The sequence below is a fragment of the Anabrus simplex genome, chromosome 1 (assembly GCF_040414725.1).
Source record: "Anabrus simplex isolate iqAnaSimp1 chromosome 1, ASM4041472v1, whole genome shotgun sequence".
Taxonomy (NCBI): Eukaryota; Metazoa; Arthropoda; class Insecta; order Orthoptera; family Tettigoniidae; genus Anabrus; species Anabrus simplex.
Window position 1 is genome coordinate 1,794,441,618 of NC_090265.1, and position 144,179 is coordinate 1,794,585,796.

The window sequence follows — 144,179 nt, forward strand, 5'->3', positions numbered from 1 at the left end:
ATAGAGCCCTTAGCCTGAAATCTCCTTCCCCTTAGAACATTAGACCACCTGTCTTCTACAACTACCCCGTTTCCTTCTCCTCCCTCTTGTACACCTACTGTAACCTGTACATTGTTTGAGAGAGTTCTATCTTCCTTCCTGTCTTCTCTGAGAATCCTAAATGAATAATACTGTGTGCAGACATTTCGATTTGATGCCATCTGGCTGTCTGCTTGTCAATTTCGACATTCCGTTTTACTCTAGGCCCACTAGATGGCAGACAGAGTAAACCGGATCTCTCTTGGGCGTCTATGGCTGAGATTTAATTAATTTTGTCGGGTAAACACCAAATGTGTCACCAGAGATCTTTTACATGCTGACATCTTACGACATGGAGTATCGAATGGACTTTTTTCCGCCCTTCAAAAATCCGAATACCTCTGCCGGGTTTGAACCCTCTATCTTGGGATCCGAAGGCTGACACTCTACCACGGATCCACAGAGGCAGCTTCTGAGAATCGTAATTATCTCCCTCAAACTCTCCAACTCCTCCCTCATACCCCTCAATGCCTCGCCACACCCACAGTTCGTACACTCGTGCTCCTTAGCCATTCTTTATGGGGGGAAAATGAAATTAAATATAAAATAACTTATTTGCAAAAAATAAATGAATGGAGGGATATATTGTCTGGGATAGTACTGAAAGATCACACAACAATATGGTAATTAATATATGACTACACTACAATACTACTCTATTTTTTATCCTAAAACCCCTAACAGGATAAAAACTGCTGTTAATTACTGAATATCGAAAGGAATACTCAAGAACTACACAATTCCAAACTGCAATTAAGCCTATCCTAATTACAACAACAGAATTTTAGTAAACATTTCTATGGATACCTCTACTACACCAGTACTACACAAATATTTTACAATAATAAAATAAGCACATTAAATTCTGATAGGATATTAGGCTACTCATATACTACTGTACAGTACGCTACAGCAATTTTTAAACTACCTTCAGACATATCCTAGTTACAATACCGGTACCATATGTCACTACTAAGTACAAACAGAAATGAAATTTGCAGGAACTACTGTACTCAAAGATTACCAACAAAGCTAAATGTTTAGACATATTATTATTAGAACTACGCTCTAATAGATACACACGAAAGATAACACACAAATATAGCAGGCAAGATACGGCACTATCTAAATATACTGTATCTACACTACAATTTTCAGCTGATGTGTGGTTATATGAACTTTTACCACTGGTGGATTAGTATTATTTTCCCTACTATAGGGGACGGAGAATAAAAGTGTCCTTAAATGCTCAAAATAAGAGGTTGTCTACTATAATTTCTGTCAAAACCACGCCGAGGGCTGCAAGTGCAATATTATTGGGATATAGGAATTTGATTATTAACTTTTACTTGATGAATAAACGAAGGTGGAAAGTACAAAGTATGCAGGGAACTAAGACTACAAATTACGGGAATAATGAATCAGCTGACTTTGTATATATTTACATAACTATCATGTGCATGCAGCAACAATCGTCAACAATCCAGAAAACTGTTAAGTACCGTAATTATCCAGTGAAATTACCATGAATTTTCTTTAACTTCCCTTTAACCTTTAATTACTCGCACGGTGTCTTTGAGGTCCCACTCCCTTTCTAAATTGTTATATTTTCCCGAAGTGACTACGTGTACCTTGACACATGCAATAGCTTCATGTAGTGGGAAGGGGAGCTCAGTTCAATAGTTGGCTCATTGTTGCCAAGTAAGGTACTCAGTGGAGAGCAGGGACCAGGCCTGGAAGACCCCACGCGAGTAATTACATATGAAAATAAAATAAGGTAACTCTTTTCATATTCTTGCACATATTGCTTATAACTATCTATTTAGTTTTGATGATGTGAACGTGTAATAAACATACTTTGGTCAGCATCTGAACCTCCTGTGATGTCTGGGAATTGTTATTATACAAGAAGTAAGCCTATAACCTACAGTATAAGGCGCTTCTACTTTGACATGAGATACAGTGCAGCAATTAGAGCGATATGTTATTGATTTTCTCTCATATTTCCGGGATACTTCTATATGTATTTCGCTTTCAGGTGAATATGGGTGGAAGGCACAGTCGTCAAGTACAGGATATTGAACAGTGGCTTTTAGAAGAAGAAGAAGAAGAAGAAGAATAAGATGTCCCAGTTGCTTTTGATTCTGATCCAGACTGTGAAATATTCAGCAATCATAAAGCAGGAATACTGATCTCCAGCATGCATCATGATAGCTATTGAAGAGGCTGAGAAGAAGAAATCGGAAATAGTTGTGTTTGACAGCAGCATGAAAGGTGGTGTAGACACAAATTACAAGTTATGCCAAACTTACAATGTAGCATGACGAACCAACAGATGGACACTCATTTTCTATCATCTCTTCAATGTGGTTGGTATCAACGCTTTCGTTGTATGGAAATTCAATTACAGCCATGAGAAAAACATGCCAAGGAGAGTATTTTTGAAAGAGCTGGCAAAAGAACTCATGAAACCATGGCTTTTGGTGCGTGCTGCTATATCTAGCCTGCCTCGAAATATCAAGAAAAGACTACTGAACGTACAGATAATGATGACAGGGAAGATGTAGAGGATCCATACACTTCAAGGAAGAGATGCATGATTCGTCCTAGGTCAAAGGATAAGAAAATAAAAAATTAGATGTGAAAAATGCAAGGAACCTGTCTGTGGAGAGCACGTGATGAAAATATGTCAGAATTGTGTGTAATGTGAGACAAAGAACACTGTCATGAACTTAATGTTACTTATGTTTATTGATTTCTTCTAAACATGCTTTTTAATGTGGTACAGTGTTTGCAGTAAAATAAGATGCAATTTTATTGTAATTAGAGTATTTTTTTCAATGCATACCATCCCGGAGGCCTTAAAGACCCCACGCGAGTAATAAAGGGGAAAAACTGAGCGCGAGTATCTAAAGGTTAAATCGATGTTTACAGGCTTATCATGTTATTTAATGTAATAAATTATTACCTTCGTGATAGTTTGAATGGATATCTGTATGAAATATCGGAAAAGTAGCGGCGGAAATTTCAATGAGTTACAACTCCTTATGATAATCTGCCTTTGTAAGTATTATACCAAAGAACCTACAGATATTTAAAAATATTGTTTTAAAAGTTAATATTATTACCTAACGTATTTCCTAAACCTAAATTCGAAATAAAGTACACCTAGCTAGCCTACTTACACCAATTGAATTACTTGTTATAAAATTCAAATAAATAATACTACTTCCCATTTCTCCCAAAAAGCACTAAACACCAATATATAAATAGCACTAAATGGAACATGAACACACAAAATTTAAATAATTTTAATAGGTTTTAACTACTTTTTCAGTACAATAATGCAAGATCTCTCTCAACAGCCAACCGTTCACAAGTGCAAATTCTTTACAAATCTTCTTTCTCCAAATATATCAAGTTGCCTATTATCTTTAGAAATGAGCCTTACACCTAGAATTTCATGTGTCTCATTCTTTAACTTTTTCGTAGCTTACAAATTCTTCTTTCACCAGAATGAACACTCCACCTCCCACCATTCCTATCCTATCTCTACGATACACACTCCAGTGCCGTGAGAAAATTTCTGCATCCATTATATCATTTCTCAGCCATGAATCAATTCCTATGACAAGATCTGGTAAATATATTTCTTTTAAATTACTTCATTCGATTCTTTTCTTTACAATACTTCTACAGTTCAACACTAACATTTTTATGTCATCCCTACTTGACTTCCAGATCTCTGAACCCTTAACAGTGCTCCCTAGACAACCCTGTTTCTCTGAATGTACCTCCCTATTACCCTTCCAAACAAATTTCCCAACTTATACGTACCACTGCGTTTTAAGTGAAGGCCATCTGAGTGCAGATCCCTGTCTCCTTCCCACCTATTAGGATCTAGAAATTTCACTTCCAGTTTCCCACATACCCACTCCATAGTCTCATTTAAATGCCCAAACACCCCCAGTCAGTATCCCTCCTACACACAATTCCACAGATAACTATCTTCACTTCCTTAAACGTCACCCGTGCTGCATTTACCAGATCCCACACATCCCCAACTATGTTGGTACTTATGTCAGCTTACCTTACGTTGTTGGTACCAACGTGAAACACTACTACCTTCTCCTTCCCCTCCTCCCTCTCTTCTACTTTCCTTAACCTTATTTATGGATAACACTCCACCCTGGTTTCCTATCTTCCACACACTTTGCCCAGGTGTCTAACGATGGAATCCCCCATGACCAGAGCCTCAACCCTACCCACCTCATTTGATGCTCTCCCCTCCTGGTGAGCCCTATCTTTCCTGATAACTGCAGAAGCTACTTCCTCCTCCCTTTTCTCCTTCCCATGACCCTGTTCCACCTGTCTTTTCCTATCCTCTACTCTACATTTCCCTTTCCTACCTTTCCCTACCTCCTACTTCCACACATCTCAGCAACAGTTTCCTGTTCCTCATCTTTCCTCTGTTGCTCTACCTGGAGTGGCTCATACCGATTTTGCACAGACACCTGTCCTGAATTCTGATTCTGAATAGAGCCCTTAGCCTGCAATCTCTTTCCCCTTAGAACATTAGACCACCTGTCTTCTACAACTCCCTCCTCTCCTTCCTCTCCCTCTTGTTCCAACAGCAAGTTAATAGAAATGCAACTAAAAGTGGGAGCACACTCATCAAAGTTTTCTGTGCCAGTACCATCATTTTTAATTTTGACATTGTATGAGAGGAAGTTATTTGAGTTATAATTTGAATTCTGTGCAAAAATAAGTCTAGTTTTGGTGTTTGAGTGGACAACTCACTTCCCTCCTCTAATCTGCTAATGTGTGATAATTTGCTCCACTTTGGCCCTGCAACTGGTGTACCTAAGTAGTATAACTCACAAAATGAACATCCTTCACGGACTTCTTGGTATTATGGCGAAATAGCGGCATTCTCGATTCACTCAGGTGGTGTTGATTCACTGCCCGCTTGACTAAGTTGCAGCCCGAGGTCGCCTTAATACCCGTGAGCAGAACCAAGCAACCGAGTTCCTTCATTATGGTGGTATTTGCAATATATTTTACCAAAAGCTTTCACATAAAGAAAATGAAAATTCCGTTATTGATGTCGGGAGCTCTCACTTTTGAGCACTACAAAAGGGCGCACATTTCAAAAATTTGTTTTCAAACGATTAGACATTTTTGTTTCTGCAGCCCTGTACTGCATTACTTTTGTTTTGTATTTGTAGTCCATCTCCAAGACTGTGCTCATACCAATCAGTGATATATCCAGATCTTCTGCAGTAACAATACCATCAGCAAATCTGTATAAATATAATTGCATTGCCTCATCCTTCATCTTATCCTAGATTAGGTTTGTATGAGTTGAAAACAAGCCCCGTTCATTATTTGTTTGTTCGTTTGTTTGTGGCAAAATCAACCTAAAACAACCGGATAGAAATTCTTGAAAATCGGTATTTAAGTTTAAGGTTGTGCAATAGGCTGTGTAATATTTAACGAGTAATAAGTGATGTAGTGGTTAGTGTGATTAGCTGACACAGGTGAGGGCCTGGATTCGATTCCTGTTTCTGCCACGAAATTTGAAAAGTTGTGTGAGGACTGGAAAGGAGTCAACTCACCCTCGGGATCCCCATTCCCAACTCAGCCATCCTTGAAGTGCTTTTCCTTGGTTTCCCACTTCTACTCGAGGCAAATGCTGGGATGGTACCAAACTTAAGGCCATGCCCGCTTCCTTCCTTCCTTCCTTCCTTCCTTCCTTCCTTCCTTCCTTCCTTCTTTTTTGCCTATTACTGCCAATCTTTCCATGCCGGCAAGGCCCATGTTCATCATAGCAGGTGAGGTCTCCTGGGTGAGGTACTGGTCATCCTCCCAGTTGTACGAGTATCCCCAACCCAGTCTCGCACTTCAGGTCACTGCCCTTGAGGCGGTAGAGATGGGATCCCTTGCTGCGTCCGAGGTAAAGACCAAACCTGGAGGGTAAACAGATTGAGAAAAAAGAAGAAGGAGGAGAAGAAGAAGAATGTTCATCTTTTTTGAGAGGGAATCACGAAAAAGTAGGGTGCTTTTCACGTCCAGATAACAGAGGTCCTGTAATACAGATTTGTCTCACATAAAACTGTATTTCTGGTGTCTATTTACTACATTTAGTGGCTTTATTACCTGTCTTATAGTTTTTATTTCTTCAAGGTCTCAAAATCCAAGGTCTAATGATAAGTCGGCTATCGCGATGCATGTTGATGGTCGGCTAGCGATATACTGTACCGTGCCACTTTACGTGAACGATTTGCGCTCGACCCAATAGGCCTAATATATACCTGAATGTACAACTTACTAAAATGTATTCATGGCCACTAAAATGAAATGGCATATTGCTGTTAGTGCCGGGATGTGTCCAAGGACTTCGGCTCACCTGGTGGAGGTCTTTTGATTTGACACCCGTAGGCGACCTGCACGTCTTGATGAGGATGAAATGATGATGAAGACGACACATACACCCAACCCCAGTGCCAATGAAATTAACCAATTATGGTTAAAATTCCCGACCCTGCAGGGAATCGAACCCGGGACCCCTGTGACGAAAGGCCAGTATGCTAACCAATTAGCCATGGAGCCGGACGCCACTAAAATGAACCATTAGAAACAAAAAATTACAGCTCTTTTAGAAAGAAAAGGAAAGTGGAAGTCGCTTTTGGGGCGGGTTCAATTTTTCCTCCTAATGAGACCGCATTGATGAGCTGCATTTGCCATAATGATTGATGTCACCGAAGTGACAGATTTGTGTGAGAACAAGTCTCAGGTAGACCCCAAGGCACCGGACTCCCTGAACAACCAAGCTGATTCTTTTTTTTAGAATATGATTCATTCCCCGCCCAAAGAGCATGGCAGGCCCCTAGACAATAACGCTATCTCCCAGGCCAGAGATGTGATGAGAACTGTGAGGAGTGTTGAATGAAGGAGATGGAAAGAACGATGTGCAGAATTTAGGGAGGAGGAATTACGAGGTATCTTGGTTACGTAGATGGGAATTGTAGGGGATGTGCGCTAGCCGTAGGGTTTAAATGGGTTTACCAGGGAGACAGGGAGAGATGCAGTGATGCAGCAAGGGAGGTGCTGAGGTTTTACATGCATGTTTGATTTACAATCTTACGATTTTAATGTACAATACAGTGATACAAGTATATAAAACGGTTAAAATGTGGGGTATGTGTGAGGGGAAATGTGGAGTGTCAGGATGTGAAATAATGAGGAGAAATTTCAGAGTGAGGTGAGTAGGTCAGAGTTAGGCGGTGGGGTTAGAGAGCAGCCAGGTGGGGTTGGATAAAAACAAGGCAGTGGACTGGATGGTTGTGGAGGTGGAGCGAGCCGAGGACGACGTCGGGATGTGGCTTGGCGGGTAATAGAAGGAATAGGAGAGCGGGAGTGTCCCACGCGGTGGTAGTGGCCTTGAAGATGTACTCTGTAGTTGACGAGGTGTTGGACATCTTGGTAGGTTGGCAGATGGAGGCGTACGAGGAAGGTAGGGCCGTCCGCATTGTGGATCCGGAATGCTCATCGTACGGGAATTCCTGTCTTCTGGAGGTCTTCGGTAATGTCTTCAGGTTGAATGCTGGGGTCTACTCCGCGTACAACACAGCTATGGATGGTATGTTCTCAGGCAGTGTTGGGGACGATGGTAGTCTTGCTGGGTCAGTTGGGGTAGCAGTGGTAGTTTCCTCTCCAGTTGGCTGAAGGAGTACTCGCTGTGGACTAGGTTGTTCAGGGATGGGACGTACGGGGTGAGAGGATATCATAAGGGAGGTAGGATGGGACATGACTGTGGTGGTGCTAGGATCGGGATAGGAGATATGTACAGCAGAGGTGATGGTGCTGGTGGGGGTAGTAGTGGTGGTGGTGTAGTAGTAGCAGTGGTGATGGTGGGGGTAGTAGTGCTAGTCACTTGAGCGATGGAATGAGAGGGCGAAGTCTGTTGTTGCGGTGGTTCCCGTGGTGGCGCTGCTGAATGTGGAGCTGGTGTGTTGTCTAGTAGCTGAGCCATGATATTCTGGGGAGTAGGTTCGTCCCTATGGTGGCGGTGATGGATAAACACTCCATTGTCCACGATGTACTTGAGATCATCTGCCTGAGGAATATATAGTAGTATATCCTAGGACGGTGAGGTGCCGGCAAGTGGTTTGGAGGCACTATGGACACCCAGGATGTGGAGTTCCCTTTCAATTTCATAATCGGTGATAGAAGGATGAACATCACAGGCGATGCAGGTGAACATGTTGGGAAGGCCGACTTCCTTGATGGTGTCAGGCCAATATCCTTTTTTGAGGCCTGCGAGGTTGTTGTTGTTTGAGTCATCAGTCCATAGACTGCTTTGATGCAGCCCTCCATGCCACCCTATCCTGCGCTAACCTTTTCATTTCTACATAACTACTGCATCCTACATCTGCTCTAATCTGCTTGTTATATTCATACCTTGGCCTACCCCTACCGTTCTTACCACCTACACTTCCTTCAAAAACCAACTGAAGAAGTCCTGGGTGTCTTAAGAAATGTCCTATCATTCTATGTCTTCTTCTCGTCTAATTTAGCCAAATCGATCTCCTCTCATCATTTCGATTCAGTATCTCTTCAGCATTGTCCATACCATTCAGTAGCTTCTTGAGATCTTCTGCAGTCTCAGATAAAATATCATCAGCAAATCTCAAGGCTTTGATTTCCGTCTCACCTTCAGCATTCTTCTGTAACACCACATTTCAAAAGCTTCTATTCTCTTTCTTTCTGAGTTATTTATCGTCCATGTTTCACTTCCATACAATGCCACGCTCCACACAAAAGTCTTCAAAAACATCTTTCTAATTCCTATATCAATGTTTGAAGTGAGCAAATTTCTTTTCTTAAGAAAGCTCTTCCTTGCTTGTGCTAATCTGCATTTTATGTCCTCCTTATTTCTGCCATCCTTAGTTATTTTACTACCCAAGTAACAATATCCAACTACTTCCTTTAAAGACTTCATTTCCTAATTTAATATTTCCTGCATCACCTGACTTCGTTCGACTGCACTCCATTACTTTTGTTTTGGACTTATTTATTTTCATCTTGTACTCCTTACCCAAGACTTCGTCCATACCATTCAGTAGCTTCTTGAGATCTTCTGCAGTCTCAGATAAAATAACAATATCATCAGCAAATCTCAAGGTTTTGATTTCCTCTCCTTGGATTGTGATTCCCTTTTCAAATTCCTCTTTGATTTCCTTTATTGCCTGTTCTATGTAAACATTGAAAAGGAGGGGTGACAAACTGCAGCCTTGCCTCACTCCTTTCTGAATTGCGGCTTCTTTTTCAAAGCCCTCGATTCTTATCACTGCAGACTGATTTTTATACAGATTGTAGATAATTCGTCGTTCTCAGAATCTGATCCCAGTCACCGTCAGAATCTTAAATAGCTTGGGCCAATCGACATTATCGAATGCCTTTTCTAGATTTACAAACGCCATGTACGTGGGCTTGTCCTTCTTGATTCGATCCTCTAAGATCAGATGTAAAGTCAGGATTGCTTCACGTGTTCCTACATTTCTTCTGAAGCCAAATTGATCTTCCCCCAACTCAGCTTCAACTTGTTTTTCCATCCTTCTGTAAATAATACGTGTTAAAATTTTGCAGGCATGAGATACTAAACTAACGGTGCGGTAATTTTCACACCTGTCAACACCAGATTTTTTGGGAATGGGTATAACAACATTCTGCTGAAAATCGGATGGGACTTCTCCTGTCTCATACATCTTACACACTAAATGGAAAAACCTTGCCATGCTGGTTTCTCCTAAGGCAGTCAGTAATTCAGAGGGAATGTCATCAATTCCATGTGCCTTGTTCCTATTGAGGTCACTCACAGCTCTGTCAAACACTGACCTCAAAATTGGGTCTCCCATTTCATCAGCATCAACAGCCTCTTCTTGTTCCAGAACCAAATTATCACTGAACTATAGGTAATACTGGAATGCTGATGGTCGTGGTAGTGCTCACAGAAAACGGCTTCCTGTTCCTTGGTTAGTAACGCCCCCTTGTGTACGGCAAAGTTGACAAGATACAAGAGTCTGGAAGGCAGCTGATGTATTGTGTTTGATGGACCTTTTTTGTAATATCTGACCATACATCGAATTTGTGATGGAATTGAGATGCCTATTTCTTGTGTAGCATATGGTTGCACTAACAGACAGCAGAAGAAAACAGATGTGAACTCACAAAAGCTTCATTTCCAGAGGTAAGCAGTCTAAGCACTACCTCACTGCAAAGCTATAAATATGGTATTTTTCAATGTTAATTTATTTTCTTCTGGTTTGGCTCTTGCCATTAGGTATTCTATGTTTAAGAAGATATCTTACATGATATTTTGACATATTAAATGTTGTGCGTTACGTTTTATAGGCTATAGTCGGACGGATCTAGTTACTGAATTCATAACTTCAATTGCTGATTTCCATGGAAACGTCCGGAAATATTAAAGAAGTGGGTTATAGCTGTGAGAAGGAAAGACTGGACCCCAACAAAATACAGTTTTATCTGTAGTGACCACTTTTCTGAGACCTGCTACATGTTTGGTACAGATAGAAACAAACCACTTCTTAAAGATGATGCAGTACCTGAAATTTTCAATTTTCCAAGTCATCTGCTTCAGCCACCCAAGAAAAGATGTAGAGTTATTCAACGGCAAGTACCAGTTGAGGTATGTATCATTTGCTATTATATTTTTAGGCTGTAGTAGATCCACATCTCAAATATGCAGTAGGCCTACAGTGAACATTCCACTGCACTGTAAATAGAATTTCAGCATCTAGTTAGAGAGAGAGTGTTACCTTAATCTGAGGGGACATTTCATTTAACGGTATCCTAGACTGTAAGTATCCCCTTAAACCCCAACACATGGTCAAAGGTATGTTCACGTTTAAAGTTCCATTCCGCAAGGTGCTGAAATGCTCATGTTAAATTGTACACATTCTTTGATCATTAAATTTTCAGACAGATGGAGAGTTAGGCCTATACTATTGAAGGAGAATGATTAATAAAAGTAGAAAAAATTGTGTTTGAAGCAAACATATTTTACTTTACAGCGCACCAACTCAGCATCCAACCTCTGTGCTGAAGAAAATCATGTTGCATGTGATTCTCTTCCTAAGTTACCTAAACCTCCAGGTTCACCAAAGAAGGTAGCTCTGAAGAAAAAAATTAAGTTGCTGCAAGAAAAACTTAGACGAAGGAACAAGAAGATCAGCAATATGAAACTGCTCTTCAAAGTACTGAAATCTGCAAAATCATCAAATAGTGTCATTTCTGTGCTTGAATCAAGGTTTGAAGGCTTTCTCCTTGAAGTTCTTATGAATGCTTTCACAAATGAAGGTAATGCTAAACACAGGTGGCATTACACAAGACTCATGAAGCAGTTTGCCTCAACACTGTATTTCTATTCACCAAAGGCTTTTAGGTTTGTTCATTCAAAGTTCCATGATTTGTTTCATTTTCCCCACCCATCAACAATAAGGGCATGGACATCCAAATTGAACTGCGAGCGAGGCTATTTAGAAGAGGTATTTTTGTATCTGAAAGAGAATATTGATGAGAACCCTTGGTTAAAAGATTGTAACCTTGTGATAGATGCAATGTCACTACGCACACAAACTGTATGGGACCGGGCTGAGAGCAAATATTCCGGCTATGTGGACTGTGGTGAAATTTTAGGTTCTGAGGATGAACTGGCATCGGAAGCTCTTGTATTAAGGCTAGTGTCACACACAACTTCAAGTGTCCTGTGGGTTACTTTCTGATTAACAAAACATCAGCAGAAATACAGTATCATAAATAAATGTGTGTCTTACAAAGTTACATGAACTAGGTGTTAAAGTGTGGGGCCTAACCTGTGATGGAATTTCTACGAATGTACAAACAATTAAACAACTTAGTTGCACAATAGATTTGACAGTGAATAGTTGTAGCTTTGAACATGTTAAAATGGGTATTGTTTTTGTTATTTTTGACCCATGCCATATGGTAAAGTTGGCCAGGAATACCCTCTCTGATAAGAAGATTGTATCCTCTTCCAAGGATGATATAAAATGGGAGTACATTGCAAAATTAAATGAAATTCAGAAGAATGAGGGATTAAATTTTGCCAATAATCTTAGTGGTCCACATTAGATGGGGAAGTAAAATAATGAATGTACAACTTGCTTTGCAGACATTAAGTTCTGGTGTTGCTGATACAATTTTATTTTTAAGAAAACACAGCCATCCTTTCTTTGCAGACAGTGAAGCAACTGAAGAATTTATATACATGATCGACAGACTTTTTGATTTGCTTAATTCAAGGAACCCATTTCAGAAGGGTTACAAACAGCTATTGTTCATTCAGGGGGAACAGTATTGGGAAAAATGCTTCACAGAAACCTGTGATTACTTGAGGTCCTTAAAGATTGAGGGTGTAGCACTTCTGTGCCATGCTTGTAAAATGTTCTGTGTGGGGTTTATTTATTATAGCTGCCACTTCTATAAGTTTAGTTGCTAGAATATTGCTCACAAGAGCACAGAATCCATTGAAATATGTGCTGACATATAAGTTTTCACAGGACCATATTGAGTTGTTCTTTTCCTGCATTCGAGCTTGTGGGGGTGTGGAATAATAATCCCAATACTCTGCAGTTCAAGTGGGCATTAAGAAGGTGTAACTGCTGCTGGAATTGTTTGAATATTGACTCAGTTCAATTGGGTTCTGTTTTTGAATTTTGTTTGCAGAAAAGAACAGTTTCAAATGTATGCAATGGGAGTAATGACACAGGAATAGAAGAAGAATATTCAGATTTGCTTTGTATGCAATTGTCTGAATTTCAGGACAAAAAAATTTGTGTTACATTGGAGGGTACATTGTGATGAGGCTTTTGAAGTCCCTCACTTGTTCTCTTTGTAGAGCAATGGTAATAAGACAATCTGAGAGTTTCCCTGATCACTCTTACGCAGTTCCCCATGAAACTAGTTACAGTTTTGTGCAGCATGTTTCGAGAGGTAAGCTAATTGAACTATCTCCAGAAGTTCTAAAAATAATTCAGTACACAGAGAAGGAATTTAGGTTGAGAGTTGTGTTAGGTGAGCACATGAATGCCAGCAATCTAGACAAAATTATTGTCCAATCAGTGGTAATAAAGTTAAGTACTGGAGGTAACTTGCCTTTCCATTTCTCACATCCATTGCAGAAATGTATCTATTCATTAGGCTAGTGAGTTACAGCAAAAAGCAAACCTTGTATAAAGCTCATGGCAACTCTTCTAGTGTTAGAGCAAAACTGAACAAACTTATCACTTTTAGCCATGTGTAGGCTAAACATGGACTAAATGGTGCCACCTTTTTTGTTCACCACCTGTATTATAGTGATAAATTAACAGGATGCATGATGTTGTATAGAGGTTATAAAAAGTTTAATGATTATTTTGTTGCCAGTATATCCATTTAATGTACTACTGTAGCGTGAATTTTTAATGCGTACATCAGGGCCTATCTGTACCCTCGTGAGAATCATCCCCACCCCTACCCCTGCTCACACATACACCTCCACCCCTCGTAAACAGGTCTGCATATTCATTTCTAACATTCTGAGGTCTTTAGTTGGATTAAAATTTCAAACTGCACTGAAGAATGTTGAATGTGAGGTTATTTAAGGGCTGTAGTAACGATGTATAGGAGAGGGCACATAAGTGAGTAGTAAGACCACAATTAGAGTATGGTTCCAGTATATGGGACTCTCAGCAAGATTACTTGATTTGAGAACTGGAAAAAATCCAAATAAAAGCGCGATTTGTTCTGGGAGATTTCAGACAAAGAGTGAGTGTTATGAAAATGTTGCAAAGTTTGGGCTGGGAGGACTTAGGTGTAAGGGGAAGAGCAGCTCGACCAACGGGTATGTTCTGGAGAGATGGTGTGGAATGACGTCAGTAGATGAATAACGTTGAATGGTGTTTTTAAAAGTAGGAAGGATCACAGTATGAAGGTAAAGTTGGAATTCAAGAGGACAAATTGGTGCAAATATGAATTTATAGGAAGAGGAGTTAGGGATTAGAATAATTTACCAAGGGAGATGTTCGATACATTTTCAACTTCTTTGAAATCATTTCAGAAAAGACTAGGGAAACAACTGACAGGGAATCTGCCACCTGGGTAAGTGGCCTAAATGCAGATCAATGGTGACTGATTATTTTGTAAAATGTATATATTTTGTTTATTAAGTGTATATTCCACTGTTAAATTGTGTATGTATGTATATACACATGCATACAAATGCTGACTTTGTCCTGATAATAAATATGGTTCAAAAACTGAATACAATGTACATTCAATGGATCATCATTATTCACAGATATTTCCCGTCTAAAATCACTAGGCTATAATTTTTATGCATATCTTTCGTTTGTATGGCGTCTATGTTATTGCCTTTCTAGTGTATCGGTCTTGAAAGTAAAAGAATAACGGCCGAGAGGATTCGTCGCGCTGACCCCACGCACCTCCTAATATGCAGGCCTTAGGGGTGAGCAGCGGTCGCTCGTTAGGCCCTGGCCCTTCGAGGCTATTGGCCAGGGGGTTGTAATTTTTTTTTTTTTTAAGTGTACGTATTTGATCTCTTAAAGAAAAAATGTTTGAGATTAATCAGCCCTAGAATATATTTTCATTTTATCCAATACGACTAGCTGTTTTCAGTTTCAAATTGCTATTAATCCTCTGAAATATATATTAGTCATGCCTTCCTGCCGTACAGGTAGTCGCACCGGAAGCCGCACTTCGCTCAAATACAGTCGGCGTTCCAGTATTACCCACTGTTCAATGATTTGACTCAGCTCTCCATACCACCCGATCCTGTGCTTATCTTTTCATTTCCACGTAAGTACTCTATCATGTATCTTCTCTAATCTGTTTATCATATTCATCCGCCTACATGTCGCTCTAAAATTAACTGAAGAAGACCTTGATGTCTTAAGAAATGTCCTATCATTCTTCCTCTTCTAAACCTAACCAACAGAAACCCCATGGTGCAACAGCCCAAGTGACCGTGGCCTACTAAGCGACCGCTGCTCAGCCCGGAACTCTGCAGATTATGATGTGACGTGTCGTCAGCACGACGAATCCTCTCGGCTCCGAAGACGGGGCCGCTATCTCACCGTCAAACAGTTCCTCGATTGCAAACACGCAGGCTGTGTGGACCTCAAGCCAGCCCTCAGGTCCAGGTAAGGATCCCTGTCTTTGCCCGGAATTGAACCCGGAGCCTCAGGGTATTAGGCTGGCACGCTACCCCTACACAGCCTCTTCGTTTGGTGATATTTCGTTCTCCCGTCAGCAAGTCCATTCAGCATCTCTTCAGTCGTGATTCGATCTACCACTCTCACTTTCAGCGTTCTTTTGTGACACCACATTTCAGAACTTTTATTCTCTATTGAGCTAGTATTGTCCATGTTTCACGTCCTTAGAATGCCAAGATCATTCTTCAAAATCAAAATCATCTTTGTACTGCCACTACGTCGAGGTTGTGGATAGTGGAAACGTCTACCTTCCATCCGTCCGGAGATGACTTACCTGTTTTCTAAATTCCTAGATCAATGTTCGAAAGTCTCTGTGTATCAAACGGCAGCGCGTCGGCCTCTTGCCGCTGGATTCCATGGTTCAAACCTGGTCACTCCATTTGAGATTTGTGCTTAATAAACCGCAGGCGGGACAGGTTTTTGTCTGGGTACTCCGGTATTTGCTCTCATCTTCTGTCTCAGCAACACTCTCCAATATAATTTTATTTCATTCGTCAGTCATTAATGACTGCCCCAGAAGAGTGCGACAGACTCCGCAGCCTGCACAATTCCTATCCTCGCCGCTAGAAGGGGACTTCATTCATTCCATTCCTGACCTGCTCAAAAGACTGGAAACAATCTGTGGATTTTCATTGTTCGAATTGAGGAAATGTCTTTATATTTTAGAAAAGCCATCATTGCTTGTGCTAGTCTCACCGCTAGTTATTCTGATACTGGTACCCAAATAACAATATTCATCTACTTCCTTCGATTTCCTAATGAATTATTTACTGCATTATCTGACTTCGTTAGATTGTACCCTGGGCCGAATTTAACTACTGAAACGCCTCTAGCTCCAAATAATTCCCCCCTCACGCCAAATTTCCTTAAACTTGATAGGACAAAATTTCTATTGCTATTTTTTTTTAGTCCGCCTCTGTAGTGTAGTGCTTAGAGTGATTAGCTGCCATTCCAGGAGGCTTGGGTTCGATTCCCGGCTTTGCCGCGAAATTTGTAAAGTGGTACGAGGTCTGAAACAGGTCCACACAGTTGGGGAGGTCAACTGAGTAGACGAGTTTCGATTCCCACCTAAATCAACTTCGAAGTGGTTTTCCGTGGTTTCGCATTTCTCCTCTAGGCAAATGCTGGGATGGAAACCAACTTAAGGCCACAACCGCTTCCTCTCTCTTCCTTGTCTACCATTTCTAAACTTCACATCCCCTCAAGGCCCCTATTCAGCATAGCAGGTGAGGCAACGTGGGCGAGGTAATGGTCCTCCTCCACAGTTTTATTCCCTGACCAAAAGTCTCACGCTCCCAGACATTGTCCATGTGGTCATAGAGGTGGGATCCCTCGCTGAGTCCGAGGGAAAAACCAACCCATGAGTGTTTATATAAGGAGTACAATAATACAGTACAGTATCCCTAAAGTAAAATATCGAACATTAACACCATTATTAATAATAATAATGATTTTAACCGAGAGAGCAGACGACAGTCAACTCTGCACAATTCATTACCTTGTCTTATAAACATTAACACGTATTTACGATGAGGGTGGGAATTTTCATGCTCCGTGGTTCGAATCATTGAAGCCTGTTGTTCCACATTGGGATGTCCCTCCAAAAAGTGCACAAGAAATATAAAACAAATCGTTGGTTGCAGAAATATACTTGATACTGACGTTTCATAATGTATTTGTTTACATTCAATCTGCACTTTTTTCAGAATCGCTAATTGTCTGGATACATTCGCATAGAATTACGGAAATACTGCCCTCATTCCTTATCACTCCACTTCTAATATAGTAGTCTCTAGTAACATTATTCAGAAGATAAAAATAAAGATAATATTTTGGTTTAAAGATGCCTTCTCTTGGTATTACTACGATTTTCACTTGAAGTTCAAACACAGATTAATGGAAACGCAACTAAAAGTGGGAGCAAACTCATCAAAGTTTTCTGTGCCGGTACCATCATTTTTATTTTCGTATTGTATGAGAGGAAGTTATTTGATTTATAGTTTGAGTTCTGTGGAAAAATGTGTCTAGTTTTGGCGTTTGAGAGAACAACTCACTTCCCTTCTCTAATCTGCTAATGAGCGATAATTTGCGCCATTTTGGCCCTGCAACTTGTGTAGCTAATTAGTACAACTCACAAAATGAACATCCTTCACGGACTTCTTGGTATTATGGCGAAATAGCGGCATTCTCGATTCACTCAATATCACGCGGTTGCTTCTAGGTGGCGTTGATTCGCCGCCCGCTTGACTAAGTTCCAGCCCGAGGTTGCTTTAATACCCGTAAGCAGAACCGAGAGACCGAGTTCCTTCATTGTGGTGCTATTTGCAATATTATTAAATTACCGTCAGCTTTCACATAAAGGAAATGAATATTCCGTTATTGATGTCGGGAGCTTTCGCTTTTGAGCACTACGAAAGGGCCCGCATTTCAAAAACTCGTTTTCAAACAATTAGACATTTTTATTTTTGCCGCCCTGGTCCCGAGTCCTAAGGCCCATGCATGATTGTACTCCATTACTTGAGTTTTGTATTTGTAATGCCTCTCCAAGACTGTGTTTATACCACTCCAGGCCTCCTGCAGACACAATACCATCGGCAAATCTGTACAAATAGAATTATTTTGCCTCATACTCCATTTTATCCCAGATTAGGTTTATATGAGTTGAAAATAAGTTTCGTTCAATATTTGTTTGTTCGTTTGTTTGTGGCAAAATCTACCTAAAACAACCGGATAGAAACTCTCGAAAATCGGTATTTAAGTTTCAGGACACCCTTGTTGTGTAGTAGGCTGAGTAATGTTTAACTACAGTAGTATTAAGTGATGTAGTGGTTAGTGTGATTAGCTGATAGCCCTCAGGGCCCTAATTCGATTCCCGGCTCTGCCACAAAATTTGAAAAGTTGTATGAGGACTGGAATGGGGTCCACTCACCGTCGAGGGTCCCAATCTCACCTTTTCCGTGGTTTCCCGCTTCTCCTCCAGGCAAATGCCGGGATGGTACCTAACTTAAGGCCACAGCCACTTCGTTCCCTTCTTCCTTGCCTATTACTGCCAATCTTTCCATCCCGGCAAGGCCCGTGTTCAGCATAGCAGGTGAGGCCACCTGGGCGATGTGCTGGTCCTCATCCCCAGGTGTATCCCCGACCCTAACTCTCACGCTCCGGGACACTGCCCTTGAAACGGTGGTGTCTGAGGAAGAAACGAACCGTAGAGGGTGAACTGATTAAATAATCATTAAGTAATATAATGTTTTTTAAGGTGTTGTAAACAGGAGATTGCCAATTTTGTATTATTTTTGCTGATATATATGGAAAATATAATATCCTATTTTATAGTGGATATAGTCATAATTGTTACTATTTACACAAATTTTCAGATATCTCCGGAAATATAAGTTCTATCTAACAAGTGTAAATACTAAACATTGTATGAAGTAACGTTTCCAATCTTTTCTATCTGGTATATTCTTACCACACGATCTGTAACAATGGAGATAATCACTGAAACGGAAACATTACTTAATGATCATGGTATGGAACTAACTGACGACTGCGGTCGTTATTGTCAAGATTGTGTTTAAAAGCAGCGATGGGCCGATGACCTTCGATGTAAGGCCCCTAAAACAACAAGCAACAACAAAAGCAGCGATGCGAAGAGTACAAACTAAAAGTACAGTAATTAGGCTGAATTAATTTTATTATTTGTTTATTTAATTAGTTTACCGTCCAGGGTTGCTTTCTCCCCCGGACCCAGCGAGAGATCCCACTTCTACCGCCTCAAGGGCAGTGTCCTCGAGTGTGAGACTTTGGGTCGGGGATACGACTGGAGAGGAGGAACAGTATCTCGCCCAGGCGGCCTCACCTGCTATGTTGAACAGGAGCCTTGTGAGGGGATGGGAAGATTGGAAGGGGTAGACAAGGAAGGCAAATTGGGGCAAATGTCCATCTATAGTAAGGAGAGTTAGGGATTGGATTAACTTACCAAGGAACTTGTAAATAAATTTCCAGTTTCTTTGAAATAATTTAAGAAAAGGCCATGAAAACAACAGATAGGGAATCTGGCACGTAGGCGACTACCATAAATGCAGATCAGTATTGATTGATTGAAGAGGGAAGGCAGCGACCGTGGCCTTAAGTTCGGTACTATCCCAGCATTTGCGTGGGGGAGAAGTGGGAAAGCACGAAAATCACTTGTAGAATGGGTGAGGGGGAAATCGAACCTCCCTGCACAGTTACTTGAGACATATTTTACTCAATTACAATCTACTTTTCCATCAAGTAGGCCTAATGGTACAATTACAAACGGAATTACTTCACAGAATACGAAGCTCGAAGGATGCAGTCGCGTAAGGGCGGCCGGGTATCCAGTATTCGGGAGATAGTAGGTTCGAACCCAACTGTCGGCAGCCTGGAAAATGGTTTTCCGTGGTTTCCCATTTTCACACGAGGCAAATGCTGGGTCTGTACATTAATTAAGGCCACGGCCGCTTCCTTCCCCCTCCTAGCCCTTCCCTGTCCCATCGTCACCACAAGACCTACCTGTGTCGGTGCGACGTAAAGCAACTAGCAAAACTTCACAGAATGCCAGCCTTCAGTAAATCATTGACATCGTATTTTCAAGGAGCTGGAATGGGTCTAAAATTTGCAAGGGAAAAGATTATTATTGTCTGCTTTTGAGGTGTAGTGGTTACCGTGATTAGCTGCCACCCTCAGAGACCTGGGTTCGATTCTAGGCTATGCCACCAAATTTGAAAAGTGGTACGAGGGCTGGAACGGGGTCTACTCAGCATCGGGAGGTCAACTGAGGTGGGTTCGATTCCCACCTCAGCCATCCTGGAAGTGGTTTACCGTGGGTTCCCACTCATCCTCCAGGCAAATGCCGGGATGGAACCTAACTTAAGGCCACGGCCGCTTCCTTCCTTCTTCCTTGTCTATCCCTTCCAGTCTACCCATCCCCCTACAAGGCCCTTGTTCAGCATAGCACGTGAGGCCTGGGAGATGTACTGCCCTTGAGGCGGTAGAGGTGTGATCCGTCGCTGCGTCCGAGGGAAACACCAACCATGGAGGGTAAACAGATTAAGGAGAGGAAGGAGAAGAAAAAGAAGAAAAATGTTCAACCTTTTCGAGAGGGTAAATCACGAAAAAAGAGGGTGCTTTTCACGTCCGGATAACTAAGGTCCTATAATACAGATCCGTCTCGCACAAAACTGTATTTCTGGTACTTATTCACTGCATTTAGCGGCTTATACCCGTCTTATAGTTTTTATTTCTTCAAGGTCTCAGAATCCAAGTTCTAATGATAAGTCGGCTATCGCGATACATGTTGATGCTCGGCTAACGATATACACTACCATGCCCCGTTACGTGAACGATTTGCGCTCGACCCAATAAAGTATGCCTTTAATGTACAACTTATGGCCACTAAAATGAACCTTTAGAAACAAAAATAACAGCTTTCTTTTAGAAAGAAAAGAGAGTCGAAGTCGCCTTTGGGGTGGGTTCAATTTTTCCTCCTAATGAGACCGCATTGATGCGCTGCATTTGCCACTTAAGTGGGTTTCTTCTTGTGCTTTCGCAATCCATCGTAATGATTGATGTCACCGAAGCGACAGTTTTGTGCGAGAACAAGTCTCAGGTAGACCCCAAGGCACCGGACTCCCCGAGAAATCAAGCTGACAGGGGTTGTATATATACTTACAAGAACGTGTTTTACTTCACATATGAGTGTTAACATAAATACATTATTTCTACTTTTGTTTCGAAATTAAAGTAAACTTCAGTCTGATCAATACTTTACTATCAATTTAATACACCAAACAGATAGATTTTGTTTACAGTATTCTAATTATTTAAAATACGATCCATCTTAGAAACAAAAGACAACCCTATTACCGTCCACGGAATTCAACACAAGCGGGGAGGGGTCACAGGATCTTGTTCTGCGAAGTTTTGCCAGGCAGTATTATTGAAGTATTAGTTTATTTCTGCACGATAAATTACCGTACGGGAGACAGTACAATTTTTTTTTTGCTAGGGGCTTTACGTCGCGCCGACACAGATAGGTCTTATGGCGACGATGGGATAGAAAAGGCCTAGGAGTTGGAAGGAAGCCTTAATTAAGGTACAGCCCCAGCATTTGCCTGGTGTGAAAATGGGAAACCACGGAAAACCATTTTCAGGGCTGCCGATAGTGGGATTCGAACCTACTATCTTCCGGATGCAAGCTCACAGCCGCGCGCCTCTACGCGCACGGCCAACTCGCCCGGTGAGAGACAGTACAAAAGGGACTATGTTCGTTCGTAATCTGCTTACCCTCCAGGGTCGGTTTTTCCCTCGGACTCAGCGAGGGATCCCACCTCTACCGCCTCAAGGGCAGTGTCCTGGAGATTCAGACTTTGGGTCGGGGATACAACTGGGGAGAATGACCAGTACCTCGCCCAGGCGGCCTCACCTGCTATGCTGAACAGGGGCCTCGTGGAGGGATGGGAAGATTGGATGGGACAGGCAAGGAAGAGGGAAGGAAGCGGCCGTGGCCTAAAGTTAGTTACCATCCCGGCATTTGCCTGGAGAAGTGGGAAACCACGGAAAACCACTTCCAGGATGGTTCAGGTGGGAATCGAACCCACCTCTACTCAGTTGAGCTCCCGAGGCTGAGTGGACCCCGTTCCAGCCCTCGTACCTCTTTTCAAATTTCGTGGCAGAGCCGGGAATCGAACCCGGACCTCCGGGGGTGGCAGCTAATCACGCTAGCCACTACACCACAGAGGCGGACACCCTATCCTGTGCTTAATTTTTCATTTCCATGTAAGTACTACATCACCTACCTTATCTAATTGTTTATCATATTCATACCGCCTACACGTCGCTGAAAAATTAACTGAAAAACACCTTGATGTCTTAAGAAATGTCCTTATCATTCTTCCTCTTCTAAACCTAATCAACAGAAAGCCCATGGCGCAACAGCCCGAATGACCGTGGCCTACAAGGCGACCACTGCTCAACCCGGAGCTCTGCAGATTATGATGTGACGTATCGTCAGCACGCCGATTTCTCTCGGCTCCGAAGACCGGGGCCGCTATCTCATCGTCAGATAGTTCCTCGATTGCAATCACGCAAGCTGAGTGGACCTCAAGCCAGCCCTCAGGTTCAGGTAAGGATCCCAGTCCTTGCCCGGAATCGAACCCGGGGCCTCCGTGTATTAGGCTGGCACGCTACCCCTACACAGCCTCTTCGTTTGGTGATATTTCGTTCAATCGTTCTCCTGTCAGCAAGTCGATTCGTTATCTCTTCAGTCGTTATTCGATCTACCCCTAACACTTTCAGCGTTCTTTTGTGACACCACATTTCAGAACTTTTATTCTTTCTGTCTGAGCTACTATTGTTCATGTTGCACGTCCATAAAATGCCAAGATCCACGCGAAATTCTTCAAAATCAAAATCATCTTTGTACTGCCACTATGTCGAGGTTGTGGATGGTGGAAACGTCTACCCTTCATCCGTCCAAGGGCTTTCAATGCCTGTCCGGATATGGCTTACCTGTTTTCTAAATTCCTAGATCAATGCTCGAAAGTCTCTGTGGATCAAACGGCAGCGCGTCGGCCTCTCACCGCTGGATTCCATGGTTCAAAATCTGGTCCCTCCATTTGAGATTTGTGCTGACCAAACCAAAGGCGGGACAGGTTTTTGTCTGGGTACTCCGTTATTTGTTGTCATCTTCTATCCCAGCAACACTCTCCAATATAATTTTATTTCAATCGTCAGTCATTAATGACTGCCCCAGAAGAGTGCGACAGACTCCGCAGCCAGCACAATTCCTATCCTCGCGGCTAGAAGGGGACTACATTCACATCATTCCTGACCTACTCAAAAGACTGGCAACAGTCTGTGGATTTTCATTGTTCAAATTGAGGAAATGTCTTTATATTTTAGAAAAGCCATCATTGCTTGTGCTAGTCTCATCGCTAGTTATTCTGATACTGATACCCAAATAACATTCATCTACTTCCTTCGATTTCCTAATGAATTATTTACTGCATTATCTGACTTCGTTAGATTGTACCCTGGGCCGAATTTAACTACTGAAACGCCTCTAGGCCCAAATAATTCCTCGTTTCCTTAAACTTGAGAGGACAAAATTGCAACTGCCCTTTTATTTAGTCCACCTCTGTGGTGTAGCGGTTAGCGTGATTAGCTGCCATCCCCGGAGGCTCGTGTTCGATTCCCGGTTTTGTCACGAAATTTGAAAAGTGGTATAAGGTCTGAACCGGGGTCCACTCAGTTGGGGAGGTCACCACAACCGACTTCGAAGCGGTTTTCCGTTGATTCCCACTTCTCCTCGTGGCAAATGCCGAGATGGAAACTAAACTTAAGGCCACAACCGCTTCCTCTCTCTTCCTTGTCTACCCTTTTCAAACTTCCAATCCACCCACAAGGGTGAGGCCACCTAGGCGAAGTACTGGTCCTCGTCCATAGTTTTATTCCCTGACCGAAAGTCTCACGCTACAGGACACTGCCCATGTGGTTGTAGAGGTGGGATCCCTCGCTGAGTCCGAAGGAAAACGAAGCCATGAAGGTTTATATAATGAGTATAATAATAGAGTAGAGTTCACTAAGGTAAAATATCAAACATAAACACCATCAATAATAATAATAATAATAATAATAATAATAATAATAATAATAATAATAATAATAATAATAATAATAATAATAATAATAATAATAATAATTGTACCGGGAGGTACACCCCAACGCCGCGCATTTAAATGTTGCGCCTAATAGAACTCCTCTCGGGAGGAACAGTGAACTTGAAACAAGACATTCTTAAACCGTTACTCAGAAGATGTCACTACAGAAATCTAATGAAATGTTGTTATTTTGAAATTTCATGTAGTCTACTGTATGAATTTCTAATTGTTTTGTTAGCCCTTTATCAAGAAGTTCGAACTTTCTTCAACAGATGTCTCTGCTCATAAACTATGATTATGCACCCTGGTGCGAAGTGGAAGAACCTTGATTTGAAGAAGTTTTGTATTCATAAGATTTTTTCTTTACTGAATTTTTTTCATTCATTTTTGGGTTGGCGATATTGAGCTTTCCTTTCCGCCAGTTTTGAATCCAGCCAGTCCCTAATTTTTGTAATTAATTTCCAACCAATCCCGTATTTCTTCTTTGATTCTGAGTGTCACTTTTAAATTTGACCAATAAAACCCTGTGGGTGTGTCTTGATTATTCATGAAAGGCCTTGAACTTTCCCAGAGGGTTTATAAACTGCGGATTTTCACGTCTCTTGGCCAATTGATCGTCATCTTAGTGTGTGTGTCAAGCAGGAGGCGGGAGGCGCCTCTTTCATCAGGCAGCAGTTCTTCAACAAGGTAATGGCCATCTAACATCTTACTTTTTTGCTAGCTCCGCAGTTTAACCTGAGGGAAAGGTTCGAAAACTTAACTATTTAACCAATTTCTCCAAAATGTAAGTTCTGCCGGCTAATATAAAAATTTCATAAAATCTCCAACTGTAATTCGGGGATAGAGAGTGATGTACCCTCTCGAGCTCCCCTTCATACTGGTTTGAGGTGACTACGTTTTGTAACTGGTTTCCTTCCTTTCCGTAATGTCTTAAGTTATTCTTATACGAGTCACCTCCATAGTTTGGGAATGGCCCCTGTTTCATCGGCCTAGTGCCTCTTAGGTTTTCAGACTTCATATCTTGGAGTGCAGATAAACGCCTCCATTCTATTTGTGTTGTGGGCCATTTACTTAACCTGTTCTTTTCTACTACGGCCAATAGGTTGGGTACTAGATACCCCTGTTTCAAATTTTGTAAGTTGTGCCTTGATGGCAAGTAATTGTAATTTTCTGATATTGCCTTGAGTAGGCTTGAGAACTGAGAGTACGTTAGCTCTTTTTCTAGTATTGTAAAAGTGCCTCTGGGAGGTCGGATCTTGTAATTGCTGGAGCAAAGGCTCCAAGTATTAGGGGATTTCTGCCCTTAAGTAAAGTTGTGATCTTTGTAAAGTTGAGCGTGTAGCTCAGGAATTGTGAAGTGAGGGCTTGAAGCCCAAGATCTGTTTATAGGGTACCACCAATCTTGTCTTTCCTAAGACTTGTTTATTGCTACTGGTACCTGTTACATTGTTACTTGTTGTTCTTTTTTAAAGAAAAAATATAACCTTTGTTCATCATCATCATCATCATCTGTTTACCCTCCAGGTTCGGTTTTTCCCTCGGACTTAGCGAGGGATCCCACCTCTACCGCCTCAAGGGCAGTGTCCTGGAGCTTCAGACTCTTGGTCGGGGGATACAACTGGGGAGTATGACCAGTACTTCGCCCAGGCGGCCTCACCTGCCATGCTGAACAGGGGCCTAGTGGAGGGATGGGAAGATTGGAAGGGATAGGCAAGGAAGAGGGAAGGAAGCGGCCGTGGCCTGAAGTTAGGTACCATCCCGGCATTCGCCTGGAGGAGAAGTGGGAAACCACGGAAAACCACTTCCAGGATGGCTGAGGTGGGAATCGAACCCACCTCTACTCAGTTGACCTCCCGAGGCTGAGTGGACCCCGTTCCAGCCCTCGTACCACTTTTCAAATTTCGTGGCAGAGCCGGGAATCGAACCCGGACCTCCGGGGGTGGCAGCTAATCACGCTAACCACTACACCACAGAGGCGGACATAACCTTTGTTACAGTTTAAATTAACTTTGATTTTGTAGTTACACCCGTGCGCGTAGAGGCGCGCGGCTGTGAGCTTGCATCCGGGAGATAGTAGGTTCGAATCCCACTATCGGCAGCCCTGAAAATGGTTTTCCGTGGTTTCCCATTTTCACACCAGGCAAATGCTGGGGCTGTACCTTAATTAAGGCCACGGCCGCTTCCTTCCAATTCCTAGGCCTTTCCTATCCCATCGTCGCCATAAGACCTATCTGTGTCGGTGCGACGTAAAGCCCTTAGCAAAAAAAATAATGTAGTTACACCCATTCACCCCGGCACCTTCTTTCACCTCTGCTGGCCCACGGGTAGCCCCGTAATAATAATAATAATAATAATAATAATAATAATAATAATAATAATAATAATAATAATAATAATCTATATAAATAAAAATGAATCGCTAAATGTGTTGCTAAGCACAAAACTCGGAAACGGTTGGACCAATTCGGCTAATTCTTTTTTTAAAAATATTCGTCGAAGACCGAGTAAGGTTTTTACGAAGAAAAAATTGGAAAAAATGTCAGGAAAAACGTAAAAATCCCATTTCTCTTTTTTCCATTCAAACTGTTCGTCTCTCTTTCCTTCTCCCACGTTTGCGCTTAGCGCTGTCCTCCTCTAATCCAGCGCGTTTGCCAAATGTCTGTAAATCTCAATGTTATCCGTTAAAATGGGTGAATATCGGATTATGTACAAAATTTCAAGCCGCATTTGATGCCGTTAACAAAGAAAGGTGTACAAAATAATTGAGTGTGAAAATGTTAATATAATAGAATGTTACCTCAAATGCAAAATCTTTATTACTTAGAACTTATCATGTCATAACTCCTATTTTAAGTTCACTATATTTGTAATTTTTTCACTGCTGGTAAAGGAACATTAGAGCTCGACGTAGATAAGTTTGTTTCTAAATTTAAATGATAAGAACATGCACTATTTGCGTTTCTGTTCAGTCATGTTCAGAGATTTTTATGTGCAGGCACGAAAAAGACAGTCGCTGGCCAAATTCTTTGCTATTGAATTAGCATGGGGGGTCAAAGCGAGGCAAATGGTCTTCAGATATGGAAGTTATTTTTAAAACAAACCCCAAGTTTTTATCTTGCTTAGTTCTCAGTTTGTGACAGGAAGAATGCCTCCTTGGGTTTTGCTTTCGTGTGTACGCACTCCAGACAGTCGTATGCAGTGTCGTGTTTTGTTATAAAGTTGGAGACCTTTATCTACCCTGATTGTTTTTAAATCTTCGCTTCTCAACAAACAAGTTCATCGATGTCTTTGGTTGATTGGTTTATTTTGTGTGTGCTTCCATATACAGTATACTCATTTCAAGACTCATGCCGGCTATAAGACGCGGGCGGAGCAACTTCGGTCGAAGAACTCGAAATGTTACAAGCCAAGCTAATTTTCAGTCGAATCGGACTGCACAACAAGGTGAAGAGCGAAATGAAACTGAAAGGATTCGGATATCACAAATCCGTGCAGCGCGTCGTTCAGCTAATAATCTTCCAAGTTTGAATCGAGCTGCTTTCAGTTACCATGTTTCAATTGACTACAGTGCCTACCAATGCATTGCTATTGGTTCTATGAACTCAGTTTGCCAAATCTGTAAGGCATTGAAATACAAAAATGAAGCCGCTGGATTGCGTTGCGCAAATGGCAAAGTGAAATTAGTGCCATTGATTCCACCACCAGATCCATTGTACTCATTGGTTTCAGGAACAGGAACAGATTCCATACATTTCCTTACAAATATCCCAAAATATAACAACTGCTTTCAAATGACTTCATTGGGGCAACAGATAATGTACTTCGGGACAATTTCATACCAAAATTCAAGGTAACATATAACAAACAGACTTATCGCCCATTTTGCTTTCTTTTCAATTATTCTAACGGGGAAGCATAAAGGAGAAGACATTTTGATACCACGCGTCCGTATGATTCCGATTGACATACCATTTGAATTTAAACGACTGCAGTTTCGAGTGCGGCTCGCTTTTGCTATGACTATAAATAAATCCCAGGGGCAGTCATTGAGTGTTTGCGGCATTAATCTTCAAAACCCATGTTTCTCGCATGGCCAAGTGTATGTTGCCTGTTCCCGTATTGGAAAACCATCATCTTTCTTTGTTTACGCGCCAGGTAATCAAACAAAAAAAATTACAATGAAAAATATCTTCATAGTGTTGATTGGAATGAGTGTTTTCTATGATAGTTATTTCCTACGAAGAAAGAGGAGTAAGTTTTGCCACATTATCTTCACGCCATCAACTTATCAAATTACTTGATTTGCAACGGGGGATAATTATGGCTCTGTGAGGGAACAGTTCCCATCTACGTTACAGTCAATCAGGGTTATTTCTGGGTAGTGACATGCTGTGGCCTATTTGAGCATTTCCTTATTCACAATCAGGATATTAATATCGCAGGTAATGAAAACACGTTTTTCCAGGCGTTTGTTACTAACTTTGGTAGCAGTAGAAAATTAACTCATATGATGTTGATGATGTAGTCATTTGCATTATTCTGATCTTTGCGTGCTGTACAGACTGAATTTTTGCTATTTTTGGCTATTTGCCTTACGTCACACCGACACAGATAGGTCTTATGGCGACGATGAGATAGGAAAGTCCTTGGATTAGGAAGGAAACGGCCGTGGCCTTAATTATTGTACAGCCCTAGTATTTGCCTGGAGTGAAAATGGGAAACCACTGAAAAACATCTTCGGGGCTGCCGACAGTGGGGTTCGAACCCACTATCTCCCGGATGCAAGGTCACAGCCGCGCATCCCTAACCGCACGGCCAACTCACCCGGTACAAACTGAATTTGAGCTCGATCCATTGTCATTTATTTTTGACAGAACGACGTCTGTCGGGTCAGCTAGTAATAATAATAATATAATAATTATTATTATTATGTCTGCTTCTCTGGTGTAGTGGTTAGTGTAATTAGCTGCCACCCCTGGAGTTCCGGGTTCGATTCCCGGCTCAGCCACGAAATTTGATAATTGGTATGAGGGCTGGAACGGGTTCCACTCAGCCTTGGGATGTCAACAGAGTAGAGGTGGGTTCGATTCCCACCTCAGCCATCCTGGAAGTGGTTTTCCGTGGTTCCCCACACCTCCTCCAGGGAAATGCCGGGATGGTACCTAACTTACGGCCACGGCCGCTCCCATCTCTTTTCCTTGGCTATTCCTTCCAATCTTCCCATCCCCCCCGCAAAGCCCGGTTCAACATAGCAGGTGAGGCCGCCTGGGCGAGGTACTGGTCACCCTTCCCAGTTGTATCGCCCGACCCAGAGTCTGAAGCTCCAGGACACTGCACTTTAGAGTGTAGAGGTGGGATCCCTCGCTGAGTCTGAGGGTCAAACCGATCCTGGAGGGTAAACAGATAAATAATAATAATAATAATAATAATAATAATAATAATAATAATAATAATAATAATAATAATAATAATCAATCCAACTGAGAGAGCAGACGGCTGTCAACAAGATGTTAAGGTGAAAGGTAAATAAATAAATAGTATTGACTAGGCGGACCATCTTCCAACATATTTACAACTCTACACAATTCATTAACCCGTCTTGTAAACAATAACACGTATTTACAATGAGGGTGGGAATTTTCACGCTCCGTGCGTCGAATCATTGACGCCGGTGGTTGCATATTGGGATGTCCTCCAAGAAATGTTCAAGGAGTACAAAACAAAACGTTGGTTACAGAAATATACTTGATACTGACGTTTCATAGTGTATTTGTTTACATTCAAACAGCACTTTTTTCAGAATGGCTAATTTTCTGGATACATTCGCGTAGAATAACGGAAATACTGCCCTCATTCGTTATCACTCCACTGCTAACATAGTAGTCTCTAGTAACATTATTCAGAAGATAAAAATAAAGATAACATTTTGGTTTAAAGATGCCTTCTCTTGGTATTACTACGATTTTCACTTGAAGTTCAAACAGCAGATTAATGGAAACGCAAATAAAAGTGGGAGCAAACTCATCAAAGTTTTCTGTGCCGGTACCATCATTTTTATTTTCGTCATTGTATGAGAGGAAGTTATTTGAGTTATAGTTTGAATTCTGTGGAAAAATGTGTCTAGTTGTGGCGTTTGAGAGAACAACTCACTTCCCTTCTCTAAACTGCTAATGTGTGATAATTTGCGTCACTTATCGCAATAGTCTTTGGCCCTGCAACTTGTGTACCTAATTAGTATAACTCTCACAAAATGAACATCCTTCACGGACTTCTTGGTATTATGGCGAAATAGCGGCATTCTCGATTCACTCAACATCACGCGGTTGCTTCTAGGTGGCGTTGATTCGCCGTCCGCTTGACTAAGTTGCAGCCCGAGGTTGCTTTAATACCCGTAAGCAGAACCGAAGGACCGAGTTCCTTCATTGTGGTGCTATTTGCAATATTATTGTTTTACCGACAGCTTTCACATGAAGGAAATGAATATTCCTTTCTTGATGTTTGTGGGTTACTGTAGTCACGTCCTAGTTCGTGAACCATGGGCAACGGCTGAGTGGCCTAGTAAGTGGTCCTGAGAGTCGGGATACCAGTTGCTATGGAATGGGAGTGGGCATCTCGGACATATTCTGAGTCGTGGCCCTCCTTGTGCTCAGGCGGCTAGGACTATACAATTCACCGGTGGTCCATAACCCGTTAGAGGAGAGATCCTCACTTGGACTATGTGCAAGTAGGGCAGCATCCTGCTTCATGAATTTACCGAGCTCAGAACACTTTAAGCAAGCCTCGGACCTATGGGAATAATGGAGTCCCACTCCCATTTGACAGGCGAGGGACTCCTTGGAAACAACTTGGCGAACAAAATGGAATTCGATGGGGAGCTATCAATATTAATGGGACTTACGGAAGAAAGAAGGTAGAACTGGCTGAGTCAGCAAAGAAGATGCATCTGGATGTGCTAGGAGTAAGCGATATTCGGGTAAGGGGAGATAATGAGGAAGAGATAGGAGATTATAAGGTGTACTTGACGGGTGTTAGAAAGGGAAGGGCAGAGTCTGGGGTAGGGCTCTTTATCAGGAATAACATTGCACGCAACATAGTTTCTGTTAGGCACGTAAATGAGCGAATGATGTGGGTAGATTTGTCAGTGGGAGGAATTAGGACAAGAATTGTGTCCGTGTATTCACCGTGTGAGGGTGCAGATGAGGATGAAGTTGACAAGTTTTATGAAGCATTGAGTGACATCGTGGTCAGGGTCAACAGAAAGGATAGAATAGTGCTAATGGGCGATTTCAATGCGAGAGTTGGGAATAGAACTGAAGGATACGAAAGGGTGATTGGTAAACGTGGGGAAGATATGGAAGCTAATGGGAATGGGAAGCGTTTGCTGGACTTCTGTGCTAGTATGGGTTTAGCTGTTATGAATACATTCTTCAAGCATAAGGCTATTCACCGCTATACATGGGAGGCTAGGGGTACCAGATCCATAATAGACTATATCTTAACAGACTTTGAATTCAGGAAATCTGTTAGGAATGTAAGGGTTTTTCGGGGATTTTTCGATGATACAGACCACTATCTGATCTGTAGTGAACTAAGTATCTCTAGGCCTAGGGTAGAGAAAGTGAAATCTGTCTGCAAACGAATAAGGGTAGAAAATCTCCAGGACGAGGAAATTAGACAGAAGTACATGGATATGATTAGTGAGAAGTTTCGAACAGTAGACAGTAAGCAGGTTCAGGATATAGAAAGTGAATGGGTGGCATACAGGGATGCTGTAGTAGAAGCAGCAAGGGAATGCCTAGGAACAACTGTGTGTAAAGATGGGAAAAGGCGAACATCTTGGTGGAATGATGAAGTGAGAGCAGCCTGTAAACGTAAAAAGAAGGCTTATCAGAAATGGCTCCAAACAAGGGCCGAGGCAGACAGGGATTGGTACGTAGATGAAAGAAACAGAGCGAAACAAATAGTTGTTGAATCCAAAAAGAAGTCATGGGAAGATTTCGGTAATAACCTGGAAAGGCCCCTTCAAGCAGCATGGAAACCTTTCTCTACAGTAATAAAAAACCTTAGGAAGGGTGGGAAAAAGGAAATGAACAGTGTTTTGAGTAATTCAGGTGAACTCCTAATAGACCCCAGGGAATCACTGGAGAGGTGGAGGGAATATTTTGAACATCTTCTCAATGTAAAAGGAAATCATCCTGGTGGTGTTGCAAACAGCCAAGCTCATGGGGAGGAGGAAAATGATGTTGGTGAAATTATGCTTGAGGAAGTGGAAAGGATAGTAAATAAACTCCATTGTCATAAGGCAGCAGGAATAGATGAAATTAGACCTGAAATGGTGAAGTATAGTGGAAAGGCAGGGATGAAATGGCTTCATAGACTAGTAAAATTAGCGTGGAGTGTTGGTAAGGTACCTTCAGATTGGACAAAAGCAGTAATTGCACCTATCTACAAGCTAGGAAACAGGAAGGATTGCAACAACTATCGAGGTATCTCATTGATTAGTATACCAGGCAAAGTATTCACTGGCATCTTGGAAGGGAGGGTGCGATCAGTCGTTGAGAGGAAGTTGGATGAAAACCAGTGTGGTTTCAGACCACAGAGAGGTTGTCAGGATCAGATTTTCAGTATGCGCCAGGTAATTGAAAAATGTTACGAGAGGAATAGGCAGTTGTGTTTATGTTTCGTAGATCTGGAGAAAGCATATGACAGGGTACCGAGGGAAAAGATGTTCGCCATAATGGGGGACTATGGAATTAAAGGTAGGTTATTAAAATCAATCAAAGGCATTTATGTTGACAATTGGGCTTCAGTGAGAATTGATGGTAGAATGAGTTCTTGGTTCAGGGTACTTACAGGAGTTAGACAGGGCTGTAATCTTTCACCGTTGCTGTTCATAGTTTACATGGATCATCTGCTGAAAGGTATAAAATGGCAGGGAGGAATTCAGTTAGGTGGAAATGTAGTAAGCAGTTTGGCCTATGCTGACGACTTGGTCTTAATGGCAGACTGTGCCGAAAGCCTGCAGTCTAATATTTTGGAACTTGAAAATAGGTGCAATGAGTATGGTATGAAAATTAGCCTCTCGAAGACTAAATTGATGTCAGTAGGTAAGAAATTCAACAGAATTGAATGTCAGATTGGTGATACAAAGCTAGAACAGGTCGATAATTTCAAGTATTTAGGTTGTGTGTTCTCCCAGGATGGTAATATAGTAAGTGAGATTGAATCAAGGTGTAGTAAAGCTAATGCAGTGAGGTCGCAGTTGCGATCAGCAGTATTTTGTAAGAAGGAAGTCAGCTCCCAGACGAAACTATCTTTACATCGGTCTGTTTTCAGACCAACTTTGCTTTACGGGAGCGAAAGCTGGGTGGACTCAGGATATCTTATTCATAAGTTAGAAGTAACAGACATGAAAGTAGCAAGAATGATTGCTGGTACAAACAGGTGGGAACAATGGCAGGAGGGTACTCGAAATGAGGAGATAAAGCTTAATTTAGGAATGAACTCGATGGATGAAGCTGTACGCATAAAGCGGCTTCGGTGGTGGGCTCATGTGAGACGAATGGAGGAGGATAGTTTACCTAGGAGAATAATGGACTCTGTTATGGAGGGTAAGAGAAGTAGAGGGAGACCAAGTCGACGATGGTTGGACTCGGTTTCTAACGATTTAAAGATAAGAGGTATAGAACTAAATGAGGCCACAACATTAGTTGCAAATCGAGGATTGTGGCGACGTTTAGTAAATTCTCAGAGGCTTGCAGGCTGAACGCTGAAAGGCATAACAGTCTATAATGATAATGTATGTATGTATGTATGATGTCGGGAGCTTTCGCTTTTGAGCACTACGAAAGGGCGCGCATTTCAAAAACTCGTTTTCAAAAGATTAGACCTTTTATTTTTACCGCCCTGGTCCCGAGTCTTAAGATCCGTGCATGTTTGTACTCCATTACTTGTGTTTTGTATTTGCAATGCCTCTCCAGGACTGTGCGCATACCATTCAGTGATATATCCAGATCTTCTGCAGTAACAATACCATCAGCAAATCTGTATAAATATAATTGCATTGCCCCATATTTCAACTTATCCTAATGAGTTGAAAACAAGCCCCGTTCAATATTTTTTTTTTATTTGCTTGTTCGTTTGTTTGTGGAAAAATCAACCTAAAACAACTGCACAGAAATTCTCGAAAGTCGGTATTTATGTTTATGGACAGTATCTTGTGCAGTAATCAAAAGTCTCCACCAGGAACAATCTTTTACGGAAACTGGCCGGATCACAGTGGGGTAGCCAACCTGAAACCATCCGAACTTCTGCAATGGCACTATGCTATTCTGCAGCAGAGTATGCGTGTCCTGTCTGGTATAATTCAACATATGCCAAACAGGTGGATATAGCTCTCAATGAAACTTGCAGAATTATAACAGGTTGTTTGAAATCCACTCCAGTTGAATGGCTCTACCACCTTGCAGGAATAGCACCTCCTTCTGTTCGAAGAGAAATAGCTGCGAACAAGGAAAGAAAGACAGTGGAACAGGAAAGGACCCACCCTCTATATGGGCATGCACCGCATCTGCAACGTTTAAAGTCAAGGAAGAGTTTTCTCAGAACTTCAAAGGAACTTAGAACCACTACTGAAAAAGCCAGGTTGCAATTATGGAGGGCTACATCCTACCTTCCTCCTGGCTGGATAAGATTTTCTGAAACTCTACCTCCTGGTTACAATGAAGAATGGATGACCTGGAAGTCCCTGAATAGACTGAGATCTGGAGTTGGCAGATCCAAAGTTAATTTGGCAAGATGGGGCTATATAGATCAAGAAAAAATCCAATGTGACTGCGGAGAAGACCAGACAGTCCAACATATGCTCCAGTGTCGTCTATGTCCAGCCTCCTGCACAGAAGATGAACTATATCAAGCATCAAAAAATGCTTTGGAAGTGGCCAAGTTTTGGGCAAATGTAATATAGTAATTATAACTGTGTACAACATGTATGTTTCTGATACGAGAATAATAATAATAATAATAATCTTGTGCAGTAGGTTGTGTAATATTTAACTAGTATTAAGTGATGTAGTGGTTAGTGTGATTAGCTGATAGCCCTCAGGGCCCGGATCCGACTGCCGGCTCCGCCATGAAATTTAAGAAGTTGTATGAGGACTGGAATGGTGTGCATTCACGCTCGGGGGTACCATTCACACCTCAGCATCCTCGAAGTGCTTCACCATGGTGTCCCACTTCTCCAGGCAAATGCCGGGATGGTACCTAACTTAAGGCCACGGCCGCTTCCCTCCTTCTTCCTTGTCTATCCCTTCCAATCTACCCATCACCCTACAAGGTCCTTGTTCAGCATAGCAGGTGAGGCCGCCTGGGATATGTACTGCCCTTGAGGCTGTACAGGTGTGATCCTTCGCTGCGTCCGAGGGAAAGAGCAACCCTGGAGGGTAAACAGATTAAGAAGAATAAGAAGAAGAAGAAGAAGGAAAAGAATATTTTCAACCTTTTCGAGAGGGTAAATCACGAAAAAAGAGGGTGCTTTTCACGTCCGGATAACTAAGGTCCTATAATACAGATCCGTCTCGCACAAAACTGTATTTCTGGTACTTATTCACTGCATTTAGCGGCTTATTACCTGTCTTATATTTTTTATTTCTTCAAGATCTCAAAATCCAAGTTCTAATGATAAGTCGGCTATCGCGATACATGTTGATGCTCGGCTAACGATATACACTACCATGCCCCGTTACATGAACGATTTGCGCTCGACCCAATAAAGTATGACTTGAATGTACATCTTATGGCCACTAAAATGAACCCTTAGTAACAAAAAAAAAAAAAAAACAGCTTTCTTTTAGAAAGAAAAGAGAGTCGAAGTCGCCTTTGGGGTGGGTTCAATTTTTCCTCCTAATGAGACCGCATTGATGCGCTGCATTTGCCACTTAAGTGGGTTTCTTCTTGTGCTTTCGCAATCCATCGTAATGATTGATGTCACCGGAGCGACAGTTTTGTGTGAGAACAAGTCTCAGGTAGACCCCAAGGCACCGGACTCACAGGGGTTGTATATATACTTACAAGAACGTGTTTTACTTCACATATGAGTGTTAACATAAATACATTATTTCTACTTTTGTTTCGAAACTGAAATAAACTTCAGTCTGATCAATACTTTACTATCAATTTAATACACCAAACAGATAGATTTTGTTTACAGTATTCTAATTATTTAAAATACGATCCATCTTAGAAACAAAAGACAGTCCTATTACCGTCCACGGAATTCAACACAAGCGGGGGAGGGGTCACAGGATCTTGTTTTGCGAAGTTTTGCCAGGCAGTATTATTGAAGTATTAGTTTATTTCTGCACGATAAATTACCGTACGGGACACAGTACAAAAGGGACTATACCCATTTTTTTTTTTTTTTTTTTTTTTTTTTTTGAGAGCGAGTACATAGGAGTCCCGGGGCGAAAACTATGCCCCTCTACTCATCTGTTCCCGCGACGTAGCCGATGAGTCGGAAAATCTCCATCACGTGCACTGGCGGGGGAAAAAACAATCTGTCGTGAAGAGGAATTTACTCTACACGTCAGAGATGAAACCCCCTCTTCGCTATTCTAATAAAAATCAAATATTCTGATCGGAGCGGATTAGTGCGACGAAGAATATTTTAAGAGGTAGGGAGCTTCCTTCTTAACAAACGGACCCTTTCAGGGGGGTAAATTTTGAATTTTGCAGGTGAAAGAGAAGTGTCAAATAAGGCGAAAGAGAGGGGGATGTTACCAGTTAAAACAGGTCATAAGTGAGCAAGGGCCGCGATATTTGAATCGAGTATTCGGCTTTTTGGTCCTCATGACCTGTTTTAAGAGTAGGATGCCAGGGTCGGTAGACTGACTAAGGAGGATTCTAGTTTTAGTCGCCTTAGCTATTTTATATATCTGAGTCCTAATAAGAGGGATACGAAGTTCGGTTCGTGTTTTCCTATTAGAGCGTAGAACAGGTGCGTTTGTCATTCTACGGAGGGTTTTATTTTGGAAACGTTGAAGGGTTTGCATATGTGTTTTCGGAATATAGCACCAGGCCTCACAGCCGTATAGGAGTATAGGCCTGACACATGCCAGGTACAGGTTTCTCTTAATAGACTTAGAGATGTACCTGTTCCATAGCAGAGGTCTCAGGGCTGCCACCCTTGCCGCAGCACGCTGTAGGCACTGTTCTATATTCAGTTTCCACGTTAACCCACGGTCCAATGTAAGACCTAAGTATCTATAGTAAGGCGGCCAAATCTAGGAAGGCGCTTGGTGAAAACAATTGCCTGCGTCTTGGCAGGGTTTATTTTCACCTTGTTCCTTACGCACCACTTCCTGAACAGTGATATCCATTGTTGCAGCGCTCTGAGGGCATAGTCATTCCTCCGCTGGGTGGTATAAATGGCTATGTCATCAGCGTACTGCTGGACCTCGACACCCTGGTGGGTGGGAAGATCGTTCACATACAGGCCGTAGAGAGTTGGGGAGAGGACTCCCCCTTGGGGGACTCCGGCTCGGAGGGCCCTTGGGGTTGATTTCTCCCCCTCACAGGAGACATAAAAACTCCTGTTAGTTACGTAAGATTGAATAATTTTAACCAAATATGCCGGGATATTGTATTTTTCCAGCAGTTTTACAATTAAATTTTCGTGCCAGACAGTGTCGAAAGCCTTTTCCACATCAAAAAATACTGCTGGCACGCTACGGCGTATATTGAACGATCTTGTGATATATTGGACCAGGCGCAGCGCCGCAAGAGGGGCACTGCGCTTTGCGCTTGGACCGGAATCCGAACTGCTCCGGTCTCATAATCCTGCGCGGATCCAGGTGGGCATTTAGCCGCGTGAGAAGAAGCCTCTCGAATATCTTAGATATATGCGATAGCAGGGTGATCGGACGATAATTTTGCGGGAAAAGTCTGTCCTTCCCTGGTTTTAAATGACGACCATTTTTTCCATCTTCCAAGTCCCAGGGAAGTATCCCGTTTTCAAACATGCCGAAAAAAATAGATGCCAGAAATAAAACTGCTTTATAAGGCAGTGACTTTAATTCCTTGTTCGACACCCTGTCGTCGCCGGGAGACTTCTTCTCGTTTAAGCCCTTAATTACCCTGCGGACCTCTTGAGGCTTTACGTCAGGTATGTCATTGTCAGGTCTCCATTGTCGTTTGAAAGTAGAGGCTTTTCTGTGCATCTCACGGGTAAGTCGTTCGTTTTCGTCATCGTCATCGTCTGAAATATCGTGAGTTACACATTGACTCTCAATTGAGTCAGCAAAGGCCTCAGCTTTATCGTAAGGGGAGAATACTAAGCCTTGGCGGCCGTGTATTGCACGCCTGGGGGGGGGGGGGTCTGGTCAGATTGCGAGTAATCCGCCAAAATTCGCGATCTGACTCGTTTTCAGAGAGATTACGGCATAGTTCCTCCCATCTTTCAATCTTTCTCTCGAGTAGCTAGTTCGAGGTATTCAGCTCGATCGGTGGGGTCTCTATCGTGGTGTTTCCTAGGCCTGAACCCGTTTCCAGCGCTGTCTGCGCATTTTGACGACGGTCCAGAGCGTTATTATTATTATTATTAGATACTGTCGTGTTAGGCAAATTTAGATTGTTATTATTATTATTATTATTATTATTATTATTATTATTATTATTATTATTATTATTATTATTAGTGACGTTCTGGACCCCAAAGCGGGACGCAAGACCGCTACTTGGCGGGAGATTGCGCCCGTTGACATTGTCAGAGATAACAATGTGCTCATCGCCATTGTCGCGCGTGGTCAAGTGCGCGGGATTTCTCGCGATACGAAGGACATACTTCCGCGCATTGTTGATCTTATTATGAGATGAACAATGGCACGGTCGATGTCATTCCTATCTTTGATTTCAAGAGTATTTATGTTGTATGTCCGGCGCTCCCTTTCTCGCTCCGCCAGCCAGCTGCACGCGCGCCTGTGTATCATTCTGCTAGCTTCGACGCGCAGCCCTCAGTGCGCGTGCCTGACCATCGAGTGTACTATAAATAGGAGCTCCCTGCCTGCTCACTTGCCCACTTGCCCGGTGTCCAGCTCCAGAATACACCCTACGTCGAGCACGGAGGCTACTCCTCTTGAAAATGTGCTTCGACCAGGTGGACTGAATTTCTGGCAGTACGAGGTTTCACCTCTGGTCACCGCTCCCTTACCTGTTTCCGCTGCCTATGTTCCGTAATTCTTTTACAAGCCATTTTCATTCCCTAAGTTATGCAAGCTCCCTTAGTTTCGCTAGGTGGAATTTCTTCAATCAATTGAACTTGCTTTTTAGGAATTCAGGCACTTCAACAAACAAGGACTCTCAAAGACATTTATGTTAGTGTGCCAGATAGTTTTCGACTATCAACGTGTCAATTCACAAAGACTATCTTTTCAAGATAGAGGTGTATATAAAGACTGTAAACCTGTACATATTGTATAAAGACAGACTTTTCTCAAGATTCAATATTCCTTTTTGCTTCAAAATAAATTTCAGTTATTTGTGTAAATATCATAAAGTGAAGCAATAAAAGTTGTGTTTTGTAAACTTCAACCTTGGTTACAACAATTTAAATTTTTATTAATGTGCCAGGAGAATCTGTTGTAGTTCAAATTCAGAGTCTCCCTAGGAATGGATGGCGCCTCGAATCGAACCCAGGAAAGATTGAAAATGATTGGTTTATGATCTGAGTCTAGTGCATTGTGCACAACAAAATCAATAGGTCTATTATAGAATTTGGATACCGTAATATCAATGACGTCGGGTCGACCATTTGCAGGGTAAATGGTGGGCTCAGTCGGAGCATAGACACCGAGGTCATTATCTCTCGTATGTTCACGGAGTATTCTTCCCTTGGGATTTATAGTCCTAGAGTTCCAGTCAGTGTGCTTCGAATTGAGATCGCCTGCCACAATGGTTGGGACGGACGACGGATTATTTAATAAAATATCTAATTCCGCCGTGTTTAGCGGAGCGTTGGGGGGTAAATAGGCCGCAAGAAGACGATAGTGATATTGCTGGTGTCTAATCTCGATACCGAGAGACTCAACAACGCCGAGAGGGAGGGAGTCAATGGTGTGGTGAGTAAGCTTCGACCTAATCAAGACAGCCACACCCCCGCCCTCTCTGTCGGCTCTGTCTTTACGATAAATCGCAAAGTTCTTAATTTTGAAGGGTTTATGTTGCTTAAGCCACGTCTCTCCCAGTAGCAGGACATCGATTTTATAGTCGGAAATAAACGACTCGAGTTCGTATTTCTGACTAGAAACTCCCTGACAATTCCAAGCACAGACGGAAAGGTCCATTGTCAGGCCGAAAGAAAACAGATTAAGGTTCCGTAAAGTACTGCATAGCAGCATTTAACAGAACTCCAATCTTATCAATCGTTGTCTGACATTGTCTTAGCTGTACTGCGGTCTCTTTTAAAATAGGCAGGAGCCTAGAAAAGTTTATCTGCCTCAAGAGGTCTATGATATCTCCCATACCCGAGAGAGCGGATGTGGGAGATGCCGTGCCGACCGGCTCAGGGTTCGATACTGGGGGGGGGGCACCTCCGATTGCTTGGGCAAATGAGAAGTTGGGGTCTACATCTCGGGAGGGGGGCAGAGTCCTGGTCTTTTTCTGATTTCTCAGGTACTCATTTACCACCTTGGCCTCCTTTACACAACAGTGTTTTGTGATCTCGAGCGATTTGACTCACTGCTCCATACTACCGTATCCTGTGCTTAATTTTTCATTTCCACATAAGTACTACAGCACCTATCTTATCTGATTGTTTATCATATTAATACCGCCTACACGTCGCTGAAAAATTAACTGAAAAACACCTTGATGTCTTAAGAAATGTCCTTACCATTCTTCCTCTTCTAAACCTAACCAACAGAAAGCGCATGGCGCAACAACCCGAATGACCGTGGCCTACTAAGCGACCGCTGCTCAACCCGGAGCTCTGCAGATTATGATGTGACGTGTCGTCAGCACGACGAATCCTCTCGGCTCCGAAGACCAGGGCCGCTATCTCATCGTCAGACAGTTCCTCGATTGCAATCACGCAAGCTGATTGGACCTCAAGCCAGCCCTCAGGTTCAGGTAAGGATCCCAGTCCTTGCCCGGAATCGAACCCGGGGCCTCCGGGTATTAGGCTGGCACGCTACCCCTACACAGCCTCTTCGCTTGGTGATATTTCGTTCTCCCGTCAGCAAGTCAATTCAGCATCTCTTCAGTCGTTATTCGATCTGCCACTCTCACTTTCAACGTTCTTTTGTGACACCACATTTCAGAACCTTTTATTCTCTTTCTGCCTGAGCTAGTTTTGTTCATTTTCACGTCCATAGAATGCCAAGATCCACGCGAAATTCTTCAAAATTAAAATCATCTTTGTACTATCTCGAGGTTGTGGATGGTGGTTAGTCATAACTTACCTGTTTTCTAAATTCCTTGATCAATGTTCGAAAGTCTCTGTGGATCAAACGGCAGCGCGTCGGCCTCTCACCGCTGGATTCCATGGTTCAAAACCTGGTCACTCCATTTGAAATTTGTGCTGAACAAACCGCAGGCGGGACGGTTTTTTTATCAGGTTTTTCCGGTATTTGCTGTCAAACTTGAGAGGACAAAATTGCAATTGCTATTTTATTTAGTCCACCTCTGTGGTGTAGCGGTTAGCGTGATTAGCTGCCATCCCCGGAGGCTCGTGTTCGATTCTCGGTTTTGTCACGAAATTTGAAAAGTGGTACGAGGTCTGAAATGGGGTCCACTCAGTTGGGGAGGTTACCACAACCGACTTCGAAGCGTTTTTCCGTTGATTCCCACTTCTCCTCGTGGCAAATGCCGAGATGGAAACTAAACTTAAGGCCACAACCGCTTCCTCTCCCTTCCTTGTCTATCCTTTTCAAACTTCCAATCCACCCACAAGGGTGAGGCCACCTAGGCGAGGTACTGGTCCTCGTCCATAGTTTTATTCCCTGACCGAAAGTCTCACGCTACAGGACACTGCCCGTGTGGTTGGTAGAGGTGGGATCCCTCGCTGAGTCCGAAGGAAAAACCAAGCCATGAAGGTTTATATAATGAGTATAATAATAGAGTTCACTAAGGTAAAATATCAAACATAAACGCCATTAATGATAATAATAATAGTGATAGTATTATTATTATTATTATTATTATTATTATTATTATTATTATTATTATTATTATTATTATCATCATCATCATCATCTGTTTACCCTCCAGGGTCGGCTTTTCCCTCGGACACAGCGAGGGATCCCACCTCTACCGCCTCAAGGGCAGTGTCCTGGAGCTTCAGACTCGTGGTCGGGGGATACAACTGGGGAGAATGACCAGTACCTCGCCCAGGCGGCCTCACCTGCTATGCTGAACAGGGGCCTTGTGGAGGGATGGGAAGATTGGAAGGGATAGACAAGGAAGAGGGAAGGAAGCGGCCGTGGCCTTAAGTTAGGTACCATCCCGGCATTCGCCTGGAGGAGAAGTGGGAAACCACGGAAAACCACTTCGAGGATGGCTGAGGTGGGAATCGAACCCACCTCTACTCAGTTGACCTCCCGAGGCTGAGTGGACCCCGTTCCAGCCCTCGTACCACTTTTCAAATTTTCGTGGCAGAGCCGGGAATCGAACCCGGACCTCCGGGGGTGGCAGCTAATCACGCTAACCACTACACCACAGAGGCGGCCATTATTATTATTATTATTATAAATAATAATATCATTATATTAAATATTATTATATTAAATAATAATAATAATAATAATAATAATAATAATAATAATAATACCGGGCGGTACACATCCACGCCGCCAATTCAAATATTGCGCCAGTTGAAACTCCTCTGTGCGCCTCTGTGGTGTAGTGGTTAGCGTGATTAGCTGCCACCTCCGGAGGCCGGGTTCGATTCCCGCCTCTGCCACGAAATTTGAAAAGTGGTACGAGGGCTGGAACGGGGTCCACTCAGGCTCGGGAGGTCAAGTGAGTAGAGGTGGGTTCGATTCCCACCTCAGCCAACCTGGAAGTGGTTTTCCGTGGTTTCCCACTTCTCCTCCAGGCTCCTCCAGGCGAATGCTTGGATGGTACCTAACTTAAGGCCACGGCCGCTTCCTTCCCTCTTCCTTGCCTATCCCTTCCAATCTTCCCATCCCTCCACAAGGCCCCTGTTCAGCATAGCAGGTGAGGCCGCCTGGGCGAGGTACTGGTCATACTCCCCAGTTGTATCCCCCGACCAAGTGTCTGAAGCTCCAGGACACTGCCCTTGAGGCGGTAGAGGTGGGATCCCTCGCTAAGTCCGAGGGAAAAACCGAACCTGGAGGGTAAACAGATGATGATGATGAAACTCCTCTACAGGAGAAAGCCTGAACTTTAACAAACTGAATTAACTCAACGGTTTCTCGGAAGATGTCACCCCTGTTCTGAACTGTGTCTATTTCGAATTGTGTTTGTTTTGCCCTGTATCAGAAGTGTGGACATTCTCTTCTAGATGTCTCTACAGAGAAAAGACTACGATTGTGCACTCTGGTGCGAAGTGGTGGAACTGTTTTTTGAAGAAACTTTGTATCCATAAGTTTGTTCTTTGTTAAATTTCTTTCTTTCAGTTTTTGGGTTGGCAATATTGATCTCTGTTTCCGCCAGTTTTGAATTCAGCCAATCCCGAATTTTCTAATTTAATTTTCCTCCAATCCTAGGTTTCTTGTTCATGTTGTGTGTAACTTTTGATGTTAGCCATAAAGGGGAAGGGTGTGTCTACTCATTCCTGAAAGGTCTCGAATGTTCCACGAGTGTATATAAACTGCTGATTTTCTTGTCTCGGTGCCACTTCAGTAACATCTTTCTTAGTGTGTGAATATGTAGCAGGGGGCGGGAAGCGCCTCTTTCTTCAAGCAGCAGTTCATCTACAAGGTAATGGCCTGTTAACATCTTCATTTCTTGCTAGCTCAGCAGTTTAACTCTCGGGGAGGGTTCGAAACCTTTAGTATGTAACCTACCTTTTTAAAATGTAAATTCTTTTCTGTCTATCTATAAACTACAAGTCTGTAAAGCGGGGATAGAGAGTGCTTCACCCTCCCGAACTCCCCTTCATTTTTGAAAAAGGAGGTGACTACGTTTTCATAACTGTTCTTCTCTTCTTTAATGTAGTAAAGTTTTCTCATACGTGTCACCTCCCTAGCTTGGGATTAGCCCCTGTATGATCGGCCTAGCGCCACATAGGTTTTAGACAAAACTTGGTGTAGGAGTGCAAGTTATCGCCTCCATTCAATTTTGTATTTTGGGCCATTTACTTAACCCGTTTGTTTTCCTTCCTGCTAAGGCCCAGTAGATTGGGTACGATATACCCCTGTTTCTTTATTATGCCTTGATGGCAGGTTGTGTAAGAGTCCGTTATTGCCTTTATAGGCTTGAAAGATCGAGAGCGGGACAGCTCTTTATAGTGTTGTGGTAAAAGTGCCTTAGAGAGGCTTGAGATGTAAAGTTGGGAGCTAATGCTCCATATAATTAAGGGTGTTCTGCCCTTTGGTATCTTGTTATTGTGAGCTGAGAGCTCAGAAATTATATTTGGGGCTCGAAGCCCAGATCTTGTAATAACCCCCTAAATCTTGTGATTTCTTTGTACCTGATTTTGGCTTGTTGATGACTTGCTAAGTTTACAAATTCTATGTCATCATTGTTAAGTTTTGAAAATATAACCTTTGTTAAAGTTTTAAATGAACTTCAATTTTGTAGTTGAAACCTATTCCTGCCCGCACCTTCTTTCACCTCTAACTACCACAGATATCTCCGTACAAGAGCGTGGTTGAATGGGTCTCAAATTGCCCCTTTTGACTAGCTTTGTTTTGAACTCTAACAATTTTCTCAGTTGCTGGAATTTTTTTTATTTCTAAAATTTTTCTGTCATCATGTCCGGCCCTCGCGACGCCCCCCATCCCTTCTATTTGCGCATGGAGGAATTGCTCTATGAATTAACAATTAGAAATGTACAATCTGGAGGCACGGTTGCAGCAGATACCAATAAACTTAAGGATTCCCTTGATTTACCTATTACTACCCCAACTTTGGGAGAGACAGAGATCGATGACGCTCTCTCCACGATCACTGAAAATATAACTGAGCTAGCGTCTGTAGTTTGTTTTTTGAGGAGAGGAATCCATCCCCTAACCAACTTAAACGTGTGCAAGCTCGACTATTCCATTTTTATAATAGACTTAATGATTTATTGTCTCTTAAGTTGAGTGACGTTCAGGGATAGGAGGCTAGTGCTCTTATTGAAAACATTTCTAAATTGTCCAGTAAAGTTAGCCAGTTGCTAACTGGGGTAACGACTCCCAAATCCAATCCGCCCCTAGGGGTAAACATGGTTAGCGAGAAAACTTCTTCCAAAGGGGAAGAAAATGGAACATCAGCGGTTACTCGAAAAACCACTGCCCCACTAGACACCGAGCCTGATCATCGGCCCTCAATTCCTCCCTTCCTTTTGAATAACGCTCCGTCCGAGCCTCCGTCACCCCCTAGGCAGTTACTTACTATGTCACCTGGGTTCAGTAGTTTGCCTCATCCATTAGCAATGTTACTTAAGGGTATTTCTAAGTTTTCGGTCAACTCTACCAGTGATTGAATTTCATTTTTGAGATTTTTGGTCGAGTTCCAGGATCATGCTCTAGTGTTTTCCCTCTCTGCTTCGCAAACTCTTCAAATTATATATCCGTATGCCATAGGTGTCCTCTCGGACAAGATCACGATATGAAGATAAATTTGGAATTCAAGAGGACAAACTGGGGCAAATATTCATTTATAGGAAGGGGAGTTAGGGATTGGAATAACTTACCAAGGGAGATGTTCAATAAATTTCCAATTTCTTTGAAATCATTTCGGAAAAGGCTAGGAAAGCAACAGATAGGGAATCTGCCACCTGGGCGACTGCCCTAAATGCAGATCAGTATTGATTGATTGATTGAAATTGTTAGGGCAATAGCTAAACAGTCATCGATTGAAGACTTTCATGCACACCTTCTCGCAAATTTCATTCCTGCTCGTGCGAGATCATCTCTGATTCAGAAGTAATATTATCGAGTACAGAGACTGGATGAAAATCTTGCTGATTTCATACAAGACATCAAATTCTATACCAGGGTGTTTGCTCTTCATTTTCCAGAAGATCAAATTGTTCATGCTATTGTGGAAGGAATATCACCATCCTACCGGTCATATTTGTGTTTTGCGGCGCGCCCGCAAACCTTTTCCGAGCTAGAAGCATTGGCTGTGTTAGCCGAAGGGGTTAGGTATGCGGACACACTACGTGTCGCGAGGGAGCCCCCTCCGTTATCGAGTAACTTTCGGCCTCCACCTCGCCAAACCGTCACTAGCCGAAAATGTTATGCCTGTGGGTCGGCAGATCATCTCCGAAACAAGTGTCCTTTGATTAAATCTAGTAGGACAAACAATGGAGCAGGGTCATCCCAAGGCTGTTTTAAATGTGGCGCATTTTCTCATATCGCCAAGAATTGCCCTAACGCTAATAGCACCCCCCACCCCCACCCCCACCTGCTCAACTTCTGGTGCAACTCCCACCAAGAATCAAAAGTGACTAGTGGCTTCAGCTGAGTCGGTAGATTCATCCTTTCATGGCTCAGCACAAGTTAAATCTGACGAAAATGCAGGAAAAGGTCAGAACTATTCTACATTCCCATTTGAATGTCCCAGAGAATGTCTTAGGATTGCGGCGGATTCACCCGCACCTGTTCCCTTCCTCAAAATTGAATTAAATAATGAACCTGTAACAGCTCTATTAGATTCAGGCAGTGTTTGTTCCATTATTTCGGCTGAATGGTATTCCAAATTAAAATCTATTTGTAAACTTCCTGATTTTTGTTCGACTTCGGTTCAATATGTTTCGGCAAATTCCTCTCCATTAGAAATTTTAGGGTTTTTGTATGCCAAACTTCGTATATCTAAATTTACTTGGAAATTTAAACTGTTTGTGGCCAAGCACTTGTCTTGCCCCATTATATTGGGAGCTGATTTCATGTCTCACACCGGTCTAGCGCTCGACCTTCAGAGCAAGTCATGCACTTTCAAATTTGATAGTAATTCCAAAATCCCTTTGTTAAAATGTAGTTCTGTAACATGTTCATCTATTTGGCCTACCCAGGATGAGATGTTGTTAGATCTTAGACATCTACCTGAGGAGCAGGCTGATAGTATTCGTAAGTTGTGTCAGTCGTTTCCAGAGGTTTTTCTGATACTCTTGGTTTCACTGACACTGACCTTATCGAATACAAGATCGAGGTTACGGATTCGATTCCTGTCCGTTTTCCACCTTATAGGCTATCTCGACCTAAAATGAAGGCATTGAAAGAAATCATAGATCAGATGCTAAAAGATGGTATTATTCGCCCCTCTAAGTCGGCGTATTCTTCGCCTATTTTTCTAGTCCCGAAACCCCAAGGTGGCTTCAGGCCTTTGATTGATTATAGGGCTCTCAATCGGAAGGTGGTGTTACAATCTGTGCCCCTTCCAGACCTTCACTCTTGTTTTTCATGGTTTCGTAAGGCTAAGTTCTTTACCATCTTAGATCTTAACCAGGCTTATAATCAGGTACCGTTAGCAGAGGAATCTAAACACCTGACTGCTTTCGCCACTGATTGGAATTTGTATGAATACAACCGCGTGCCTTTCGGGCTCCCCACGGGAGCAGCTGTGCTTACGAGACTGCTAGACAGGGTCTTCTACGACATCAAATTTGAGTACTTGTATCATTACCTGGATGATGTCGTCGTATTTTCTGAGACCTTTGAAGAACACCTTGATCATCTGAAAGAGGTCCTAAGTCGCCTTCGTAAGGCAGGGTTAACGGTGAAGTTGTCCAAGGTCGCATTCGCTAAGCCCTCCATGTCATTTCTAGGGCATATTGTGTCGCCCGATGGTGTCGCGGTAGATCATTCTAGGACACAGGCCATCCGTGATTACAAACCTCCCAAGGACATCAAGGGGATTGCTAGATTCATTGGTATGGTGAATTTCTTCAGGAATTTTATTCCGAATTTCGCCAATAGAGCGGCGCCCTTGAACTTACTTCGTAGGAAAGGCGTCAAATTTGAGTGGGGGGCCTTCTCAACAAGCCGCTTTTGAAGATCTCAAATTAGCTCTGTGTAACGCCCCTGTTCTCGCCATGCCTGATTTCTCGAAGAAATTCATCGTCCAAACCGACGCGTCGTCGTTGGCAGTGGCTGCGGTCCTTCTTCAAGAGACCGAACTAGGGAGGCGACCCATCGCCTATGCACCTAGGATTCTTTCGCTCAAGAAGCCAAGTATTCCATCTATGAACTTGAGGGTTTGGCTGTCTTGTTTGTGCTAGAAAAGTTCCGCCTTTATCTGGAACATGTCAAGTTCGATTTGGAGACTGATAACCAAGCCTTAAGTTGGGTCTTAGGTAGGCCGCGTCGTACTGGTCGTATAGCCCGGTGGGCCATCCGAATTTCGGCCTTCCAATTTGACGTTAGGCATATAAGAGGTACTGAAAATGTTGTGGCAGACCGACTAAGCCGTATGTTTTCTAATGAGGTAGAGACCCCTGAACAGGTTCATCGTTCTTCACCTCCCGAGTCCATACTACCTGAGGTTAATGCCATTCTAACAGATGCTCCCATGCTTTTCAGGGATATTGAAAAATATCAACGTGAAGATCTGACGCTGGCTCCTATAATGGAAACCCTTTCTTCTGGGGAACACGTCGTCCCTTATGTATTGAGGAATGGTGTTTTATGTTGCCCGTCGAGGCATGATCAAAAGATGAAAGTCGTAGTTCCAGCTGTTCTTGTACCAATGATCTTCAAGTACTACCATGAGACCCCATTGGTTGGGCATTTAGGCATCTTCAAAACTCGAGAAAAGATCCGTGAAATGTTCATCTGGAAGGGTATGGACGGAAAAATCCGTGAATTGGTAAAATCTTGTAAATCTTGTTGGCTTAGTAAACCTACCATGTCCACTAAGCAAGGGCTTTTGTCTTCTCATCAAGCGTCGCGCCCCATGGAACGTCTTTACATCGACTACGTAGGCCCCCTCCCCCAGTCAAAGGGGAATGCCAATAAGTTCATCCTTGTGTGTGTAGATGGCTTCACAAGATTTTCTTGGTTATTTCCGACTAAGCTGGCTACCGCTCAGTTCACTATTTCTTGTTTAAATTCTATTTTTGCTTCTTTTGGTCCGTGTCAATATACATGTATTGTGTCCGATAATGCTAAAGCTTTCACATCCAATCTCTTTCGTAAATTTTGTTTTGATTTGTCCATCTCTCATGTGACTACCTCTGCTTATTATCCTCAACCATCTTTAGCTGAACGGGTCAATCGTAACCTGAGGTCGGCTCTTATTGCCTATCATCACGACGATAATTCTAGGTGGGACACGTCACTGCATTGGTTAGCTTTTGCTTTGAATTCGGCGGTTCATGAATCTCATAAGTGTACTCCAGCTTCTTTGATGTTTAAGTTTGTTCCCAACACGCCGCTCTCTAACCTTTGCTCTCTTAACGATATTCTACCTGAGACAATAGATCCAGATAATATTAGAGATCTTTGGAAGAAGGCCAAGGCCAATCTGAAAATTTCTATGAAAAGGTTAGGGAAAGATATGATCGTGGACGGAGACCCACCAATCTGAAGGTTGGCGACCAGGTTATGGTCAAGAATTTTGTTCCCGCGGGCAAGCTTGCCCCCAGATTTCATGGGCCGTGCATCATTTTAGATTTCCTTACCACGGTGACGTTGTTACTAAGCAATCCAGCCACCGAGAGGATATTTAGGGTTCACCTGTCGCAGGTGAAACCTGTACAATTTCCGTGCTAACCTTGTCTTTATAATTTTGTAAGAATCCTGAAGGTTATATTTGTAGTTTCATTTTAAGGCCTTCTGCCTCTTATTGTTTTACATTTGGTTGAATCTGCTTTGTATAAATTTTGTGAAACCTTCCCTGAAGTTACTCTGCCGTCCCCTCCGTATGGCCATTACCAAGCTCCCGTCTCCTGCTAAACCACACCAGTGGCATTAAATAAAAGTAATGAAATAAAACTTTCCACGCCGCTGGCCCCTCAGCCTCACCACAACGACTGTACCCTAAAAACATTTCTGTCCAACACAAATTCTGCCGCCGAGATCTTACTGTTTCAGTGCCCCTGCAGCCGTGCGGCGCCGTACCGCCACTGAGGTGCGGTACGGGCCCACTCCACTCCAGCGAGGTCAATCTGGGTACGGCGCGTCGGAGCCCTCCTTCCGGCCAAGGCTGATGTGTGGCGCACCACCCGCAAGCTACTTGTGGACTGTGAACAAACGTCGCATCTGCGGCGTGCAGCACGACTACCCCTCTCATAGTGCGGGAGAGCGGTATCTCAGGGTACTTAAGGGGTCCGAGCGGCCTCCTCTGGTCACAGGCAGCGGCGGCATGTCTTGCCGTCAAAGTAGTCGGCAACTAATGTACTTATTCAGCTACATGGACATTCCATATCCACAATTACTACGTTTTTGGATTCAACATCAACATCTGGTGGACTTAGATTTTTTTTCTTCTTCCAAGAATTAAAGTTTTCCCTTTGAAATTCAACTACTACAACCATATAGACTTTTCATCAAAAGCTACTACAAAGAAATTCCAAAACTGGATTTTATTTAATCCCACTTATATCAAACAACTTCTGAGACCTCCGACTACTGAAAAATTATATTTTTCTCTTCTAAATTCTTCAACACCTCAGCAAAACTTGGACCTTTTTTAAAACAATTTTTTTGTTTTCTTCTGTGTCACCCTTTGGAAGGACTTTTGGAGGGGGGGAGAGTTCTGTACCGGGCGGTACACCTCCACGCCGCCAATTCAAATATTGCGCCAGTTGAAACTCCTCTACAGGAGAAAGCCTGAACTTTAACAAAATGAATTAACTCAACGGTTTCTCGGAAGATGTCACCCCTGTAAATATTGTAATTTTGAAGTGTTCTGAACTGTGTCTACTTCGAATTGTGTTTGTTTTGCCCTGTATCAGAAGTGTGGACATTCTCTTCTATATGTCTTTACAGAGAAAAGACTACGATTGTGCACTCTGGTGCGAAGTGATGGAACTGTTTTTAGAAGAAACTTTGTATCCATAAGTTTGTTCTTTGTTAAATTTCTTTCTTTCAGTTTTTGGGTTGGCAATATTGATCTCTGTTTCCGCCAGTTTTGAATTCAGCCAATCCCGAATTTTCTAATTTAATTTTCCTCCAATCCTAGGTTTCTTGTTCATGTTGTGTGTAACTTTTGATGTTAGCCATAAAGGGAAAGGGTGTGTCTACTCATTCCTGAAAGGTCTCGAATGTTCCACGAGGGTATATAAACTGCTGATTTTCTTGTCTTGGTGCCACTTCAGGAACATCTTTCTTAGTGTGTGAATATGTAGCAGGGGCGGGAAGCGCCTCTTTCTTCAAGCAGTAGTTCATCTACAAGGTAATGGCCTGTTAACATCCTCATTTCTTGCTAGCTCAGCAGTTTAACTCTCGGGGAGGGTTTGAAAACCTTTAGTATGTAACCTACCTTTTTAAAATGTAAATTCTTTTCTGTCTATCTATAAATTACAAATCTGTAAAGCGGGGATAGAGAGTGCTTCACCCTCTCGAACTCCCCTTCATTTTTGAAAAAGGAGGTGACTACGTTTTCATAACTGTTCTTCTCTTCTTTAATGTAGAAAAGTTTTCTCATACGTGTCACCTCCCTAGCTTGGGATTAGCCCCTGTATGATCGGCCTAGCGCCACATAGGTTTTAGACAAAACTTGGTGTAGGAGTGCAAGTTATCGCCTCCATTCAATTTTGTATTTTGGGCCATTTACTTAACCCTTTTGTTTTCCTTCCTGCTAAGACCCAGTAGATTGGGTACGATATACCCCTGTTTCTTTATTATGCCTAGATGGCAGGTTGTGTAAGAGTCCGTTATTGCCTTTATAGGCTTGAAAGATCGAGAGCGGGACAGCTCTTTATAGTGTTGTGGAAAAAGTGCCTTAGAGAGGCTTGAGATGTAAAGTTGGGAGCTAATGCTCCATGTAATTAAGGGTGTTCTGCCCTTTGGTATCTTGTTATTGTGAGCTGAGAGCTCAGAAATTATATTTGGGGCTCGAAGCCCAGATCTTGTAATAACCCCCTAAATCTTGTGATTTCTTTGTGCCTGATTTTGGCTTGTTGTTGACTTGCTATGTTTACAAATTCTATGTTATCATTGTTAAGTTTTGAAAATATAACCTTTGTTAAAGTTTTAAATTAACTTTAATTTTGTAGTTGAGACCTATTCCTGCCCGCACCTTCTTTCACTTCTAACTACCACGGATATCTCCGTAACAATAATAATAATGTCCGCTTCTCTGGTGTAGTGTTTATTGTAATTAGCTGCCGCCCTTGGAGTTCTGGGTTCGATTCCATGCTCAGCCACGAAATTTGATAATTGGTATGAGGGCTGGAACGGCGTCCACTCAGCCTTGGGATGTCGACTGAGTAGAGGTGGGTTCGATTCCCACCTCAGCCATCCTGGAAGTGGTTTTCCGTGGTTTCCCACACCTCCTCCAGGGAAATACCGGAATGGTACCTAACTTAAGGCCACGGCCGCTTCCTTCCCCCTTCCTTGGCTATCCCTTCCAATCTTCTCATCCCTCGCAAAGCCCTGTTCAACATAGCAGGTGAGGCCGCCTGGGCGAGGTGCTGGTCATATTCTCCAATTGTATCCCCCGACCCAGAGTCTGAAGCTCCAGGGCACTGCCCTTTAGGGTGTAGAGGTGGGATCCCTCGCTGAGTCTGAGGGTTAAACAGACCCTGGAGGGTAAACAGATAAATTATTTATTTATTTATTTATTTGGTTCTGAAAAAAACCTTTCGCAACTTATGAATGTAGTTATATAATAGTTGATGTTACTTCTGGATTGGAAAGATCACCCGGTGTTAACACCTCACCGTTACCAAGGGAACGCCCGAATGTAAATCATACACTGTCCGGGGAGGCTCTTTCCGTGTCGCCGATAATAATAATAATAATAATAATAATAATAATAATAATAATAATAATAATAATATAAATAATAATAATAATAATAATAATAATAATAATAATAATAATAATAATAATAATTCCAACTGAGAGAGCAGACGGCTGTCAACTCTACACAATTCATTACCCAGTCTTGAAACCAATAACACGTATTTACAATGAGGGTGGGAATTTTCACGCTCGGTGCTTCGAATCATTGACGCCGGTGGTTGCATATTGGGATGTCCTCCAAGAAATGTACAAGGAGTACAATACAAAACGTTGGTTACAGAAATATACTTGATACTGACGTTTCATAGTGTATTTGTTTACATTCAATCAGCACTTTTTTCAGAATGGCTAATTTTCTGGATACATTCGCATAGAATAACGGAAATACTGCCCTCATTCCTTATCACTCCACTACTAACATAGTAGTCTCTAGTAACATTATTCAGAAGATAAAAATAAAGATAACATTTTGGTTTAAAGATGCCTTCTCTTGGTATTACTACGATTTTCACTTGAAGTTCAAACAGCAGATTAATGGAAACGCAAATAAAAGTGGGAGCATACTCATCAAAGTTTTCTGTGCCGGTACCATCATTTTTATTTTCGTCATTGTATGAGAGGAAGTTATTTGAGTTATAGTTTGAATTCTGTGCAAAAATGTGTTTAGTTGTGGCGTTTGAGAGAACAACTCACTTCCCTTCTCTAAACTGCTAATGTGTGATAATTTGCGTCACTTACCGCAATAGTCTTTGGCCCTGCAACTTGTGTACCTAATTAGTATAACTCTCACAAAATGAACATCCTTCACGGACTTCTTGGTATTATGGCGAAATAGCGACATTCTCGATTCACTCAACATCACGCGGTTGTTTCAAGGTGGCGTTGATTCGCCGTCCGCTTGACTAAGTTGCAGCCCGAGGTTGCTTTAATACCCGTAAGCAGAACCGAGGGACCGAGTTCCTTCATTGTGGTGCTATTTGCAATATTATTATTTTACCGACAGCTTTCCCATAAAGGAAATGAATATTCCGTTCTTGATGTCGGGAGCTTTCGCTTTTGAGCACTACGAAAGGGCGCGCATTTCAAAAACTCGTTTTCAAAAGATTAGACCTTTTATTTTTACCGCCCTGGTCCCGAGTCTTAAGATCCGTGCATGTTTGTACTCCATTACTTGTGTTTTGTATTTTCAATGCCTCTCCAGGACTGTGCGCATACCATTCAGTGATATATCCAGATCTTCTGCAGTAACAATACCATCAGCAAATCTGTATAAATATAATTGCATTGCCCCATATTTCATCTTATCCTAATGAGTTGAAAACAAGCCCCGTTCAATATTTTTTTTATTTGCTTGTTCGTTTGTTTGTGGAAAAATCAACCTAAAACAACTGGACAGAAATTCTCGAAAGTCGGTATTTATGTTTATGGACAGTATCTTGTGCAGTAGGTTGTGTAATATTTAAGTAGTATTAAGTGATGTAGTGGTTAGTGTGATTAGCTGATAGCCCTCAGGGCCCGGATCCGACTGCCGGCTCCGCCATGAAATTTAAGAAGTTGTATGAGGACTGGAATGGTGTGCATTCACGCTCGGGGGTACCATTCACACCTCAGCATCCTCGAAGTGCTTCACCATGGTGTCCCACTTCTCCAGGCAAATGCCGGGATGGTGCCTAACTTAAGGCCACGGCCGCTTCCTTCCTTCTTCCTTGTCTGGAAAAACCTACAACCTGTTTTCCAGTCACTGACCGGGTCAGGGATGTAATGAATGAAACATATATAGGCTGTTATTAAAATGGGGTCACCACTCCCAAGGTGATTTGTATTAATGAGTGATAAATGCGATGAAATTATAATGGAGAGTGTTGCTGGAATAAAATATGACAGGGAAAACCGGTGTTCCCGGAGAGAAACCTGTCCCATCTGCGCTTTGTCCAGCACAAACCTCACATGGTGTCACCGGGATTTGAACCACGGTACCCAGCGGTGAGAGGCCGACGCGCTGCCGTCTGAGCCACGGAGGCTTCTTCCTTGTCTCTCCCTTCCAATCTACCCATCCCCCTCCAAGGCATTTGTTCGGCATAGCAGGTGAGGCCGCCTGGGAGATGTACTGCCTTTGAAGCGGTAGAGGTGTGATCCGCCGCTGCGTCCGAGGGAAAGAGCAACCCTGGAGGGTAAACTAATATCCTATAATACAGATCCGTCTCGCACAAAACTGTATTTCTGGTACTTATTCACTGCATTTAGCGGCTTATTACCTGTCTTATATTTTTTATTTCTTCAAGATCTCAAAATCCAAGTTCTAATGATAAGTCGGCTATCGCGATACATGTTGATGCTCGGCTAACGATATACACTACCATGCCCCGTTACATGAACGATTTGCGCTCGACCCAATAAAGTATGACTTGAATGTACATCTTATGGCCACTAAAATGAACCCTTAGAAACAAAAAAAAAAAAACAGCTTTCTTTTAGAAAGAAAAGAGAGTCGAAGTCGCCTTTGGGGTGGGTTCAATTTTTCCTCCTAATGAGACCGCATTGATGCGCTGCATTTGCCACTTAAGTGGGTTTCTTCTTGTGCTTTCGCAATCCATCGTAATGATTGATGTCACCGAAGCGACAGTTTTGTGTGAGAACAAGTCTCAGGTAGACCCCAAGGCACCGGACTCCTCGAGAAACCTAGCTCACAGGGGTTGTATATATACTTACAAGAACGTGTTTTACTTCACATATGAGTGTTAACATAAATACATTATTTCTACTTTTGTTTCGAAATTAAAGTAAACTTCAGTCTGATCAATACTTTACTATCAATTTAATACACCAAACAGATAGATTTTGTTTACAGTATTCTAATTATTTAAAATACGATCCATCTTAGAAACAAAAGACAACCCTATTACCGTCCGCGGAACTGAACACAAGCGGGGAGGGGTCACAGGATCTTGTTCTGCGAAGTTTTGCCAGGCAGTATTATTTAAGGTCCGCCTCTGTGGTGTAGTGGTTAGCGTGATTAGCTGCCACCCCCGGAGGTCCGGGTTCGATTCCCGGCTCTGCCACGAAAATTTGAAAAGTGGTCCGAGGGCTGGAACGGGGTCCACTCAGCCTCGGGAGGTCAACTGAGTAGAGGTGGGTTCGATTCCCACCTCAGCCATCCTGGAAGTGGTTTTCCGTGGTTTCCCACTTCTCCTCCAGGCGAATGCCGGGATGGTACCTTACTTAAGGCCACGGCCGCTTCCTTCCCTCTTCCTTGTCTATCCCTTCCCATCCCTCCACAAGGCCCCTGTTCAGCATAGCAGGTGAGGCCGCCTGGGCGAGGTACTGGTCATTCTCCCCAGTTGTATCCCCCGACCAAGAGTCTGAAGCTCCAGGACACTGCCCTTGAGGCGGTAGAGGTGGGATCCCTCGCTGAGTCCGAGGGAAAAGCCGAACCTGGAGGGTAAACAGATGATGATGATGATGAGTATTATTTAAGTATTAGTTTATTTCTGCACGATAAATTATCGTACGGGAGACAGTACAAAAGGGACTATACCCGTACATACACAACAGTGTGTTGTGATCTCGACCATCACCCTTTAGACCGATTTGACTCAGTGCTCCATACTACCCTATCCTGTGCTTAATTTTTCATTTCCATGTAAGTACTACATCACCTATCTTATCTAATTGTTTATCATATTCATACAGCCTACATGTCGCTCTAGAATTAACTGAAGAAGACCTTGATGTCTTAAGAAATGTCCTTACCATTCTTCCTCTTCTAAACCTAATCAAGAGAAAGCCCATGGCGCAACAACCCGAATGACCGTGGCCTACTAAGCGACCGCTGCTCATCCCGGAGCTCTGCAGATTATGATCTGACATGTCGTCAGCACGCCGAATCCTCTCGGCTCCGAAGGCCAGGGCCGCTATCTCATCGTCAAACAGTTCCTCGATTGCAATCACGCAAGCTGATTGGACCTCAAGCCAGCCCTCAGGTTCAGGTAAGGATCCCAGTCCTTGCCCGGAATCGAGCGCGGAGCCGCCGGGTATTAGGCGAGCACGCTACCCCTACACAGCCTCTTCGTTTGGTGATATTTCGTTCTCCCGTCAGCAAGTCCATTCAGCATCTCTTCAGTCGTTATTCGATCTATACCTCGCACTTTCAGCGTTCTTTTGTGACACCACATTTCAGAACCTTTTATTCTCTTTCTACCTGAGCTAGTATTGTCCATGTTGCACGTCCATAAAATGCCAAGATCCACTCGAAATTCTTCTAAATCAAAATCATCACTATCTCGAGGTTGTGGATGGTTTCCTTCCGTCCGGATATGACTTTATCTGTTTTCTAAATTCCTTGATCAATGTCCGAAGGTCTCTGTGGATCAAACGGCAGCGCGTCGGCCTCTTACCGCTGGATTCCACGGTTCAAAACCTGGTCACTCCATTTGAGATTTGTGCTGAACAAACCAAAGGCGGGACAGGTTTTTGTCTGGGTACTCCGGTATTTGTTGTCATCTTCTAACCCAGCAACACTCTCCAATATAATTTTATTTCATCCGTCAGTCATTAATGACTGCCCCAGAGGAGTGCGACAGACTCCGCAGCCTGCACAATTCCTATCCTCGCCGCTAGAAGGGGACTACATTCACATCATTCCTGACCTACTCAATAGACTGGCAACAGTCTGTGGATTTTCATTGTTCGAATTGAGGAAATGTCTTTATATTTTAGAAAAGCCATCATTGCTTGTGCTAGTCTCATCGCTAGTTATTCTGATACTGGTGCCCAAATAACATTCATCTACTTCCTTCAATTTCCTAATGAATTATTTACTGCATTATCTAACTTCATTAGATTGTACCCTGGGCCGAATTTAACTACTGAAACGCCTCTAGGCCCAAATAATTCCTCATTTCCTTAAACTTGAGAGGACAAAATTGCAATGGCTATTTTATTTAGTCCGCCTCTGTGGTTTAGCGGTTAGCGTGATTAGCTGCCATCCCCGGAGGCTCGTGTTCGATTCCCGGTTCTGTCACGAAATTTGAAAAGTGGTACGAGGTCTGAAACGGGGTCCACTCAGTTGGGGAGGTCAACTGAGTAGAGGGGGTTCGATTCCCACCACAACCGCCTTCGAATCGGTTTTCCGTTGATTCCTACATCTCCTCGAGGCATAAGCCGAGATGGAAACTAGCTAAAGGCCAGAACCGCTTCCTCTCTCTTCCTTGTCTATCCTTTCCAACCTTCCCATCCACCCACAAGGGTGAGGCCACCTGGTCGAGGTACTGGTCGTCTTCCACAGTTTTATTCCCTGACCGAAAGTCTCACACTACAGGACACTGCCCATGTGGTTGTAGAGGTGGGATCCCTCGCTGAGTCCGAAGGAAAACCAAGCCATGAAGGTTTATATAATTAATACAATAATAGAGTTCACTAAGGTAAAATATCAAACATAGACACCATTAATAATAATAATAATAATAATAATAATAATAATAATAATAATAATAATGTCCGCTTCTCTTGTGTAGTAGTTAGTGTAATTACCTGCCACCCCCGGAGTTCCGGGTTCGATTCCCGGCTCAGCCACGAAATTTGAAAGTTGGTTTGAGGGCTGGAACGTTGTCCACTCAGCTTTGGGATGTCAACTGAGTAGAGGTGCGTTCATTTCCCACCTCAGCTATCCTGGAAGTGGTTTTCAGTGGTTCCCAACACCTCCTTCAGGGAAATGCCGGGATGATACTTACCTTAAGGCCACGGCCCCTTCCTTCCCTCTTCCTTGGCTATCCCTTCCAATCTTCCCATCCCCCCGCAAAGCCCTGTTCAACATAGCAGGTGAGGCCGCCTGGGCGAGGTGCTGGTCATGCTCCCCAGTTGTATCCCCCGACCAAGAGTCTGAAGCTCCAGGACACTGCCCTTGAGGCGGTAGAGGTGGGATCCCTCGCTGAGTCCGAGGGAAAAACCGAACCTGGAGGGTAAACAGATGATGATGATGATAATAATAATAATAATAATAATAATAATAATAATAATAATAATAATAATAATAATAATAATAATAATTGTTACGGAGTTATCCACGGAATGCAGAGGTGAAAGAAGGTGCGGGCTGGAATGGGTCTAACTACAAGTCCGAAAGATGAAATAAAATTTCAATAAAGGTTATATTTCAATAGACAACAAGATTGAACTAATTTTCACTAGGTGAAATAACAATAAAAGAAAAACACAGGTACAATGATAACTTTACAAATGAAAGTTTTAGGGGATCGTAACAATATCTGGGCTACGAGCCGTAAGTTTTATAATTCCTGAGCTCTCAGCTCACAACCACAATTTACCAAAGGGCAGAAAACCCCTAATTACATGGAGCACTTGCTCCCACCTAGTAATGTCAAGCCTCCTAGAGGCACCTTTCCAAAATACCAGAAAGAGCTGACCCGCTCTCAATCTTTCAAGTCTATTAAAGGCAATACCAGAGTTTTACACATGATTGTCATCAAGGCACAACTTATAATGAAACAGGGGTATCTATTACCCAGCCTACTGGGCCTAAATAGAAAATTAACAGCTTAACTTAAATGGCCCTAAACGCAAAAAGAATGGAGGCGTGTACCTGCGCTCCTACATGAATACTTGTTAAAACCTAAGGGGCACTAGGCCAATTAAACAGGGGCTATTCCCACACTAGCGAGGTGACTATATAAGAAAATTTAATACATTAAGAGTAGAAAATCGGTTATGAAAACGTAGTCACTTCAACTCAAAATGAAGGGGAGCTCGAGAGGGTAAAGCACTCTCTATCCCCGATTTACAGCTAAAGTAATATTTTTTTTTACATAAGCCGGCACTAAGTTACATTTTTAGAGAGGTAGGTTACATTGAAAAGGTTTCGGACCTTCCCCGAGGGCTAAACTGCTGAGCTAGCAAGAAATAAAGATATTAAAAGGCCATTACCTTTGTTGAAGAGCTGCTGCCCGCAGGAAGAGGCGCTACCCGTCCCCTGCTATATTTCCATACACTAAGCTAGATGTTGTTTAAGTGGCCGAGAGCCAGGAAAATCAGCAGTTTTTATAATCTCGGGGAAGATTCGAGACCTTTCATGAATAATTAAGACACACCCACAGGCGTTTATTGGCTAACTAAAATTTAAACATCAAAAATTGGGGAAGAAAGACACAATTGGCTGAAAATTAATGACAGAAATTATTGATTGGCTAACTTCAAAACTGCCGGAAAGAAAGGATTTATATTGCCAATCCACAAATTAAAGAACGAAATTTAGTTATAGGAAAACTTACGAGTATAAAATATCTTCAAGAAAAGTTCCATCACTTCGCACCAGGGTGCATGATCATAGTTTTTGGTAGAGACATATGTGAGAGAATGTCCGCACTTCTTGATAATTAGTAAACAAAAACAATTCGAAATTAACACAGTGACATCTTCTGATAAACGGTTGAAAGTTCAGAGTTTCAGCTGTATAGGTGTACTTTAAGGCGGAAAATTTAAATGTGCGGCGTATAGGTGTACCAACCGGTACAATAATAATAATAATAATAATAATAATAATAATAATAATAATAATAATAATAATAATAATAATAATAATAATAATAATAATAATAATAATTCCAACTGAGAGAGCAGACGGCTGTCAACTCTACACAATTCATTACCCAGTCTTGTAAACAATAACACGTATTTACAATGAGGTTGGGAATTTTCACGCTCCGTGCTTCGAATCATTGACGCCGTTTGTTGCATATTGGAATGTCCTCCAAGAAATGTACAAGGAGTACAAAACAAAACTTTGGTTACAGAAATATACTTGATACTGACGTTTCATAGTGTATTTGTTTACATTCAATCAGCACTTTTTTCAGAATGGCTAATTTTCTGGATACATTCGCATAGAATTACGGAGATACTGCCGTCATTCCTTATCGCTCCACTACTAACATTGTAGTCTCTAGTAACATTATTCAGAAGCCAAAAATAAAGATAATATTTTGGTTTAAAGATTCCTTATCTTGGTACCACTACGATTTTCACTTGCAGTTCCAACAGCAGCTTAATGGAAACGCAACTAAAAGTGGGAGCACACTCATCAAAGTTTTCTGTGCCGGTCTGTCTGTCTGTCTGAGAAAGGTTTTCATTCCTCACCCTGAAGGGGTGGGGCGGACCACCTAGAGGGTTACGCCCTCTCTCTGGCCAAGAGATGCGGACGGGTTGGGGAGATGTGAGGGAAGAAGGAGGTGGGTAAAAGGATGTGAAGAAGGAGGAGATGGGAGAGGAATTTTTCCTATGCCTAAGTTTTGTTTTTTGTTTTTTGTTTTTGTAGTTTTTTATTTATTTTTTGTTTTGTTTTTTGCATGTACATTGATATATAAATGCGGTCTACAGTTTGACAGTACTTGGGATATTAACATAAATTAATGAGTTTTATCTTTGCAGTCATGTATGAAGTTCTAAAGTTTAACACAGCACTGATTAGAAATTTTCCGTTGATTCCTTCGCCATGATGATCTCTTCTGAAGGTAGAGGGACCAAAATGTGAAGAGTAACATTAAATTCGTGATGCACTCACAAGACGACATTTTAACAGGATGTAAGTGTAGTCAGTGATTAAAAATAGTGGGGAGGATGTGATGCTATGATGTGGGTGCTTCAGCTGAGGGGGTTGGGAATGTGTTCAGATAAGGGTTTCTAAGGGAGTGAAGTTGAAGTGCGAATTTAGGCCGGAATGGGTGGTGAGAAAATGAAGATTGATTGTTTGGTTTGCTGCGGCTTGTAAGTGAGTGAGGACAAAGGGACGGTTTTAGGGATGGATATTTAGTAATGAAATGGTGAGAAAACGAATTAGATCTTCTACTGCAGGTATTTGAAAAAGGGAACGGCTAGGTGACGTAGGTGGATCAATGGTTCTGATAGGAGCTATGAGTTCTGGTTGATTTCTAGGTGGTGCAGGGCGGCGACGGCAGCGGCGAGAATACACTGCGTGATTACCTCCACAGGTATGGCATTGCGGGGGTTGATGCGTGTTGGGGCACCTGGGTGTAGAGTGATCTTGACTGCAATGTCAACATTTAGGAGTCTTGGCGATACACTGAATGGTGGTATGATAAGACAGCGCTCACACCGGATGGCTTGTGGTGGTGGGGCACGAGATGGTTCCACTTTATGGTGGTGTCTATGTATAGAGACCCCGCTGGCCAAAACACGGTCGACATCTTCGGGCGACGGCAGAAAAATTCTCACCATATAGGTGGGACCCGTGGAGTTCTTGATTCTGAATGCCTTCTTGACTGGGATGCCTTCCGCGTGAAGTTCAGAGAGTATTGTTTCTTCTGTAATTGAGGGGTCAACACCTCGTATTACACAGCTGAGAAGGCGGTAGCGTGGTGGGGACGGGAGAGTTTTGATGGGTTGAGGAGAAAGGAGTTGAAAAAGGGTAGTTGATCCAAGTTGATGAGCTCCTATTGCAGTGGTGAGTTGAGTGGCCGCGATGTCCCCATTAACTTGAATGATGACTCCAGTTGTTGTTCGTCGGATGTCCGCTATATCTTCACGGCGCATATTAAATTTGAGCAGGGCGGAGAAAATGGCCTTGGGAGACTGGAACTCGGGGGTAGGATTGGAGAGTAGAAATGAATGCGTTCTTGAGGGGGTAGGTTGAAGCAAACGGGAATAAATGATGGGACGTCTTGCGCCGGATACGGAGGAAAGTCCGAATGGAGAGGGGGTAGTGGTGGTGGGTGGATAATTGGCAGAAATTGGCTGATTGGTGGCGTGCAGAGACTGCGGAGGCTCACTTGTATTGTCTGTCAATGGTGCAGGGTTCGGGTCCAGAGCAAGGCGTCGTGGGGCTTGTTCTCCTCCGGAGCAGACTGTGGAGAAAACCTCTTAAACTGGAAGTGAACTGTAGTGTTGTACCCCAGCGAAGCTGTTGTCATGGGAAGAAATCTGGCCTGGTAGTCAGGAGCAGCAAAACTAGACATTACGGCTGAGTGGTAAGCTGCTGCAGCTGTTTGACTGAAGGCAGTTGCGGTGGTGGTAGTGGCTGTCGTCGTAGCTGTAGAGGTAGCTGGACGATAAGGTGTATAGCGATGTATAACGAAGAGTGTTTTTACGGTCGTCTGAGGAAGTGCAGTACGACTGACGATGAACTCGCCCTGAGGTGATACCTCTCGGAATTTCTTCTGTCCACCCAGTCAGAACACCTTTTTAACAGGGAATGCCCTGCGTGCCTGAGTTACGGTGTAGAAAAACCGTTGGACGGCGAAGGACCCCTGTGCCGGTACCATTTTCGTCATTGTATGCGAGGAAGTTATTTGATTTATAGTTTGAGTTCTGTGGAAAAATGTGTCTAGTTTTGGCGTTTGAGAGAACAACTCACTTCCCTTCTCTAATCTGCTAATGAGTGATAATTTGCGCCACTTTGGCCCTGCAACTTGTGTACCTAATTAGTATAACTCACAAAATGAACATCCTTCACGGACTTCTTGGTGTTATGGCGAAATAGCGACATTCTCGATTCTCTCAACATCACGCGGTTGCTTCAAGGTGGCGTTGATTCGCCGCCCGCTTGACTAAGTTGCAGCCCGAGGTTGCTTTAATACCCGTAAGCAGAACCGAGGGACCGAGTTCCTTCATTGTGGTGGTATTTGCAATATTATTATTTTACCGATAGCTTTCACATAAAGGAAATGAATATTCCTTTCTTGATGTCGGGAGCTTTCGCTTTTGAGCACTACGAAAGGGCGCGCATTTCAAAAACTCGTTTTCAGACAATTAGACATTTTTATTTTTGCCACCCTGGTCCCGAGTCCTAAGGCCCATGCATGATTGTACTCCATTACTTGTGTTTTGTATTTGCAATGCCTCTCCAAGACTTCGTTTAAACCACTCCAGGCCTCCTGCAGACTCAATACCATCGGCAAATCTGTACAAATAGAATTATTTTGCCTCATACTCCATTTTATTCCAGATTAGGTTTATATGAGTTGGAAACAAGCCCCGTTCTATAATTGTTTGTTTGTTCGTTTGTTTGTGGCAAAATCAACCTAAAACAACTGGACAGAAATTCTCGAAAGTTGATATTTATGTTTATGGACAGTATCTTGTGCAGTAGGTAGTGTAATATTTTTTTTTTGCTAGGGGCTTTACGTCGCACCGACACAGATAGGTCTTATGGCGACGTTGGGATGGGAAAGGCCTAGGAGTTGGAAGGAAGCGGCCGTGGCCTTAATTAAGGTACAGCCCCAGCATTTGCCTGGTGTGAAAATGGGAAACCACGGAAAACCATCTTCAGGGCTGCCGATAGAGGGATACGAAGTGTAATATTTAACTGATATTAAGTGATGTAGTGGTTAGCGTGATCAGCTGATAGCCCTGAGGGCCCGGATCCGATTTCCGGCTCCGGCGTGAAATTTAAGTTGTATTAGGACTGGAATGGGGTCCACTCACCCTCGGGGGTACCATTCCCACCTCAGCCATCCCGGAAGTGCTTCTCCGTGGTGTCCCACTTCTCCAGGCAAATGCCGGGATGGTACCTAACTTAAGGCCACGGCCGCTTCCTTCCTTCTTCCTAGTCTATCCATTCCAATCTACCCATCCCCCTACAAGGCCCTTGTTCAGCATAGCACGTGAGGCCTGGGAGATGTACTGCCCTCGAGGCGGTAGAGGTGTGATCTGTCGCTGCGTCCGAGGGAAAGACCAACCTTGGAGGGTAAACAGATTAAGAAGAAGAAGAAGAAGAAGAAGGAGAAAAATGGAGGAATATTTTCAATCTGTTCGAGAGAGTAAATCGCGAAGAAAGAGGGTGCTTTCCACGTCCGGATAACTAAGGTCCTATAATACAGATCCGTCTCGCACAAAACTGTATTTCTGGTACTTACTCACTGCATTTAGCGGCCTTATTACCTGTCTTATAGTTTTTATTTCTACAAGGTCTCAAAATCCAAGTTCTAATGATAAGTCGGCTATCGCGATACATGTTGATGCTCGGCTAACGATATACCATGCCCCGTTACGTGAACGATTAGCGCTCGACCCAATAAAGTATGCCTTAAATGTACAACTTAGTAAAATTCATGGCCACTAAAATGAACCATTAGAAAAAAAAACAGCTCTTTTTAAAAAGAGAGTCGATGTCACCTTTGGGGTGTGTTCAGTTTTTCCTCCTAATGAGACCGCAGTGATACGCTGCATTTGCCACTTAAGTGGGTTTCAATCAATCAATCAATCAATCAATCAATCAATCAATCAATCAATCAATCAATCAATCAATCAATCAATCAATCAATCAATCAATCAATCAATCAATCAATCAATCAATCAATCAATCAATCAATCAATCAATCAATCAATCAATCAATCAATCAATCAATACCGATCTGCACTTATGGCAGTCGCCCAGGTGGCAGATTCCCTATCTGTTGTTTTTCTAGCCTTTTCCTAAATTATTTCAAAGAAATTGGAAATTTATTGAACGTCTTCCTTGGTAAGTTATTCCAATCCCTAACTCCCCTTCCTGTAAATGAATATTTGCCCCAATTTGTCTTCTTGAGTTCCAACTTTATCTTCATATTGTGATCTTTCCTACTTTTATAAACGCCATTCAAACTTATTCGTCTACTAATGTCATTCCACGCCATCTCTCCGCTGACAGCTCGGAACATACCACTTAGTCGAGCAGCTCTTCTTCTTTCTCTCAATTCTTCCCAACCCAAACTTTGCAACATTTTTGTAACGCTACTCTTTTGTCGGAAATCGCCCAGAACAAATCGAGCTGCTTTTCTTAGGATTTTTTCCAGTTCTTGAATCAGGTAATATTGGCGAGGGTCCCATACACTGGAACCATACTCTAGTTGGGGTCTTACCACAGACTTATATGCCCTCTCCTTTACATCCTTACTGCAACCCCTAAACACTCTCATAGCCATGTGAAGAGATCTGTACCCTTTATTTACAATCCCATTTATGTGATTACCCCAATGAAGATCTTTCCTTATATTAACACCTAGATACTTACAATGATCCCCAAAGGGAACTTTCACCCCATCAACGCAGTAATTAAAACTGAGAGGACTTTTCCTATTTGTGAAACTCACAACCTGACTTTTAACCCCGTTTATCATCATACCATTTTCTGCTGTCCATCTCACAATATTATCAAGGTCATGTTGCAGTTGCTCACAATCTTGTAACTTATTTATCACTCTATAGAGAATAACATCATCCGCAAAAAGCCTTACCTCCGATTCCACTCCTTTACTCATATCATTTATATATATGTGTTGTGTTTGAGTCATCAGTCCATAGACTGGTTTGATACAGCTCTCCATGCCACCTTACCCTGTGCTAACCTTTTCATTTCTACGTAACTATTGCATCCTACATCTGCTCTAATCTGCTTGTCATTGTCATACCTTGGTCTACCCCTACCGTTCTTACCACCTACACTTCCTTCAAAAATCAACTGAACAAGTCCTGGGTGTCTCAAGATGTGTCCTATCATTCTATCTCTTCTGCTCGTCAAATTTAGCCAAATCGATCTCCTCTCACCAATTCGATTCAGTATCTCTTCATTCGTGATGCGATCTATCCATCTCACCTTCAGCATTCTTCTGTAACACCACATTTCAAAAGCTTCTATTCTCTTTCTTTCTGAGCTAGTTATCGTCCATGTTTCACTTCCATACAATGCCACGCTCCACACGAAAGTCTTCAAAAACATCTTTCTAATTCCGATATCAATGTTTGAAGTGAGCAAATTCCTTTTCTTGAGAAAGCTCTTCCTTGCTTGTGCTAGGCCTAGTCTGCATTTTATGTCCTCCTTACTTCTGCCATCGTTAGATATTTTGCTACCCAAGTAACAACATTCATCTACTTCCTTTAAGACTTCATTTCCTAATCTAATATTTCCTGCATCACCTGCCTTCGTTCGTCTGCACTCCATTACTTTTGTTTTGGACTTATTTATTTTCATCTTGTACTCCTTACCCAAGACCATTCAGCAACTTCTCGAGATCTTCTGCAGTCTCAGATAAAATAACAATATCATCGGCAAATCTCAAGGTTTTGATTTAATCTCCTTGGACTGTGATTCCCTTTCCAAATTTCTCTTTGATTTCCTTTACTGCCTGTTCTATGTAAACATTGAAAAGAAGAGGGGACAAACTGCTGCCTTGGCTCACTCCTTTCTGGATTGCTGCTTCTTTTTCAAAGCCCTCGATTCTTATCATTGCAGACTGATTTTTATACAGATTGTAGATATTTCTTCATTCTCGGTATCTGATCCCTATCATCTTCAGTATCATAAATAGCTTGGTCCAATCAACATTATCGAATGCCTTTTCTAGATCTACGAATGCCATGTACGTGGGCTTGTCCTTCTTGATTCGATCCTCTAAGATGAGACGTAAAGTCTGGATTGCTTCACGTGTTCCTACATTTCTTCTGAAACCAAATTGATCTTCTCCCAACTCAGCTTCAACTTGTTTTTCCATCCTTCTGTAAATAATACGTGTTAAAATTTTGCATGGATGAGATAGTAAACTAATGGTGCGGTAGTTTTCACACCTGTCAGCACTGGCTTTCTTGGGAATAGGTATAACAACATTCTGCCGAAAATCGGATGGGTTTTCTCCTGTCTCATACATCTTGCACACTAAATGAAATTACCTTGCCATGCTGGTTTCTTCTAAGGCAGTCAGTAATTCAGAGGGAATGTCATCAATTCCAGGTGCCTTGTTCCTCTCTAGGTCACTCACAGCTCTGTCAAACTCTGACCTCAAAATTGGGTCTCCCATTTCATCAGCATCAACAGCCTCTTCATGTTCCAGAACCAAATTATCTACATCTTTACCTTGATACAACTGTTGGATATGCTCCTGCCATCTTTCTGCTCTGTCTTCTTTCCCTAGAAGTGGCTTTCCATTTGAGCTCTTAATATTCATACACCTACATTTCCTTTCTCCAAAGGTTTCTTGATTTTCCTGTATGCAGCATCTACCTTTCCCAGGACCATACAGCCTTCGACATCCTTGCACTTCTCCTTCAGCCATTCTCCCTTAGCTACCTTGCACTTTCTATCCACTTCATTCTTTAATCGCCTGTATTCTTTTCTGCTCTCTTCATTTCTAGCATTCTTGTATTTTCGTCGTTCATCAATCAGGTCTAGTATCTCCTGAGTTATCCACTGTTTCTTAGTTGATCTTCTCTTCCTTGAGGTTGAGGTAGATGGTTAGGAAGGTAGAGGAGAAGGAAGAGGGAAAGGAGAAGGTGTTAGTGTTTCACGTCGGTACCAACAACGTAACACAAGCAGGTATAAGTACCAACATAGTTGGGGATGTGTGGGACCTGGTAAATGCAGCACGGATGAAGTTTAAGGAAGCGGAGATTGTTACCAGTGGAATACAGTGTCGGAGGGATACTGACTGGAAGGTGATTGGGGATTTAAATGAGACTATGGAATGGGTATGTCGGAAACTGGGAGTGCCATTTCTAGATCCTAATGGGTGGTGTTACGGAACCACATTTATTCCATGGACTGCCGTGTCATATCTTACTGGCATATCTATGAACATTACAAGTGACACAACACTGTTTATCTTGTTTGTGTAATCTTTGGTTGTAGTGTAGATCATGGCGTACAATGTATCTCTTGGTCAGTGCAGTGAATTGTAAACTTGTTTTATGTAAATAAATTGGAGCATTTGTGTTAAATTGTGTTAACGTTACATTATAAGCACTTTTCTCAACATCTGGCGACCGTGACAGGACTAGTTTCCGCGTAAATATGGCAGAAATTACGAAATTGAAAAGTGAACGAACACAATTGCGCCGATTGTTTACACGTGCTGGCAATGACTTTGAACAGAAGTTAAATGCAGAACAACCCACAAGAGAAGAGGTCTCCGCAGGATTCAAGATCTTCGAGGACAAAGCTGAACGATTATTCGTACTCGATGAAAAAATTCGTGATGTTTGGTACGCCGGAGAGCACGAAGAAGGAGAAGAGATCGCTGCCGAATACGAAATCATGGAGGGATACCGCGAAAGGTGGTTAACCTTAAAGACCAGGTATGAGAATTTTTTGCATGATGACACGCTCAGTGACAATGGGGCAAATAGTATTGCTGGTACTAGTTCTAGTAAATCCAGGAGTAAAAGAAATTTAAGATTGCCTAAATTAGAACTTAAACAGTTCGATGGAGATGTGCGTAACTGGATAGCCTTCTGGGGGCAGTTCAGAAAGAAACATGAGGATGACGAAATCGAGGAAGAGGATAAATTCCAATACCTTTGCCAGGCTACTGTACCCGGGACGTCAGCTAGAGAACTCGTGGAAAGTTTCCCACCCTCAGCTTCAAATTATCAGAAAGCTATAGAGCAATTAAAATCGAGGTTTGCAAGAGATGAACTTCTGATTGAGATTTACGTTCGTGAACTCTTGCAATTAGTACTTCAAAAGAGTAGCATGCTAAATGATATAAGTCTACGGAGTCTTTTTGATAAACTGGAGACCGAGTTAAGGGCACTAGAGTCACTAGGGGTTACTAGCGATAAATATGCGGCAATGCTCTACCCGCTTGTAGAATCAACACTACCAGATGACATTCTGAAAGCATGGGAGCGGTCTCGTATGTCGCAGGCATGTAAGAAGGGTGACCAATCTAATTATCTCGAGACACTTTTGAGATTTTTGAGACAAGAGGTAGAAAGTGAAGAACGTCTCCTTCTGGCTCGTTCTAATTTCCTAGGTGGCTGTGGGAGTGCATCACAAAACAACAAAGAAAAGCTACCGACAGCAGCAGTAATTTTTTCGAGTGAAGAGAAAAGGGGTGATAGGGCACGTATTTGGTGCGATAAAGGGAACCACATGTCTCAGGACTGTTTTAAAGCTAGAGGTCTCACTACAGAGAAAAAACAAGAAGTTTTGAAAAAGAAAGGAGCATGTTTTCATTGCCTCAAGGTGGGACATAGTGCAAAAAAGTGCAAAGTTGTACTCAAGTGCTTGATTTGTTGCAAGGGGCATCACACTATTATGTGCAAGGGTTTAAAGAATATAATTCCAGTCGATAGCAGCAAGAAAGGTTCAGTTGAGAAGGGACACGAACCAGGTAGAACAGAGAACTTACTGTCTCATCAAAAGGGTCAGACATTGCTGCAAACTTTGGTAATTAAAGTGTCGGTGAACAAGGTTGTTATGTTGGCAAGAGTGTTACTAGACTCGGGATCTCAAAGATCATACATCACGAAGGACAGTGTTCACAAGCTTGGGCTGAAGAAGATAGGGGAAGAGACGTTAATACATAATCTGTTTGGTGGAGTAGAGACAGGGCGAGAAGTGCATGGTATTTATGAAGTTACTCTTAGAAGTTTAGATGAAAAATTTGAGTGCACCATTCCTATGTTGGACCAACAGAAAATTTGTGATTTTGTACCCCGACTTGAGACACAGCGGTATTACCCAGTGCTTCGAAACCACAACATAATCTTATCAGATGTAGGCTATAATGTTCCTGAGGTAAGGATATTACTTGGAGCAGACGTAATGGGGCAACTGCTAACAGGCTGCAGATTAGTTTTAGATGACACGATGGTTGCTCTCGAAACTAAGCTGGGCTGGACGGTGATGGGGCAGCGTAGAATATTCAGCAACAAATACAGTAACTGACCTCTTTTGTATGGCAGGTTTTAATGTAGCTGATTTGTGGCGTCTGGAAGCCATAGGCATTAGCGACCCGGCAGATGTCAAAACCAAAGAAGTTCTAGAAGCAGAGACACTTGAATTCTTCGAGAAGACAGTGAAAGTTGACCAAGAAGGAAGATACGAGGTTTACATTCCCTGGAAAGAGGGGCGCCCGCAGCTGAGGGACAACTACGATCTAGCGGAGAAGAGATTGTTGAGTGTAAGCAAAAGACTAGAAACCATTGGCAAGTTGGAAGAGTATGATGAAATCTTTCGTGAATGGCTGCAGGAGGGCATAGTGGAAATGATACCCTCTGCCAACAAGAATGATGGTCACTACCTCCCTCACCAGCCAGTAATAAAGGAATCTAGTATGACCACCAAAATTAGGCCTGTGTTCGATGCCGCAGCCCAAGATAAAAGAGGCAACTCACTTAACAGCTGTCTGGAAAAAGGGCCCAATTTGGTAGAATTAATACCCAAGCTGTTGATACAATTCAGAAAACATGCTATTGGAGTGACAGCTGATATCAGAAAGGCATTTTTACAAATCAAGCTAGCCCAAGGTGACATGGATTTTTTAAGATTTCTTTGGTGGAAGGACTGTCGTAACAAAGAGGTGGCAATCCTCAGGCACTGCAGAGTTGTCTTTGGAGTGTCGTCTATTCCATTTCTACTGGGTGCGACTATATCACATCACTTGAGACATGCGCCTGAGGAACTGAATAGTACTGCAGAGAGACTCAGAGACTCTTTCTACGTGGACAACTGTGTTACCAGTGTAGCCAATGAAGAACAGTTGCAGAAATTTGTGAGGGAAGCTACTGCACTGATGTCTACAGCACAATTTGATCTTCGCGGATGGATCAGCAGCCCCGTTCATCAAGAAGACAGAGCTGCGATGCAAGATGGAGTTGTTCCAGTCCTGGGTCTCTTATGGGATGTCATTACAGATGAGCTTCTCTGTGATGTCAAAACCATTGCGATGACCACTTGTCGAGTTACCAAGAGGAATCTGTTGTCTGTGGCTCAGCGTGTTTTCGACCCAATTGGCTTCACATGTCCGTCTACCTTACTACCAAAGCTGATGCTGCAAGAAACATGGAAACACAAATTTCGATGGGATGAAGAGCTTCCGGATAGCATTACAAGTAAATTCAAGAACTGGGTGGAGCAGATGCAATGGTTAGCTAGATGTCGCCTTCCAAGGAGAATGGTACAAGTGGACTGGGGAGCGGAAGACATCAGTCTTCATGTATTTTGTGATGCGAGCAAACTTGCTTATGCAGCTTGTGTATTCTTAAGGGCAAGGAGAGGCGCAGAGATATCGGTCCAGTTGGTCCAGGCTAAGGCGAGGATTGCTCCTGTCAAACATGTCACTATACCACGTTTGGAACTGTTGGCAGCAGTCATTGGTACCAGAATTTCTACCCAAGTGAAAGAGGCGTTGGGACTACAACGGTGCAAAACATTCTTTTGGAGCGACTCGTCAGTAGCCTTGACTTGGATAAAGCGGGCGGACAACTGGAGTACATTCGTGGGTAACCGTTGTCATGAAATACGACAGTATACCAATACTGAGGATTGGCGCCACCTACCGGGGACTCTGAACGCAGCAGATCTTCCATCAAGGGGATGCAGTCCAAAGGCACTCTTTGAGAGCAAATGGTGGGAAGGACCACGGTGGCTAAAGGATAATCCAGAGCAGTGGCCTTTTTATGAAATTGCCGCACCTGAAGACGAAGTCAATATTGAGAAACGGAAGACAGTTATATCGAGTGTGGCGTGTAGTTCACCTGACTTTTGCTCGCGTCTCTTGTATTTCTCAAGTTATGTCAAGATAGTCAGAATGATTGGTTGGATCATCAGATTTTTCCGCAACCTTACTAAGGCAAAACAAGCAAGAAGAGGTGAACTCACTGGTGAAGAAATGCAACAAGCCGAGAACACCTTGTTGAGAGTTGTGCAGCAGGAATGCTTTCGACATCACGAGCAGGAACTTGAGAAGAAAGTCAGGGTATTCAAGGACGAAATGGGAGTTCTGAGGGTTGAAACAAAACTTACCTTTGGGGAAGAAAGTGAAGCATTCACGAAACCCATCTTGTTGCCGTCAAACCATGCCATCGTGACCAGATTGGTTTGGGACGAACATCATCGGTCACAGCATGCAGGGCTACTGACGCTGTTAGCTAGACTCAGGGAAAGATTCTGGATTCTTGGAGCTAGGAAAGTGGCAAAAAGAGTTATTGCAAGATGTGTCAAATGTAAAAGGTACAAGGCTAGTCCTACAGCACCAGCTTTTGCTCCTTTGCCCAAGGATATAGTAGGCTCAACAGCAGCTTTCGAGGTCTCGGGAGTGGATTATGCTGGACCGCTGTACCTAAAGTCTGGAGAAAAGGCGTGGGTTGTATTATTTACTTGTGCGGTATATCGTGCGATACATCTGGAGCTGGTGCAGTCTTTGACAACTGATACTTTCATTCTGGCGTTAGGAAGATTCATTGCCCGGCGTGGAAGAATTTCTGTGCTGTACTCAGACAATGGGACCAATTTCATAGGACTTAATAATGCCCTGAAAGCGTTGGATTGGGATGAGATTGTCACCCACTCGGCTGTGAGAAAGATTACTTGTAAATTTATCCCACCTACAGCAGTCTGGTGGGGAGGATGGTGGGAGAGACTATTCAGAACAGTGAAAGAACTACTGCGTCGAATCTTGGGACGAGCCTCTGTGTACTATGAAGAGTTATATACTGTGTTGTGTGATTGCGAGGCGACGATCAACTCTAGACCACTAACATACATTGCGGACCATTCGTCTGAACTAAAGCCTTTGACACCAGCTACATTTCTGCAGGGTATTGCTACAAATGAGACTCCAGATTTGGATGCAGTTGACAAGGTTTACTATGTTAAACGATGTAGGTACCTCCAGAAACTACGTGAGGACCTACGACAAAGGTTCAGGAATGAATATTTGGGGCTCCTAGTTCACCACGGCCAGAGGAAGACCAACAGCATCAAGGTGGGAGATGTGGTATTGATAGGAGCAGATTCCACAAAACGCATCAACTGGCCCCTCGCGGTCGTCGTGGAAGTGTATCCAGGGAAGGATGAAGTAGCAAGAGTAGCCAAACTGAAGACATCTGAGGGAGAGCTGATCAGACCACTCCAGCGTCTCTATCCATTGGAGGTGCACACAACTCCAGAGGATTGGAACCAGCCTGAAACTGTGACTATCACTTCGCCTGAGACAAAGCCTCCACATGAAGAATTCAAATTATCAAAAGGGGGGCGGAGAATTAAAGTGCCATCAAGACTTGATTTGTGAATACTCTTGATGTGACCTTGCTTTTGTGTTCATTTATTTATTGTGTTATGTGTTTGTGTTTCAGTTGTGGTACGGAGTATTTTGCAATTGAAAATAACAATTGCAAGGTGGGAGGATGTTACGGAACCACATTTATTCCATGGACTGCCGTGTCATATCTTACTGGCATATCTATGAACATTACAAGTGACACAACACTGTTTATCTTGTTTGTGTAATCTTTGGTTGTGGTGTAGATCATGGCGTACAATGTATCTCTTGGTCAGTGCAGTGAATTGTAAACTTGTTTTATGTAAATAAATTGGAGCATTTGTGTTAAATTGTGTTAACGTTACATTATAAGCACTTTTCTCAACAGGTGGGTTGGAGACAGGGATCTGCTCTCAGATGGCCTCCACTTAAACCGCAGTGGTACGTATAAGTTAGGAAATTTGTTTGGAAGGGTTATAGGCAGGTACATTCAGCGTAACGGGGTGGCCTAGGGAGCGGTGTTAAGCGAACAGGGAACTGGAATTCAAGTAGGGATGACATAAAAATGTTAGTGCTCAACTGTAGAAGTATTGTAAACATAGGGATCGAATTAAGTAATTTAATACATACTTACCAGATATTGTAACAGGAGTTGAATCATTGCTGAGAAATGACATAATGGATGAAGAAATATTCTCATGGAACTAGAGTATGTATCATAGAGATAGGATAGGATTGGTAGGAGGAGGAGTATTCATTCTGGTGAAAGAAGAATTTGTAAGCTATGAATAAGTTAAGGATGAAAAACACGAAATTCTGGGTGTAAGGCTCATCTGTAAAGATAATAAGCAACTCGATGTCTTTGGAGTGTACAGACCGGGAAAGGGTAGTGCTGACGCTGATTCAGAATTATGTGATATGATAATCAGCTATGTTGAAAATGATGTGGAAAGGAATGTGATAGAAGCAGGTGATCTCAAATTACCAAATGTCAATTGGGAAGGTAATGTGAATGACAGGAAGCATGAACAACAAATGGCAAATAAGTTAATATGGGAAGGGCAGCTGATTCAGAAAGCGATGGAAACACCTAGAGGGAAGAATATTCTAGATGTGGTGCTGGTAAAACCAGATGAGCTCTATAGGGAAGCCAAAGTAATAGATGGTATTAGTGATCACGAAGCTGTATTTGTTGTTAAAAATAAATGTGAAAGAAAGGAAGGTATTAAAATTAGGACTATTAGGCAGTACCATATGGTTGATAAAACAGGCATGAGCGAGTTTTTAAAAAGTAACTAAAATTTCTGAAAAATGGTAAATAAGAATGTAATCAGACTCTGGGATGGGTTTAAAGCAATTGTTGAAGAATGTGAAAATAGGTCTGTACCTTTAAAGGTGGTAAAGAATAGTAAATATCCACTATAGTATAACAGAGAAGTAAAGAGACTAAGAAGGAGGTGCAGGTTGGAAAGAAATAGAGTTAGAAATGGTTATGGAAGTAAGGAGAAATTGAAGGAATTTACTAGGAAATTGAATCTAGCCAAGAAGTCAGCTAAGGATAACATGATGGCAAGCATAATTGGTGGTCATACAAATTTTAGTGAAAAATGGAAGGGCATGTATAGGTACTTTAAGGCAGAAACAGGTTCAAAGAAGGGCATTCCAGGAATCATTAATGAACAAGGGGAGTGTGTATTGTGAGGATCTTCAAAAGGCAGAAGTATTCAGTCAGCAGTATGCAAAGATTGTTGGTTACAAGGATGTTGTCCAGATAGAGGAGGTGACTAATACTAAAGAAGTATTAAAATTTACCTATGATAACAATGACATTTACAGTAAGATACAAAAGTTGAAAACTAGAAAAACAGGTGGAATTGATAAGATTTCTGGGGATATACTGTAACCGTCCAGGCTTCTCCAGCCCTAATAATTTAATATAATATCGTTTTACGCGATATTATTTGATATCAAGTTTATCCGCCATCGGCAATTATTTGTAATAATATATTTATTCAACGTCAATCATTTGTAATCAAGGCTTTTTGGAATCATATTATATATATGATAACATCGTTTTATTATTTAAATTATTATATTATGTAGGATAGGAATTCATTATGTTGTAAATACGGTCAATATGTTGAGACATAGTTGTTTTCATTTCATCTCATGTTTGTGTAACGGAGGGTTATTCTTGAAGCTTGGGATTTTGCGTGCGTCATGGGTTTATTTTATGACCAAGGCTAGTAAACAGCGACCCGTGCGCGAGGCTTGCAAGCTCGTCAGCTATATCATCGCCACGCCTTCTGGACTTGTCGAGGAAGAAGAGGAGGGGAGTTGATGCTTCGATCTATCGAATCAGATACTTCGTTGTATATGAGTTTTGAGATTGAACTGTTACCAAGAGTGGGGGTGAGCCCGGATATATACTGTTTCTCAACACGAGAACGGGACCTTAGAACCTTACGAACTTACGACCTTACAACCTAACTACGTGTACTCCATCACTAGTAATCCTACTATGAACATCTTCTTTATACGACGTGATTTGATTTTTGAAACCGTGTGTGGTCGCTCCGCGACATAATTACTTTTGTACAATGTGTTGTCGCTTCAGTTATGTTATCGGATCTACGAGAAACGAAACAAGCTTATGGCTTGTGTGATATTAAGTAAATATTATGGACGAAGAACTATGTTTAGTTCAAGTCTACGGAATTTTGGTACAAGTCTGTACCGTAGAAATAGTATAGCTCAGTTGGATTGAGATTTCTAGTAATATGGAAAAATTCATATCTCTGAATTTTCTCCTCTTACGATCAACGCTGATCAGTTTTTACAACTATAGGGCCAATGTCTAATTTAAAGACTAGGCAAGTAGGGAGTGTTAGTCCGGATAGCTCGTACCATATCAGAGAAGGAAGGAAGGATGTCCATGAAGCAAATTCAACATCGAGAAGAAGAGAACGAGTAACCACGGAAACCAGATGACTTCAACGGAAGCTGCAATTGGTGAGCTTCAATTAGATAAAGCAAGCAATAAGTAAATTCAGTAAATTAAATTCTAAAGTCCTCCACGCTTTAAGGAAACTTTTTCGATTCATCTCATTGTTTTGTATAATAAATTCATTTGTATTTTATATTGCGTTAATTTTTTTTCTTAAGCGATACTTAATGGTTAATTATTTAAAATCCTACCCCTGTGATTTAAGTATAAGTCTCTATGCTAGTAAATACAAAAATTTTGGTTTACAGTTTTTTTAACTGTAACCATGGCGCCCAAACATTACATAGAGAAATGGGGAACCATGGAATGTTAATTGTTTCTATTTGCGTGGCAATTTGCGGGCAAGCCGCAAATACTTTATTTAATACTAGCAAGATACCCGTGCTTCGCTACGGTATTATACTGAAATTTATAATTGAATGCTTATTGTTTTAGATATATAATCCGCCGAAATTCGCGGTCTGACTCGTTTTCTGCGAGAACCCACCAAAATTCCCGATCTGATTAGTTTTCTATTAGATTACGGCATGTTTCCTCCCATTTTTCAATCTTCTTTTCCAGCAATCGATTTCGTACTTCCCGGGCTAGGCTCAGGTATTCCTCCCGGTCAGTTGGGTCCGTAAATCTTTGCCATCTTTTCCTATAATCATTTTTAATATGGATAAAATCCTTCAGGAGATCCGGCGTGGTGTCATATTGGGTGCCTAGAAGGCACTGAACCCGCGGCCGGACCGCATTCTTAGTCATTACCCGTCCAGGAGCCGTTTCCAGCGCGGTCCGCACATTTGACGACGGTCCGGAACATTATTATTATTATTATTATTATTATTATTATTATTATTATTATTATTATTATGTGTTGCTGGAATGGATGATGACAGGAAAACCGGAGTATCCGGAGAAAAACCTGTCCCGCCTCCGTTTTGTCCAGCACGAATGTCACATGGAGTGAATGGGATTTGAACCACGGAACCCAGCTGTGAGAGGCCGGCGCGCTGCCGCGGATCCTTATAAGTACATTAAGAACAGTAAAATCAATTGGTCTCACCTCCTTCTACACCCCACCGCCGTTAAGTTTATTTACCGGCACCCCCCCCGCCCCCAAAAAATTAAAAGAAGGCTTGTTTCTTATGTTTAAAGAAGATTTCAAACACCAATGTTCACGTCTATTACCTTCAGTTTTGAGATATAAGCATCCCCATAAAAATTATTTACTTTTTTAACTTCATTTCACACTACTCCCCCCCCCCCCCTAAGTGAATTTTCCCGCAAAAAATACTTGTTTCTTTAATAGTAAAGAATCTTCTAAATACCAATTTTCACGACTCTAACTTCTTCAGTTTTTGATTTATGTGTCCTCATGAAAGGAATTCAACTCCTTTACACTCCCGCCCTCCAAGATGGTTTCCCCCCAAAACGCGTTTTTCTTTGTTTTTAAAGGAGATCCAAATACGAATTTTCACGTCTGTAACAACTTTAGTTTTTATTAGATGTATGTATTCTCATTCAATTAATTCAATTAATTTTTTGAATTCTTTCACCCCCCCCCCCTTCATTGGATTTTCCGAGAATACGTGTTTCTTTATTTTTAAAGCAGATTGCAAATATCAAATTTCACGTCTGTAACATCTTCATTTTTGAGATATCAGTAGCCTAATTAAAAGAATTCAACACCATTTTCAGTCACTTTTACCCCCCCCCTCCACCCAAGTGGTATTTCCGAAAGCTAAAAATGCACGTTTCTTTGTGTTTTATAGAGATAAAAAACCATTTTTCACTTCTGTAACATGTTAAGTTTTTGAGATAAACTGTAAAAATTCTCATTTTAAAATTTCACCCCTTTTGAGTTCCCCTTAAGTGGAGTTTCCAAACACAAATCACAAATCACCTATGTTTCTTTAGATTTACAGGAGATTACAAACACCTACTTTTTACGTCTGTAACATTTAACGTTTCCAAGATATTCTGTAGATATAGTCTTTCAAAAATTCACCCAATTTGTCACTCCTGTTTAACCGCCATTAATTGGATTTTCCAAAACTAAAAAATACATGTTTCTTTATTTTTAAAGGAGATCCCATATACAAATTTTCAGTTCTGTAATATCTTTCGTTTCTGAGATATATGTATCCTCATTAAAGGCATTCAACCCATTTTTCACCCTTTTACACCCCTCCTATTGGGATTTACAGGAAACAAAAAATACATTTTCCCTTATTTTTAGAGGACATTCTAACTACCAATTTTTACATCTCTAAATTTTAAAGTTTTAAGATGTATACACACTCATTTTAAAAAATTTACCCTCCCCCTTTTTACCCCCCAATATTTGGATTTTCCAAAAACGAAAAAATACGTGTGTTTATTTATTTTTAAAGGAGATTCTAAATACCAATTTTCACATATATAACCTTTAAACATTTTGAGATAGATACACTAATTTTAAAATATTACTCCCTTTTCACCCCCCCCCCTAAGTTGGATTTTCCAGAAACAAAAAAATACGTGTTTCTTTATTTTTAACGGAGATCCCAAACACCAATTTTCAGGTCTGTAATATCTTCAGTTTCTGATATATAAGTAGCCTCATTAAAGGCATTCAACCACTTTTTAGCCCCTTTTCACTCCTCCTATTGCGATTTTCCGAAAACAAAAAAATACGTGTTCCTTTATTTTTAATGAAGGTTCTAAATACCAATTTTTACATCTGCAAACTTTAAAGGTTTGGAGATATAGATTCACTCATTTTAAAAATTCACCCCCTTTTCACCCCCCCATTAATTGGATTTTCCAAAAACAAAAAAATACGTGTTTCTTTATTTTTAAAAGAGGTCAAAAGTACCAATTTTCAGGTCTGTAATATCTTCAGTTTCTGAGATATAGGTACCGGTATCCTGATTAAAGGCATTCAACCCATTTTTCCCCATTTTCACCCTTTTTCACCCCTCCTATTGGGATTTTCTGAAAACAAAAAAATACGTGTTTCCTTATTTTTAAAGAAGATTCTAAATACCAATTTTTACATCTGTAAACTTTTAAAGTTTTGAGATATAGAGCAACTCATTTTAAAATTTCACCCCCGTTTTCACCCCCTTAGCGAAGGAATATCCAAAAATCCTCTCTTAGCGAGCACCTACGTCATAATATGAATATATCCCCCAAATTTCATCTCTTTATGTCCAGTAGTTTAAGCTCGGCGATGATGAATCAGTCAGTCAGGACAAGCTACTTTATATATATATAGATTCATGTGTCCCAAGATAATAACTTTCATCTCCCCAAGTGTTTTTGCTGACGAGGTGGAACAGTTACAATACTAAAGACAATGGGTTGGGATATAGTACCATATCTGAAGTGCTTATTTGATTATTGTTTGGTTGAAGGAGCTATATCAGATGAATGGAGAGTTGCTATAATAGCCCCAGTGTATAAAGGAAAGGGTGATATGCTTAAAGCTGAAAGTTACAGGCCAGTCACTTTGACATGCATTGCATGTAAGCTTTAGGAAAGCATTCTTTCCGATTATATTGTACATGTTTGTGAAATGAATAACTGGTTTGACAGAAGGCAAGCTCAGCTTGTAGGATTTCAGCAAGATATTGCAGGCATCCTGGATACAGGAGACCAAGAGGACTGTATTGCAATTGACCTATCTAAGGCATTTGATCAGGTAGATCAAGGAAGACCACTGGCAAAAATGAGTGCTATTGGACTAGAAAAAAGAGTGACTGAATGGGTGGCTTATATAAGAAAAGACCTTCATTGGGGTAATCACATAAATATGATTGTTAATAAAGGGTACAGATCTCTGCACATGGTTATGGGGTTATTTAGGGGTTGTAGTAAGAATGTAAAGGAGAGTGCCTATAAGTCTCTGGTAAGACCCCAACTAGAGTATGGTTCCAGTGTATGGGACCCTCACCAGGATTACTTGATTCAAGAACTGGAAAAAATCCTAAGAAAAGCAGCTCGATTTGTTCTGGGTGATTTCTGACAAAAGAGCAGCGTTACAAAAATGTTGCAAATTTGGGCTGGGAAGACTCAGGAGAAAGGAGACGAGCTGCTCGATTAAGTGGTATGTTCCGAGCTATCAGTGGAGAGATGGCGTGGGAGGACATCAGCAGACGAATAAGTTTGAGTGGTGTCTTTGAAAGTAGGAAAGATCACAATATGAAGATAAAGTTGGAATTCAAGGGGACAAATTGGGGCAAATATTTGTTTATAGGAAGGGGAGTTAGGGATTGGAATAACTTACCAAGGGAAATGTTCAATAATTTTCCAATTTCTTTGTGATCATTTAAGAAAAGGCTAGGAAAACAACAGATAGGGAATCAGTAGTGATTGATTGATTGATTGATTGATCGACTGATTGATTGATTGATTAATTGATTGATTGATTGATTGATTGATTGATTGATTGATTGATTGATTGATTGATTGATTGATTGATTGATTGATTGATTGATTGATTGATAGGTGGGGACATATTGAACGTCTACTGTAATCAATCCATTGGCCATATTGTTTACTGCATTCAGTATTTCATTCCATTTGCAATGTTGTGAGTGAAGAAATAAACAATTGTGGGGTGGCAGCATTGCATCTTCCATCAATCAGGTTTACAAACATAATCTTAATCTAATAGAATAGATTCATGATCTTATGTAACCTTAAGTAAATAATAATTGGCTGATGATGCTCACAAAAAAGAGCGAAACATGTACCATATCAACAACTTAATAAATATGTAAATATTTGCCCCAATTTGTCCTCTTGAATTTCAACTTTATCTTCATATTGTGATCTTTCCTACTTCTAAAGATACCACTCAAACTTATTCTTCTACTAATGTCATGCCACGCCATCTCTCAGCTGACAGCTTGGAACATACCACTTAATACCAATGTAATTGGTCCGCTATTTGACATTATAAATTTTCCAGCTATTTCATTCCTGGTTGCCATATGGGAATCAACATCTTTATCATCTGATGGCCAAGCAGGCATCAATTTTTATAAATGAGACAAAGAGTCTCACAGTGCATTGACACTGCCGGTCACTCCATGTAGCCTACACACTGGCCTCCACGGTATGCACAAGCCATGCGTCTTGGTAGATGTGCTATTTACCAAATGATGAGGCCAATTTAGCACACTGGGGCAAAATGCTGGCAACCAGGAATGAGTCAGCTGGAAAATTTATAATGTCCAATGGCAGACCAAATATATTGGTATTATAAATTTACTTATTCAGAACAAGTATTTCAGGTTCCATATGAGAATCAACAGCTGTAAGAGACCACTTAGTTGAGCAGCTCATCTTCTTTCTCTGAATACTTCCCAGCCCAAACTTTGCAACATTTTTGTAAAGTTACCCTTTTGTTGAAAGCCACCCAGAACAAATTGAGTTGCTTAAGTGCGGCCAGTATCCAGTAATCAGGAGATAGTGCGTTCGAACCCCAATGTCGGCAGCCGTGACGACGATTTTCCGCGGTTTCCCATTTTCACACCAGGCAAATTCTGGGGCTGTACCTTAATTAAGGCCACGGCCGCTTCCTTTTCATTCCTAGGCCTTTCCTATCCCATCATCGCCATAAGACCTATCTGTGTCGGTGCAACGTAAAGCAAATAGTAGAACAAATCAAGCTGCTTTTCTTTGGATTTTTTCCAGTTCTTGAATCAAGTAATTCTGGTGAGGGTGCCATACACTAGAACCATACTCTACACTTGGGGTCTTACCAGAGACTTACATGCCTTCTCCTTTACATCCTTACTACAATTACTACAAACCCGAAACACCATCATAACCATGCGCAGAGATCTGTACCCTTTATTTACAATCCCATTTATGTGATTATCCCAATGAAGATTTTTCCTTATATTAACACCTTACAATAATCTCAAAAAGGAACTTTCACCCCATCAATGCAGTAATGAAAAGTGAGAGGACTTTTCCTATTTGTGAAACTCACAACCTGACTTTTAACACCGTTTATCAACATACCATTGCCTGCTGTCCATCTCACAACATTATCGAGGTCACGTTGCAGTTGCTCACAATCTTGTAACTTATTAATTTCTCTATACAGAATAATGTCATCTGCAAAAAGCCTTACCTCTGATTCCACTTCTTTACTCATATCATTTATATATAAGAAAACATAAAGGTCCAATAATACTGCCTTGAGGAATTCACCTTTAATTGTTACAGGGTCAGATAAAGCTTCGCCTGCTCTAACTCTCTGAGATCTATTTTCTAGAAATATAGCCACCCATTCAGTCACTCTTTTGTCTAGTCCAATTGCACTCATTTTTGCCAGTATTCTCTCATGATCCACCCTATCAAATGCTTTAGACAGGTCAATCGCGATACAGTCCATTTGACCTCCTGAATCCAAGATATCTGCTATACCTTGCTGGAATCCTACAAGTGCCTTCTTTCGAACCACTTATTAATTTTGCAAACATGTCTAGTATAACCCAAAAGAATGCCTTCCCAAAGCTTACATGCAATGCATGTCTAATTTTCAGCTTTATGTCTACCACCCTTTCCTTTATACACAGGGGCTACTGTAGCAACTCTCCATTCATTTGGTATAGCTCCTTCAACCAAACAATAATCAAATATGTACTTCAGATATGGTACTATATCCCAACCCATTGTCTTTAGTATACCCCAGAAATCTTATCAATTCCAGCTGCTTTTATAGTTTTCAACTTTTTTATCTTATTGTAAATGTCATTGTTATCATACATAAATTTTAATACTTCTTTAGCAATGGTCACATTCTCTATCTGGACATTATCCTTGTAACCAACGATCTTCCCATACTACTGACTAAATACTTCTGCCCTTTGAAGATCCTCACATACACATCCCCTTGTTCATTAATTATTCCTGGAATGTCCTTCTTGGAACCTGTTTCTGCCTTAAAATACCTATACATGCCCTTCCATTTTTCACTAAAATTGGTATGACTGCCAATTATGCTTGCCATCATGTTATCCTTAGCTGCCTTCTTTACTGGATTCAGTTTCCTAGTAAGTTCCTTCAATTTCTCCTTACTTACACAGTCATTTCTAACTCTATTTCTTTCCAATCTGCACCACTTTTCTAGTCTTGTTACATATTTCTCTATCATAATAAGGTGGGTCTTTACCATTCCTTACCACCTTTAAGGGTACAAACCTGTTTTCACATTCCTCAACAATTGAGGAGCTAGAGGCAATAACAGCGTACAATAACAGCGTAAGTCTACTTACCATGCGCTACGCTGTTATTGCATGATGCATGCTTCACGAGTGGCACGTTCAGTTGCCGCCAGTTCTCTGGCAGGAGAAAATGTCACCGAGTGGAAGAGAAGGTTTTGTGGCATCACATTTAATAAAAGACTGGGTATCAGCACTTTGACCTATGTTTCTAAGAATGCACTCTGCTAAAAAAGCAACAGATTCATGATACAGAAGTTTGTGTGACTTTATTACCATAATGGTGTTGTATCAGAGTCATAGTCCTACATTCTTAACTATGTGCCATTTACCTTCTTAAAGAGGAATAATAGCTTTCTCAGTTTTAATGATCTGAGGCTACATGATGTAAGAAAGTGTGGCATAAAGCAGGGTTGATGTTATTTCACTAATGAAATACTTAAAAAATGATAATGTTGAGTGGTATGTGAAAGTCTTGTCTGTGTGTAATGATTCCCTAGAGTCTGCTAATGCAGCATGTGAAGATGAATCATCCTGATTTTGATCAGTGATGCATTTGAGTATTTCAAACAAGTAAGACACACAAATCCCAATTATATACTTTGTGATCTGTTTTTTGTCCTTTTCTTTTAGGTTTAATCATTTTGTAAATGAAAATAGGAATAAAAGTTGTTCAGAAAGGAATGTTACTTATTTTATAACATTTCGACTAATTGTGGGGGGAAGGGGGGGGGGGGGCAATTTCTGTAACCTAATACCATAGTTGGAGAGAGCACTAACAAAATTCTCTCAACCCAAAAAGAATGAAAAAGGTGAATGGTTTTACTTTTCTTTAATGACAATTTTTTTTTAGGAATTTGTTCTTAATTTTAGTAAGTTTATACATTTTGGAGAACTGAGGTGGGATAAACTGCCACTTTTGTTCCTCTATAGTGGGCGATCATGCTTTCCTAACTCCCTGATCAATACTGGTGTATGGCAAAATATAATATTCCTACTCTTTATGCAATAACAGCATATAAAAGGAAATTTTAAATAACTCTGCCTTTCTTATTAGCTAACAGATCAATAAAATTCTTTGGGAAATACATTTCCTGGCTTTTTTAAATGTCCTTAAATGAAATTCATGTTGATTCCTAATATTACTTTTAACTCAGAACATTTATAAAACTTTAAGCTTTTGTTTCTCAAAATAACGTAAGTCTATTTATGCTGTTATTGGATCCAACTCCTCAATTGCTTTAAACCTATCCCAGAGTCTGTTTACATTTTTTTTTACCGTTTTTCACCGATCATTAGTTACTTTTTAAAAACTGCCTCATACCTGCTTTATCAGCCCTATGGTACTGCCTGATACTCACCTTACTTTCTATCACATTTATTTCTCACTACGACAAAAACAGTTTCATGATCACTAATACCATCTCTTACTTTGGTTTCTCTATAGAGATCATTTGGTTTTTCCAGCACCATGTCCAGGATACTTTTCCCACTAGTTTGTTGCATCACTTTCTGAATTAGCTGTTCTTCTCATATTATCTTATTTGCCATTTGTTGGTCATGCTTCCTGTCGTTCGCATTTCCTTCTCGATTGACGTTTGGAAAATTCAGATCTCCTGTTATAATCACATTCCTTTCCATGTTGTTTCCCACATAGCTGATTATCTTATCAAATAATTCTGAATCAGCGTCACTGCTACCCTTTCCCTGTCTGTACACTCCAAAGACAAAAAGTTGCCTATTATGTTTAGAAATGAGCCTTACACCTAGAATTTCATGTTTGTCATCTTTAACTTTTTCGTAGCTTACGAATTCTTCTTTCACCAGAATGAACACTCCCCCTCCTACCATTCCGATCCTATCTCTACAATACACACTCCAGTTCATGAGAAAATATCTCAATCCACTATATCATTTCTCAGCCATGATTCAACTCCTATTACAATATCTGGTAAATATATATCTATTAAATTACATAATTGCATTCCATTCTTTACAATGCTTCTAGAGTTGAGCACTAACATTCTTATGTAATCCCTACTTGACTTCCAGATCTCTACCCTTATCACTGCTCCCTAAACCACACCGTATCCCTGAATGTGCCTCCCTATTACCCTTCCAAACAAATTTCCTAACTTATACGTACCATTGCAGTTTATGTGAAGGCCATCTGAGCGCAGATCCGTATCTCCTACCCACCCATTAGGATCCAGAAATCTCACTCCCAGTGTCCCTCATACCCACTCCATAGTTTCATTTAAATCCCCAATCACCCTCCTGTCAGTCGCCCTCCTACACAGTAGTCCACTGATAACAATCTTCGCTTCCTCAAACTTTATCCGTGCTGCATTTACCAGATCCCACACATCCCCAAGTTTGTTGGTACTTATACCAGGTTGCTTTATGTTGTTGGTACCAACGTGAAACACTGCCACCTTCTCCTTCCCCTGCTCCTTCTGCTGTATATATATTAATATGAGTTTATTTAATGTAAGACAGCCCCATGGTGTAGGGGTTAGCATGCCTGCCTCTTACCTGGAGGCTCCAGGTTCAGTTCCCAGCTAGGTCAGGGATTTTTACCTGGATCTGAGGGCCAGTTCGAGGTCCACTCAGCCTGTGTGATTAGAATTGAGGAGCTATCTGACGGTGACATAGCAGCCCCAGTCTAGAAAGCCAAGAATAACGGCCGAATGGATCCATCACATGACACCTCATAATCTGCAGGCCTTCCGGCTGAACAGCAGTCGCTTGTTAGGCCATGGTTCTTTGGAGCTGTTGCAGCATGGGGTTTCGTTTTTTTTTTAATTTAATGTAAGAACATGTAATTAATAGTTACATAATTTATTATTACCTGTATATATGATGTATAATCCAATGTAACATTGTGCAACACACTGTAATAAGTCCAGAACAATGCTATGTATGACTAGACTTATGTAAAAACTTCCTTACATTGTAACTAGGCTATTAGAGACTCTCAGATTTATGAGAAAATATGTTGTGTCATATTCTTCCAGAAGCCTGGCCAGACAACGCATATAAAGAGGCAGTCTTGTGAGTGAGAGTGAGTTGTTTTGATGAGACTTGTGTGGTAGTCATGTTAGCCACATGTTTGAAGTCAAGTATGTGAATTGGTTTTGTTGGGTTTTAGTGGACATGCAACTGTTGCAGTCTCTCCTTTTCTTCGTAGTAGTGTTTTGTTTATCAAGATGGTAGTTCATTAGTGTGTGTGTGTGTGTGTGTGCGCGTGCATGCGTGCGTGGAAGATGTAAATACAATTTGTAAATAAATAGTCTACACAACTGACAGCATTTAGTGTGCGTCTTTGTGGCTACATCAGTTGGGAAAGGAAAGCTAAAAGAGAGTTGAAAAGAATAAACTAAGGTGGTTTGGACATGTAAAGAGGATGGAGGAGATTAGAATTCCAAGACAGATGCTGGCGGCAAAATGCGAGGGCAAGACAGCAAGAGGAAGACCTAGAACATGGTGGATTTAATCAGTGAAGAGCAGCATAAGAAGACAAAATTTAGACTGGGACAATATCATGGAAGAGGAATGGTGGAAGGAAAGAGGAACATCAAGAAATGCCATAATTATCCCGACATGGCAGAAGCTGAATAAGGGGAAATGGTGATGGTGATGATGAGTTATAATACACCCTATATACAGCAGACTGGCATGGTTTCCATTTTCCTATCCAAACGATGTGTTTCAAGTTATGAGCTCGTTTCTCCTATAACAATCATTGAGTAGTTCTCTTCTTTATTTAAATTTTTCATACCCATAATGTCCTACAATTTCTTCTTTTCAATGTCTCTCCCTTCCCATGTGTGCATTCAAATCTCCCAACCCAATATTAATATCTCTTTATCTTCTTTTGGCTTTCCACTTCCTCCAATAAGTCCTCAATATCTTCATCCTTATTTCCTATTTGTGGAGCATACTCTTTTTTTCTTCTTCCTATTTCAAATTACGTCCTCGTTACTTTATTTTCAGCTCTTGTATAAGTTAGGAAGATTATTGAGGGAAATGGGGTGGATTAGGGAGTGGTTGAAGGAGTGTAACCATGGCTTTAATGGCAAATATTCTGCTACTGCAGGCGAAAACTGACTGCCTGCTTGTTTGCCGTCTTGGACAAAACTGTTGCCTGATTGCTAACACACATTATGTGCTTACATGGGAGCAATTCCACTATGCAGCAAAGCTATCCTTCCTCAGCTCCCATTCCACGGTTGTCGCAATACATATACATAAATATAACCCAGTAAATCCACTGAGCCTTTTTCATTTGATCCACTCTGTGTTTTTATCAAAGCAACTGATGTAGCCCTACCCCTCAGACAGCTGAAATCAACTACGAAGATGGTCACTGTGCTTCACCTTGTATTGTATCTCCACTCCCAGTCTCTTGCGAGCTAAGGACACCTTTGTAACATCAGAAACACATCTCTCGCCATGTACTCACATGGAAAAATTCTGTTATTGTTATGTGCATAATGGAAATCCAAGAATGTAACCTTCCTTTGAATTTATTATTTTAAGGTGCTTCTTCAATTCTATAATCACTCATATTTTTCTTTTAAAATTCCAAGGTACGGCTGATAAAATTTTATTTATATCTGATGTATTGGCTGGGAATGTTAAAGGTCCAGGAACAGTACAAGCAGTGTATGTTCATTACTGCAGGGCTGAACATTCTGCTTTACGCTCTCAAACAATTTCTTCTACAGTAAGACTATAAAATACATTGGTAGAAAATTAATTCCCAACACCAGCATGCTGGTCATTCACGAGTGGCGCTAGTAGAGCCGCTATCAAAGCAAATGCACTTTAATATGCACTATTCAATTCATGAGAATTAGTCATCGTCCGATGTTAATATTGTGAGGTAGATGTTAGTCAAACATGACTTTAAGGAGACAAAAAAGGCAGTATCATGAGCTTACTGAGTTTGAACGAGGCCATGTAATAGGGATATGAGAAGGTTGATTCTCTTTCTGTGATGTTGTAGAAAGACTAGGCAACGATGTATCCACAGTGCATGTATCTGGAGTGGAGATCTGTTGTGTTGTCTGATGAGAGTAATTTTTTTCTTGGTGCCTTGGTGCCAGTGACAGTTGTAGGCTGGTAAGGAGGAGGTCAGGTGAGCGCTTGGAACCGATCTGTCTGCGACATCATCAGGAGTTATGATCTGGGGAGTGACACTCCTGTGACAGTAGGATCACTCTTGTTGTTATCCCAAGAACCTTGTACGCCAGACTGGTGATTGAACCTTTCGCAGTATTCAAGGGGGTGTTTCCCAACAGGATAACACTCGCTGCTGTTACCGAACGTTCTCTACAGAGTGTCGACCAGTTACCTGTGAGATCACTAGACCTGCTTTAGTCATCATTTTTTTCTCTTAATCTGTGTGTGAACAATCACAAGATTCTATACTTGATCAATGATGAGATGTTTATAACCCATTAATGGAACACATTTTATGAACAGCAGTTTAGAACCAAGACTGAACTACTAGTCATGATTTCTCTCTCTTAACCTGTGTGTCACCAAATGTGAGATTCTTTTATACAACGAGGAGATGTTTTAAATGGATTTTACATCACCACTTTGTTGTCAAATGGCACACTAAGGCCATGTAAATTTGCATTTCTGCAGACAAGTAACACCTTTTTTCTGTTATGCTAATTTTAGTATTTAATTTTCATTCTTTGCCAGGCTGAGGATGTCCCAAAGAGGGATGAAACATGCACCTATAACTTCGCTTTAAGAATGAAAAATTTTATAAGTGTTGTAAAGATGGAACTTTTAATGCTAATATCTTAAAATGGTTCAAACTTCACAATACAGGCTAAACATGTTGTATACTACTTGTAGTATTCACCAGACCTTTTGCACATTGAGCACATATGATACATGGAGTCATTCAATACCAGCATTAACTCTTAGTGATTGGAGTGACCAAGTGCAACAGGTGTGGAACTCCATCTCACCTGTATGACACAATGCATGCTTAGCTTCAAAATAATGGCAACTACAGTGGTTATTAACGTACCACCATGCCACATGTCTTCTCATGCATACTTGAACCTCTGACCTGGAAACTTTAACAAATAAATATGCTGCCTGGATGATTGTTTAGCCTAAATTGCATTCCTGTAAATTAATATCTCCTTGGAGTTGGGATTTCAATTTCTGCCAATGTATTTCAAAGCATATGACAGGGTACCGAGGCAAAAGATGTTCGCCATACTGGGGGACTATGGAACTAAAGGTAGATTATTAAAATCAATCAAAGGCATTTATGTTGACAATTGGGCTTCAGTGAGAATTGATGGTAGAATGAGTTCTTGGTTCAGGGTACTTACAGGGGATAGACAAGGCTGTAACCTTTCACCTTTGCTGTTAGTAGTTTACATGGATCGTCTGCTGAAAGGTATAAAATGGCAGGGAGGGATTCAGTTAGGTGGAAATGTAGTAAGCAGTTTGGCCTATGCTGACGACTTGGTCTTAATGTCAGACTGTGCCGAAAGCCTGCAGTCTAATATCTTGGAACTTGAAAATAGGTGCAATGAGTATGGTATGAAAATTAGCGTCTCGAAGACTAAATTGATTACATGTAAGAAATTCAACAGAATTGAACGTTAGATTGGTGATACAAAGCTAGAACAGGTCGATAATTTCAAGTATTTAGGTTGTGTGTTCTCCCAGGATGGTAATATAGTAAGTGAGATTGAATCAAGGTGTAGTAAAGCTAATACAGTGAGCTCGCAGTTGCGATCAGCAGTATTCTGTAAGAAGGAAGTCAGCTCCCAGACGAAACTATCTTTACATCGGTCTGTTTTCAGACCAACTTTGATTTACGGGAGCGAAAGCTGGGTGGACTCAGGGTATCTTATTCATAAGTTAGAAGTAACAGACATGAAAGTAGCAAGAATGATTGCTGGTACAAACAGGTGGGAACAATGGCAAGAGGGTACTCGGAATGAAGAGATAAAGGCTAAGTTAGGAATTAACTCGATGGCTTCGGTGGTGGGGTCATGTGAGGCGAATGGAGGAGGATAGGTTACCAAGGAGAATAATAGACTCTGCTACGGAGGGCAAGAGAAGTAGAGGGAGACCAAGACGATGATGGTTAGACTCGGTTTCTAACGATTTAAAGATAAGAAGGTATAGAACTAAATGAGGCCACAACACCAGTTGCAAATCGAGGATTGTGGCGACGTTTAGTAAATTCGCAGAGGCTTGCAGACTGAACGCTGAAAGGCATAACAGTCTATAATGTATGTATGTATGTATGTATGTATGTATGTATGTATGTATGTATGTATTTCAAATTACTGTGTGTTGCATTCCCAGCAACCTCTTGCTGACTCGCTGCATAGCCATGAAACAATAGGTTTTGGAGCACTGAACACCCGCAATCAATTCACGAAGTTCCATTACATGACCAGAAAACTGGTGTATTGTGCACTGTAACTGCAGAACAGATATCAGGCCCTATATTTTTCAATGATACCATAAATTCCAAGAGGTATCGCAGAAATACTCTTGCACAATTTTTTCAAATGTTGACAGACATGTTCCAACAGGAGTATGTTCACCCCATCAACGCAGTAATTAAAAATGAGAGACTTTTCCTATTTGTGAAACTCACAACCTGACTTTTATCCCCGTTTATCATCATACCATTGCCTACTGTCCATCTCACAACATTATCAAGGTCATTTTGCAGTTGCTCACAATCTTGCAACTTATTTATTACCATTATAGGGACAGATAAAGCTTCACCTACTCTAATTCTCTGAGTTCTATTTTTTAGAAATATAACAGCCCATTCAGTCACTCTTTTGTCAAGTCCAATTGCTCTCATTTTTGCCAGTAGTCTCCCGTGATCTACCCTATCAAATGCCTTATATAGGTCAATCGCAATACGGTCCAATTGACCTCCTGAATCCAGGATATCTGCTATATCTTGCTGGAATCCTACAAGTTGAGCTTCAGTGGAATAACCTTTTGAAAACCCAAACTGCCTTCTATCAAATCAGTTATTAATTTTGCAAACATGTCTTATATAATCAGAAAGAATGCTTTCCCAAAGTTTACATACAATGCATGTCAAAGAGACTGGCCTGTAATTTTCAGCTTTATGTCTATCACCCTTTCCTTTATACACAGGAGCTACTATAGCAACTCTCCATTCATTTGGTAAAGTTCCTTCATGCTAACAAAAATCAAACAAGTACTTCAGATATGGTACTATATCCCAACCCATTGTCTTTAGTATATGCACCGAAACCTTATCAATTCCAGCTGCTTTTCTAGTTTTCAACTTTTGTATCTTACTGTAAATGTCATTGTTATCATAGGTAAATTTTAATACTTCTTTAGTATTAGTCTCCTCCTCTATCTGGACATCATCCTTGTAACCAACAATCTTTACATACTGCTGACTGAATACTGAATATCATAGTCATGATTTTTAAGAACATATTATTTTAATGGAATGTATGACTTTTGTCTGTTACAATGTACATTGTTTAATGACAATAAATTCTATTCCATTCTATTCTATTCTATTCTATTCTATTCTATTCTATTCTATTCTATTCTTAGGAGATGGTGGATTCAAATCCTACCACCAGCAGCCCATTTTCCCATTTTCATGCCAGACCTGACAGCCAGTAGTCAGATAAATCACTCCTCATGACAGGAGTGCAGGCAGTTTATCACACACCATGCCAACCTCAATCTTCATAGGCTATGTGCTGCCAACAAATTTTAGTTGAAAGTGACTTGACAGTATGAATAATGTTTTCTAATCCTAGTTACTCTTAAGGTTGATCTGGCTCATCTTCAATGTCCTTTTAATGTTGAAAACAATTCTTAGCAAACAAAGTAGGGGTCCCCACACTGTGAAAAATATAAAATTATACAATTTCCTCAGTTATGCTTAAGGGCCCAGAAAGGTTTTGGATAGCTCTATCAAACTAAGAACAGCAAATTTCGAAAATCGCTTCCGGCCTAAATGCAGTTCCGGAAAAACTGTCTAAAACTGATTCATATCCTAGCAAAATTAACTTACTGATGTAATTCTATCTGTAACATGTTCCTTGGTTCAATACCCTTAGCTGGTTTCTAATTTTTTGAAAATATGTCCACAATGAATGTACGGTAGGTAGTTATAAGGGCTTAAGTGAAACACTGCATTGACTCACATTAGCACTCATATTGGCAATCTTTGAAGAATAAAACTTTCACAGGTGTAGATGAAATTCCCAAAAAACTTGCTAAAAAATGTGCTCCTTATCTGGTGCAGCCTTTAACTTATCTCATCAATGAATCATTTTCTAAAGGACAGTTTCCTATCCTCTTAAAAATAGTTAAAGTTATCCCAGTCTTTCAAAATGGAAACTTAAACGATTTACATAATTACAGACCAATATCGATACTTACTGATATTTCAAAAATATTTAAATGAGCTCTGAAAGAATGGCTTACTAAATTTTTAATCAAATATAACTTGTTAAATAATCCACAAGACGGGTTCAGAGCTGGCAGAAGTACTTTGTCTGCTTTGTCACATTTTACACAGTTGGTCGTAAATGCTCTTGATAATGATGAAACTGTGATAGGACTATGTCTTGATCTTTCAAAGGCATTTTATACTGTTGATCATGAAATATTGTTGCACAAATTATATCAGACTGGAGTTAGAGGAATTGCTAATGACTGATTTAGATCATACCTGGATAAACGATCCCAGTTTGTTGAAATTACACATTGTAACAGTAAAGGGCATAATGAGACATATCACTCTCAGGTGAAAAATACACTTAGGTATTCACAGGGTAGTATTTTGGGGTATGTTCTTTTCTTGATCTTCCTCACAATAATCAAGTAGAAACTGCAGTTCTGTATGCTGATGATAAAAACATAATTATTAATAATCCTGAACTTATGTCTATAGAAACTGCAGCAAATGCAGTCCTGTCTAGGTTAGAATCCTGGTTCAAGTAAACAAAATTAACATTGAACCTAAAAAGGACCCAGTACATGGAATTCAAGGCATCTAACTACCATGAAAAACTGCAAAAAAAATACAACCTTATATTAAATGCAAATGCAATTGAAAATACATTACCACAAAATTTTTAGTAGCCCACTTAGATGAAAAATTGAGATGGGATTGTCATATTAAAAAAATAGGGAAATTCCTGAGTTCTGTTTACTTTTTCCTTAAGGATTTTGTCTAATAGTTGTATGTTGAGTATTCAGCCCGAAGGCTGGTTTGATACTCTACAGTTCCACCAATAGCTGTCACAGATAGCCTAGGTGTCACTGAAGAGGCGTACTAGGGAAGTGAGGAGTGAGGTAGTTTCCCGTTGAAGAATATGTTAGAATAGCATATTTTGGTTATTTTCATTCAGGCATCTCTTATACTATTGGTCTCTGGGGCTGCTACAAATCAAATCTTGATGTTATTTTTTGAATACAGAAATGAGCTATCAGAATTATATCGAGAACAGGTTAGATCATTGCAGACAATTATTTAAGAGTCTAAGAGCTGCCTCTGTGAATCCGTGGTAGAGTGTCGGCGTCCGAATCCCAAGATAGCGGGTTCAAACCCGGCAGAGGCAGTCGGATTTTTGAAGGGCGGAAAAAAGTCCATTCGACACTCCATGTCGTACGATGTCGGCATGTAAAAGATCTCTGGTGATACATTTGGTATTTACCCGACAAAATTAATTAAATCTCAGCCATAGACGCCCAAGAGAGATCCGGTTTACTCTTTCTGCCATCTAGCGGACCTAGAGTAAAACGGAACGTCGAAATTGATGAGCAGACAGCCAGATGGCGTCAAATCGAAATGTCTGCATACGGTAGCTGAGGCCATACGATTATTATTTATTTATTAAGAGTCTAAGGATACTTCCAGTACCAAGCATATACATCACGCAATGCATACTACACAAAAAAAAAAAAAAATCATCACTTCAGAAAGAATTTTGACAATTACAATTACCAGACGCAAACAAGTAGGCTTCCAAATAAGATTAAATATATTAGTCTCTTCTGTTCATTTACTTCGGCTTTAAAGAATCTGCTGAGTAGCTGCTTCTATAGTACAGAAGAGTACCTGATGAAGTGCTGGTAATGATGCTATTACTTATTAACTTGTAAATATCCTCAATATCTGGCATATAACCTTAAATAATATTAATCACAACACAGTCAATTCAAGCAAAAACAATTACTCAGCTCAGGCATATACAGGCTCACCTGCACGCAGTGCAACGTCTCTTATATTGATAAAACAGGCCGGAGTTTTCAAACTAGGTGCTTAGAACACTGTATTACCAATAAGCACAATAAATTTTCAGCTATGAGCTCCCATATGAAAGAAACAGGATATCACTTCACAACGATAGAACAAGACCTCACAGTTATTAAAAGAGTAGACAAGGAAAAGTTGATGAATGAACTTGAAACCATTTATATATTTTTGGACTAATACTACAACAAAAATCTAAACCTCAATGATTTGATTGAAGTCAAGTATCCATTATACGAAAGTTTACCCAAAATATTGCAAATTTCAAATTCAAATCATTACTACATTCTTAAAAATCTTAAATTAAATTAACATCTTCTAGAACCTCCACTACTTTAACTAATATGACTCCCTTCATGTCCACCCCCGCAAATCTCCTGCAACCCAACACGACTACCTCCCTATCCGACAACGCAAATCTCTCCCAACCAACAACACATAAACTTAACGCCCCGCCTACCCCCTCCCCTCCACCACACCCTCCGCCTATCTCACATCGATACAATACTAGAAGCACAAGTGTCAGTCATTCAACGCTACCATAGCAACTGCATAACAGTCAAAGAAATAAACATAACGTTGTTTTCCTTCAACTAACCTTTCCATAACTGATTTACATCTTTACAGACATAAGGACTTCACATCAAAAAGCTCTATCAACGTCAATATACCTTCGACTTTTGCTCCTTCCTGCAAGATAAATACGACTATAGACAGCCGAATACCTTTCCTTGCTCCCACAACTACTTAAAGAAGACTCTTATCTTATCTTATTGGTAAGTTATTCCAATCCCTAACTCCCCTTCCTATATATGAATATTTGCCCCAGTTTGTCCTCTTTTATTCCAACTTTATCTTCATATTGTCATCTTTCCTACTTTTAAAGACGCCACTCAAACTTATTCATCTACTAATGTCATACCACGCCATTTCTCCGCTGACAGCTCGGAACATACTACTTACACGTTATAATTCTCATGTTACAGTAGGTCCATATTGAAATGCACGTAAGTATAAAGTATGTTCCAAATGTTATTTTTAATATCCACCTATTCAATACAAAGAGATTCTTTTCTAAAATTAAGAATTAAATCCTATTATAAAATGTTACAAGGGAATGTTTCGCCCATATTAAGGGCATAAATTTACTCATTCAGGACAAATATTTCAGATTCCCTATGGGAATCAACATCTATATCATCTGATGGCCAAGCAGGCATCAATTTTTGGCAATGAGAAAAAGTCTCTCATAGTGCACTGGCACTGCTGGTGGCTTCAAGTAGGCTATGCAGTGGCCTCCACGGTATGCACTAGTCATGCATCTTGGTAGGTGTGCTAGGTACTGCCCCCGTTTTGCCGGGCAGCTAAGCCGGTAAGCAAAAGTCCCAGAGGCGGAACGTTCGCTTACAGGCAACGCTAAATTATTGAGGACAGGGACAACCTAAGAACTGACGACAAATGAAAACACTAAAAATATATGGGTTTTAACATTTATTAAAAAGAAATTATTAGCACTTTCCAAATTCCATTAATATTTTCAAAATCTTGAATAAAAAATATCTATCTCTTCCCTGCTGGAATTCACCCACAGTTCTTCATTAAATTGCATTCTGCAAAGATACGAAACTGAGTCTTAATAAATCGTATTAGGAAATTAATTAAATTATTATCTGAGAAAATCCTATCTCAAAATATCAAAAATCTGATCTTTTCAAATTATCATTTAAATTAACAATATTCTGCGATTTATTTTGCAATGAGTCAAGTTTTTTTACCTCACACGAAAAATCAAATAAATCATTTCTATTAATTAAATATTATCCTAATTAATTACTTATGCTTCAAATTATTTAATTAAATTATTTTGAAATCCAATATTCAACTCATTAGATTTTTACTCTTGTGTCAATTGACCTAGTGTTGTGCACAACTCACAATAAAGACTAAAAATTCTCGCATTGTAAAGTTAAACATTTTACATTTTGTGAGCTTAGTTCATTGACGCGATCCTTGCTTAAGTATTTTCCCTAGAAGCAAAGATCCTAATCTATCTTATTCCGTCATAAAATTGCTTAAAGATTTATAATTGAGCCAAATATGCTCGCCACAAGACAACAAAAAAATCGAAAACTTTACGCGCACAGCGTACACATATCATAACGAAACATCACCATGAAATTCATATTTACAAACAAAATCAGTCATTCATCCATCTCACATTCAAGCTTTGGCCCACGGTAATATTATCTAATAGATTTATCGAACCCTATCTCTTGATTTTTAATTTTAAATTTTATTTGAAATATGAGAGTTTCTCCCGATGACGATATCAGACAAGGGCTACCATTACCGTTACAGTCGAAAGAGAAGAACAGTGCACCAAAGAAGGTCAGATTTTTTGGTAATTGCTTTACGTCGCACCGACACAGATAAGGTCTTATGGCGATGATGGGACACGGAAGGGCTAGGAGTGGGAAGGAACCGGCCGTGGCCTTAATTAAGGTACAGCCCCGGCATTTGCCTGGTGTGAAAATGGGAAACGATGGAAAACCATCTTCAAGGCTGTCGACAGTGGGATTAGAACCCACTGTCTCCCGGATGCAAGCTCACAGCTGCGAGCTCCTAACCGCACGTCCAGCTCGCCCGGTAGGTGTCTCATGTGTACTCATGTGACACAGACACTAAGGTATAAGCGATGTCAAAGTCATCTATGCAAACTGGAGAGCACTGAACCATCTCAGGATCGAACGGGAACTTAGAGATGTGTAGAACTAATCAATAGACAGTCTATGCATGAAGTAGTATTATTACATGTGTTATTTTTCAGCTGACGATGTGTGCAGAGGGCTATCACCATCGTTGAATTTAGTGAGGGTCATTTATAAAAAGTGGCAGGAAAACCCTATCTGTGCTCCAGAATTGAACCGGGGACTATTGAATATTAGGCCGTGATGAGCCCTGATTATTGTGTTGAGGCCTAGAATTGGAAACTGTGTTGTGGCTGACGTAATGAATTGTACCTCGTTTGTGAGAGTGTATACCCCAGACCAGATGTTGTAATGAATTATATATTTAAGGGGCTATACGCCGAGATGGCCTTTCCACTGGGCAAGATTGTTTCCCAGCTAAAGAGCGAATAATGTGTATATCCCACTCGAGGCCTTGAGTGAAGACGTATTGTCCTGAAAAGGGTCGTATTTGGGGGATTGCTTGAGCCACATAGACCAAGGTTGTGATTGTTTGTTCCCTTGCCAAACAGCTGAAAACCTGTTTGAGTACATGTAGTACATGTAGTACATGTGACTCTGTCACGAAAACTCCGCAGATCCTCAGCGGGATTCCCGCTCGATCCGATTTTGGATGTGTACCATTTATGTCTTTCTTTTTCAGTTTATTCGTGTCTATTGTTTATCTGTGTCTTATGTGTGGGATAATGTTGTCAATTATTTGTGTTGATTAGTGTTCCACAGTCCGTTGGCTGTAGTTGGATTGCGAGATTTCCAAACCTCTGCCTTATGCCCACGATCCGGATATCGTGCATTAGAATCAGTGTTCTTTTGGTGGTTTAAATTTAGGGCCAGTCCCAAACAAAGTGTTTTTAATGATGTTTATATACGACAAGTTCTGAATTAGTGTAGTTAAGCCAATATTTGAATCGATCATTATGTATTCATGAAGGAGATGATTCTTAATCTCAACCTGCGGGCTAATCACAGGGGTCGACTTATATTCGTCACTAATAGCTAGATTTCACATTTCCGAAGTTTTTGAACTTTACATGCCCGGGTTCTTGACACATATAACTTGAACGACTTTTAGTGCCGAATTTTAGATTGTAAATTGTCTTTGTTGTATATAATTTGGAGTTTTTATTGGGGTTTCTTTTCTGTTTAATTTGAACGTTACACCGAGCCCGATAGCTGCAGTCGCTTAATTGCGGCCAGTATCGAGTATTCGGGAAATAGTGGGTTCGAGCCTCACTGTCGGCAGCTCTGAAGATGGTTTTCCGTGGTTTCCAATTTTTACACCAGGCAAATGCTGCGGCTGTACCTTAAATAAGGCCGCGGCCGCTTCCTTCCCACTTCTAGCCCTTTCCTGTCCCATCGTCGCCATAAGACCTAACTGTGTCGGTGCGACGTAAAGCAACTTGCAAACATGCAAAATAAATTTGAACTTTATATTTTAGCCGGAAAAATTATGCTTTTATGTCTTTTATATTGCCGAGTTCTGATTCACGAATATGTATTCTAGATCCTGTCCCGAAATTGTATTATAAGTTTGTTAGACATATGAGTTTTTCGGACGCACCACGCAGCGTCTCCGCTGAACTAGGCCATCTGGGACAGCGGACAGGTGCCTGATTTATCTTTGTCAAGATGGAAGGGAAACTCTGTCATTCATTTTAACGCAGACGTATTTACTTATATTACGCACATTCAGAGTTCTGTAGGAACCAATCGAAAATACAGAGCAGCTTCATAACAGTTATGCACATGGTGATAATTTAAAACGCTATCGAATATTTATTTTATCAATGTCTCAGGAAAAAAGTTCTGCTGCTTCAGTGTCACACGATGGCGCTTCCCTTTCAATACTCATCAGGATTAGACCCTATGCAACAATACTATGACGAAATTTTAATCGCGAAAATCATCCATCAATTGCATTAAAATCTTTGTTGGCATGTAAATCATCACGAAATTTCACAGCTTGAGCTCTAATAACGTGTTCTGGCTCCAAGGTAGTCATCCAGTGCTCCAAAGGTGAAATACCTTGGGGCCCATTTTAGTCGCCTCTTACGACAAACAGGGGATACCATGGGGGCTCCCTCTTGGGGACTGGATGGTTGCCATTCCACCTAGTGAATGCATTACCTTCACATAGGGATGGTGTCAGGGAGTGCATCCAGGCGTGAAACAGGGCTAAGTTCACATGTACGATACAGTTCGCACCTACGAACACCAGGGAGTGGAAGAAACGGTTAAAGAAGGAGGAGAAGAAGAAGAAGACAAATAATAGGTTACATCTCGCAACAGAATCAGCGAGTGGTGACTGTTGATATCGTGATCACCTCCAGTACCACACGGACGTGACACTTTATTTTTTAAAAATCCCATATCCGTTGGCCGAGATTTAAATCATGGCTGCCTTAAGGAGAACCCGTGACTATGGCACTCGACTTCGAATCTTGAGAGTGGTCAGCCCATTTTCATCATATATGACCGTTTAACTCTCCTCTAGAATCATATCTAAGATGATGATGATGAATATTAATGGATGAAGAAGAGAGTTGTGATGTCAATTAAGATTGTGATGGCGATAGACGGACTTAGTACCTCTCTTTCCCCTATTACTATATAGTATTTCTTGTAATATATACTTTCCATGGAATTGCTGGTTGTACTCTTGTTCTTGTTCTTGTTGTTGGGTAGTTATGTTTTAACTTTACCTTATCATCACTTGTAGTGTTAAGCACTGGAAATACTTAAGTTTTGTATGAATGTGTATATGATGCTGCATTTCGAATGTTGAACTAGTAAGTTAGTAGCCTATTTCTTGAATTACCGGCTATTTTCTTACCATGGAAGTGCTTGTTGTACTGTTGTTCTTGTTTTTGTTGGATAATTATGTTTTAACTTTACTTGTCACCGGGATATTTCCCATTTGCGTTGTATTTATTAATAATAAATTAATAGACGTATGTATTAATCTCTTTGCGACTACATCAACTCCAGTTTTCTTTCTTTTTCCTATTTAATTTCAGATTTGATCTCCCTCAACCCTTGTTACCTTCTCACACCTGCACGTAAATGGAAATATGAGAATGTGCTGATTATTCTTTTAATTTCTATTGTAATCCACCCATTCCCATAATTCTTTGTAATTACCCTTTTGACTGGTATTGCCACTTGATGATAGTAGTTGAACAAACCCCAAAACTCACGGAAGGCCTCATTAGATGAGTTATTTCTATATACACTTTCCCAAGTTTCCTTGGCCAATAACTGGTTAAAATATGAAATATTTTCCTTGTTACTCATTCTAATTTCCCTGTAAAAGACATTGTTAGTTTTTAAATTACAGTTTCCTATTACCCTACAATTTAGATGCACAATTTGAGCAAAATGATCTAAAAAACGTGTATCATAAACTTCTATTTAGTAATTCCAAACTTCCTCATTCAATACAACTTGATCTACTGGTATCCCCAGATATTCTAGTTTGTTGATTTACAACTGCCTTTAGACCATACAAGGAAAGCAACATTTCTAGCCTTTGCTTATCTCGCTCGGTGCTTTCTGGAATTACTGTCTCTGATGATTGAGGTAGAATCACATTAATCCTTTCGGCTGATTTTCTTCTCCTGGGCATCCTTCTTTAGTGGTAGCACTCACCTCAGCTACGTCCTCAACTCCTCTTACTTTCATTACCTGTAAGTATTCTACATTTTCCTCATCTATACTGAACAGCAATGGTATGGCATTATTCATGATAGTTGTTCCTGGGGGTCTCTCTTATTTTTTGTTATCATATTACACAGCTGCTTTTTCCCTCTTCTGCTAAGATGCATGCCATGATTTGTGAAATATCCTCGGTCCATATTGCCCATATCAATTATTTCTGTATTTTGAAAGAATTTGATGATCTTCTGTAGCCGCCTGTTTGTATCATTAACTAACTTATTACACAAGACCATTCAATTAAATCATGTCCATGTGGAATATTACATAACATTACATTGGTGGTCTTTGATTTACAAAGTGTTTTCTTCACCCCACATTTGATGGTTCATTTCTTGCAATAACATTCGTCCCTGCCACAATAATCACGCAATCATCTTGACTAAGTGCTCCCCCCAAAACTCCACGGCTCAACAGCCAGGAAGATCCACGGCATACCAAGCGACCGCTGCTCAACCCGAAGATCTGCAGATTACGAAGAATCCTCTCGGCCGTTATTCTTGGCTTTCTAGACCGGGGCCGCCATCCCACCATTAGACAGCCCCTCAACTGTAACCACTTAGGCTGAGTGGACCTCGAACCAGCCCTTAGGTGCAGGTAAAAATCCCTGACCTGGCCGGGAATCGAACCCGGGGTCTCCGGGTAAGAGGCAGGCAGGCTACCGGGAGCGGCTATTAAGTGTTCCCATCTCTTCCATATCTGAGTTAAGAACCTCTTTGAACACAGCACCTGGATTGACAAAACCTACAACAGTCCCCGGTAGAATATCAGCAAGTTCAACAGCAATACCCCGACCATAGCTCTCCCCGTACACAACTACCTTACATTCTTTCTTCCTCAAACCCAATGCAGGCTTCCATGTTATGGATGGAACGTGTTGGTCTTTACACATTCTTCTTTAGTAGAGATAATTGATTCAAGGACATGGAACTTATTCCTTAGTTCAGTGCCTAGGCCTATGCCCTGATCATGATTAGTTGTGTATCAATTTGTGTTGTAATGTTAAGCTAGAAGTAAGCCCAACCTATAGTATTGTAAGCCGTAGTGTTAAGCACTGGAAATACTTTAGTTGTATATGAATTTCTATATGTTGATATTGGATTTAGAATGTTAAACTTGTAATACCGGTATATTCTTTCCATGGAATTGCTTGCTATGTTGTTGTTGTTGTTGTTGTTGTTGTTGGGTAATCACACTACTGTAAGTGACCACTGCCACCTGGATATTTCCCAATTGCGATGTACCGGTATTCGTTAATGATAATACACCGATGGAAAAATATCCAAACATCAAGGGATGTGTAAGATTAACGAAGCAACCTTCGTTAGTTCAAATTTCCCTCAAATCGCATTAGCGTGGCGCTAGTAGCGGCCCCATGACGTTTGCACATCCGGTTAGCTTTAAATACGGGCTGTACTGTCCGAGAGCGTTAGTTACCTGTGAGATTGAACGGGGTGACTGTGAGTAGGTCAAGAATGCCTTTACGACGACAAAGAGGCCAGTATCGACAGCTCACGTGGCCATGTAATAGGGCTATGTGAAGGTGAATTTTCCTTCCGCGCTGTTGCGGAAGGACTTGGCGGGAATGTCTCCACTGTGGATGCGTGATGGAAGCAGTGATCACGGGAATGTACGCTCGCAAGAAGACTGGGCTCCGGACGTCGCCGTGACACCACCGAGAGGGAGGACCGCCGTATTCGGCGTATGGTTGTGGCGCAGCGGACTGCGTCTGCAGCAATTCGAGTGGCAGCTGACACCTAAGTGACGCAACGAACTTATCGAAATCGGTTTCTTGAAGGACAGCTGCGAGCCAGACGCCCTGCGGCGTGCATTCCACTTACACCAAACCACCGCCGTCTGTAACTTCAGTGGTGTCAAGCGACAGCTCATTGGAGCATGGTGTGGAGGTCCGTTGTGTTTTTCGATGAAAGCCGGTTCTGCCTTGGTGCCAGTGATGGCCGTGTGTTGGTTAGAAGGAGGCCAGGTGAGCGCCTGCATTCCACCTGTGTGCGGCGTGGACACACTGGACCTACACCGGGCGGGAGTTCTGGTCTAGGGAGCAATTTTCGATGACAGGAGCACTCTCGTGGTTATCCCACTCACCCTGTGTACGTCCGTCTGGTGATTCGGCCTGTTGTGCTGCCATTTATGAGCAACATTCGATGAGGTGTTTTCCAACATGATAGTGCGCGCCCCCTTGCCGCTGTTGTAACCCACCGTGCTATACAGAGTGTCGACAAGTTGCCTTGGCCTGCTCGATCTCCCGATCTGTCCCCAATCGAGCACGTACGGGACATCATTGGATGACAACTCCAGCGTCATCCACAACCAGCATTAACCGTCCCTATATTGACCAACCAAGTGCAACAGGCATTGAACTCCATCCTACAAGCTGACATCCAGCACCTGTACGACACAATGCATGCACGTTTGCATGTCAGCATTCAACAGTCAAGCGATTACACAAGTTATTAATGGACCAGCATGGCACATTTGCAATGGCTTTTCTTGCGCGTGTAGTATTGCACCTTTAATCAATTAAATATGTTACCTCCACAACTATATTGCCAACATTTTCGTATTCTGATTCCTTATTTCATGTTGTTTGGGTATTGTTTCCGCCCGTGTAATAATAATAATAATAATAATAATAATAATAATAATAATAATAATTGTTGCCGAAGGTAACTAAATAATAGGGCGTGGGAGTGACAACAACCCAGAGTGGTTCATGTCCGATACGATTGTTTTCAGGAGTATTTTCTGATCTTGAGTATCACCATTGAGTTGTAATAAAGTGCTGCAATATTTCAGTTTTATAGCACTTGAAATACTTAAAATTATGGCCGAATAACGAAGGGAGTAACTGTTTGTTCGAACAATAAGACAGTTATGTCTTTAGAGCTATAAATGTTACCAATTATTCAAGATATAATCCATCCAAGTGACTTCTTGTTTTACCATAGCTTGTTTCTGAAAACAACAGAATGTGGGATTGAGCAGTGAGCCTTGCTGCATAAGGACTTAAGTACTCCGCAGGTAAGTAGCCTTGCTTCATAGTGCCTCGTCATATAACACTAAAATGTTATTAAAATGATGCGAATGCTCATTTGCTTTTAAAATAGCAAAATTGACGTTTCCTAATTTGTAATTTTTGGATATAAATAATTTAAATAGAAGGAAGGATCCTCCTTTCAATACTATGTTATTAAGTTGAATTAAATAGAATTTACAACCTGTTCATTTGGGACCGGTTTCAACGCATTTGAAGTGTCATCATCAGCCAAATAGCAAAACAGTGCAAAAATTAAGAAGATCTAAAAACACACATAACACAATGATCACAGACAAAAAGAGTAAAAAGAACAACACTATTTCGTGCCGAAACAAATCCAGTTGAAGTTCATGAGCAGGTCTAGTACAATCTTGTTGTGCCGCATTCACATATGAAGACGTACGAAGATGTTGTATTTGAGGTCAATAACGAGTTGAAGGACTTGTTGGAAGATGAAAACGTGAAGAATTATTCGTTATGAAACTGAACTTGTGATGTGCAGTTATGTATAGTTGTTGCTAGGCATTTGTTTCTCCGGCCGAAGAGTAAAAGGTGACGTAACTGAAGTCTTAGGAAAACAGTGTAGGACTTAATTTCAACAATTCAAAGCGGATATATAAATTTTAAAAATAATTTTAAAAATAGGAAAAAATTTGAAAGAATTACTATGTGAGGCTCAACTCGAACAGCTTGCCATGGTGACTGATAAATGAATGGGAGACGATAAATAGAGAAAAGTGTGGGAAACAATGAGCGCTTATTAGAGGATGGGAGGGAAAGGGAAAAAAGGGGCGGTGATTTCTAAGGAGGATCATAGGGGTGTTGCGGAAGGGGTAAATTGTTTAAATATTTTGATTTCGTTTTGTTCTTTTTAACGATTTAAATTATTTTTAAAATTTAATTATCCCCTTTGAATTGTTGAAATTAAGTCCTACACTGTTTTCCTGAGACTTCAGTTACGTCACCTTTTACTCTTCGGCCGGAGAAACAAATGCCTAGCAACAACTATACATAACTGCACATCACAAGTTCAGTTTCATAACGAATAATTCTTCACGTTTTCATCTTCCAACAAGTCCTTCAACTCGTTATTGACCTCAAATACAACATCTTCGTACGTCTTCATATGTGAATGCGGCACAACAAGATTGTACTAGGCCTGCTCATGAACTTCAACTGGATTTGTTTCGGCACGAAATAGTGTTGTTCTTTTTACTCTTTTTGTCTGTGATCATTGTGTTATGTGTGTTTTTAGATCGTCTTAATTTTTGCACTGGTTTGCTATTTGGCTGATGATGACACTTCAAATGTGTTGAAACCGGTCCCAAATGAACAGGTTGTAACTTCTATTTAGTTCAACTTAATAACAGAGTATTGAAAGGTGGATCCTTCCTTCTATTTAATATTGTTTATTTCTCTATTCAATACGGAACAATCATTACATTTTTAACTTTAAATTTTTGGATATGTCTATGAATGTCGTTATTTGACCATTAGTCTATGGGTAAACAAGTAAGAAAGCCCGTATTTTATGACAGTTAATACTGTGTTTATATACACGGAATATTTCGAATTTATTCTTCTTCTTATTCTAATAATAATTATTATTTCTTTCTTAATCTGTTTACCCTCCAGGGTTGGTTTTTCCCTAGGACTCAGCGAGAGATCCCACCTCTACCGCTTCAAGCGCGGTGTTCTGGAGCGTGAGACTTTGGGTTGGGGATAAAACTGTGAAGGAGGACCAGTACCTCGCCCAGGCGGTCTCGCCTGCTATGCTGAACAGGTGCCTTGTGGGGGATGGGAATATTGGAAGGGATAGACAAGGAAGGAAGGATGGAAGGAAGGAAGGAAGGAAGGAAGGAAGGAAGCGGCCGTGACCTTAAGTTAGGTACCATCTCGGCATTTGCCTTGATGAGAAGTGAGAAACCACAGAAAACCACTTTGAGGATGGCTGAGATGGGAATCGAAATCCCCTCTGCTCACTCCCGAGGCTTAGTGGACCCACTTCCAGCCCTTGTACCACTTTCCGAATTTCGAGGCATAGCCGGGAATCGAATGCGAGCCTCCGCGAATGGCAGGTAGTCACGCTAATCGGGCCGTAACTTAAGAAATGTAACCGCGAATTATAGATCACAAAAAATGCCACAAGTCAGCCACAAATCAGTGTGACTCTAAGGTACTGCTACAATATGTACCTACCAATTACACCTTTAAAAGAAGCTACCAAGATATCAACATCAAACAAGACTCGAATGAATGGAACGCTTAGAAGGTGTGAATGTTTCTGCGTTGTATCACTGAGTTAGATAGTATTGCCCTACGAAATGTATACCAGATCTTAGGGGTTAACTTTACTTAAAGTAAAATAGAATAAGGACAGATCACTCATTCGGAATACGATGTATTCGTTCTTCAAAGGGAAATAAACATTTAAATTACAATTAATACTAGTGGACCCCTGCCGCTCTGCTGCATCGTAGGTCAGATAACTCGTCTTGATATGCCTGTCGTAGTCACATTGTCTTGCCTGCCCTTTCCAATAGTTTGTAGAACATTTAATACTTATACAGAACTGATTCATTCGTAATGTGGTCCATAACACTTCTTCCTATATTACTGTGCTTCGACCATTCGGGTGTATCTGGACCTTAATTTTCAAACGATCTCGTCCGAGATAGTGCAACATACAGTCGGCCGTGACTGAATAGTGGTTCGGCTGAGTAGACACCCACTTTATGAAGAGTTTGTATCTGCACTTTATTACCAGTCCACTTGATACCTTCCCGTTTGTACGTACGTCGATTGTCTTCTCTTAGCAGCATGTGAGTTATTAGGAAATTTCTGCCATCTGCTGAGTATATTTAGAAGCTGGGGAAGGTCAGAGAATCAAAGAGTATTCATCTCAGAATATTATTCTTCCATGATCAGAGAAAGTGTTTACTCTCTGGGTTGACAGGTAGTAATTAAACATGGCTGCATGCAATAACATTAGTCAGGATGAAAATCACACATATCAGAGTATTAATGAAAGTGTTTTAGCCCCTTAGCAACCCGCGAAGTACAGAATGTATTGCAATTATTGGACTGATCATTTAATTATTTGATTTTAAGTTGGCCGAACTGTCAATGTCTCGTGACTCACCGGCAGGTAGGCTAATTCCGGGGAGAATAACACAAAAATGAAGTAAATCAGTTCACTAGAACGGACGGACGGATTTGCCAAAGCTGACTCTTTTAATACATAGACGCATGTGTCAAGATAGCAAGTTAAATAAACCTTTCAATATGGTCGAATTTGCAGAAGAAATTTACAGAAAGAAATTGAAGAGTAAAGAGATTAAAAACGATGTTAAGCTCAAATGAAGTGAAATGGCATATGGAGTGTCCGAGGACATGTTCCGCTTGCCAGGTGCAGGTCATTCGATTTGACTGCCGTAGGCGACCTGCGCGTCGTGATTAGGATGAAGACAACACATACACCCAGTCCCCATGCCAGCGAATTAACCAATGATGCTTAAAATACCTGACCCTGTCGGGAATCGAACCCGACACCCTGTGACCAAAAGTCAGCACGCTAACCATTTAGCCATGGAGCCGGACTAAGCTCAAATTATAATATCCGACATCCACAACCAGCAAAATGATCAGGATAACCCAGAGCGCAATAACACGTCCTATACCACTGAGGTCCATCGAAATCATTATTTTTCACGCTAAGGAAAAACAAAACCATCTCAGCAAATAACAATCCATTTCTAAAACAAACGATTAACTAAGGGAACGAAATGCGCGGCCGCCTACGCAAAGTATCTATTGACCTCCATACGCAATACCTTCGGGGTCGAAAAAGAACAAGAGTTGACCAACGGAGGTTGGATAGGATAGATGAAAGTGAGGAGCCTGACACAGGTAAGCAGAAGGAATACCAGGACTCAACTAAGGGCCCCCTGGTTACCCACCTACGTTCCCAAGTTAAGAGCCACTGGGGCCCTTTCAGTCACCTTTCACGACAGGCAGGATATATGGTGGGTGTAATTCTACCGCCCCCACCCCCAGGGGGTAGGGAGGACAGGGATTTATTCTTTTCAGCACGTCACAGGTGCTGTGCTACGATCACCTCGTTCTGCCAGAATCTTTGGAGGACCACAGGAGTGAATGTATGAGATCTCACAGTGCAAAATCGGCTCCACGACGGAGGACTGATACAAGGAGGCCTGTGCAAAAACTTCTCTTACACCACACCGTAGCGCATGACATCTGGGACAGTGGAAGCGTCACCATACAACAGGAGTATTAGAGCCTGGAGAAGTGTGAGATGCAACACGCAGCAAGGGGGTGCTCTCATGTTCACGTCTCTGGGCCGGTGGCCTTAGATGTTAGGCCACCCTTTAAACAACAAGCAACGTACGTCTGTCTCCTGGAAGAAATGGCCATAGTGGTTCAGCTGTTTCTTGAGACGCATGCCATATAGTGAATGGTGTGGCCGACACATTTTACGGACATGAACTGTGTTCTTGCATGGCGTAGAATGAAGAGAGTACAACTGACTTGTTCAAGAGTGGGATGTTCTTCGGTGCTGACGATACCTCGTCGTGTTCGAGCCGAAGTGGTTCTAAATGGTACTGATCTGTCACCCACACAATGACTGGTACCATATTACAAACTATGGGGTTTTGTTGTGTTTCTGTTGCTTTTGCATAACTGACTGGGTGTTTTTACTTGGATATAAAAAAGCCCCAAAGGGCTTTGGCCTACCAAGCGATCGCTGCTCATCCCGAAGGCGTGTAGATTATGATGTGACGTGTTGTCAGCATGATGAATTCTCTCAACCGTTATTATTGGCTTTCTAGGCCGGTTGAGTGGACCTGGAATCAGCCCTCAGATACAGGTAGAATCGTTGACCTGGCCGGCAATCGAACCCGGAGCTTGCGGGTAAGAGGCAGGTACGCTACCCCTAAACTGCGGGGCCGGCTTTCTCTATATATACACTTCGTAATGTATAAGGTGTGATCAAAAAGTTTCCGTTTATGGGCGTTGTATCAGCGGGCGTGCAACGTAGCGCGACTCCGATGCGGGTATACAAGCACGGACATGTAGGCAAAGGGAGCAGTGTAGCAGTCGAGTCGTGCCAAGCTGCGTGCGTTCAGTACTGCACACGGACTTTGGTGACGTTATTACGAAATGCGTCCAAACAGGACCAACGTGCTGGTATTCTGTTATTGGCTGCCGAAGGAAAAACACCGATGGACATCCATCTGAGAATGAAGACTGTGTATGGGGCAGCATGTTTGTCGAAAACCACGCTTGCGCCAAAACGCCGGTCGATCGGGTGGCCAGCCTCAGCAACAAGCGGGCGGTGGATAAGGCGATTAGGGCGGACCGGCGCATAACCCTATGCAATAATCACGCCTTCCGTCCCATCAGGTGAACGCTTCCTGTCGGGTGAGGATGTGCAGCAGGACGTGGGATGAGTACCTCAATGCTCACGGATCTCCCCTTATATCATGTACGAGCAAACTAAAAGGAGCATTAAAGCAGAATTTGAAAAGCCTCCTTTGAGCACTGTAAAATAGTGCAAAGTAGAAGTGTCTTACTACTGTATGCTCCTTTATCCAGGATCTTTCCTTGTGATACAGTTATCACCAGTCTATAGGAATGCTTCCTCCTTGTTGCAGCTGTAGATTAAATATGGTCGTAATAGTGAAACAAACATCCTGACAGTTCTTAGAGGGAGGTCCGTTTACTGCTTGTCTGGGTGGGCAGAAGGGAGTAGGGGGGTTGGTTGCCATGGAAACGTGCGCGGGTCCACTGCGGTTGCCATGGAGATGAGCCTGTTGCTTGGAGTTGCCAAACCTCTAACTTCTGAGTGCAACAGACCACAGCGTTCTAAACGAACGAACAAGTGACCCGCAACCAAGGGGAAGGGGAAAGGAATGCAGGAAATGTGGCAGCACCGTGCAATGAAATGAGCAATGCTCCTCCCTTCACCCCTAACTGTCAGAAAGTTTCTTTCAATATTACGGGTATAGTGAATTATTGCTGTCATTACTTGCTAAAACCGGGCGAGTTGGCCGCGCGGTTGGGGCGCGCAGCTGTGAGCTCGCATCCGGGAGATAGTGGGTTCGAATCCCACTGTCGGCAGCCCTGAAGATGGTTTTCCGTGGTTTCACATTTTCACACCAGGCAAATGCTGGGTCTGTACCTTAATAAGGCCACGGCCGCTTCCTTCCCATTCCTAGACCTTTCCTGTCCCACCGTCGCCATAAGACCTGTCTGTGTCGGTGCGACATAAAGCAAATAGAAAAAAAAATTGCTAAAGGTATGAATTTTCAGTCCTTAACCGGAAGAATGTTTTATTAGCTCAATATTCATGATTTTCTCACCATTCTTACATATTCGTACAATTTTCGTCACCTTTTCAGAAACTTATCCGCACTTGATAATGTGGTCTATTGAATACAAAAGCTAGCATACGAAAAATGAGCTTTATATTCTTTATTTGATCCTTACAGGACGTCCCAGGCGCACGGGATGAAGAACTGGACGATCTTGGTGCTCCTTCTCATATCAGAAACTTATCTTGTAGATGGGCTTTTGTTCGGCATAACGGACTGGGCTAAGGGATTGATATGGGGAAGTAAGTACTTTCGAAGTGCAGTAAGAGTCAAGGTCTTATTATAGGAGGTGTGGCTATTAATACACGGGACTGCTTTTCTGGCTTTTACGGGTGTAGCGGGAGAGAGGGAGTTGTTGACGTTGTAAAGGACGCTATCTCGTTCGGTTGCCAGAATCATGCCTAGTTTAAGGAGTGAGCAGCGTGTGAATTCGACATTCCTTATGAAGGAGAAAACCGTCCACAAAGTGATTTAACTGAATGAAGGAGTGTGGAGGTCACGTGCACGAGGGAAGACGTTCAGTATCCAGCTTGCACAGTGACATCCAAGCTGATGAGGAAATTAGAGATTAACAACTGAGTATCAGGATGACAGCAGATATGATGAACATTGATAAAGCGACTAAAACTGAAATTTCGGGTGACAAATTGAACACGAGAAAAATATGTTGGAAGTGGTTCTCTGCATCAGAACCACATACCAGCTAACAGTGCCTTTACTATCAAGACATTCCAGTTATTCAATATCCACACACTCACCAGATCTGGACTCTTGTTGAGTACTATTGGACTTGACAAAAGAGTGACTGAATGGGTGGCTCTGTTTCTAGAAAATCGAACTCAGAGAAATAGAGTAGGTGAAATCCTTATAATAATTGAGAGGGGAATTCCTCAAAGCAGTATTATTCGACCTTTATGTTTTCTTATATATATCAATGATATGTGTAAATAATTGGAATCAGACGTAAGGCTTTCCGCAGATGATGTTATTCTGTACAGAGTAATAAATAAGTTACAAGATTGTGAGCAACTGCACAATGACCTCGATTATGTTGTGAGATAGACAGTAGGCAATGGTATGATGATAAACGGGGTTAAAAGTCGTTGTGAGTTTCACAAATAGGAAAAGTCCTCTGAGTTTTAATTACTACGTTGATGGGGTGAAAGTTCCTCTTAGAGATCATTGTAAGTATTTGGGTGTTAATATAAGGAATGATCTTCATTGGGGTAATCACATAAATATGATTGTTAATAAAGGGTACAGATCTGTGCACATGGTTATGAGGGTATTTCGGGGTTGTAGTAAGGATGTAAAGGAGAGGGCATATACGTCTCTGGTAAGACCCCAACTAGAGTATGGTTCCAGTGTAAGGGACCCTCACAAGGATTACTTGATTCAAGAACTAGAAAAGTCGAAAGAATAGCAGCTCGATTTGTTCTGGGTGATTTCCGACAAAAGAGTAGCGTTACAAAAATGTTGCAAAGATTGGGCTGGGAAGAACTGGGAGAAAGGAGACGAGCTGCTCGACTAAGTGGTATGTTCCGAGCTGTCAGTGGAGAGATGGCGTGGAATGACATTAGTAGACGAATAAGTTTGAGTGGCGTCTTTAAAAGTAGGAAAGATCACAATATGAAGATAAAGTTGGAATACAAGAGGACAAATTGGGGCAAATATTAATGTATAGGAAGGAGAGTTAGGGATTGGTATAACTTACCAAGGGAAATGTTCAATAAATTTCCAATGTCATTGAAATCATTTAAGAAAAGGCTATGAAAACAACAGATAGGGAATATGCCACCTGGGCGACTGCCCTAAATGCAGATCAGGATTGATTGATTGATTGATTGATTGATTGATTGATTGATTGATTGATTGATTGATTGATTGATTGATTGATTTCTCTTCCCCAAGGTGAAAAGTGTGTTTAAGGGAACTCATTTCCAGTCAGTGGAAGAGTTAAAGGCAGAAACGACGAAAGTATCGTACGGGTTAACAGTTAATGCTTTCCAGAATTGTTGTGGACATTGGAAGATTTTTATAGACATGAAGGGGTAGTACTTTCAGGTTGATTGAGCGAAGTTGTAAGATCTTTGCAATAAATAATATTCATGGTATCAGTCCCGTTTATTAATAGGCATACGTGGAATGGTGAGTACGTACAAATAGATTAAGTTGTTTCGTTTAAAATGGGATTATGTATTTTTGTGTAGCAAACATGTTTGGTGATAGACATTCACATGCAGCAGCAATAAAGTCCTTAAAAATTAATGAAGTAAGGTGGATGTATCGCCGCTCGAACATAACGATGGACGCATGATAAGCCTGCCGTATGTTCCTCGCATAAAATAATTATCAGAATTATGTTTAATTAAAAAAGTGAAAATAAAAATCCGCAGGCCCATCTCATTTCATCTGTCAGTCATTAATCATTGCCCCGGAGGAGTGCGACAGGCTTCGGCAGCCAGCACAATTCCTATCCTCGCCGCTAGATGGGGGCTTTATTCATTCCATTTCTGATGCAGTCAAATGACTGGAAACAGGCTGAGAAATTTCACCAAGCCCTTTGAGATTCTGGAGGTGATCGGGATCAGATACAATCTGTATAAAAATCATTCCGTAGTGATAAGAATCGAGGGCTTCGAAAACGAAGCAGCAATTCAGAAAGGGGTGAGGCAAGGTTTGCAGTTTGTATAGAACATGCAGTAAAAGAAAGGGTATCACAATCAAAGGAGAGGAAATCAAAAGTCTGAGATTTGCTTATGATTTTGTTATTTTACCTCAGAATGCAGAAGATCTGGAGAAGTTTCTGAATGGTATGGATAGAGTCTTGGGTAAGGAGTGCAACAAGAACATAAATTAGTCCAAAAACAAGAATAATTTAGGGCAGTTGATAAAGTCAGGTGATGCAGAAAATATTAGATTAGGAAATGAAGTCTTAAATGAAGTTGATGAATATTGGTACTTCGGTAGTAAAATAACTAACGATGGCAGAAGTAAGTACATAAAATGCAGACTAGCACAAGAAAGGAAGACTTTTCTTAATAAAAGAAACTTGCTCACTTTGAACATTGATATCGGAATTAGAAAGACGTTTTCGAAGACTTTTGTCTGGAGCGTGGCATTGTATGGAAGTGAAACATGGACGATAACTAGCTCAGAAAGAAAGAGAATAGAAGCTTTTGAAATGTGGTGTTACAGAAGAATGCTGAAGGTAAGATGGGTAGATCGAAGCACGAATGATGAGGTTCTGTATCAAATTGATGAGAGGAGATCGTTGTGGCTAAATTTGACGAGAAGAAGAGATAGAGTGTTAGGACATATCTTACGACACTCAAGACTTGTGCAGTTGGTTTTTCATGGGAGTGTAGGTGGTAAGTACGGTAAGGTTATGAAGATGACAAGCAGATTAGAGCAGATGTGGGATGTAGCAGTTACGTAGAAATGAAAATAGCACAGATATTGTGGCGTGGAGCCCTGCACCAAACTAGTCTGCGGACTGATGACTCACATAACAATTGAAGTGGGAGCAATAGCGGGAGGGTACTCGGAATGAGGAGATACAGTGTAGGTTAAGAATGAACAGGATGGTTTAAGTTGTACGTACGAACCGGCTTCGATGGTGGGATCATGCGAGGCGAATGGAGGAGAAGTTACCCGAGAGAATGAAGCAGTCGCCCATAGAGGATAAGAGAAGTAGATTAAGTCCAAGGCGAAGGTGGTTAGACTCAGTTTTAAATTTTTTTAGAGATCATAGGTGTGGAACAAAACGAGCCCAAGTAAAGAGTTAGTAAATACACTAGAAGTAGCTGCGGCGCCACCGTCTGCGATAGAATCATTGTAGCGAGCGGAGCATGTTGCAAAAAGCTCACTCCGCTGTACTCCTCGTAGTAAATGGAGAACTGTGTGAATATTGATATGGTTTTAAGTTCTTACATGTGAACATTCTCAGGTACTACAGTATTATAGTCATTCTTCTTTTCGGTTGAAAGAAAGCCCAAATAGCACAAACAGGAGAAATGCTTAATAAAAGAGGACGATGTTCAGTTGCGATTAAGTAACGCAAAATCAATTTAGTGTTCATGTTAAATCTTCAAACATTCAGATTATCCGTACGTATACTTCTCTATCTTTTGTGTAAATAACCAGGACTTACGGCATAATTCTGTCCGACGATCGAAAATGAATTGTCAAGATGCAAAGGGCCTGAAGTCCACAAAAAATGAAAATTGAGATAGGACCAACATTTCCTACTTCACGTCATTTAGCATTGATTAATACTAGCGGAGAGCTTCAAAATTCCTTCTATGCTGTTTATTATGTAGGTTAAAAATCATGGACTGCTGCAGAGATCCGTATGTCCAATCACTAAAGAGAGATGCTAGCGCCATTATGTTCACATCCTCTATATACTAGTGGAAATTCAGCAAACACCATTATGTACACGAAACTTATTTTTGCTCCGGTTCTTGAAATTAATGACCAAATCAATAAAAAACAAATAAAAACGAAAAATAAATAACAGCGGATACTACATACACAAATGAAGAACAATAATGCAACCAAATACTGTCAGCTTCGCTACATTGATTGTCAGCTGTAATGTGGCATTTTCAACTAAAGCCTAGCAAACGGATTATAATTGTACGATCACGTACGGCAAACATTATTGTGCGAGGAGAAGTTCTTTACAATACAGATTATTCTGTAGCTAAGTCGATTTTGAAAAGAGGAAAGAACTGGGACGTAGTTCAACCTCAGATTGTTCTTGAGGGATTTAAGTTAAAAAATAAAAGTGAAAGATATGAAATGCCTGCTTGGAACACACTTCACAGAAAACTGGAAAAATTTAGAAGACCTGAAATTTGAAAGGATACACTGACTACACAGGATGGACGGTTTGCTGATAATGATGGCACAGTTCCACATCTAGAAGAAGATGTAGATGATGACTTATTAGACATTCCTCAAGTAAATGAAGTAATGGCCATTTAAAGCAAGTGGATTATTACAGTAGAACTTTTAATATATAATTTTTATTTGGCTATTGAAGTTACTTAATTTATATATTTCTAATCTTCTGTTGTTCTTTATTTAAGACAATGTTTGAGCCATAATTTTATACAGCCTGAAGAATGACAACTAGATCAGCTGAAACTTGACAGTTTGAATGAATGTAAAAGACCTTCTGCCCTTTCTGAAATAGTTTCAAGTTAATATTTTGTGAAATATTGTTTTTTTTTTTTTCGTGTCACAAAATACAGGAAATGTAAGCAGAGTAAAACAAATGGAAATAATTTATAGTAATTAAACGATTTTTGGGTTTTTCCTCCTTACTCCAGTCCACCTAAGTTTATGTTCCCAGTCTGTAACACATGCCATTAATTACATTACGCTGTTTACTGTTGGAAATACCAGCAAAATGCCTTATGCCCAAACTAAACATTTAAATATCTAGAGAATCATAGAAAATTCATTTCTGTCACAAGTGAATTTCAAATTCAGTATTTTTTTCCTAATTTTATGCTGAAAGAATTGTGATCCTATGACACGTTTTTCTTTTTCTGTGGAAAAAAAATTATAATGGACTTGAGGCTCTTTGCATCTTGGCAACTCAAATATTCTCTGTCGTACGGAACGAATGAGTGAGTTTTTAGGCGTAAAAACCTTGGCGAGGTTATGGGGCTAAGTAGCTTTTGTTATGGAGTTTATTTAGCTGTTCCTGAAACGCTGGATTTGCTTCAAGATTGTAAAATGACTTCCTTTAATGAAAGGCCATTCTGTGAAAAAAAAATGCCGTCCCTTATAGGCTATTTCCTAAAACATTGATTTCAGTTCTCAAGGTAGGGTGCAAAAATCTCGCACACGCCGACAGGAAAAAAAAAAGAAACAGGAATTCTGCAACAAGTATCAAGCAAAATTGTTTTATATCCTGTCTATGTAGCTATAGAGGCTGCCATTTTCTTTTAGAGAAGTACAAACTTCAATTTATCAGTAAGCTGCAGTAGTAACAGCGCCAAACAAGCCAGCTTTTGGTAAACAGCGCGCTCGCTCAAATTCGCTTGCGACTGCAGAGCTAGTGTACATTTTGCTAACTCTCCGAACCCATACAGCTAGTTGAAAACAGAGGAGAGAAGAAAGGCTTAGTTAATTTTCAGAGTCTTGCAGATTGAACACCGAAAAGGAAATATACGTAGAGGTACTCACATAAATATCCGGTCACAGAAGACTTTACGTTATAATGCAGAGCTATTTAAAATTACAAATTGATTTTAAACATTTTTTATTTTAATTGTAAAGTATAAACAAAATATTAAATAATCCCGTGATTTTAGATTTTTGCAGCAAACATATCGATTGTATTTACCGTTTGATTTCAAAGCATGATATTCTTGTGCCACTTAAATAATCGGTCAATTGTAGCTAGGCTTGTATTCATCCACTGAAATGAGTACAAAAATAGGAGGATCGTATCCTATTACTGGTCGGTAGATGCAGAGTGGGTCTCGGCCCGCTAGTGGCCACGGCTGGTCCCTGGTCCAAACGTTCTGCACTCCGACCGACCAACCGAACGGGGGAGGGATGGCCACGGCTCTAGCGTGGCTCTACGCCTCTGCATTCGGGAGACGGGACAGGGCTGGACCTCGTGGCTAGCCCCTTCTCCCAGCACCTCCTTCACAGTCACAAATCTCCTGGCGGAAGAGACGGCGTCACCGTCTAAGAGGCCCGTCTCCCCCTTCAGGGGACGAATGAAAACATTTTAGTAGTAGTAGTAGTAGTAGTAGTAGTAGTAGTAGTAGTAGCAGTAGTATTCTACTACTATCAGTGAAAAACCTGTACTGGTATGCTCTCGTGGTGTACGGAAAAGTCAAATGGGACGCAGAGGAACCGACACAACATTTGAACAGCGACAACTTGTGATCTTTCACCATGATAAAGGTCTTACACCTAGAGACATTGCTGCTAGGGTGAGTATACCACGGAGCACGGTTGGAGGCATCATTAGAAGATACAGAGTAGTGGACATAACTGAATCTTTGCCATACACAAGACGTCCTCAGAAGCTGAGTGAACTGAAGAAGAAAATGCTCATGAGGAAGGTCCTAAAATCACTGCATGAAAACTGGCGAACTGAGTCTGTCAACTGGTAAAAATGTGCACACAGAAACAGTCACAAGGGTTATTAGAAGCGAAGGTTACAATGGAAGGGCAGCCAGAAATGACCACAGTTCTAGCCCTTCAGGAAACCAACTCAATCTTCAAAACATCCTAGGAATATGAGCTACGATTTTCAGGTAAATTAAATATAGTAAGGTATGAGAATATGTTCTTTATTTATTTCTAATATTTACAATCCTTTTCTTAATCATCGTTATCCGGTCTATTAGATTAGCAATTTGCCTTTTTCTACCACTACGAGCGCTAATGTGAGTCAATGCATTGTGTCACTTAACGAACACTACGAGCCAGTGCAGAGTTTCACTGAAACCCGTATAACTACATTCTTCTTCTCGCTTCCGAATTTGACCAACTGTGGACCGCGTGAAACTTAATGCTTTCTGGCCAGTCTTCTTCTTTTCTCTTCCCAGAACTTCTTCATTCGTTCACTCCTTATTTTTCTCTGTTCCTCAGATACTACAAATTTGGGCTTGTTCTTCCGCCGCTCTTCATGGAATTTGTGGTCATTTACTCGAGTTCTGAACTTATTTCTGTTGAGGATCAGTTCTCGTTTTGAATTTCTTCTGCGTCCTTCTTAACCTCCTCCACCCAATCCAATTATATATTTAAATATTCTTTTAGTCAGGCGGTTGTCATCCATTCTGACGCGATGTCCGTAAAATTTCAGTCGTTTTCGCATTGTGTCCGTGATCTTTTCGGAATACTTGTAGAGATCCCCATTTCTCCTTTTCCTCCATGTCCCATCCATCGTTTCCTGAGGCCCAAGAATTTTCCTCAGAATTTTCGTTTCCTTCTTCTCCATTTCTTTCAGTTCCTCTTTTTTATTTAAGGTAAGGCATTCTGAAGCGCACAGCCCGTCTGGTTTTACAACAACGTTCTAGTGTTTAATTTTGACTTTGCAGGATATTTCTCGTTTACTGTACCTGTTCTGTGTCAGTCTGTAGGCCAGTTCCAGTTCTCTAGCTCTTTCCTAGTTTGCCTCCTTATCTAGTCCATTGGGTTGGATCAGTTCTCCCAAATACTTAAACTTTTCTGTTCTTATAATCTTTCCGCACTTGAATTCCATGTCCTGATGTCGGCACTCCATGTACTTCGTCTTTTCGTAGGAGACTTTGAGACCACTTTTCTTCTTGAACCAAGGAACAGAATGAATGATGTAAATAAGCTAATTTGGCTAGGATTTGAATCAAAAATAAAACGAGTAAATTAGACAGTTTTTCCGGAACTGCATTTAGGCCGGAGGTGATTTTCGAAATTAGTTTTCTTTAGTTAGATAGAGATATCCAAGACTCACAATTTGAAACCTTTCTGGGCCCTTCATCCCTTCAATTTTCAGCACAATTGAGGACATCGCTTAATCTTCTGTTTTTCAACATAAAATATAAAAATTTGAGTTCCATTTAAATAACTTTAACCGATACGTTTTGTGACTATGTGTGTTATTATTTATCTTTTCATTTATTTATTTCAGAGAGTAAACCCATGTGTAAAGGTGTAGAAGAGCCTGAGGGCTGTGGGTTGCCCTGTTGGTGCCAACGTGGCGAATGGGCTTGTACAGATGAAAGATGTCCTTTCTTCACAGACAAATACGGAAAGGAGAATATTCAGCAAGCGCCCCCTAATGAAGGGCAAGCGTTTGATCCGCAACAACAGCAAATGTTGCTGCAACAGCAGCTGTGGCAGCAACATCAGCAGCAGTTAGAGATGATGAGACTACAGCAACAACAACAAGAGCTGCCGCAAGAACAACAAGGGTGAGGATAACTTCACAATAGCCGGGCTCAGTAGCTCAGATGGTAGAGCGCTGGTTTTTCGAGTCCATTTGTTTATTTATTTAGCGCATGGCTTTACGGGTTCAATACATACGAACATGATTTTAGAAAGCAAACTATATCTTTATGTCCAGGTTATTTATGTAAATAATTGCCTCTGGAAATGCATGTTGCCACTGTACTTTGTTTGAGGACACTCGCTGATAATATGCTGGATGATCTGCTTAGAGGCAGCACGCTCTTATAGTTACCACGGCCCGATCGTATCCAGTTAAGAGTAGACCCGTTTTACGAGGAAGCTCAAATCCAAGTGGCAGCGACGAACCAATTTGTGGCAGAGTTGACTCAGGCCTAGTATCTTGTCTTCCGTGCTGGTATTCTTCAATTATACTGCATTTCTTATTGGTAGATTTCGGGACTTTAGAGGATTCAGATGGACATCAGCGATGTATTGATAGTTGGGGATTATTCAATACTTTATTGAACTCCATGATGAGAGCGTTTGTACGTCGATGTGTTAGTGTGTCGTTAAACAGATAATAATAATGAGGTGACAAGGCAGATCCAAACAACTATAGAGGCATATTTCTACTGCCAATCTCATACAAAATTATTTCCAAAGCTCTCTTGAACCGGTTAGAAAAACAGACAGATCATCTGATTGGCGAGTACCAAGCGGGTTACAGGAAAGGTCGATCATGTGCAGAACAAATATGGAACTTGAAGACAATATTAAGGATTCGCCGAAGTGCCAGCACGATCGTCACCTTTGTGGATTTTAAGAAGGCGTATGACTCTGTGGACAGACAGACAGTATTTGATACTCTAGAAGAACTCAGAGTGGACAAGAAGACCAGAGCACTTATCCAGCAGACCCTCACAAGTATGACCTCTAAAGTGAAATTCCTTGGAGAAATCTCTGAGCCTTTTGAAATATGTATGGGCGTTCGTCAAGATGACGGCATCTCCCCTATTCTGTTTAACTTAGTTCTAGACAAAGTTATTAGTGAGTGGGGAAAGGATATCAAGGGTGTGAACATCGGAAATTTGGGAAGCAAGGTCAATGTGAAATGTTTAACATTTGCTGATGATCTCGCAATCATTACTAAGACCAAGGATGAAACAAGGTATGCCATACAGAGACTACACAATATAGCATCAAAGGCAGGCCTCCAGATATCCTACGAGAAAACCAAGTACATGGAAAATGTACGTCAAAATAGCAAAAGAACTACGCTAGAGATGGAAAACGGCACAATTTCACAGGTGCCCTCCTTCAAATACCTTGGAGAAATTATACTACCATCAGGATTAGACAGTAGTGCCAATGTAGAAAGAAACACCAAACTACATAAGGCATACAGACTGACGTGGAATTACTACAACAAAAGAGTCATATCGCGTAATGCAAAATTACGACAGTACAAGACAGTTGTATTGCCCGAAGCTTTATATGCCTCAGAAACCATATGCTTAGGTGGTCACTCTAAAATTACAGAAATTGAAAAGTAGGAGCGGAAAATTCTCAGGAAAATTTATGGTCCTACGAGAGAAAATGGAATGTGGATTAAGAGGAAAACAGCGGACCTCTACTCCTTCACCGACAGGTTTACTGATGCCGTACGGAAAAGGCGCCTTAATTTCTATGGCCATATCTACAGAAGGAACAGCGACAGGCTAACTAAAAGATTATTCAAAGTAATCAACTCAAAGAAGGTCAAAATAAAATGGCTAGAAGAAACTAAGGCGGACCTCCAAGAAATAAATATCACAGACGACATCATGGAAAATCGTGGAGCTTTTAGAACAAAAGTAGCCAATCATAAATTTAGGGAGAAACCAAAAAAGACAACTGGTAGGAAGTGGTCGACAGAACGCAAGATGCAACACAGTGCATTCATGAAGAGATTTTGGGAGGATAAGAAGGCACAAACCATCAAACCAACTATCAAGTTCAAACGCGCTCTATGAATGGGCATAACGAAGAAAGAAAGAATAATAATAATAATAATAATAATAATAATAATAATAATAATAATAATAATAATAATAATAATAATATCATCGCCGGGCGAGTTGGTCGTGCGGTTAGGAGCGCGCAGCTGTAAGCTTCCATCCGTGAGATAGTGGGTTCGAACCATACTGTTGGAAGCCCTGGTTTTCCGTGGTTTCCCATTTTCACACCAGGCAAATGCTCGGGCGGTATCTTAATTAAGGCCACGGCCGCTTCCTTCCTATTCCTAGGCCTTTCCAATCCCATCGTCGCCATAAGACCTATCTGTGTCGGTGCGACGTAAAACAAATAGCAAATAATAATAATAATAATAATAATAATAATAATAATAATAATAATAATAATAATAATAATAATAATATCATCAATAACACTGGGAAGAAAGAAAAGAGGTGTTGAAATAAATTCTGTAGCATTTACAGATGATTTTGCCATCCTTTCAGAAAACCTGAACAATGCAGCAATACAAGTTAATCTGTTGGAAAAAGTAGCCAACAGAACAGGTTGAAGAATTTCTGTAGAAAAAAATGTATGACAAATATACAAAATTCTCCAGAATTTCTCATCACAGAAATTGGTCGAATAAAAGAGGTAAAGAAATTCAAATATTTGGGAGAAAAATTCAAGAAAATGGTTCGGAATAATCCGCTGTAGAAAAAAGGATACACAAGATGGAAAGAGCACACGGTATAACTAGGAATATCTACAACAAAAAGTGTTTAACTAAAATCCTCAAAATACAACACAACACAGTAGTCAAACCGGAATGCCTATACGCGAGTGAATGTCTAGTGTTGAATTACAAGCTGAATACATTAGAAGCACTGGAAAGAAAAATTGTACGGAAAATACTCGGCCCGCTAAGAATTACAGAACTCTGGAAATCGAGCAGTAATGATGAAATATACCGAAACATAGAAAACATAACAGAAACAATGCGGGAGGGGCGATTGATAGTTTTTGGACATTTATACAGAATGGACGGCAAGAGGTTAACGAAACCGAACAACAACCTGTATTCATGAAGTCGAGAAATATTTGGAAAGAAACAACATAAGGAAAGAAGAATCAACAGAGAGAAGGCAGAATTTTGAAAAGGAAATTTAAAAAAGAGGAAGGATTCCAAGATCGGGAGGGAAAAAACCAGGCTCTAAATGATCCGAGGAGAGGAAAAGGAGGCAAAGTGAGCAGATGAAGGAGGAAGAAGGAACAAGAAAGGAAGAAGCATTGAAATTGTCTCGTTGTCCCTAGAACACCCTAACGGAGAAAGAATAATAATAATTTGTATATTTCTTTCTTTATAACTTACTTAAAATACATTTGGAAATGTGTAGTAGGATATTATACATTAATTATTACAACAAATAATAATATTATACAATAATAATTATAATAATCAAACATACAGTAAATTGAAGTATTTTTCACACTGGAAGTATATCTGAGTCTCATTTGCTTACACTTGAGGCGATTTATCACCAGCACTTTATGGCCTGCTACAATAAATCAAGCAAACATTTGTAAAATGCCATTAAAGTGTACTTACGTTCACGGCGTAAATCAGTCCAGTAGAATGTATTGCTCGCTAAATAATGCAGAATAATCCTTATCACATAAATTATGGAATAAATACAGCAGAATAACTCATTACAATCACAGTTTTCTTTTATTGTTATGATGATTTTGACTTTCGCACACACATATATTAATGTCATTGTTCTGGTCAGGAAATTATGTACCATACAATGTACACGTTTTGGGATAGTTTGACTCCGTAGCTCAGTGGACTAGAATGCAATTCTTAAAGTTTGAATAGCTACTGTAATGTTTTAATATTGTATAAAAAAGGAAAGCAAAGTCAAAGGGAAGTCATCTCCGTACAGGCCATGAGGGCTCTTGGAGGGATGGAAGGTGAAGACTTCCACTATCCCCAACCTCGGCACTTGATGGGGTTGAGTGGTTAGCTCTACGCCTGGCCGCCTCTGCCCCCATGAATTAATTTGGTACTCATTTTTGGTGTAGGCTGAGTGAACCTCAGGTCCATGTGCACGTCCGGAAGTGGAAATCTCGATTCTTAAACTTATCCACTTCCTGACGGGGAATCGAACCCACGTCCTTTACTGCCTCGGCCAGGCAGCCCCTGTTCAATAGGGTATGGTTTGATTAAATAAGGTAAGTTAAAGTCACGCGAAAAAGAGCTGGAAAAGCAACAAATTCCCCTGAGCACAGTGGTCAGTCATCACAATGTTACATTTTAGAAGCAACCGAACTTATCTATTTGGAGATGTGGTAGACATTCATTACAGTAGTCAGTTGTAGGAAGATCATCTTCCTGCCCACCGTCATCACATTCATCGTCACTACCCACGGCACCTTCCTGTCGGATGCGGGACTCCTCCAGCAAGCAACGGGCGACTTTTTAGCTGTGAAATTATGGGGTCAGAACTTACTAGTAAGAGATTAACAACCTCGACGACTTTCTCGCAAGGCTCTTAACTTGTACCTTCCTAAGTGTTTATTTCTTGCTTCTACGTTTTCTTGTGATCCCATTTCAGTCGGCAAGATAGCGTCCTGTATCACACTTGCACCATGAATTAAAATTTTGTGGGAGGAGGAAGCCTTGTAAAACGTTGAATACATAATTATCTAAATATAATTTTGCGGTTTCCAGAGCATACTTGTACAGAGCTTGTACGTTTACTTCGTAATCACTTGATCTGCTCCGTAATAATGATTGACCTGTAATTTCAGCCTATAACGCAGAGTTCTCTGAAAACAAAAAGGCGAGCTGTGTTTCCGTCATTTGAAGTGCCACTACCTGCTGCTCTTGCTTCATCAGTTATCAGTCTCATTTCGGTTCGAAATATCTCTTTAATTAAGCGCTTTTCTCTCTAAGCATTGCTTTTTCTTCAGTTTTCCTTGCTTGCCATTTTCAAATATCACTCCTGTATGCAATGTGTAAAGTGCACTCAAGCAATCGGACCTAGACATGCAAAGGAGAAAGTCCAAAATAATAATTCATAGTGTCAATGCTACTGCAGTCCGCTCCATCAACGGCATTCATTGTTTCTTGAGTACACCCGCATATGTTGCAAACTTGCGAGAAATAACTGCCAAAGCATCACACATTTTGCCGTCTACCTTCGTCATAATTAAATTATGATCTATTAAAGTATCTAACCTTCTCCATTTAGTTCTCAATCCGCTAGGGTATCTTTAAAGTTTAATAGGCCTTCCAACTCTGAAAATGGATCACACTGAACTATTCGGTTGAAGATTAGATAATGTAGCTTTATGCAGTTCTTCAGAAATATGTAAATCCTTTGCTAGCCAATTAAAAACCATCTGTCATCCGTCGCTTTTGGAATTTGTATTTGGAAACACTTACTTTCAATTTAAGGTACTATAAAATATCTGACAAGTAGTCCTGAACGTTCACCTTTGATAATGCATAATCCATGAGCTCGTTTCTTGTCCCGCAACACTTCACACAGCTCATGGTGTGTTATTATGGGTTGCGCCACTGCAAACAGAGTTACTTGATTTATATTATGGGACCAAAATGCAGAAAGGAATGTTTGGATACATTTCTATAGCTCTGCATTAAAAGACGGATTTCGCTTGGACGAATCGCTATGATGACTATGTCCGCGATCTGGAGGAGGAGAGATAACAGTTGGGCTGCCAAGTACGGACTAGTAAATGCGATAATATTCCCACTGTTCATGTATGGATACGAGAGCTAAACGCTGAAACAGGCAGACGAAAGGAAGACAGACGCTTTTGAGCTCTGCTGTTGGCGAAGACTCTTACAAATACCATGGACTGCAAAAATCACCAGTAAGGCAGTTTCAGAGTGTGATACGCTTGTCATTTCTTGGTAAGATTATGAAGCTGAGACTAGCATACTTTGGCCACGTTGTGCGATCAAATACATTGGGAAAAGTAATGATGCTAGGAATGATCAGCGGTACAAGAAGACCAGTTTGCCAGAGGACTCTTTGGTTAGACACCATTAAAACAGACACCACCCTCACCCTGGAACAGCTAAAGGAGGCAGTGTGGAACAGTACAACTTGGAGTAGAGCTAATTCATAGAATCGCTGATGGTCGGATCCGACTGAACGGATGGCATCATCAGAATTTCACGCGCTATTCACATTACATAATAGGCCTATAAGTCTTGCGCGTGAAATACTGATGAAAATCGTTATAACTAAATGAAATTAATATGGAGTTCCATACATGTAGCTTTCTTTTACATAGTTCGGTTATCCACTGATACTACGTCAGCGACCGGCGAAGTTAATTGCTACAACACAACTAGCAGTAAGCCAGATAGCCTCTTCCAGAAGGGGAGATAACGATATTGAAAGTGCTCATCAGGGTTGAAATTCATTATCCCTGGTTGTTTGCCTACAGTTTGGGAATGAAGAAATGGAGACAAGAAAGTGTCTTCTGTAATTTTGCCCCGCTACATTACAGTTCTGGACCACTGTACGTAGGTCAGTCACGTAGCCCAAAAGGTCAACGTAGCAGCCTTCGGTTCCGACGGCCCCGGGCTCGATTACCGGCCGGATTGAGGATTTTAGTCATGCCTAATTAATTCCTCTAGTTCGGAGCTTGGCTGTTTTTATTTGTCCCATCACATACCTGATTATTCACACACAACATAACACATTACCACTCACTGCGGAAATATGAAATGCAACTCCAAATGTAATCAAGAAGGTCATCTGGTCGTAAAACATGGCCAATTCAATATGTATGACACAGTTCGCCTCCATGACTCTACCACGGTGTGTAAAAAGTGGCAGAAGAGGAAGAATGACCTCGGGGTGGGTTGCGAACGGAGTCGCCAAAAGTCGAGACTGCTGCTTCTGGAAATGACTGTCGATATCAGTGTCGTCTCCGTAGATGCACTAACGCCATCTATAAACTGTTTACGGAACTCCCTGAAAACTTGTGGTACAATAAATACAAGAACACGAAGAACGTTATTAACTAAGAAACATACATTAAATATTGTTTCGGATTATCTTCGTTGTTATCATTATTTTGCGATAGTAATAATAATAATAATAATAATAATAATAATAATAATAATAATAATAATAATAATTTCCGACAATACTCTTAAAATTCGCCAGTATTAACCCAAGACTCTGTGCATACCATTCAGCAGTTTCTTCAGATCTTCTCTAGTCACAGATAAAATAGCAATATCATCCGCAAATCTCAGAGTTTTGATCTCTTCTCCTTGGATTGTGATTCCCTTCCCAAATTCCTCTTTGATTTCCTTTACCGCTTGTTCAACATGAACACTGACGAGGAGAAGGGGGAAGTGCAGCCTTGCCTCACTCCTTAATGGGTTGGTACTTCTTTTCCACAGCCTTCGATTCTTATCATTGCAGACTGATATATGGACCAGATAATTCTTCTTTCTCGGTATCTGATCCGGATCACCTTCAGAATCTCAAATAGCTTGGTTCAATCAACATTATCGAACGCCTTTTCTACATCTATGAATGCCATGTACATGGGCTCCACATTCTTAATTCTATCGTCTAAAATCAGACGTAGGTGTTCCTATATTACTTCTGACGCCAAAATGATCTTCTCCAAATTCATCTTCAACTTTTTTCATTCTTCTTTAAATATTGGCTGTAGTAGTCCCGCTAGAGGACTGGCAATCAATATCCTTCAGACTGGATGAGCGACTGTTACACGGAATCATGTCACTTGCTGCACTGCTTGATTCAGCGCCTGATATTGGCCTGAAGTGCTCTTTCCTTAAATATTTCCATATTCGTAACAAAGGGAGAAAATATTCATCGCTTAATAATACATGTTAAAATGTTGCACCCGTGAGATACTAAACTAATGGTGCAGTAGTTTTCACACTTGTCAACACTTTCTTTCTATAGGTAAAACAAATTTATGTTTACTGTAAAATCTGATGGCACTTTCCCAGTCTCATTCGTCTTACTAACCTCCCTGTGCTGGTTTCACCTAAGACGGTCCGTAATTCTCAAGGTATGTCACCAAATCCAGGTGCCTTGTTCCTATTTAGTTCTCTCAAAGATCTGTCGAATTCTGACCTCAAAATTGGGTCTCCTCTTTCATCAGCATCATCAGCCTCTTCTTATTCTACAATCTTACCACCTACTACTTTCCCTTGGTACTATTCTTTAATATGTTCCTGCTATGTCTTCTTTCCCTAGAAATGGTTTTCCATCTTAGGTCTTCATATTAATACACGTAGTTTTCTTTTCTTCAAAGGTTTCCTTGATTTTCTTGTTAAGAGCATCTACTTTTCCTACAACCATACAACATCCTTTCACTTCTCCATCACTCATTCTTTTAGTTGTCCTGCACTTTCTATCTACCTAGGTACTTCATTCTTTAATCACCTTTATTCTTTTCTGACCTAATTTTTTGCTTTCTGTTCTTGTATTTTCGCCGTTCGTCAATCAGATCTGTTATCTCCCGACTAATCCATTGATTCTTACTTGATGTTACCTTTTTTTCAGTCTTCAATCTTCTTCCCTTCAGCCTTTTCATTTAGTCCTTGTGAAACAATCCCTAATGCTATTTTCTTCCAAATTATCTAGATCCCATCTGCTTGCATTTCTTCCTTTCCTCAGTTTCTTCAACTTCAGATGGCATTTCATGACGAACAAGTTGTGGTCAGAGTCCACGTCTGCTCTTGGGAATGTCTTGCAATCAAACACCTTGTTTCTGTATCTAAGCGTAATCATAATGGAGCCTATTTGATACCTGTCTGTGTCTCCAGTCTCGTCCACGTATACAGCGGTTGTTTGTGGTATTTGGACCAATTATTAGCAAAGACAAAATTATTATCAGCGCAGAATTCAACTAGGACTTCCTCTTTCATTCCTTGGTCCCAGTAAAAATTCTCCTACGACATTATCTTCTATTCCTTGGCCTATCACTGCTTTCCAGTCTCCCATCACAATTAGATTCACGTCTCCTTTTATATTGTATTAAATCTTCTATCTCTTTCATATATTCTTTCGTTTTCTTCATCGTCTGCTGGACTAGTAGGCATATAGACCTGTGGTGGGCATTGATTTGGTGTCTATCTTGACAACAATAATCCTCTTACTACGCTGGCCGTAGTAGCTTAGCAGCTGTCCTGTTTTCTTGTTCATTATTACACCAACTGCCGCATTTCCCATGTTTGATTTTGTGTTGAAAATTCTGTAGTTGCCTGGCAAAAAAATCTTGCTCTTCTACCAACGTACTTTACTTATACCAACTACATCTAACTTTAGTCTATCCATCTCCCTTTCCACATTCCATTTCCAACTCGCAGAACGTCAGTATCCATCTTCCTGATGATTATCCCCACCAGCCGGGAGGAAGCCATGATCAGAACATTATTCATTCAGAGAGGGCTGCATATCTCGGGAGTTAGTTAGGCTGTAGTTTCCCGTTGCTTTCAGCCGTGTAGCAGTATCAACACAGCTAAGCCATGTTGAATATTAATATAAGGCCATATCAGTCAATCATCTAGACTGCCGCCCTTGCAACTTCCGAAAGGCTGCTACCCCCCTTTCGATGAACCATTACTTAGTCTGGTCTCTCAACAGATACCCATCCGATATGGTTGCACGTGCAGCTGCTTCATTGGGACAAGCAAGCATCGCCCCCGCGGTAAGGTCACATGATCCACAGGGATTTTATTGTTGTTAATAATAATTATTATTCTGCAAGAATACTCTTTGGACTTAAATGCCATATTTATAACAAATAGTGGAAAATCTCTCTAGATGATAGCACTCACAGTGATAATTAACACATTACGTATAATACACTGTTGCACCCGCAATCCCGCCAGAAAATGAAAAAATAGCATGTAAGAAGAAGGAGAAGAAGAACAAGAAAAGAAGAAGAAGTTCATAGCTTGCAAGTGTCTTACGTGGAACATGCGCGATTGATAATTTGGGCGTATCATAATTTAAAAAAATAGAAAAAAGTAATTTCTGCTTCAGCTTTGAAAGAGTAGAATGTAAATTATTCGCCCTTAGAAGGATGGAGTCGTTAAACCCAATTCAGCAGCTTTTATCCACCACCTTATCATCATCATCATCCAGAGACGCAGGCCACCTATGTCCGTCAAATAGAAAGACCTACACCAGGTGGGCCGAACACAGTCCCGGCACTAAAAGCCATACGCTGAATAAGAACATTTAATAAATAAATAAATAAATAAATAAATAAATAAATAAATAAATAAATAAATAAATAAATAAATAAATAAATAAATAAATAAAATGACAATTTGAAATCATATTATTTGTTCCGTAGAAAACTATATACGCAAGAACGTGGATAAAATGCTAAAAATAGATCAAATGTAGTAAAAGGATTTTCAAAGTCGAAGTGATCGCAACTAACGTACTGTGATCTCTTGTAGGGAAATGGAGATAAAAACTCGGTCTCTCATATAAACGGTGTTCGTACTTTGCGCTACGGCAGCCGCCCTCCTTTAAGCGAGTATAGAAGCTTACCTTATAAAAGACGCTGTAAGTGTTGTCGTTCCTGGGTTACACAGGCATTGTGTCTGGTAACCACTTTCTGGCGGACGCGAGGGAGTTCTGCCATTATAATGTTTCTGGTTTCATCTTTAATGTTTTCTTTCAGTTCCTCGAGTGTGTGAGGATTTTTCGATAATTTTTTTCTTTCAGTTTACACCACAATAAAAATCACACACTGTTAGATCAGGAGAGCAGCAGTGATCACTCTGTGTGCAAACTCTTCCGAGATTGTACGAAGGGAATCTTCTGCTGTATGAGCAGGGACTGAATCTTGTTGAAACCACTCACGCGATTTTTCTTCTTCCGTTATCTGATGGGAGAACGGCGTCAAAATGTCTTGTATCTCTCTGCATTCACTGTCGTGTCGAAAAAAATAACCCCAATTATTTGTTTTGCACTAAGAGCACACAAAACACCAATCTCCCAATCATAATGAGGGACTTCATAAACACCGTTAGGACTTTCTGCACACAAATAGCGAGAGTTCACACAACAATCAAGATGAAACCAGAACACGGTGTTGCAATGATAACTGTCTCGCCACGTTAACAGCTGAGTTGTCCGACTGGCGACTGATGCTTGCAAGGTCAAGAGCTATGCGCGCGCCTCCCATGCTGTAGCTGTTGTACAAACACTGTGCGCTTGGTCATGAGAGACTAAGTAACACAAAGTATTTAAGATACGTGTCTGTATAAAAACGCACTTTAACGTGGTAGGTTTTTCACTAATCGCCACAAATATTTGTACCTTGAATTTGTAATATGTGTCTCATTTCTCTTTCAGACAATATGGCGCTGTGTACGTCTAGATTACCGACTTACTAGAACCATGTTCCCATCGAAGACTCGGAACGGAGACTACATACACACGATCTGACACTAATAACGGAATAGTGTCGCCTTGAAGATACATTAAACAGTAAAATAACAAGGAAGAAAGTTGAATATTTGATATTTATATAAAATACAAGTAACCTTAGGAAAAGACGAGTACTGTACGATACTGAAGCACTTTCTACAGCTGCACGGAAGGGCAATGCTGTGTGGGAGTAATACAATACATGCAGTTTTGATTCAAAGAGACAAATGTGTATTTATTCTTTCAAACGATGTCTTTGCAGTTACCAAAGAAAATAACCCCTCCACTGCTTCCCGCAGTTTGTACACCTGTAAATGATTCAGTGTTGGAAATACCTAGATAAGAATGACAAAAACCGGGCGAGTCGAGCAGCTGAGTTTGCATCCGGGAGATCGTGTGTTCGAATCCCACCGTCAGCAGCCGTGGTTTCCCATTTTCACAGCAGGCAAATGCTGGGGCTGTACCTTAACTAAAGCCATGGCCGCATCCTTCCTACTCCTAGGCCTTTCGTGTCCCATCGTCGCCATAAGACCTATCTGTGTCTGTGCGACGTAAAAAAACAAGAAAAAAATATCAAAACTTCATTCATCGTCTAGTTGGAAATTCAATATTGGAAATGAATCGACGAGAGACAAATCAAATCCTAATTTTACAGTTTCTGGAACGGGAGGTATGGAACCTATAGCGGTGTCGAACGGTTAACTTGCGTTTTCGCGTTGCACGAACGTAAGGTACATCGCCTGCTAACTTAGAGGGCAATGAGCAGGAGATATCGAGGTGGGCGCGTGCGCCGTACTTCAGCATCGGTTGTTGCCGGGATAAAACCTCCTCCGTGATATATACTGACCCTCGGCACATACGTTATGAAGAGCGAGAATGCCTTGACTATATTCACACAATATTCCACCTTGATAATAATAATTTCGTGTGGCTATTTCTAGCCGAGTGCAGCCCTTGTAAGGCAGACCCTCCGATGGGGGTGGGCGGCATCTGCCATTTGTAGGTAACTGCGTGTTATTGTGGTGGAGGATAGTGTTATGTGTGGTGTGTGAGTTGCAGGGATGTTGGGGACAGCACAAACACCCAGCCCCCGGGCCACTGGAATTAACCAATTAATTCCACCTTGATGACAGAACCTCACCGGCCAAGGTTCTAAGCTAAAATATTTCACATAGGAGGTTTTGTCCCTGCAGCAACGGTATGTTAACATTTCTCCCTTCTTTGACATCTGTTAACATTCCAAACCTCCTTCTTCCTCTTCCTTTCCTTCCATCTATATTTCCCTCCATCGCCCTCTGGTGAACAAAATTTCTACGTAGTATGTGACGCAGCGAAGATATTTTCCTCTTCCTGATCGTTTTCACCAGGTGTCGCTTCTCCCTACTTTTCTTAGCACTTCATAATTTCTCACTTTATCTAACCACTTCACTTTTTCCATTCTTCTCCACAACCATATTTCAAAACTTTCCAAATACTTGGTTTACAAGGAACTCAGACGTTACATATGTTAATCTACATATATAAAAGAACATGTCCTGACTGACTGACTGACTGACTGACTGACTGACTGACTGACTGACTGACTGACTGACTGACTCATCATCGCCGAGCCAAAACTACTGGACTTAAAGTAATGAAATTTTAAGGATACATTTACATTACAATGTAGGTACTCGCTAAGGGAGGATTATTGGATATTCCATCACAAAGGGGGTGAAAAGGGTGTGAATTTTTAAAATGAGTGTATCTATATCTCAAAACTTTAAAAGTTTACTGACGTAATAATTGTTAATTAGAATCTCCTTAAAAAATAAAGAAACACTTTTATTTGTTTTCGGAAAATCCCAATAGGAGGGGCGAAAAAGGGTGAAAAAGGGGCCTTTATTGAGGATACTTATATCTCAGAAACTGAAGGTATTAGAGACCGGAATTTTAGTATTTGGGACCTCCATTAAAAATAAAGAAACACGTATTGTTTTTGTTTTTGGAAAATCGAATTCATTGGAGTTAAACAGGAGTGACAATTTGGGGTGAATTTTTAGAAAGACTATATCAACAGTATATCTCAAAAACGAAAAATTTTACAGACGTAAAAATTGGTATTTGCAACCTCCTGCAAAAGTAAAGAAATACGGTGATTTGTTTTCGGAAAATCCTCTTAAGGGGAACTAAAAAAGGGGGGTTAAACTTTATAATAAGAATGTCTACAGTATATCTTAAAATCTTAACATGTTACGGAAGGGAAAATGGTATTTTTCATCTCTATTAAAAATAAAGAAACACACTGAACCCATAATTCTACGATGATATTTTTTTTATTTTTCTCAATATTTATTTAAAATAACAAGCTATTTTTATTTTTGAGAGCAGCCATGTTGCGCTTCCAAAAGCCTCGCTGTCGCGTGGGAACGATCTCACCCGCGGTAAGCTCGTGAAATACCGTGACACCTCGGCGGACTTCGAGCACATAACAATTCTTCAAATTCACGGAATTCTGCGTAACGAGAGATTTTGGCAACACAGTAAATAAAGAAATAAATAATTTAAATTATTCTTAAACCCTACGTGAAGATAGAGCCCTCAGGGTAAAATATAAATGCAGTTAAGCCTAAGTACAAATCCGCGTCAGATCCGAGGACTAGCTCCACGTGCCAAGGTCAATGGATGAAGAAAACCCGCGAAACGCCCGGGCAGAAATAATTCATTTCACCTGTTGCGAGTGTGGTAAAATTATAAGATTAACTTCCAAATAAATCACAAGTCTGTCCGGAATTCTGGAACAAGTCTCATGAAAATCGGTCTATTGGACGCGAAATTAGCAGATTACGCAATCAAGCTTAGTAGTGTGTGTGGCGTCACTCGTAAGACTATAAAAGGAACCCCCCACTGCATATTTTTCAGTGTCGATCTGGTTTTTGAAGCAGCGGAAGCTTACGCCCGTCGTCAGCAGAAAATTGTACGAGATTGATCTACGAATAACTTAGTACATGTTCGTGGCTGAGGTCCACATCTTCTGTTAGAAAGAGAAGGTGATAAAAAAATTTCTGCACTTTTGCCGACAAACTGTGAAAGCATAGGCGTCTGTTAAAGTACATAGCAGATTTTATTGTATCACCTCATGTGTGTTTGAAAGTGTTAAGAGAGTTGGGAAGCTAGTCAGAGTAGTTCTGATTTCGTTATCTGTTGAACACCTGTTGTGTTAGGGTGACACAGAGAGACGACTCTGGGAAGAAGGTAGACAGTCGCAGTTGACTGCAGAACGAGGGAGGTTTGTGGTACAAATTATAACGAGGGAAGTGCGTGATTTGTGTTGTAATTTAATAACGTGTGAAAAGGCAGTGTTTGTAAGATTGATATGTTGGAGAAGATGATGTTATTTGTACCAATGTGTGGCTAAAAGCACGAGGTCAGGTGGCGACAGTAGTATAATTGGATGGTTCGGCCGCCTCCTCCTCCTCCGGCTCTCGGAAGAGGCCTCCTCCTCAGCCAGTGGCCTCCTCCTCCTCAGCCAGTGGCCTCCCAGTGGCCACCTCCTCCTCCTCCTCAGCCAGTGGCCTCCCAGTGGCCTCCTCCACCTCAGCCAGAGGCCTCTTCCAGTGCTGCCAACTTAACCTAACTAGCGCGAGATAAACAAAGCCACGTGCTTTTTGACAGACAACAACGCACCGCTAACCTCAGTACTGCCATCTTGACGGGCCTAAACCTCAGTAGTGCCAACTTAACCTCACAAGCGCGAGGTAAACAAAGCCACGTGCTTTTTGACAGCCACGTGCTTTTTGACAGATTTGTAAACAAAGCCACGTGCTTTTTGACAGCTGTCATCGACAACAACGCATCGCAAACCTCAGTACTACCATCTTGACGGGCCTAAACCCCAGTAGTGCTAACTTAACCTAACTAGCATGAGGTAAACAAAGCCACGTGTTTTTTGACAGCCACGTGCTTTTTGACCGATTTGTAAACAAAGCCACGTGCTTTTTGACAGACAACAACGCATCGCAAACCTCAGTACTGCCATCTTGACGGGAATAAACCTTAGTGGTACCAACTTAACCTAACTAGCGAGAGGTAAACAAAGCCACGTGCTTTTTGACAGCTGTCATCCGCCATCTTTAAACCACAAAGCACTGTGCTGCCCTCTTTATCGCAGTAGCTGCAAAATTCGTCACCTGTCATCCGCAGTGCTGCCATCTTGACGGGTCTAAACCTTAGTGCTACCAACTTAACCTAACTAGCGTGAGGTAAACAAAGCCACGTGTATTTTGACAGCTGTCATCCGCCATCTTTAATCTATAGAGCACAGTGCTGCCCTCTTTAGCTACTTACCTTTGAAATGTGGTGGCGGATAATTTGAAAAATGCTTTTTGACAGCAGCCATATTTGTACACCGTGCTGCCCTCTTTAGCTAGATACCTGTGGTGGCAGACAATTTCACGTGACAGCAGCCATCTTTAATCAAGAGAGCACCGTGCTGCCCTCTATGTGGTGGCGGCAATTTGAAAAATTTTACATTCTCTTGTTTGGAAACAAACCCATGCGCTTTTTTTTGACAGCTGTCATCCGCCATCTTTAATCCAGAGAGCACCGTGCTGCCCTCTTTAGCTACTTACCTTTGAAATGTGGTGGCGGCAAATTCTACGTGCTCTTGTTTGGAAACAAAGCCATGTGCTTTCTTGACAGCTGACATCCGCCATCTTTAATCTATAGAGCACAGTGCTGCCCTCTTTATCGTAGTAGATGTAAATTCGTCACAGCTGTCATCCGCAGTGCTGCCATCTTAACGGGCCTAAACCTTAGTGCTACCAACTTAACCTCACTAGCGTGAGATAAACAAATCTACGTGCTTTTTTTGACAGCTGTCATCCACCATCTTTAATCTATAGAGCACAGTGCTGCCCTCTTTAGCTACTTACCTTTGAAATGTGGTGACGGATAATTTGGAAAATGCTTTTTGATAGCAGCCATCTTTGAGCACCGTGCTGCCCTCTTTAGCTAGATACCTGTGGTGGCAGGCAATTCCACGTGACAGCAGCCATCTTTAATCATGAGAGCACCGTGCTGCCCTCTACGTAGTGGCGGCAATTTGAAAAATTCTACATGCTCTTGTTTGGAAACAAACTCACGTGCTTTTTTCTGACAGCTGTCATCCGCCATCTTGCATCACAAACCTCTGTGCTGCGCTCTTTAGCTAGATACCTTTGAAATGTGGTGGCGGCAATTTGAAAAAATCTATGTGCTCTTGTTTAGTAAACAAAGCCACGTGCTTTTTTTTGACAGCTGTCATCCACCATCTTTAATCAATAGAGCACTGTGCTGCTATCATGCGGGTAATTTCATCACCTGTCATCCACCATCTTTAATCTACAGAGCACCGTGCTGCTCTCTGTAGTAGCGGGCAATTTGAAAAGTTCTGTTAGCTGTCATCCGCCATCTTTGAGCACCGTGCTGCCATCTATGTGGTGGCGGTAAATTCCACGTGCTCTTGTTTAGTAAACAAACTCACGCGCTTTATTGTCAGCTGTCATCCGCCATCTTACATCGCAAACCTCAGTGCTACACTCTTTAGTTGAAATATGGTGGCGGATAATTTAAAAAGAAAAATTCTACAGCAGCCATTTCTCGGCGCTAATTGCACAAGATGGTGGCTATACATGACTCCTTAAAGGTGCTTATGCAAGATGGCCGCTATACATAGACTCCCTTGGGATGCTTGCGCAAGATGGCGGTTATACATGGCTTCTTTTGAAATATGGTGGCGGATAATTTAAAAAGAAAAATTCTACATCAGCTATCTCTCGACGCTAATTGCACAAGATGGTGGCTATACATGACTCCTTAAAGGTGCTTATGCAAGATAACCGCTATACATAGACTCCCTTGGGATGCTTGCGCAAGATGGCGGTTATACATGGCTCCTTATGAGACGCCCTAGAGATGCTTGCGCAAGATGGCGGTTGCTCTTATGAGGTGGCTTAAGGGTCCTTGCACAAGATGACTAGAGACGCCCTAAGGATGCTTGCGCAAGATGGCGGACGCAAGATGGCGGCTATACACAACTCCTTATGAGACACTTTAAGGGTGCTTGCGCAAGATGGCTGCTGCTCTTAGCTTAGAGGCTAACGTGTCGTGCTAGTTCGATTCATTAAATTTGGAGGCTTAAATGCAAAATGTTAAAATTCTCGAAAACGATGCATCGTAGAGCAAAACGGACAAAATTTTTCTGACCAATGATTTAACAGCTGCTGTTATGCATGCGGTGGAGGGCAATTTGAAATTCTATGTGCTTAATCAACAGAGCGCCCTGCTGCCCTCTTTAGCTGAAATGTGGTGGTGGATAATTTGAAAAATTCTTTTGACAGCTATCATCCTTAAACAATGGCGACTATACATAGGCTGTTAAGGCCTTATCATGCTCCTCCTCCTCCTCCTCCCCCTCCTCCTCCTCCTTCTCTACCTCCTCCTCCGCCTCTTATGTCAAGGCATAGCTTTATATCGAACAAGTTTAAACCTGCATCGCGAAGGCAAGCGCGTGCAGCGATAACATTATTGTGCATGTTTAGACTTTCGAAACATAAGAAGAGTAGAATCAAACGCTGTACTCGATACGACATGTGATCAGAACATTGATTGATGCGTTCAGAAAACAAAATAAGTGATCAAGACTAGAATCGAACACTGTACTCAATACATCATGTGTTTAGAATATGTCAGGGGATACGCTTGTTCTAAGAAGATCAGATTGAAACATAACAAGACTAGAACAGAACACTGTAATCGATGTTGTTAACTTCAACATGTGATCAGAACATTGATTGATGTGTTCAGAACACAAAATAAGTGATCATGACTAGAATCGAACACTGTACTCGATACAACATGTGATCAGAACATTGATCGATGTGTTCAGAACACGAAATAAGTGATCAAGACTAGAATCGAACACTGTACTCAATACAACATGTATTTAGAACATGTTAGGGGGTACCCTTGTTCTAAGAAGATCAGAATGAAACATAACAAGACTAGAATCGAACACTGTAATCGATGTTGTTAACCTCAAGATATGATCAGAACATTGTTTGATGTGTTCAGAGCAAAAGTACAATTTTGATGATTTGCGCAGCTAACTCGCTCGGTAAACGATGTGGCCAAAGTATAACTTCAAATTATTTACCTTCCATCATTCGTCTTGTGTGTAAAAATCAGTCGAACAAGTTATCGCATAAACATAGCTGAAAAAAAATCGTGATAGGGTATGGAACCCAGGGGTTACATCTTGTCAGAAGAGCAAAAAGGATGAAAGGACTCTTCCTCCTCCTTACCGCACATTCCTTGGCTAAAGGGCTAATGGGCTAAAGGGCTAGTAAACAAAGCCACGTGCTTTTTGACAGACAACAACGCATCGCAAACCTCAGTACTACCATCTTGACGGGCCTAAACCCCAGTAGTGCCAACTTAACCTAACTAGCATGAGGTAAACAAAGCCACGTGTTTTTTGACAGCCACGTGCTTTTTGACAGACAACAACGCATCGCTAACCTCAGTACTGCCATCTTGACGGGCCTAAACCTTAGTGGTACCAACTTAACCTCACTAGCGCGAGGTAAACAAAGCCACGTGCTTTTTGACAGCCACGTGCTTTTGACAGATTTGTAAACAAAGCCACGTGTTTTTTGACAGACAACAACGCATCGCAAACCTCAGTACTGCCATCTTGACGGGAATAAACCTTAGTGGTACCAACTTAACCTCACTAGCTCGAGATAAACAAATCCACGTGCTTTTTGACAGCCACGTGCTTTTTTGATAGCTGTCATCTGCCATCTTTGAGCACAGTGCTGCCCTCTTTAGCTACTTACCTTTGAAATGTGGTGGCGGATAATTTGAAAAAATGCTTTTCGACATGCAGCCATCTTTAATCCAGAGAGAACAGTGCTGCCCTCTATGTGGTGGCGGCAAATTCCACGTGCTCTTGTTTGAAAACATACTCACGTGCTTTTTTGACAGCTGTCATCCGCCATCTTTAATCCAGAGAGAACAGTGCTGCCCTCTATGTGGTGGCGGCAAATTCCACGTGCTCTTGTTTGAAAACATACTCACGTGCTTTTTTGACAGCTGTCATCCGCCATCTTTAATCCAGAGAGAACAGTGCTGCCCTCTATGTGGTGGCGGCAAATTGAAAAATTCCATGTAGAAACAAAGCCATGTGCTTTTTTGACAGCTGTCATCTGCCATCTTTGAGAACAGTGCTGCCCTCTATGTGGTGACGGCAAATTCCACGTAGAAACATACTCACGTGCTTTTTTGACAGCTGTCATCCGCCATCTTTGAGAACAGTGCTGCCCTCTATGTGGTGGCGGCAAATTCCACGTAGAAACAAAGCTATGTGCTTTTTTGACAGCTGTCATCCACCATCTTTAATCCGAAGAGAACAGTGCTGCCCTCTATGTGGTGACGGCAAATTCCACGTAGAAACAAAGCCATGTGCAGCTGTCATCTGCCATCTTTAATCACCGTGCTGCCCGGTGACGGCAAATTCCACGTAGAAACAAAGCCATGTGCTTTTTTGACAGCTGTCATCCGCCATCTTTAATCACCGTGCTACACTCTATGTGGTGACGACAAATTCTAAATGCTTTACAAACCCATGTGCTTTTCTGACAGAGCTGTCATCCACCATCTTTAATCACCGTGCTGCCCCGGTGGTGGCAAATTCTACGTGCTTTACAAAGCTATGTGCTTTTTTGACAAAAAAAAATTCTGCTCTCGAGATACTTACCGAACTATACTCACGAAACTGCTCATCACCTTCTTTCTTCTATGAGTAATAAACAAAAACTCTATCCTGCAAATAAGGAGCGGGAGGAAGGTGATACCTAACCTAAAATAAAAGAATATGCCAATTCTACATTATTTATTTACATCTTGTATATACAAGTTTTATCTCGAATCATTTCACCCTAGCGTACTTCTCGATGCAATTCTTGAATGTACAAGTTTAGACTTGCCGTACCAGCGTTCCTCTCCCGAATTGTGATGTAAGACAGCGTAACGTAAGTACACACACCTCTAGCATAATGTTTATGTAAAGTAGTACTTATCAATACTACTATGCCCCCAGGCTAGCGTGTTGGTAGAATTTGGAATGACAAACCGTTTATAATCATCGCTATTAAGGGCTACCTTACTAATTAAATGAGTGTACAACTGGTGCTTCTTGCTTCTAATGACAGACATTTGCTTATGCAAAACAGGTGGATTACTTTTAATGCAATTGTTATAGTTTTCAAAACTTAGCTGATTCTGAACGACATTCTTTTTAACCCCCTTCAATCTCTTTATTTGTAATTCATTTAAGAGTTTTATGCAATATGACTTGGATTTAGTACCTACAAATGAATCGATAATATTCCCAGCACATTCATCTTTCATTTTACCTAGAACCTTTTTGTTCACTAGCGGTAGATGATATTGATTATCTGCAGGATAGTTACTCGTATCAAACCTACCCAAGTCAGGCTTTATATCATTGTAATAGTCATCAGTTTTGATTTGATAAATAAACGAATCGGTATCTGTGTAGAGCAATTGCGCATTATGCGCGTACTTCTTCATCATATAATCGTAATGGAATTCATACATGAGTGTTTTAGCCAATTCAAGTACTGTGAAGCCGACGTAGGTAGGTTTGTCATACTTAACCTTGACACGATTCATCTGTATAATAACTAAATTCTCGTGTATGATGGTGCAGCTGTGGAAATTTGGTTTACTTATTAAATAGTTAGCACCATACCTTTTCTTAATATTATCCCAGTTTGTAATCAATTTTACATCAACGCGTTTGTCAACATTCTCCATAGTCTTACCAAACACACTATTATTCATGAGCTTGTAGAAATCTTTTTCAAACTCGTTAACCGCATTCGTTCTTAAATTATTGTTCAGATCGATATATGGCTTTAGCCACGGTGACTGATTAAATTCTAGTACGCGATGAATTTTGGATAACTTCAAACCATGCTGCAAACACTGTTTTAAATTTCGGTAATGAATGATATACTTAGATTTATCGCATAAATTAGCAATGAGCATTTTCGTCGTTGATGCAATGTACGGGGACTTCATATTTTCAGGGCAGAACGGTAGGTCATTATGAGAAGTGTGTAACTCTTTCGGATACTGTAAGTCAACTTCGAGGAAATAACCTTTATCAGCTTCATCGCCTAGGGCGTGTAGCTGTAAAGCATCAATTTCGCACTGCGTCAGCCAGCGGAAACCACTCACCGGTAGATGCTGACTCATCGCCCACCCATACTGATTATTAGCATCCAGATAAACGATATACTGAGATTCCTGACTGGTATCGAAACTCGGCATGTACTTATTATTAGCACTCGAATACCGGCCGCTACACTGACTCAGACCGCCTCGAATGGATGCTTTTATAAAGTGCACCATATCGATATCCGTTAGCAGCTCCAAATTCACACGCGTGTATTTTAACATCGCGTCCCAACTTAACCCAGGTGCAGTAAAATACTGACATGGGTCAAGGCTGTAGGTGTTCATGCAAACACAGCGAAAATTTTCAAAAACATCAGCTAACAAAAGTACATCTGTCTTTAAATATAAATCGGAGTATTCACCCAGCGTTTGAATGTGGAACTGCTCCCAGATATGTTGTGCATGTAAATAGTCATCATCACTAATATCTGCTGAATTCAGCGAGCTGTAAAAGGATTGTTTCGATGGTAAGGCACGTTCTTCGAGGCGGTCTAAGCAGTCGAGATATTCGTAACAAAAAACACCCTTACGCCGAAGTAAATTAAACTGCGCTTCTTCGGGGAAAACGCGTCGAATTTCCGTAAATTGGTCAGGCTGTAAATGACTAGAAAGTTTATCGAGGCTACTCGCCATAAAGCGAAACGAGTCAAGGAATCTCAGTTTTATAGAATGCTCAGCATCTACTTTTACAGACTTTGCAAACGCAATGTACCGCTCTTTATTCTGAGGGATTATATCTACTTTTTCATCCGAAGCTCCAAATTGTGAAATGATGAAATGAGAGTCGTAACCAGATAAGTTATGAAAAATTACAGGGATGAATTTAGGAACTCTATACTTAAGATTACAGCTATAATGAGCGGCACATCTGTAGAAACCAGTTAAATGATCATGATCAAAAACTTTAGGGTCATTTTCGGAAAATTCCCCATCACAAATGCTACACTTTGTAGCACGTTCATGATCATTTAACTGAATTTCGGTGAGTGGCTTCATAGGAATATTACTATTCAGAATACGACCGAGACGAACTGCATCACTTTCAAGTCTTTCTAAAATACTTTAGCAGCATCATGTCCTCGATACAGCTCTAACTTGTTAAGCGTACTATCGTAACTACACTTGATGTAATACGCGAAGCTATACGGGACATGCATGTGCGTAGTATTAGTGAAAGAGTTGTCAGGATTAGGTGAGCATGTGTTGCATGGCGTGAGGATGGCTTCAAAGTCTGCATAAATCACGAACGGTACCCACATCTGCTTGTGAAAATTTGTAAATTTTAAAACATTATTACCTGTAGTAGGTATCTCTGTACGTACATGATTGCAGTCATTCTTGGAATGCTTCGTTAACTGATCTTCGGTTTTAAAATACTGCAAGCATCCATCACATAGCCACTTTTTACCATTACGTTTTGACAACTGACTGCCAACAAGTCTACTCAGATTTTTAATCCAGCAAAAGTGGCTATTCTCACTGTTTTCAATATAGAGTAAATTAACGTGAGTACTCTTCTTATGACATGTATAATACAGAGGACCTACTACAGACTTTTTCTCTACACCATACACATTGATACTAATGTTATTTAGTTCCTCAAAGCGCTTAATATCCTTTAACTGTACGGGAAATTCTATACTATCGAAATTTAGCTGCGTTGAATAGTGTGGATAGGATGATGTTCTCTTAGCTACGTCTGATTTCGCAGGATTTAAAGCCGACATCACCGCCCATGCGAAACATGCTTCGTCATTGTTTTGGATGTTTACAACAGCTTCTTTTCGCTGAATCCATGTCGGCAGCTCGATGTACGATGAACCTCGCATGGGATTGTACTTATTGATGTTAACTTCTAGATACATTATCTCAACTAAAGCCCACCCTGATTCCTTTTCCTGAAATT